This window comes from Coenobita brevimanus, chromosome 5 (genome assembly GCF_032717465.1).
Source record: "Coenobita brevimanus isolate Jiangsu-jjx chromosome 5, ASM3271746v2, whole genome shotgun sequence".
NCBI lineage: Eukaryota > Metazoa > Arthropoda > Malacostraca > Decapoda > Coenobitidae > Coenobita > Coenobita brevimanus.
In genome coordinates this window covers 12,445,745-12,588,244 of record NC_136958.1, presented here as the reverse complement: position 1 = coordinate 12,588,244, position 142,500 = coordinate 12,445,745, and the positions used below count along the sequence as shown (strand labels likewise).

At 42.9% G+C, this 142,500-nt stretch overlaps 1 protein-coding gene across 1 annotated transcript; it reads left to right on the top strand.

The window, feature by feature from the left end:
* The first annotated feature begins 52,796 nt into the window (after nt 1–52,796).
* LOC145397778 (synaptic vesicle glycoprotein 2B-like) lies at nt 52,797–135,132 on the top strand. The gene is made up of 15 exons (XM_080270804.1): nt 52,797–53,030; nt 53,475–53,726; nt 56,508–56,820; nt 60,309–60,362; nt 61,916–62,077; nt 71,147–71,306; nt 75,043–75,164; nt 77,573–77,678; nt 80,918–81,050; nt 118,180–118,355; nt 120,050–120,128; nt 122,390–122,573; nt 124,050–124,209; nt 133,807–133,934; nt 135,077–135,132. The coding sequence occupies exons 1-15, from the start codon at nt 52,797–52,799 to the stop codon at nt 135,130–135,132; spliced, it is 2,319 nt and encodes a 772-aa protein (XP_080126930.1).
* The last annotated feature ends 7,368 nt before the right edge of the window (nt 135,133–142,500 follow it).

Genomic DNA, 142,500 nt, shown 5'->3' with positions numbered 1-142,500 from the left:
TTTTTCTTCCATCACCCGGACCTCCTTTCCCACCCTACGGCAGGATGAGAACTTGAGAAGCAACATTTTCCAGGCAGCCCACATTTGCCTACTCCAATGGGCCATGCTTCCATTCACTCATCATTCAAATCCCAGGAATCCTGGCTCTATTCGATATGCCAAAAATATTCATCACGTTCTGTAGCGTCACATAAACGCATCCAATAGAGTCAGTCCGAACGCTGTCACGTTCAAAAGAGGTCCTAAATCCATGATCATGCACTTCTTCTCACAATGTTCATCCTGCCAGCTTGATCTCTTGTCACTCCCCTAGCCTCACCGACTTCAAACCTCTCTTTCTCACACACTCATCCACCATATCCCTTCACCCTCTCCTTGGCCTGCCTCGCCTCCTCCCTCCTTCAAATTCGCTTTCATTGCATATATTTGTGATTTATTTTTCCTATATCCAGCAGTTTTACATTTGGTGAGGTTTCGTGATGTGAAGAGGCTAATGAAGATCGTGTCTGACTTCTCTTGTTCGAGAAAAAAATAAAAAACTGAACTGAATATAAATGTCCGAAATAAAAGGTGACTGAGTCAAATAAAAACATTAGAGAGCAAGAAAATTTGAAACGCCTGAAAACAAGAATAAAAACAGAAAGTCTGTCGCTGAACTGAAGATAACTGAGGAGAAAACAAGCCACTGGGGGAAACGTGAACCACTGGACGGATCAGCACACACACGACATGAGCGCCACTGCTAGTAAGGAGGACACCAGAGTCACCGTTGCCTCTGTGTCTGGGGAGCTCGACGTACGCCTAAAGAGTCAAAGTAAGTCAATCATAATGCCTGTCTTGGCATTTAAGTATTAATGTTACCGGAAGGCATTTCACTGGGGGGGGGGGGTTGCCCTGATAATGTTCGAAATTGTCCTATCTCTAAACAAGTATTACGCAAGTCAGTAAGCATCAAATACCGAAAAAATAAACAAATAATATACTTTTTCATATTCCTTACCCAAAAGCATGAAAAAAACTGAGGGTGTTTTTATGACATATCGACTGTCTTCTGGTAGATCAGTAAAGTATGATTATATGAAATTCAGATCCTTAAACTTATGATATTCCAATCCTTAAACTATTCCCTGCCCCATCGGGGATTTAAACCTGTCTCCAGTAGTACTGCAGGGCACTGCTGCCCCATATATATATATATATATATATATATATATATATATATATATATATATATATATATATATATATATATATATATATATTGTTACGGAACAGAGAAAGATAATGTACACTTTAAGTGAGAATACTAAAAATCACTACTGTCCCGTAAAGTTCCAGGTTCAAAACAAAAGAGTTAGGTAAAATTACAAGTTAAAGTTTAATGCTCAAACTAACAACAAAACATTCAGGACTCATAAGGATAATGTAATGGCAAAAAACAGGTTAAATATATGGTTAACTGCAATAGCCTCTATTAACACGAAATTAGCATTAGTAAATTTATCTAAGTCAGCCCTGATAAAATGACAATACACTAGATAATGCTCAGTTAATGCAAGATAAATTATTACAGATACAAAATATTATTAATAATGGCTGACAGTAAAACTTTACATTAAGCACAAAAACCTTACTAGGCCTAAGAATTAACACCTTATGCTACACAGTACAAGAAAAAATGCAATATCACTTATACTCATATTACACAGCTGCTAGATGGTTGGAGACTTCCTGAGCACTCACAATAATAACAACTGTACAGGGGAGGACAGAGATGTGAACAAAATGAGGAGTAGATCTAAGTGGCAAAAATGCAGAGACTGAGCTCATTATATAGTGGCCGGCAGAGCTTGATACAACTTGTAAGAAGGACGCGCAAATGAAGCCATAGGGGACAAAGAGTTGACAATCCTGCTCTGGACAACAGAAAGAACGACTTACTCTACTATAAGGGAGGACGGGGGGAGTGAGGTAGAACACGCTCGTGATCAAACATGCAGCATACTGTACGTTAGAATTACACAAAGGATGATGAAATCATAGGCTATGTAACACCTCCCCACAAAGAAAAAGAAATTTACAAAGGAAATTTCTTATTACTCTAAAACAATCTGTCTAAAGTCTAGATAAACAATCTGCAATAACATTTTCTTTCCCCTTGACATGTTGTATGTCTAATGAATACTCCTGAAGAAGTAGACTCCATCTTGTCAATCTCTGATTTTTATCTTTAAACTTACTAAGGAATTTCAGTGGGTTATGATCGGTATAAATGACTATGGTGTCAAAACCAGAACACAAATAAAATGAAAAATGCTGTAAGCCCAAAATCAAGGCCAAAAGCTCTTTCTCAATAGTTGAGTAGTTCTTTTGAGGTGGAGTGAACTTCTTACTGTAATAAGATACAGGGTGTTCAATACCCTGATCATCCTCTTGCAGCAAAACAACCCCAGCTCCTGTATCACTTGCGTCAACAGCCATCTTAAAAGGCTTAGCAAAATTTGGAGTAGCGAGCACTGGCTGACTTAATAGGATAGCTTTAAGTTTGCTGAAAGAGGATTCACAGTTATCGGTCCAGACAAATTTAACTCCCTTTTTCTGTAGGTCTGTAAGTGGTGATACAAGAATTGAAAAGTTAAGAACAAATCTCCTGTAATAACCTACCATTCCCAAAAATCTTTGTAGCTCTTTCCTACTTTTAGGTCTGGGAAGATCACTTATAACCTGAACCTTAGCTCCTGGTGGTACAACATGTCCATCACCAATTACGTACCCAAGGTACTGATCTTTAGCTTGACCAAACTCACACTTTGATAAATTAGCTACAAGATTAGCCTGAACCAAATGCTCAAGAATTTTACTGACATGGCATAGGTGATCTTTCCAGCTGTCACTGAAGATTAATACATCATCAATATAAACAACACACCCTGCCAAACCCTCTGTTACAACATTCATGAGCTTCTGAAATGTGGCTGGTGCATTCTTCATACCATATGGCATTACAGAACATGCAAAAGTCTTTCCTAATGTTACAAAACATGAGATCTCCCTAGCACGTTCAGTCATAGGTACTTGCCAGTATCCCTTTAACAGATCAAACTTACTTATGTACCTAGCCTTTCCGATCTTGTCTATGCAATCTTCCACGCGAGGGAGAGGGTAAGTGTCTGTTTTGGTTATCTGATTAACACGTCTGTAGTCGATGCAAAGCCGCTGTGACCCACCTGGCTTAGGGACTAGAGTGACAGGAGAACTCCACTCGCTCTGACAGGGCTCAATCATCTTGTGGTCCAACAGGTAGCCAAGCTCCTTCTCGATGAGAGGAACTTTCACTGGGTTCACACGGTAAGGAGGCAGTTTAATTGGCTTTGCGTCTCCAACATCGACATCATGCATCAACACAGTGGTTCTTCCTGGAGTGGCACGGAACACTTGCGGGTACTCCTGCAGTAATGCCGAAAACTCCTGCCTTTCCTCGGGAGGTAGATGAGAAAGCCTAGTCTGGAGATCATTCATGATATCAGGATTCTTTTCCAAACTATCACTCAGGCTCATGCTGCATGGGAGAACTTCACTTGCAGACTCGGGTGGAACAGCTACAGTGCAGACTGGGTTATTTTCGTCCCACCTGTGATATAACTTTAGCATGTTGATGTGACAAAGTTGCTTGTTCTTTTTACGATCTGGTGTGGCAATGACATAGTTGATATCACTGAGTTTCTTCTCCACGAAATAAGGGCCACTAAACTTGGCTTGAAGAGGTTGCCCATGCACTGGTAGCAGAATCAAAACCTGATCTCCTGGCTGAAAGTGGCGTAACCTGGACTTCTTATCATACCAAGTCTTCATCTTCTCCTGAGCAGCTCCTAAATTCTCTCTCGCCAGCTGTAAAGCAGTGTGGACAGCCGTTCTTTGAACTTCATCACATACTCCAGCAGGTTGACGTCATCTTCCTCCGACAGCCAGCATTCCTTGAGTAGCTTAAGGGGTCCTCTTACTTCATGGCCAAACAGTAGTTCAAAAGGTGAGAAGCCCAGTGATTCATTTGGAGATTCTCTTCCGGCAAATACAACGAATGAAAGACCTTTATCCCAGTCTTTCTAATGTTCCAAACAGTATTTCTTGAGCATCGATTTGAGTGTTTGATGATATCTCTCCAACGCTCCTTGGGTCTGGGGATGGTAAGCTGAAGACGTGATCTGGGTGATGCCCAACTCTTGCACAGACTGCTTGAAAACATTTGACATGAAATTACTTCCCCGGTCTGACTTTACCTCCTTGGGTAGACCAAACTTTGTGAAGAACCCTAGCATTTCCTTAACCACGTTCTTTGCTGAGATATTTCTAAGTGGAATGGCTTCAGGATAACGAGTAGCCATATCAATCAGGGTCAACACATAAGAAAATCCTGAAGAAGTCTTAGGAAGAGGGCCCACAATATCCACCAACACAAGGGTGAATGGCGCCTCAAAAGGAGGAATGGGAACTAGAGGTGCAACCTTTTCGGTCTGATTACACTTCCCCACAACTTGACAGGTGTGACAAGACTTACAATACCAGAAAACATCCCTGAAGATACCTGGCCAGTAGAAGTATTTCAAAATGCGTGCCACAGTCTTCCTCACTCCAAGGTGTCCTGCCAAACTGGAATCATGAGCCACTCAAATGATATTCTGCCTACAAACACGAGGGATGACAACTTGATGTACAACCTCCCATTCACAGTCGGCTGGTGCTGCTGGGGGTCTCCACTTCCTCATAAGTACTCCTGACTTTATATAATAACAAGTAGAAGCACCAGCTGACTCTTCCTCACTGCAAGCAGAGTTAGCTAGACCTTTCAACTCAGGGTCAGCAACCTGCAACTCAACCAACTCTTGATAAGACAAATTATCAACACTACGGGGTACTGTCTCATCTGGTGAGTGGTCCAAATTAGCAAGAAAAGTGTCAGCTAGGATAACATCATCATCATCATTATCCTCTAAGTCACCAGTAACTTTAGACTTAGCCCTAGTGACAGCACATGCAGGGAACACATCAGGGACATCACAATCCTGGGCCGCAGCCACTGGCTCACTAGACAACTGAGGAGCTGGACACACTTGACTTCCACCAATATCATTTCCAAGTAAGAAAGTTACACCTGACATTGGGAGTGTCTCAACCAACCCAACCATAACGGAACCATTAACAAAACCAGACTCTAAATTCACTCTGCACAGAGGGACAGAGAAGTAATTATTCCCTACACCTTGTAGGATTACAGTTTCATCAGAGGAATTAACATTAGAGCCTAGAACACTGGTCAGCATAAGGGATTGGCAAGCACCTGTATCACGATACATTTTAACTGATTTCCTGTCATTACTGTCCAGAGGACTGACAAAACCATCAGACAGGAAATTAGCACATGAACTCTTGAGAGTGTCACCCACGTCACTGCTCAAAAGAGGAGCTCCATCATGAGAATTTAATTTACCCCTCAAAGCAGGTTCAGTTAACTCAGTTAAAGAATTCTGGGAACTCTCAAGGGTGGACACTAGACCAATTGACTGAATATTTAAAGACTCCTTTTTGTTCACATCACATTTGTCTTCTTAGTATAATAGGAAAAGTGTATGGTAGGATACTTATAGACAGAGATAGAAAAAGAACAGAGAAATTAGTTGGAGAAGAACAGGGAGGCTTTAGGAAGGGAAGAGGTTGTGTAGATCAGATATTCATTCTTAGATCTTTAGTGGAAAAGTTTCTAGAGAAGGGAAAGAAGTTGTATGCGGCCTTCATGGATTTGGAGAAAGCATATGACAGGGTGGATAGACAAGGATTGTGGAAAGTGTTAAGAATATATGGAGTAGATGGGAAGTTGTTGAATGCTGTGAAGAGTATGTACGATGGTGCGAAGGCTGCAGTGCGTGTGGATGGTGAACTAAGTGAATTTTTCTCTTTGAGAGTTGGTTTGAAACAGGGATGTGTCATGTCTCCATGGTTGTTCAATCTGTACATGGATGGGGTAATAAAAGAGGTACAAGGTAGGGTAGTGGATGTTGGAGTGGCCCTGGTGAGAGAGGATAGTGTTTGGAAACTCCCTGTACTGTTGTTTGCAGATGATACTGTGTTGTTGAGTGAAGACGAAGGGGAGCTGCAAGGTTTGGTGGATGAGTTTGAGAGAGTGTGTAAGAAACGGAACCTAAAGGTGAATGTAGGGAAGAGTAAAGTAATGGTCTTTGAGAGAGGTGAAGTTAGTGAATGTACAGTGAGGTTGGATGGTGAGGAATTGGAAAATGTCAGTACGTTTAAGTATTTGGGTAGTGTGATGAGTAAGGATGGAGGTTTCGAGGGTGAAGTGCTTGAAAGGGTACAGCAGGGAAGAAAGGTTGCTGGTTCCTTGAAAGCAGTGATAAGAAACAGGGAAGTGAGCATGGAAGTGAAAAAGTTACTACATGACAGTATTGTGATACCAACTCTAACGTACGGAAGTGAAGCTTGGACATTGTTGGAAGGACACAAGTCAAGAGTGAGAGCAGTGGAAATGAGTTATTTAAGAGGAGCCTGTGGAGTCACGTGGAGAGACAGGCTGACGAATGAGGATATAAAGGAGCGTTGTGGTGTGGATGTGGATGTGATAGGAAGCGTTATGAGGAACAGACTGAGGTGGTTTGGCCATGTGGAGAGGATGGAGGGTGAAAGACTGACGAAGAGAGTGTATGTGAGTGAGGTGGAGGGGGGAAGAGGGAGGGGGAGGCCGAGGATGAGATGGAGGGATGGGGTGGAGAGGTATATGAGAGAGGGGGGTGTGAGTTGGGAGCAGGGCAGTGAAATGGCGGGGGACAGGGCGACTTGGAGGCGATTTGTTTGTGGCCACCCCAAACGGGATTGAGGCGTCTGGCAATAGATAGATAGATAGACGCTGTCTCCTGAAACATTTCTCCGTAGTATGACCAAGCTTACTACAATCAGTACATTTACTTTTCTGAAATCTAGAGGTGAAGCTAGTATTTACTTCCTGAGAAACATCATCTTTATTCTCTTTCCTGTTACCTGTACTCTGAGTAGAGGCAACGTACTTACTCTCAGCTTTCCTTTTTTCTTTAGAATATCTCTTGTGAGTGAGAACATATTCATCAGCTAAAACTGCAGCATCAGACAAATTATCCATTCTTCTCTTATCAAGATATAGGCTTACATCATTATTAATACACCTTTTGAAGTCCTCCAGCAAAATCATCTGCTTAAACTTACCAAAATCAGAATCCACATTCTTAGAATTTAACCACTGCTCTAACAGATCTTCTTTGATTTTTGCATACTCAACATGGGATTGCTTATCTTGCTTATAAGTTGTCCTAAATTTTACTCTATAGGCTTCAGGAACAAGCTCATAGGTCTTAAGAATCAAGCTCTTAACTACATCATAATTATCAGATTGATCCTGAGGCAAAGATGCATAAGTTACTTGAGCTTTACCAGGGAGAACAGTTTGAAAGAGTACCGGCCAATACTTTTTGGGCCAATTAAAACCTGTAGCTACCCTTTCAAACAACTGAAAATTCTTTGTTAAATCAGATTCATTAAAAGGAGGGACAAGTTTAACATTTTTAGCCACATCAAAATCATCAGAGCTAGATGATCCAGTTCCACCTTGTTTCATGTAATACTCATGGTCTGCCTGAATCCTAGCAAGTTCAACTTGTGCCTGAAACTCAGCCTCCTGGATACAAGCCTGAGACTCCACCTCCTTAGCCTGAGACTCAGCCTCCTTAGCACGAGCCTGAAACTCGGCTTCCTTAACACGAGCCTCCTGCAGAGCTAGCTGTAACTTAGCTATTTCAATCTGCGTTTGCTCATTTGGAGGAGTTACATTATACAAGCTTTTATTAATCATGCCAACAATTTGATCTTTAGAATGATGAGAGTGAACTGCAATTCCCAATTGTTGAGCAACAAGCTTAAGTTCATTCTTTGTTCTGTTTTCTACATCACACACTGTTTGCACATTTGACAAAAAATCTTTGGCTTCATCAAGCGTAGTAATAGTAGACATCATGAATAAATCACAGTCACAAAATATCAAGCAATATCCTTATGATAATATCCTGAATATCCTGATAAGAGGTCGCCAAATTTATGTTACGGAACAGAGAAAGATAATGTACACTTTAAGTGAGAATACTAAAAATCACTACTGTCCCGTAAAGTTTCAGGTTCAAAACAAAAGAGTTAGGTAAAATTACAAGTTAAAGTTTAATGCTCAAACTAACAACAAAACATTCAGGACTCATAAGGATAATGTAATGGCAAAAAACAGGTTAAATATATGGTTAACTGCAATAGCCTCTATTAACACGAAATTAGCATTAGTAAATTTATTTAAGTCAGCCCTGATAAAATGACAATACACTAGATAATGCTCAGTTAATGCAAGATAAATTATTACAGATACAAAATATTATTAATAATGGCTGACAGTAAAACTTTACATTTAGCACAAAAACCTTACTAGGCCTAAGAATTAACACATGCTACACAGTACAAGAAAAAATGCAATATCACTTATACTCAAATTACACAGCTGCTAGATGGTTGGAGACTTCCTGAGCACTCACAATAATAACAACTGTACAGGGGAGGACAGAGATGTGAACAAAATGAGGAGTAGATCTAAGTGGCAAAAATGTAGAGACTGAGCTCATTATATAGTGGCCGGCAGAGGTTGATACAACTTGTAAGAAGGACGCGCAAATGAAGCCATAGGGGACAAAGAGTTGACAATCCTGCTCTGGACAACAGAAGGAACGACTTTACTATAAGGGAGGACGGGGGGAGTGAGGTAGAACACGCTCGTGATCAAACATGCAGCATACTGTACGTTAGAATTACACAAAGGATGATGAAATCATAGGCTATGTAACAATATATACATATATATATATATATATATATATATATATATATTCCTAGGCTCCATCCCTCAAGGAAAGGGAGGTAACGGAGACAGGATGACACACTCCCCATTTACTCATCCATTCAAACACATTCATTCGCATCTTAGCCCCAAAGGGGAGAACGGATAGATCCTCACCGCACCACACCACACAAGGGTCAACTGTGCAATGCAATCAGTGACATTCGCAGCAGGGCCCGACAGCAGAGCTGGTTTACCCCTGCCGCATCATAACAGACCCCTTCCCTTACCCTCACCTGACCTGACTAGCTGATCAGACAAAATGTGGGAGAATATCCCCTCGGGGCTGCGTCATCACTTATTCATTCACAATTTCTCCCCATTTATTTCTGTCACGCACAGTCACTCTTCCTTGCTCAACAGACATCACTCTCGTATGCAGCGCTCTCTTCACACTGTCCATCCATCCTATTCGTGGTCTTCCTCTCAGCCTTACACCTCTCACATCAGATCTAGTTATCTTTTTCACCAATCGTTCATTATCAATTCTCTCCATGTGCCCAAACAATTGCAACACCATCTACTCAACTCTACCAGGCATCTCCCGAACAACTCCAGTTCTCCTTCGCACTTCATCATTTCGCACTCGATCCATACACTTCACTCCACACATACTCCTCAGACACCTCATCTCCATTACATTCAAACTTCTCCTCTCTGCTACACCCATATTCCATGTTTCAACCCCATATAACGCAGTCGGTACCACAACACCCTCATACAGCCTTCTCTTTACATCCATTCTAAGCGAACGACATCTAAACACTTTTTTCATTACTCCCAGCACCTTTCCTATTTCATTTATTCTAAACTTCACTTCTGCATCTATTCTTCCATCGAAAGCAACATGTGACCCTAGATATTTAAAACACTCTACCTCCTCAAGCAACTCGCCATTCAAAACTATATTCATCCCCCTACCATCTACCAACCTCGTACACTTCATCACTTTACTCTTATTCTCATTTTCTTTCAATTTCCTGCTTTCATACACCCTTCCAAACTCCTCTACCAACTGTCTCAATCTCTCCTCTGAATCAGCCACCAGTGCAGTATCATCTGCAAACAGCAGCTGCTTCAGATTCCACTCTCCACCATCAACATTCACCGGACTCAGACCTCCACCTAAAACTCATGCATTCACCTCCCTTACAACATCATCCATGTAAATATTGAACAACCAAGGAAACATCACACATCCCTGTCGCAGCCCCACTCTCACGGGAAACCAATCACTCACAGCATTTCCCACTCTTACACACGCTCTACTATTTACATAAAAACTTTTCACCCCTTTTAGTAACCTACCATCAAGTCCATACAATTTTAAAACAGTCCACAAAGCCTCCCTATCAATTCTATCATACGCTTTCTCTAAATCCATGAATGCCCAAAACACATCCTTGCCTTTCGCTAAATACTTTTCACACACTTGTCTCACAGCAAATACATGATCCATGCATCCCCTCCCTCTCCTAAAGCCACGCTGCTCATCACCAACCACTCCCTCTGTACCCTCTCTAACTCTCATAATTAACACTCTACCATAAACCTTACCTACAACACTCAACAGCCTTATACCCCTGAAGCTAGTACATTCATACTTATCACCATTGCCTTTATACAACGGGACCACACAAGCACTTGCCCAGTCAATTGGCACCATACCTTTCACAAAGCACACATTCAACAATCTTACTAACCAGTCAACAATAGTCACTCCACCACCCTTCAGGCATTTCACAACACACCCATCCATACCTGCAGCTTTCCCTGTTTTCATCTCCTTTACTGCCTTCTCCACTTCCTCCTTCGTGATCAAAGAGTCATTCAAATCTTCCAACACATTTATTCCTTGCACCCTTCCATCCACCACAATCTCAGCCACCCTTTCCTCCTCTACATTTTACAATCTTTCAAAATACTCTGCCCATCTCTTCCTTACTGCATCCATCACAATTAACATCCTTCCATCCTGTGCTTTTACTCGTTCTTCCTTCCCAGACTCTCCCTTTCGCACTCTTCACCTCCTTCCAAAATATTTTCTTATTCTGTTGAAAATTCTCTGTCAGCCGCCTACCCCACATCTCATCTGCTGCCACTTCAGCGTCACGCACAGCCCTTCTCGCCCTATTCCTCTTTTCCTTATACCTTTCATATGACATCTCATCCTTCCTCTGCAGCCACACTTCATATGCACGTCTCTTCTCAGCCACAGCCATACTTACTTCCTCGCACCACCATTCACTTCCTTTTCTTACACCACCACCCACACGTCTCACACCACACACCTCTTCTGCATGCCCCACCACAGCACTCTTAAACAACTGCCATTCCTCCTCCACACTGCCATTTTCCTGATCTTTCACTGCGTTCCACTCATCTTTCAATTTCTCCTGATACTCTATCTTTTTCTTTCTTTTATCCAACTCACTTACTTTCAAAACCTACCTGCCACACCTAACCCTTCTAGCTCTCACCCATCTCTTACCTACTCTTAACATTCCCTCCACCAGGTAGTGGTCAGACATACCTCCACCCTCCTCTCTCAGAACTCTCACATTCAACAATCTTCCTATTACATTCCTGGACACAACCACATAGTCCATCAAAGCTGTATCAACAACTCTTCCACCCTCCTGTCTCACCCATGTATACTTAAAAATATCTTTCTTCTCAAACAGCGTATTTCCAATCACCATCTCTCGCTCAACACACATCGCTATCATTCGTTCCCCAATTTCATTTCTTCCAGGCACACCATGCATACCAACTACACCTTCAACTGCTACATTTTCCACTCTAGCATTCATATCTCCCATCATTACCACATTCACATTCGCTCCAAAACTCTGCAGACACTCATCAACATCAAATATATATATACACACACACACACACACACACACACACACACATATATATATATATATATATATATATATATATATATATATATATATATATATATATATATATATATATATATATATATATATATATACACACACACACACACACACATATATATATATATATATATATATATATATATATATATATATATATATATATATATATATATATATATATATATATATATATATATATATATATATATATATATATATATATATATATATATATATATATATATATATATATATACACACACACACACACACACATATATATATATATATATATATATATATATATATATATATATATATATATATATATATATATATATATATATATATGTGTGTGTGTGTGTGTGTGTGTGTGTGTGTGTGTGTGTGTGATCATCATCATGACCTCCTTTCCCACCCTAGGGCAGGGTGAGAAGCAGCAATGTCCAGACAGCCCACATTTGCCTACTCCAATGGGCCACGCTTCCATTCACTCATCATTCAAATCCCAGGAATCCTGCCTCCATCTGATACGCCAAAAACATTCATCATGTTCTGTACCTTCACATAAACGTATCCAATAGAGTCAGTCCGAACGCTCTCACGTTCAAAAGAGGTCCTAAATCCATGATCATGCGCTTCTTCTCACAATGTTCATCCTGCCAGCTCGATCTCTTGTCATTCCCCTAGCGTCACCGACTTCAAACCTCTCTTTTTCACACACTCTGGATATCCACCATATCCCTTCACCCTCTCCTTGGCCTGCCTCACCTCCTCCCTCCTTCAAATTCGCTTTCATTGCATATATTTGTGATTTATTCTCCCTATATCCAGCAGTTTTACATTTGGTGAGGTTTCGTGATGTGAAGAGGCTAATGAAGATCGTGTCTGACTTCTCTTGTTCGAGAAAAAAAATAAAAAACTGAACTTAATATAAATGTCTGAAATAAAAACGTTAGAAAGCAAGAAAATTTGAAACGCCTGAAAACAAAAATAAAAACAGAAAGTCTGTCACTGAACTGAAGATAATTAAGGAGAAATAAGCCACTGGGGGAAACGTGAACCACTGGACGGATCAGCACACACACGACATGAGCGCCACTGCTAGTAAGGAGGACACCAGAGTCACCGTTGCCTCTGTGTCTGGGGAGCTCGACGTACGCCTAAAGAGTCAAAGTAAGTCAATCATAATGCCTGTCTTGGTATTTAAGTATTAATGTTACCGGAAGGCATTTCACTGGGGGGGGGGGTTGCCCTGAATGTGTTTGAAATTGTCCTATCTCTAAAGTAGACTGTAGCACCAGTCGAGCAGGGCAGTACTCCCGAGGTGGATGGAAAGCTGATGACAGGGAGTGCTGGAGCTCCCGTTTCATCAGCCCTCAGGACTAGTTCCTGACCATCCCCCTTTGCTGAACTTTTTCAGTGTCTCAGTTACACAGAGAGTAGGCCAGCATGCTCTCCAGTACAAATTTCTCTAACTATCTTCACCAAACTACATGCACAGTACACACTACACTTCCTATTCAAAATTTACCAAAAATGGTGTCATTTTATCAAGCCTCGGAGTCCCCAGGGGGGGGGACCATAAATGCCCCCACCATCTGCCCCTCTCCCGGTGACGACTCAAGGTGCCTGGAACCACTGTCTGACTCTCTTCTTCTTCATTTCTGCAACATTCGCGGCCTTTCCTCTAACTTTCGCTCTGTTGAGCACCACCTCTCCTCCTCTAAACCTCACCTTTTTCTAACGGAGACTCAGCTGTCAGAGGCAACTGACAGCAAACCCTTTTCTGGATCCTCCTACTTTCTCTATACTCATTTCAAAGCCAAAGGTGGCTGTTGTGTATATATACACAACGACTTATCTTGCTCTCGTGTTCCTGAACTTGATTCTTCTGAATTCTCCACACTCTGGCTTCGGCTTTTCTGTCATTCTCTGACTAAATATATCTGTGCTGTTTACTTATCCTCTAATTCTACTATCAAAAATTCTTCGACTATCTTACTTCTACGATGGAACACATTCTATCCATTTCTCCTTTCTCTGAAATCTCCATTCTTGGAGATTTCAATGTTCACCACGACCTTTGGCTCTCCTCTCCTTTCACGGATCCACCTAGTGAACAAGCCTACATCTTTTCTATCCTTAATGACCTAGAGCAGCTTGTACAGCACCCTACCCGTATCCCTGACCGCCTTGGAGAGAGCTCCAACATACTTGAACTCTTCCTCACAACTAATCCTTCTGCTTACTCTGTTAATCTTTTCTCTCTGTTGGGCTCCTCTGATCACGACCTTATTACCTTAACCTGTCCTATCACTCTGGTACGGCCTGTGAACCCTCCAGGGAAACGTCGTCTGTGGCACTTTGGAGCTGCAGACTGGGAGCCCCTCAGGCAGCACTTCTTTGATTTTCCCTGGAATGATTATTGCTTCCATGGCCGTGAGCCATCTGAGTGTGCCTTGCGCATTACGGAGGTTATTCTCTCGGGCATGGAAGCATACATTCCTTTCTCATATCCTTTGACTAATGCAAGAAACCCTTGGTTTAATCACGCTTGTTCTAATGCTGTCCACAACAAGGAGAGGGCCTACAAAAGGTACCGGAGCCAACCCACCCCTGAATCACATCATCTTTACGTTTCTGCCCGGAATCGTGCTAAGTCTGTTCTTCGCTCTACTAAAAATAATTTCATCCATACTAAATGCTCTCAACTCTCCAACTCGAATTCTTCCCGCTCCTTCTGGCATCTTGCCAAAAATCTTTCTAACAACTTTACCTCATCATCCTTCCCTCCTCTTTTCTACTCTGATGGTTCTGTAGCTATTTCTTCTACTGATAAAGCAGATCTCTTCGCACAGACTTTCTCCTCCAATTCTACCTTAGACGATTCCGGTGCTGTTCCTCCATCACTTCCCCCCTCTGACTTCCTCATGGCCGACATTAAAATTTCTTCAGTTGATGTATTTTCTGCCATCACTGGCCTCAGTACTAACAAGGCATATGGGCCTGATGGGGTCCCTCCTGTTGTTCTCAAGAACTGTGCTTCTGTGCTTACACCCTGCCTAGGCAAACTCTTTCGCCTTTGTCTGTCAACTTGTACCTTTCCTTCTTGCTGGAAGTTTGCTCTCATTCAGCCAGTCCCAAAGAAGAGTGACCACTCCCAACCCTCCAACTATCGTCCAATTGCTTTAACGTCCTTTATTTCAAAAGTTTTCGAGTCAATTCTTAATAGAAAAATTTTAAAGCATCTTTCCTATCACAACCTTCTTTCCGATCGTCAGTATGGGTTCCGTCAGGGACGCTCCACTGGCGATCTTCTCACCTACCTTTCAGACTCCTGGTCATCCTCCTTTCGGGACTTTGGCGAAAGCTTTGCCATTGCACTTGACATCTCAAAGGCTTTCGATCGAGTCTGGCATAAATCTTTAATTTCCAAACTGCCCTCCTACGGTTTCTATCCTTCTATCTGTGCCTTCATCGCTAGCTTCCTTTCTGGTCGTTCTATAGCCGCTGTTGTAGACGGCCATCGTTCTTCTCCTAGATCTATCAACAGTGGTGTTCCTCAGGGCTCTGTCCTATCACCAACTCTCTTCCTTTTATTCATCAATGATCTTCTAAGCTGTACATCTAACCCTATCCACTCATACGCTGATGACTCCACCCTTCACCTTTCCATTCGTTTCCTTCAACGCCCATCTCAACAGTTACTTCAAGAAACAAGGGATGAGGCTATGGCACACCTAATGTCTGACTTGGCTCGTATCTCTGACTGGGGTAAAAATAATATGGTTGTCTTTAATGCATCTAAGACTCAGTTCTTACACCTATCAACCCGATAAAATCTTCCACAGGTATACCCATTAATGTTTAATAATATTCAGCTTAATCCTGCATCATCCTTGAACATGCTTAGGGTTTCATTTACTCGGGACTTATCTTGGAAGGATCATATTACATCTCTTGTAAAATCTGCTTCCAAGAGATTGGGTGTGCTAAGCTGACTCCGCTCTTTCTTTACCCCTGCACAATTGTTGACTCTGTACAGGGGTTTTATCCGCCCCTGTGTGGAGTACAACTCTCATGTGTGGGGAGGCTCCCCACATACAGCTCTTCTCAATAGGGTGGAGTCAAAGGCTTTTCGTCTCATTAACTCTCCTCCTCTTACTGACTCCCTTCAACCTCTGTCTCTTCGCTGCACTGTTGCATCTTTATCTCTTTTCTATCGCTACTTTAATGGTCACTGCTCCTCTGAACTGTCTGCTTGCATTCCTCCACCTCTACGACGGGCGCGTAGCACCCGTCTGGCAGCAAACTCTCATCCCTTTTCTGTCCAACTCTCTAATGCAAGAGTTAACCGTTACTCCCAGTCTTTCATTTATGCAACAGGTCAGCTCTGGAACTGTCTCCCTCTGTCTGTATTTCCTGCTGCCTATGATCTCCAGTCTTTCAAACGCAGTGTGTCCAGGCATCTCAAAATGATCGGATCTTGAATTTGGTTCCCTATTGTATTTTGTTTTTCTCTTGGAGGAAACTGTTACTGAGGGCTCATGGCCTTTGGTTCCTTCTTCCTCGCATAAAAAAAAAAAACTCATCCTTTTTCTGTCCAAGTCTCTAATGCAAGAGTTAACCGTTACTCCCAGTGTTTCATTTATGCAACAGGTCAGCTCTGGAACTGTCTCCCTCTGTCTGTATTTCCTGCTGCCTATGATCTCCAGTCTTTCAAACGCAGTGTGTCCAGGCATCTCAAAATGATCGGATCTTGAATTTGGCTCTATATTGTATTTTGTTTTTCTCTTGGAGGGAACTGTTACTGCGGGCTCATGGCCTTCAGTTCCCTCTTCCTCGCATAAAAAAAAACAACAACAAAAAAACAAGTACTACGTAAGTCAGTAAGCATCAAATACCGCAAAAATAAACAAATAATATACTTTTTCATATTCCTTACCCGAGAGCATAAGAAACCCTGAGGGTGTTTTTATGACATGTCGGCTGTCTTCTGGTAGATCAATAAAGCATGATTATATGAAATTCAGATCCTTTAACTTATGATATTCATATCCTTAACCCGCCCCGTCCCGACGACGTATGGGTACGTTGCAACGATTTGCATTTGCCAGTCCCGGCGACGTACCAGTACGTCGTGCAATTGCAATGTGCATAATTTCGACAATTTTCAAATTTCGCGCTTGATTTGCGGTACGTACCCTCGCCTGACTTTCCCCTACCTGCCACCAGGCGGGGACACTTGGCAACCCCACGCGACCCGCGCTAGCCCGCCACTCGTCCACTCACCTGGTAGCCACGGTCCTGCTCAGACATGGCTAAGAAAGGTCTCTCAGAGAGCGAAATTCAAGTCGCCCTGGACACCTTTACCGGCGACAGTGATTCCCCACTGGATGACGAGGAGATGGACAAGGATTATGTGCAGCCAGAGGAGGAAGAAACCACCAGCAGTGACGAGGAAGTTCCGTCACCCAGGAAGCGGCAGTACGTGACTTACCGTGCTGCTAGAGAGGGGCAGGAGGCAAAGAAGGCACGTGGTATATCATATCCCTATCCCCAGTGTGCCTTGGAAGCAGAATTCGAGGTCGAGGACGAGGACAAGGACGAGGACGGAGCCGTGGGACGTGCTGCCACGTGGTATGGACAGGAGGTGATTACACATCGTGGCCCAGAGCGCACACTACGTCGTCTAAGCAGGTATGGGCCTAGCATTCTGTTTGGGGAGGTAGGAAGTGAAGTGGAGGGAGTGGGGAGTGAAATGGAAAGTCCTGGGATTAGGGAAAGTGAGAGTGACGTGGGTGAGTCATTGCTCTCCCTACGCAGTGTGAGGCGGCAGAATGGATCGCGTGGGCCAGTGCAGGTGCGTTCATTATCACGTGGGGTTGTGAGGGAGGGGGAAGGTGGGGAGGAACCACTCCAAAGCACGTCTTATGCTCCCCAATATCCCTTAACACGTGGTCGAGCAAGGTTGCGTGAAAGAGCACGTGGTGTGGTAATGGAGGGGGAAGGTGGGGAGGAACCATTCCCTAAGCACGTCTTCTGCTCCCCAATATTCAACAATTTCATCCCCACAGCCCCCTAATGTTCCTCAAGGCCGTAAGGGTAAGGGAAAGGGAAAGGGTAAAGGCAGAGGGAAGAGGAGTGACAGTGGGGAAGCCCTCCGTACTCCTTCTCCCCAACCTCCCCAACCAGGATCCCTTCCCCACCCAGACGAAGGCAGTGATGGGGACGAGGGATTTGTGTCGTGGGATTGGGAGGATGGGAGTGATTTTTCTCCCCTCATTCACCCCTTCACTGAGCAAGGGCGATCTGGCTGCATTGCACCAGGTATTCATTGTAATTCAAGCAGGTTGGATTTTTTCCACCTGTTTTTCAGTGAGGCCTTCGTAGATCAGATCGTTTTTCAAACAAACCTGTTTGCAAGCGCCCAGCGCCTAGAAAGTGAAAGATTGGGAACAAGGAGTAGGCATTCTATGATTTATGATTACCCTGTCTCCATTCCAGAAATGTTCTTATTTTTTGCCCTTGTCCTTTTGATGGGTATAATAAGAAAAAATAGAATTCCTGCTTAATGGACTAGGGACCCTGTTATGTTTACCCCCATATTTGGTCAAGTGATGAGCCGTAATCGGTTTCAACAAATTCTAAGTCGCCTCCATTTTTATGATGCTAATGACCCTGTAAATGCAAACAACACTGACAAAATGAGGCGAATTAGGCTGGTCTTTGATCACCTCAGGCAAACCTTTCGATCCTCATTCTATCCCTATAGAGATCTCGTCATAGACGAGAGTCTCGTGTTGTGGAGAGGCAATATTTCATTCAGACAGTATATACCCAGCAAAAGGCACCGTTTTGGGTTCAAGATCTTTGTTATGTGTGACTGTAGGACTGGATACGTGCAAGACATAGTCTTGTACACCGGTGCACAGACAGACATAATAGAAGATCGAAGTATAGGACTTTCGGGAGCAGTGGTAAAGACGATGATACAAGACTACCTTCATCGTGGTCACGTTCTCTACCTCGACAACTGGTACACTAGCCCTCTTCTCGCTCGTTATCTTCACAGACATGAAACGGGAGTCTGTGGAACCGTAAAGGTGAACCGGCGTCACATGGTCAAGGTAGGGCGGAAACTTGCAAGGAGTGAGGTTGTCTTCTTCAAAGGAAACAACATCCTTGCAACAATGTGGAACCACAACAGAGAAGTAAGCCTCTTGTCCACGGTTCACCGCCCCTTGATGCACCGTACTGATTCTGTTGATTACCATAGCGAGAGCAGGCGTCGTGTTTGGAAACCTGAGTGTGTAATGGATTACAATATAAACATGCGCCTCGTGGACCAGTCTGACTCCATGATATCGACGGTAGAGTGTGCCAGGACCACGATGAAGTGGTATAAAAAACTGTTCTTTCACTTGCTAGATATCACTGCTCTGAATTGCCACCACCTTTACGCCATGACCACAGGAGTTCAGAAAACCTTTGAAGGGTTTGTGAGGGAGCTCACACGAGAAATCTTTGCTAAGTATGCTGTTGAAAGGCCCCAACAGCGCCCCCGCACTGCCCCTATTACCCAGACTCCCCAGAGAATATCCGGCCGCCATTTCCCCACTCCTATCCCTCCCCAGCCCAACAGACCTAGGCCCCAGCGCAGGTGTCACGTGTGCAGTAATTCCCAGGTGAGACTCACGACACAGAGGAAGGACACCCGCTATGAGTGCGTGCAGTGTGACGTGGGTCTGTGTATTCACCCATGTTTTAGTGAATATCACACGTTGCTGCAATTTTAGCATGGTGTGAATGCGAAAGGACGCTGAAATTATGAGGTAAATGCGACAGACAGACGCTCTGTGAAAATATCAGTCATGTGGATCGCCAAATATTAGTATAAAGTGCCTACGGGTAGAACATAAGTGAAAACATTAGGTGTAAGTATATAAATCTGCCCTAAGTTGAAACTTACATAGAGAGGGTTGTTTGATGCGATATTCTGTCGCTCAGTGCAATAAATACGGCCCCTTATTATATATTTCTTATTATGTGACATTCTTACGGGTATAATATAAGTTCAAATTATTGTATATGATGATCTATATTCTAAGTCAAATATTCATAGCGTGTCTATAAAGATAAGATTTCCTGACGCTTAGTCGAATGAATAAGACACGTATTAGTCAAAATAAAAGTCAGCAAGTGATAAAGTGAATAATTAGTATATAAGTGTGTGAGTGAATTAGTATATAAGTGTGTGGGTATTATGTATGACGAAACATTCTTTGCGAGGGTATTTTCAGGCGATATTCTCACGCTCACTTGAATAAATAATGGCAGTAAGTATGTACAGTGCATTCTAGGGGTGTAAACGTGTGTAATGTAAGTGGGAAAATATAATTGGAGTGAATAAATAAAGTAGATGATGAAACACGAGTGTTTGAGATCGTGGTTGCTACGTGAATAGGCGCTAGCATATCGCTAAATGCCCTCGTAATGAATGAAAATAATTGAAAACCTTCACAGTGGTGGAGGAAAGGTTCTATGTAAATGGGAAAATAATTGGAAAGTGATAAAACAATTTGGTATGTTGAAATACGAGTCATAGCGAGTGCGCTTACCAAGCTGATGTGCGCTAAACTTTTGCTGCATGTCATCATAATGAATGAAAACATCTGAAAACACTTACAAACAGTTGTAATTGGTCAATTGTCATTGAAACAGAAGTATACAAGTAGAAAAAATGATAGGTTGACTCATACCAGAAACTTAGCATATAGCATGTTACGACTCGGACCTAACTCGCTATGCTCGCGCGATGGTACAATGCTTATTTTTCCTATATATGTGTCTGAAATCCATTATATTGTTACTGTTATTGTTTATTAGTTCAAATTCAATAAATGTAGAGGTGTTGTGTGTTCTTTGTCCCATTATTCCTTACCATAGAAAACGTAAACGCATATCCAGCCCATTACAGAATACGATACCTGCGGGGGGAAACCGCACCTGTACAGACCACTTATAGACCGCAGAGACCACTTTCTTCATGATTTTCCATCGTTTCTCGACCTAATAGGAAGTTTTAGAAGAAATAAAATTTTTCCAAAAAGGCTCGGGACTGGGGGATGTCATAGGTGCGGAAAGGCTCGGGACGTGACGGGTTAAACTGTTCCCTGCCCCAGCGGGGATTTGAACCTGGGTCCAGTAGGACTGCAGGGCACTGCCTCCCCTTATATATATGTGTATATATATATATATATATATATATGTTTATGTATATATGTATATATATATATATATATATATATATATATATATATATGTATATACGATCCGTTGAGGTGGGCATCCAACAGCAGATCGGAGCTATCGGGAGCCCAGAGAATCAGGGGGACTGTTCGTTGGTTCAACGTGAAGACTGGGTATGGTTTCATCATGTGCCAGGACACTGGTGCTGATGTTTTCGTCCCTCGCCGTTCAATTGTTGCACCCAACAAACAGCACCGCCAGCGCTCTCTTGGCGAGGGTGAGATTGTGGTGTTCAGTCTTTCAGTCTCCTAAGGGTCCTGTGGCCACGGATTTACCTGGGCCGAGGGGTGTAGCTGTGTAGGGCTCTGCCCATGCATGGCGACGTCCCATTGCCCAGAGACGCCGGCCGCAGAATCCTGGGTGCTCTGAGAAGATGGACACCACCGTTGCGATGTGCATCGCAACAGCGAGGGTTTTCTGCGGTGATGACAGGGCGGCCCTGCGCTTTCTCCTCCCTCAGATTTTCAAGGAGAATGGGTTGCCACGCCTGGTCATCACTGAGAGCTTCGCCCACGATGTCTGTCCTGCCACTCGTCAGAGGCGTCGGCCCCGGCCTCAGCAGCCAGCCAAACCACGCACAACACCGCAAAAACGGCTGCAGTTGGATGCTCCTCTCAACAGAGGGACTGCCACTATTCCCAACGACCCAGCACCGAATTCGGACCTTGCACTGACTCCTGAAGATCACACATTGCCACTGGCAGCCGAGGAGGAATGAAGACCACCCCCGACCCTCGGGACACCCTAGATCCTGCTGCCCTGAACGACGGTGATCTCCAAGACACCACCATGGAGACAGGCACTTCCTCCCCTTCGCCAATAACCGAGACCGTTAAGAAGAAGAAGAAAGGAAAGAAGAAGAGGAAAGCGGAACAACTTGCTCCCTCTGTCGACTCGACCCTCGACCTGCCTGCCCCTTCCACCCCCACGAACGCCAGCTCTCAGGATCAAGTTAAAGGTCACATCCGAGATATGTTGCCACCTCTCCATCTCACCATCAAGCAACGTCTCGACTCCCTATCCTACGAGGAGCTCTTTGACCAACGAGTTAACTACTTGGAGAACAACTTCTCTGATGCACTCGACGCCCTACTAAGACTCTCGACGCCACTGAAATTGAAAGAAGAACACGAACGATGTCTGGAGGAAATAATCAACACTCACCCCGATGATACAGCCATTATGCACTACATAGTTAACAGAATTGAACATGAAAGACTACAGCATCTTCACTGATTGGGCTAATGTATGGCTTGGCCTGCGCTATAGGTGCAGGAAATCTATAAACGAACGAACGATATATATATATATATATATATATATATATATATATATATATATATATATATATATATATATACAGTTGCTACCCACCCTAGGGTAGCAATGTCCAGACAGTCCAAGTTTGCCTAAATCAATGGGCCACGCTTCCATTCACTCATCAGTCAAGCCCTTGGAATCCTTGCTCTATCCGACACGCCAAAAGCGTTCACCACATACTGTAGCTACACATAAACATATCCAATAAAGTTAATCCCCATGCTGTCATGTTAAAAGGGGGTGCAAAATCTCTAATCATGCACTTCTCACAACACTCATCCAGCCAGATCGATTTCTTGTCAGTCACCTACCCTCACCAACTTCCATACCTCTCTTCCTTACACAATCATCCACTATATCCCTCCACCTTCTCAGCCTACCTCGCCTCCTCTCCCCTTCTCTCCCCTTCAAATTCGTTCAGATATAACTTTTTCACCATTTTATTATTATCCATTCTCTCCACATAACTGTAATGCTAGGTGTTTTAGGGTCAGCTTCCCGTCCCTCTAATGCCTAGCGTGTAGCTGGGTTCTCTTTCTAGACCGGAGCTTAGACAAATAGGAGAGAGGCGGGACACAAAAACTCAAGGCAACAACCTTACATGTGTATTACTAAATTCTACAGCGAAACGGGTAGATGTCATGAATACAGATATCCTGGACAATTATAATTCTTAGGCCTAGATATGGGTTGTTAGTATCGTGCAGGATACTACTCACGTCAAGGTCGAGTAAGGTGAATAGCACTTAGGGCAGAGGAGTTATGCACTATTATTGCACGAAGTCCACGTTTTATATATTGGTGGAACTGGTGGTACCATCTCACTGTGGGTGATTATTGATTTTACACTGGGGCCTGTGTGTGATCTTAGTGTGGTGCGGCATTATTGTTTGGTAACCTATTCACTGTGATAGACCCATATTTCACTGTCTTGCCGTGTTCACTGTTTCACTGTTCCCTTATTTATTCCACCACTCTTTCATATTGTCAGTGATGCTTTTCTCACTGACTTCCTTTGTACTGTTAATTCACTGTTCTGCCTTTACTTCACTAAGTCACGGACACTGTGCTTTCACTGTCACTCCTTTTGGGTCTGGGCGTCGTGGTGGTCAGGTACAAGGGCAGCGGGGGTGACTCAGCCACACTATTGATGGGGCTGGGATCCGCCGGGGGCCTCTGTGTTCAGGGGCCACGGGATCACGTGTAGGGGAGTCCTTTCTCTTCGGGGGCTGCTGGTGGCGAAGGATCCCGTGCTTTCAGGGCTTGGGGCGGGAGTCTGGCCCTTGGGGCTGGGGCTGAATAGCTGCCTGAACTTCTCACTCAGGCGCCTGACGGAGGACGAAGATCTTCGGGGTCTGGGTGTTGGGAGGTCCCACCCGGGGGTCCTGGAGGCAGTCTGGAGGTCCCAAGAGCTGCGGTCCCTAGTGTTTGGAGACGCCAACAGGAGGGGGCTGCGGAGTCAGCCTATGTCGGGGTCTGTCAGGCGAGTCTTCTCAGGATCTGGCTGCAGGGGCCTCTCCAGTACTCCTCCAGGCTGGGGGCTCCCTCTGGGTTGTAGGTTGGTGAACAGGAGTCAGCACCTGACAGAGGAGCAGCTACCGGCCGTCTCCTGCCGTAGGGCACTGCTACTAGCCGTGGCCTTCTGGGGGCATGGCTACCGGCCGTCGCTGAGGCCCGGCTACTGGCTGTGACCTGGGGGAGGGAGCAGCTACAGGCCAACTCAAGGGCACCTTCAGAGCTGCTACAGGCCATCTACTGACAAAGGCGGGAGCTGCTACCTGCCGTCTTCTGGTTCCCTCCGGAGTGGCTGCAGGCTGCCTCCTGTAGGAGGGTCGAGCAGCTACAGGCCATCTCTTGAGGGGCACCTTCAGAGCAGCTACCGGCTGTCTCCTGACAAAGGTGGGAGCAGCTACAAGCCGTCTCCTGTTTGCCTCCGGTGCAGCTGCAGGCTGTCTGCTGTAGGAGGGTCGAGCGTCTACAGGCCATCTCGTTAGGGGCACCTTTAGAGCGGCTACTGGCCGTCTCCTGACAAAGGTGGGAGCGGCTAAAGGCCGTCTCCTGTTTGCCTCCAGAGCGGCTGCAGGCTATCTCCTGTAGGAGGACTGAGCAGCTACCGGCCATCTCAGGGGTGCTGACTGGAGCTGGAGTAACAGCTCCACCCCGTGGTTGTTGGTGGTCGTCTTGTCCGGATGGTAGTCTCGTATTCTTGCTATGGTGGCAGCGGGCAAGCTCTAGGTCATAGGGGCGCCCAACCTGGGCGGACTAATGTCCTTGTCGCACGGAATCCAGGCGCCCTGTATATGCTCCTCGGTGGGCTCCTTCTGGGGGTGTTAGGTTGCCCTCCGTGACATTATACTGCATTTTAATAACTTTATCATTTCAGTATAAATATATATATATATATTTTATGCATCCGACTCCAGGCAAAGGCTTCAGTGCCTATTCCCAAGTCCCAGTAGTCCTCTTTGGGGCCCAGTAGTCCTCCTACATCTCCACATGTCCCCACTTCGGCGCTAACACCCACCATCCACATTGAACACATGCTAGGGCTGTCTCATACAGGACTGGTGTACTGGTATTAGCGTGTCATCTGGTAGATCGGAAAAGTCTGCTTTTATGAAATTCAAATCCTTAAACTGTTCCCTGTCCCAGCCAGGATTCGAACCTGGGCCCATTTAGGAATGCAGGTCGCCTCTCTAATACATACATACATATATGTATATATATGGCAGGTCCCTTAATACACTCACCCGGCTCCCCCTGCCATACCTCATACCATTTAATCTGGCCAGGCATGTATGGCAACACTGTTTCCCCCGAGATTCTGATTGGCTGAGGGTGACTGTTAGATTTCGTTGTTGCGTAAACCGATACACTCTTTATTATTAGATGTGGTACTGAATTTTTCGACAATACAACCATCAAAAGCAATATGAAATCCTTTATATACTTAGCAACAGTGAAATTTTCGTAGGAAGATAGAGATATGAGTCAACAAAGTAATATAATACAGTTCAAGCCAAGGTCAGCATTCGAACAGTTTCTTTACGTCCCCGACACTACGTAACGTAACCGAAAATTAAGGAAAGCTGCTTAATAATATCCACAGGAAATATATTACAGTACTATGAATGAAAAAAGAATCTGAATAATACACTTACATATTCATTAGCAAATTTAAGGTTAATACCAAATCATTTTGCTTCATTACCGAAAAAGATTTTTCTTTGCCAACTTTGCCACAGTTTGGTTATGAATAATGCTCACTAGCATCTGGCGCTTAGCAGACTCAGACTCGTAACACGCCAAAGGATTGGGAGTAGCATTTGAGATGCCCCAGAAAAATAACCTAGCTACTGGTTCATTACTCCTAGTAAATTGTAGTGCACTAAAGCTACTCGCTAAACACACACACACACGCACACACACACACACAGCTCCGCGACGTAGTCTCTAGCGGTTATAGCCAGACGACGTCTTTTGTCACTGAATTCCTGCTAACATAAAGGAATTTTACTCAGTTTGAGGGAAACATATACTAGAGGGGGGGGGGAGTAATAAAAGGTGTATTTTCTCTTCCCCGCTTAAAACACTCAGAAACTTAGCAGTTCTTCTGATGTTACTAAGAATAAAGGAAGATAATGTCGTCGAATTTTAGGGAGAAACATCTGCAATACCCTGACGGCCTCCTGTTCTTCCTGCCACCAGGTGACTTTTGTTCAAGCTGGGAATCTAGTTGTTGAAGCGTTAATGAGGCTGATATCATCCCCTACCGCACGAAAGATCTGTCCTAAGGTTCCCCAACTCTCACTTCCAAAATTATAAATAAAAGAAGTAAATCGTCTGTTGGCGGCAAAAATACATGACGTCTCAGGATTCAACGTTCACTGTATTTTATATGGTGAACTTCGTTATCACACACACACACACACACACACACACACACACACACACACACACACACGAAATGAAGGGATCTTGACTTTGGCTCTCTTTTGTATAGTCTATCTATCTATTGTCAGACGCCTTAATCCCATACGGGGCGGCCACAAACAAATCGCCTCCACGTCTTCCTGTCCCCAGCCATTTAACTGCCCTGTTCCCACCTCACCCCCCCCCCTCTCATATACCTCTCCACTCCATCCCTCCATCTCACCCTTGGCCTCCCCCTTCCCCTCTCCCCCTCCAGCTCACTCACATACACTCTCCTCGTCAGTCTCTCACTCTCCATCCTCTCCACATGGCCAAACCACCTCAGCGTGTTTCTCCTAACGCTTCCCATCACATCCATATCCACACCACAACGCTCCTTCACATCCTCATTTGTCAATCTGTCTCTCCATGTGACTCCACATGCTCCTCTCAAATAACTCATTTCCGCTGCTCTCACTCTTGACTTGTGTCCCTCCAACAACGTCCAACCTTCACTTCCATACGTTAGAGATGGTATCACAATACTGTCATGTAGTAACTTCGTCACTTCCATGCTCACTTCCCTGTTTCTTATCACTGCTTTCAAGGAACCAGCAACCTTTCTTTCTTGTTGTACCCTTTCAAGCACTTCACCCTCCAAAGTTCCATCCTTACTCATCACACTACCCAAGTACTTAAACGTACTCACATTTTCAATTTCCTCATCATCCAACCTCACTACATTCACTGACCACTTCTCTCGAAGACCATAACTTTACTCTTCCCTATATTCACTTTTAGATTCCGTTTCTTACACACTCTCCCAAACTCATCCACCAAGCCTTGCAGCTCCTCTTCGTCTTCACATAGCAACACAGTATCATCTGCAAACAACAGTACAGGGAGTTTCCAAACACTACCCTCTCTCATTAGGGCCACTTCAACATCCACTGCCCTACCTTGTATCTCATTTATAACCCCATCCATATGCAGACTGAACAACAATGGAGACATGACACAACCCTGTTTCAACCCAACCTTCAGATAGAAAAATTCACTCAGTTCACTATCCACACGCACTGCAGCCTTAGCACCCTCATACATACTCTTCACAGCATTCATCAACGTCCCATCTACTCCATATAGTCTTAATACTTTCCACAATCCTTGTCTATCCACCCTGTCATGTGCTTTCTCCAAATCCTTGAAGGCCACATGCAGTTTCTTTCCCTTCTCTAGAAACTTTTCCACTAAAGATCTAAGAATGAATGTCTGATCTACACAACTTCTTCCCTTCCTAAAACCTCCCTGTTCTTCTCCAACTAATTTATCTGTTCTTTCCCTAACTCTGTCAATAAGTATCCTACCATATACTTTTCCTGCTACACTTAGAAGACAAACGCCCCTATGATTACCACACACTTCTTTTTCCCCTTTTCCTTTGTACAAGGGAGTAATTATACCTGACTTCCAATCCTCCGGGACTCTATCTTCCTCTCATGCCAATCTGCAAATCTTCCACATCCATTCTACTACTATCTCTCCCCCGTGATTCAGCATTTCACCACACACTCCATAAATTCCTGGGGCTTTCCCTATTTTGACTTTCTTCATTGCTTCAACAACTTCCATCCTACTGATTTCTTCCTGTCTTCTCACCTCCCTTCTTCTCCCAGCCATTCCCCAGCCACTTATACTCGCATTACTTTTATTCTCTATGTTCAATAATTCCTTAAAGTGTTCTCTCCATCTGCTCACTTTTTCTCCCTTCTCCACTAGCAATCTACCATTTTTATCTCTCACTCCCCTACTAACTTCATTGCCATCCTGTCTAATTCTCCTTTACCTCTTTCCAGAACATTTTCTTATAGTCCCTCCACTTTACACTCAAATTCCTTCCAAAATCCTCAACCTCTCACTTCTTACTCTCTCTTACTAATCTTTTCACCTCTCTCTTCCTTTCTACATATAACTCTCTCTTCCGTCTCTCAACTTCTTCCGCGCCCCTATTTCTCATCTATTTATTTTATGCTTTCGTCTTTTTTGCCACAACCTGTCTCATCTATTCATTCCACCATGCTGTTCCTTGCACCCCCTTTCGTTGTCTCTTCACCCCACACACCACCTCACATGCTGCACATATTTCTTCTGTGCATATCTTTCACACACCTTCCACGTCCCCCATGTGCTCCAATTCATATTTACCCAATCGTTCCTCCACTTCTCTTATATTCTGCCTGTTTCTCATCCTCTTGTAACCCATCCACTCTCCTTGCATCTACTCCTTCCTCCCGTCCTTCCTTTCTTCTACCACTCCATTATACTTGGACCTTGATTCTGACCACCACTTGGTGGTGGTCAGAAAGTCCACTCCCCTAACCTCGATATGCTCTTGTATCCATTACATACCTTCGCATCCTTTCATCCAAACACACATAATCAATCATTGCCTTCCTTTCGTTCAGTTCACCACCCACCCTTCTCATCACTCGCCATGTATACCTGTGGATCATGTTGTGCCTGAAGAGGGTATTGGCTATCACCAACCCCCTCCCGGCACAAATGTCCACTAAAGCACTGCCATTCTCATCTATCTCAGCGGCACACCCCACACACCAACTACTGCATCCACCTTCGTATTCCTTACTTTACCATTCATATCACCAATCAAAAACAGTCTCTCATTCCTTTCAAACTTTTCCATGCACACTTCCACATAAGTCTAGAACTCTTCTCTCACTCTGCCTGCACGATCTTGCGTTGGCACATACACGCACAGTCATCCACATTTGTAGTCCAATTTTCAATCTTACCCACACAATCCTTGAGCCAACTGATCCATACTCTCTTATATTCTCCTTCCATCTGTTACTCACAACAATACATACTCCTTCTTTTGCCCTCTTATTCTCACCTATTCCTGCACATATACCCCATCCATACTCCCATTCTCTCACACTCTCACCTCGCCATTTAGTTTCAGTTAATCCACATACATCCACTTTCGCACCCTCAAGCACCTGGACAGTCTCTCTCTCTTTCACCTCATCATTTGCACCCCTTACATTCCACGTCGCCATCGGTATCTTGTCCTTTGTTCGGTCCTTAATCGTCATCTTTTGGTCAGTCCTGGTCAGGCTTCTTGTTCGTATTTTTAGTTAGTTGTTTTCCGGGGAGGGGCACTAACCCTCCGCCAATCCACTTGCTGTCACGTAGGGAACACGTGTCGGTTGGTTATAAGGTTACCACCCAGCGTTGTAAATGCTTTCCTGGTTTACAGGAAATCATTTGGCTTGCCACTCGATGTAAAACTACCCTAAAACAGAGTACCACTACACTAAGTGAGTGGATGATGGACGCCCCCACCTACCACTTTCGCATTTTTTTTTTTTCTTGGAAGGAATTGTTTCCGGGCACCTAGGCTTTGGTTCCTTCTTCCTTACAGAAAGACACACACACACACACACACACACACACACACACACACACACACACACACACACACCAGCCTATGCTATTTCCTTGTATTTCTTTTGGCGTTCAGGAAGTTAGATAAAGATATTTGTGTTGTTTTGAATTTTTTAGTTCATGTCAGCGAGGATATGCTTCCTGAAAAGTTAAATAAATAAATAAACGAATAAACATACAAGTAAATAAAGTGTACAGTAGAATTAATATCATTTACGTGTTGTAATTCTATATAGTATTTTATGTCATGTGCTACAGAGAAACAGCTTCCATAGTGGCACCGATAAGACTGGGTGGCTCCTCTGTTCAGGTACAAATATTCCTCCTCAAGTAGGGTTGCCATACGTCCGTATTTTTCCGGACATATCCTCCATTTCGGTCTCGAAATCTTCATCCGGAAGGAAATTTTAAAATGACGAGTGAGAGCGAGAGGCTGAGAGAAAGGGGAGGTGAAAAAAAAAAAAAATTGGTTCCCCATTTGTAATACTTTAATTATATATTTTATATCGATTTAAATTTTAAAATTAAATTAAGTTTTCTCATTTGGAGACAATGTTCACATTTCCACTTTATGCCGAAGCCAAGACTAAGGTAATTTAAACTTGGAAAAGAATCATTTAAATATGAATTTGTGACAAATGGGCCAAAATTGGAAAATACTCGAGACACATTCTACTGTAATCATTTTCTACGGTCACGGTGAGTGAGTGTGTGTGTGTGTATATATATATATATATATATATATATATATATATATATATATATATATATATATATATAGATAGATAGATATATATATATATATATATATATATATATATATATATATATATATATATATATATATATATATATATATATTAATGTTATGGAAACATGGGAAGTTAATTATCACCGCTGCTTTAAGGTGACATACCGCGAAAGTGTGTGTCGGGCGGGGGCAAGATGTCTTCAGGAACGTCCTATTTTTTGAATGTTCAGATATGGCAGCCCTGTCCTCAACTCCCTTCCTTATCCTCTGACAGGACGATGGTGGACTGCACTAGCGGGGCAACTTCGGCCTGCATTCCACTGGGTTCACATTTCAGATGAATCTGGGGCTACAATTACTACTACATATCATGGTGATCAAGTGGTCAAACAGACCTAGACGGAGTGACGACCTGGCCATACATGTAGATTCGAAGCCCAAAAGCTGAATGTAGGTTTATCGATCAAGTACTTCCATCAAAAGAGGTAGGCTTGTTATCTACCCATAATTATGCTGTACTAATATAACCTAGCCGAGGGCCCCCACGTCTTAGAGAGAGTAATATGGGATTACATGCCTCCAGTTATTCAGACTCACCAGAAGACTACGTCCACACCAAATGCCTGCTGGTGCGATCGGGATTTTTACACCACTGTTTCCCATACAAGTGACCACACTGGACGCTGGCATGTGCGGACGATAGTGATACAGAGTTCCCGCCTGCGCCAGCAAACATTTGGTGTCTATGAGGCCTTAGATTGTGTTGTATAGGACAGTGTTGTCCAAACTGAAGTATTGTACGTATAGCCTACCCTGGCAGTACGCAGCATTATTCAAAGGGGCACGTGAGAAGATAATGATTATATATATATATATATATATATATATATATATTGTTACATAGCCTATGATTTCATCATCCTTTGTGTAATTTTAACGCACAGTATGCTGCATGTTTGATCACGAGCGTGTTCTGCCTCAGTCCCCCCCTTCTACCGTTATAGTAGAGTAAGTCGTTCTCTCTGTTGTCCAGAGCGGGATTGTCAACTCTATGTCCCCATGGCTTCATTTGCGCGTCCTTATTACAAGTTGTATCAAGCTCTCCTGGCTCCTATATAATGAGCTCAGTCTCTGCATCATGGCCACTTAGATCTGCTCCTCATTTTGTTCACATCTCTGTCCTCCCCTGTACAGATATTATTATTGTGAGTGCTCAAGAAATCTCCAACCATCTAGCAGCTGTGTGTAATTTGAGTGTAACTGTTGTTGCATTTTTTCTTGTGCTGTGTAGCATAGGTTTAATTTGTAGGCCTAGTGATGTTTTTGTAATTCGTGTGGGGTTCTTTATGTCAGTCATATTTGATAATAGTTTGTATCTGTAATTATTTATCTGGCATTCACTGAGTATTATCTGGTATCTCATTTTATCAGGGCTGACTTAGATAAATTTACTATTGCTAATTTCGTGTTAATAGAGGCTATTGCAGTTAACCATATATTTAACCTGTTTTTGCCATTACATTATCCTTATGAGTCCTGAATGTTTTGTTGTTAGTTTGAGCATTAAACTTTAACTTGTAATTTTACCTAACTCTTTTGTTTTGAACCTGGAACGTTACGGGACAGTAGTGACTCTTCGTATTCTCACTTAAAGTGTACATTATCTTTCTCTGTTCCGTAACATAAATTTGGCGACCTCATATCAGGATATTCAGGATATTATCATAAGGATATTGTTTGATATTTTGTGACTGTGATATATTCATGATGGCTACTATTTCTACACTTGATGAAGCCAAAGATTTTTTGTCAAATGTGCAAACAGTGTGTGATATAGAAAACAGAACAAAGAATGAACTTAAGCTCGTTGCTCAACAATTGGGAATTGCTGTTCGCTCTCATCATTCTAAAGATCAAATTGTTGACATGATTAATGAAAGCTTGTTTAATGTAACTCCTCGAAATGAGCAAACGCAGATTGAATTAGCTAAGTTACAGCTAGCCCTGCAGGAGGCTCGTGTGAAGGAAGCTGAATTTCAGGCAAAAGCTAAGGAGGCTGAGGCACAAGTTGAAATTGCTAGGATTCAGGCAGACCATGAGTATCGCATGAAACAAGGTGGAACTGGATCATCTTGCTCTGATGATTTTGATGTGGCTAAAAATGTTAAACTTGTCCCCCCTTTTAATGAATCTGATTTAACAATGTATTTTCAGTTGTTTGAGAGGGTAGCTACAGGTTTTAATTGGCCTAAGGAGTATTGGCCAGTACTCCTTCAAACTGTTCTCACCGGTAAAGCTCAAGTAACTTATGCATCTTTGCCTCAGGATCAGTCTGATAATTATGATGTAGTTAAGAGCTTGATTCTTAAGGCCTATGAGCTTGTTCCTGAAGCCTATAGAGTAAAATTTAGGACAACTTACAAGCAAGATAAGCAATCCCATGTTGAGTATGCAAAAATCAAAGAAGATTTGTTAGAGCAGTGGTTAAATTCTAAGAATGTGGATTCTGATTTTGGTAAATTTAAGCAGATGATTTTGCTGGAGGATTTCAAAAGGTGTATTAGTAAAGATGTAAGCCTATATCTTGATGAGAAAAGAATAGATAATTTGTCTGATGCTGCAGTTTTAGCTGATGAATATGTTCTCACTCACAAGAGATATTCTAGAGAAAAAGGGAAAGCTGAGAGTAAGTACGTTGCCTCTACTCAGAGTACAGGTAACAGGAAAGAGAATAAAGATGATGTTTCTCAGGAAGTAAATACCAGCTTCACCTCTAGATTTCAGAAAAGTAAATGTACTTATTGTAGTAAGTTTGGTCATATTACGGAGAGATGTTTCAGGAGACAGCGTGATGTGAACAAAAAGGAGTCTTTAAATATTCAGTCAATTGGTCTAGTGTCCACTCTTGAGAGTTCCCAGAATTCTTTAACTGAGTTAACTGAACCTGCTTTGAGGGGTAACTTAAATTCTCATGATGGAGCTCCTCTTTTGAGCAGTAACGTGGGTGACACTCTCAAGAGTTCATGTGCTAATTTCCTGTCTGATGGTTTTGTCAGTCCTCTGGACAGTAATGACAGGAAATCAGTTAAAATATATCGTGATACAGGTGCTTGCCAATCCCTTATGCTGACCAGTGTTCTAGGCTCTAATGTTAAGTCCTCTGATGAAACTGTAATCTTACAAGGTGTAGGGAATAATTACTTCTCTGTCCCTCTGTGCAGAGTGAATTTAGAGTCTGGTTTTGTTAATGGTTCCGTTATGGTTGGGTTGGTTGAGACACTCCCAATGTCAGGTGTAACTTTCTTACTTGGAAATGATATTGGTGGAAGTCAAGTGTGTCCAGCTCCTCAGTTGTCTAGTGAGCCAGTGGCTGCGTCCCAGGATTGTGATGTCCCTGATGTGTTCCCTGCATGTGCTGTCACTAGGGCTAAGTCTAAAGTTACTGGTGATTTAGAGGATAATGATGATGATGATGTTATCCTAGCTGACACTTTTCTTGCTAATTTGGACCACTCACCAGATGAGGCAGTACCCCGTAGTGTTGATAATTTGTCTCGTCAAGAGTTGGTTGAGTTGCAGGTTGCTGACCCTGAGTTGAAAGGTCTAGCTAACTCTGCTTACAGTGAAGAAGAGTCAGCCGGTGCTTCTACTTGTTATTATGTAAAGTCAGGAGTACTTATGAGGAAGTGGAGACCCCCAACAGCATCAGCCGACTGTGAATGGGAGGTTGTACATCAAGTTGTCATCCCTCGTGTTTGTAGGCAGGATATCATTAGAGTGGCTCATGATTCCAGTTTGGCAGGACATCTTGGAGCGAGGAAGACTGTGGCACGCATTTTGAAACACTTCTACTGGCCAGGTATCTTCAGGGATGTTTCCTGGTATTGTAAGTCTTGTCACACCTGTCAAGTTGTGGGGAAGTGTAATCAGACCGAAAAGGTTGCACCTCTAGTTCCCATTCCTCCTTTTGAGGCGCCTTTCACCCTTGTGTTGGTGGATATTGTGGGCCCTCTTCCTAAGACTTCTTCAGGATTTTCTTATGTGTTGACCATGATTGATATGGCTACTCGTTATCCTGAAGCCATTCCACTTAGAAACATCTCAGCAAAGAACGTGGTTAAGGAAATGCTAGGGTTCTTCACAAAGTTTGGTCTGCCCAAGGAGGTACAGTCAGACCGAGGAAGTATTTCATGTCAAATGTTTTCAAGCAGTCTCTGAAAGAGTTGGGCATCTCCCAGATCACGTCTTCAGCTTACCATCCCCAGACCCAAGGAGCGTTGGAGAGATATCATCAAACACTCAAATCGATGCTCAAGAAATACTGTTCGGAACATCAGAAAGACTGGGATAAAGGTCTTCCATTCGTTGTGTTTGCTGCAAGAGAATCTCCAAATGAATCACTGGGCTTCTCACCTTTTGAACTACTGTTTGGCCATGAAGTAAGAGGACCCCTTAAGTTACTCAAGGAATGCTGGCTGTCGGAGGAAGATGACGTCAACCTGCTGGAGTATGTGATGAAGTTCAAAGAACGGCTGTCCACTGCTTTACAGCTGGCGAGAGAGAATTTAGGAGCTGCTCAGGAGAAGATGAAGACTTGGTATGATAAGAAGTCCAGGTTACGCCACTTTCAGCCAGGAGATCAGGTTTTGATTCTGCTACCAGTTCATGGGCAACCTCTTCAAGCCAAGTTTAGTGGCCCTTATTTCGTGGAGAAGAAACTCAGTGATGTCAGCTATGTCATCGCCACACCAGATTGTAGAAAGAGGAAGCAACTATGTCACATCAACATGCTAAAGTTATATCACAGGCGGGACGAAAATAATCCAGTCTGCACTGTAGCTGTTCCACCCGAGTCTGCAAGTGAAGCTCTCCCATGCAGTATGAGCCTGAGTGATAGTTTGGGGAAGAATCCTGATATCATGAATGATCTCCAGACTAAGCTTTCTCATCTACCACCCAAGGAAAGGCAGGAGTTTTCGGCATTACTGCAGGAGTACCCGCAAGTGTTCCGTGCCACTCCAGGAAGAACCACTGTGTTGATGCATGATGTCGATGTTGGAGATGCAAAGCCAATTAAATTGCCTCCTTACCGTGTGAACCCAGTGAAAGTTCCTCTCATCCAGAAGGAGCTTGGCTACCTGTTGGACCACAAGATGATTGAGCCCTGTCAGAGCGAGTGGAGTTCTCCTGTCACTCTGGTCCCTAAGCCAGGTGGGTCACAGCGGCTTTGCATCGACTACAGACGTGTTAATCAGATAACCAAAACAGACACTTACCCTCTCCCTCGCGTGGAAGATTGCATAGACAAGATCGGAAAGGCTAGGTACATAAGTAAGTTTGATTTGTTAAAGGGATACTGGCAAGTACCTATGACTGAACGTTCTAGGGAGATCTCATGTTTTGTAACACTAGGAAAGGCTTTTGCATGTTCTGTAATGCCGTATGGTATGAAGAATGCACCAGCCACATTTCAGAAGCTCATGAATGTTGTAACAGAGGGTTTGGCAGGGTGTGTTGTTTATATTGATGATGTATTAATCTTCAGTGACAACTGGAAAGATCACCTATGCCATGTCAGTAAATTTCTTGACCGTTTAGTTCATGCTAATCTTGTAGCTAATTTATCAAAGTGTGAGTTTGGTCAAGCTAAAGTTCAGTACCTTGGGTATGTAATTGGTGATGGACATGTTGCACCACCAGGAGCTAAGGTTCAGGTTATAAGTGATCTTCCCAGACCTAAAAGTAGGAAAGAGCTACAAAGATTTTTGGGAATGGTAGGTTATTACAGGAGATTTGTTCTTAACTTTTCTATTCTTGTATCACCACTTACAGACCTACTGAAAAAGGGAGTTAAATTTGTCTGGACCGATAACTGTGAATCCTCTTTCAACAAACTTAAAGCTATTCTATTAAGTCAGCCAGTGCTCGCTACTCCAAATTTTGCTAAGCCTTTTAAGATGGCTGTTGATGCAAGTGATACAGGAGCTGGGGCTGTTTTGCTGCAAGAGGATGATCAGGGTATTGAACATCCTGTATCTTATTACAGTAAGAAGTTCACTCCACCTCAAAAGAACTACTCAACTATTGAGAAAGAGCTTTTGGCCTTGATTTTGGGTTTACAGCATTTTTCATTTTATTTGTGTTCTGGTTTTGACCCCATAGTCATTTATACCGATCATAACCCACTGAAATTCCTTAGTAAGTTTAAAGATAAAAATCAGAGATTGACAAGATGGAGTCTACTTCTTCAGGAGTATTCATTAGACATACAACATGTCAAGGGGAAAGAAAATGTTATTGCAGATTGCTTATCTAGACTTTAGACAGATTGTTTTAGAGTAATAAGAAATTTCCTTTGTAAATTTCTTTTCTTTGTGGGGAGGTGTTACATAGCCTATGATTTCATCATCCTTTGTGTAATTTTAACGCACAGTATGCTGCATGTTTGATCACGAGCGTGTTCTGCCTCAGTCCCCCCCTTCTACCGTTATAGTAGAGTAAGTCGTTCTCTCTGTTGTCCAGAGCGGGATTGTCAACTCTATGTCCCCATGGCTTCATTTGCGCGTCCTTATTACAAGTTGTATCAAGCTCTCCTGGCTCCTATATAATGAGCTCAGTCTCTGCATCATGGCCACTTAGATCTGCTCCTCATTTTGTTCACATCTCTGTCCTCCCCTGTACAGATATTATTATTGTGAGTGCTCAAGAAATCTCCAACCATCTAGCAGCTGTGTGTAATTTGAGTGTAACTGTTGTTGCATTTTTTCTTGTGCTGTGTAGCATAGGTTTAATTTGTAGGCCTAGTGATGTTTTTGTAATTCGTGTGGGGTTCTTTATGTCAGTCATATTTGATAATAGTTTGTATCTGTAATTATTTATCTGGCATTCACTGAGTATTATCTGGTATCTCATTTTATCAGGGCTGACTTAGATAAATTTACTCTTCCTAATTTCGTGTTAATAGAGGCTATTGCAGTTAACCATATATTTAACCTGTTTTTGCCATTACATTATCCTTATGAGTCCTGAATGTTTTGTTGTTAGTTTGAGCATTAAACTTTAACTTGTAATTTTACCTAACTCTTTTGTTTTGAACCTGGAACTTTACGGGACAGTGGTGATTTTTAGCATTCTCACTTAAAGTGTACGTTATCTTTCTCCGTTCCATAACAATATATATATATATATATATATATATATATATATATATATATATATATATATATATATATATATATATATATATATATATATATACTGTATATATATATATATATATATATATATATATATATATATATATATATATATATATATATATATATATATATATATATATATATATATATATATATATATATTTTTTTTTTTTTTTTTCAAACTATCACATATGGGTCATATGGCATCTTGGAACAGCAACTTTGCAAAGCATGTATGTGTGTTCATGGTTGATTGTTTAAGAATATAGAGTAACTGAATAACCACAACACTTACACATTTTCCGACTTAAGTAAATGGCAAGAGGACAGAGTAACAATTAATATGAACGAGAAAGAAATTGAGGATGGGAGTAGGGCGGTGGGTGAGGAAACGGCACAGGATGAGCACAGGATCAGTGCTGAACTCCTCGTTCGAGCCACTCTTCCTCAGTTTCTTCTTAGGAGTGAAACTGTGAACATCTCTTTTTTCAAATTCACATGGAAGCTTTCACAGTTGTTTCTTTAACTGCATGAAATATGGAAAGATGGTTCAAACGCGATACCTGCTGCAGCCGCAGCAGCAATGCCAGTGAAGGAAATCAAGCAGCTGTGAAGAAAATGAAAACAGACCTTCCTAAATATCGACAATGCAAGGAAGAGTATGTGCTTTTTGGATTTACTTCTACGAATTCTGATCCTCCGGCAGCGTTGTGCTTCTTCCGTGGGGAAAGGTTGGTCAACAGTAGTATGAAACCAGCTCATCTCCAGCGTCACCTCAACACAAAACATCAGTGTCATGTTGGCGGCAGAGTTTTATAAAAGAAACCTTTATGATTTTAAATGTTCCCAGAGAACAATTAAGAAAGCCTCCACAACATCAAGCAAAGCTCTGGAAGCAGCTTTAGCTGTATCTTTACTAGTAGCTAAAGCTAAAAAGCCATTTAATGTAGCTGAAGAACTGATATTGCCAGCTGCAGTTGTGATGGCGGAAAAAATGCTAGATAAAAACCCAGGTAACCAAACAAAGGCTGTTCTTTGTCACAACAAACAGTTTCTCGAAGGCTAGATGAAATGAGTACAGATATTATATTATTAATTTTGTTGTGAGTAAGCTGAAAACAAACCAGTTTTTTTTTTTTTTTTTTTTTTTTCACTTCAACTTGACGAATCGACTGATGTCAGTAGACAAGCTCAACTTGTCTCATTTGTGAGATACATTGATGGAGATGAAATAAACGAATATGTACTTTTTTGCAAAAAATTAGAACATGCAACTGGGGAAGCCATTTTCAATACCGTTAATGAGTTCTTCTCTTAACAAAGGCTTAGTTGGAAATCTTCCATTAGCATGAGTACAGACGATGCTGCATCCAGGACCGGTAAATTGAAGGGACTCGTTGAATGGATTAAGAGGAAAAATCCTGATGTGGAGTGGAAACATTGCATCATTCACAGAGAATCATTAGCATCCAAAAAAAAAAAATGAATTCAGAGTTGCGTCAAAGTAATTAACTTGACAATGTCAAGGACACTTAATGCTCACCTGTTTCACAGACTGTGGGAAAGCATAGGGTCTGAGCACACAGACCTATTACTGCACACAAAGGTGCGCTGATGGTCGAGAGGGAAGGTACTCGCCAGGTTGTTCGAGGTGCGAGATGAGGTAGGCTCCTTTTCATCAGAACATGGGTCTCCTTTTGCCACCTTTCTTGAAAACACTACTTTGCTTGCACAAATGGTACTGTATATCTTGCAGACATCTTTAGAAAACTTAATGAGTTAAATTTGTCTCTGCAGGGCAATGATACAAACATTCTCAACTTATATGATAAAGTTGATGGTTTTCAAATGAAAATAGAGTTGTGAAAGAAGATATGCTCAGGGGGAGGTTTTACGTGTTTTCCTCTGTCAGTAACAATGATGAGAGAGGGACTGAAACCAGTTATTGTGGAACATTTGAGCATCCTTCTCTGTGCTTTTAACCCGCGCCGTCCCGAGGACGTACTTCCACGTCCTCACGTTTTGTCACAGCTAATCCCGAGGACGTCCTTCAACGTCCTGCAATTGCAAGGTTCATAATTTCCACAATTTTCAATTTTCGCGAGTCATTTTTGGTACGTATACATGGGACACCTGCCTCAACAAGATGCCAGGCAGAGACAATGCCTTACCCAGCATGACCTCCTCCCCCCCCCCCTGCATGCCCTTTTCTCAGTAATTCACCTGTTATCAGTGACCTGGCCAGTATAGCCATGTCATGCCACGGTACGAAATTCAGGGCCAGAGTGATTCCCCAATCAATGACAATGTGGAGGACAAACTTTACATAGCATTAGAGGAAGAAACAGTTAGAAATGATGATCAGGTAATGTGGCAAAAAAAGGTCAGGTATTAGTGAGTGAAACAATGCTTATAATGCCTATATTACTGCTTGAAAACCAATATACTTTTGTACTACATATAAATTCGTAACAGTAAATAAATAAATACCGTTTATGAGTGGTGTGAAATAGTTATCCTCCCATAGAACTCGTTTTCTTTGGTGCCAGCCTGATAGAAAACCCAGTAAAGTAAGAAGGCTCTCCTACCTGTAATGAGTATTTTAAACCTCAGGTGAGCGATTTCTCTATGAATTTTCGATGTTTCTCACCAAAAGCGAAAGTTTTAGCAAAAAAAAAAAAAAAGGTCGAAAATTGCCCGGGATTGGGGGGTACCAGTGGTCGAAAAGTGGCCAGGACGGAGCGGGTTAAATCTTACTCTCCTGACATATATGAGAGATATGTAGAGCAGGATTAGGTTAGAAATCCATTCCTCCTAGCTGATAATAATATGAAGAAGCTTCCCATTTGCCTTCAGGAAGCACTGCTAGAATTGTATTCAGACCGTGGCCTCAAACTGGTATTTGAAAGCTCAACTCTCACACGGTTTTGGAGCTGTGAAAAGGAGCACCCTGACCTAGGAAAGAAGACTTTGCCTTTCGGGTTTATTTACCATTGTGAAGCATCTTTCTCAGCAATGAGCGTTATCAAATCAGAATCAGAGACACAATATAAATGTTAACCTGGAACAAAGCCTGATCACTGCAGTAATCTCTCTACCTCCCAGAATGGCAAAAATCATCATTGAACATCAGCTCCACAATTCACATTGAGCTGTAAGCAATTTTCAAGCATTTTATGTTATTTCGTTAGTTTTTTTCCCTTTAGTATACTTAATAATAATTTGTTGTCCAGCACTCATATTATGCGAGCTTTTAATATAATTCGCACTGTCCTTCCAAATATTGATATTAATCAGTCATTGAGGTAATTAATGGTAGAAAAAGGTAGGGTAACAAGGGGTACAATAGGAGAAAAAAGTTTGGACAACACTGGTATAGGATAAACTATTATATAGTAAACCACGCAGTTTCGTCTCGTCCTAGCTGACGCATTTCTTTCGATAATCGGGAAATAGGAGGATGTATTCGTAGTGCCGTATATTGCTGCTGCTGAGAGAGAGAGAGAGAGAGATTTAGTAATGAATCACAGTTGACGGTACATATTTCGATAAGTGCGGTATGTTACGTCATTGAAACCACATTCGAATGTGTGGTTATCAGGTACAGGTCGAGGTCGCAACGTTTAGATAATTATATTCTAGAGATCTTTACCAATTGTGACATTCTGTCATTTTTATAAGTACTTAAGCCTTGTAAATTTCTCCTAATGACGCATACCATTTGCTGTAATAAGAGTTACATCACTGATAGGGCGATTTTTGTACCTTCATGGAACCCAGTCCTCCCTTCACCATCATTATAGCACTGTCGGTGAAGAGGGAAGTCTTCTAATGGTCGCACCAATATGACTGAAAGGTTCTGCTCTCTGGCTGTACAAACGTCCCACAACTCCACCCCCCCCCCCATCCTCTGAAAGAAGGATGGTGAACTGCAAGAGACGGGTGATATCTCAAAGTCCTTTAGATTCACGTTTCACATGAGCCTGGGGTTGCAGCTACTACTACTACTGCTACTACTACTACTACTACTACTACTACTACTACTACTACTACACAGCATTTATATGGGCTGCTTTCCATAAAATTTCTTTAGAACTTTCAAAGTTTGGAGGGATGTAATCGATTGCTTGTGTGTATCCTAGAAGGTGTTAATCCTCGCCTCTATAAAAAGAATGGATGAATAAAGAAACAAATTATGTAAGAATAACAAACAGATGGGATACGAATAACAGATGAATGGGATGCAAATAACGAACTGACTACGAATAACAGGCAGTACTCCCACGGTGGATGGGTAGATGATGACAGGGAGAGCTGGAGTTCCCGTTTCATCAGCCCTCGGGACTAGTTCCTGACCATCCCTCTTTGCTGAACTTTTTCACTGTTTCGGTAACACAGAGAGTAGGCCAGCATGCTCTCCAGTACAAGTTTCTCTAACTGTCAACACCAGAGTACATGCACAGTACACACTACACTTCCTTTTCAAAACTTTAAAAAAACGGCACAGAATAACCAGGCCTCCAAGTCCCTGGGGAGGGGGGGACCATAAATGCCCCCATCCGCCCCTCTCCTGGTGATGACTCAGCGAGATGCCTGGAACAACTGTCTCACTTCTTCATTTCTGCAACATTAGCGGCCTTTCCTCTTTCTCTTTGTCGAACACCACCTCTCCTCCTCTAAACCTCACCTTCTCTTCCTGACAGAGACTCAGCTATCTGAGACAACTGACAGCAAACCCTTTTCTGTTTCCTCCTACTTTCTCTATACTCATTCCAAAGCCAAAGGTGGTTGTTGCGTATATGTACGCAACGGCTTGTCTTGCTCTCATGTTCCTGAACATGATTCTTCAGAATTCTCTACTCTCTGGCTTTGGCTTTCCTGTCATCCTCTGACTAAATATATCTGCGCTGTTTACTTATCTCCTAATTCTACTGACTATGAAAAATTCTTTGACTATCTTACTTCTACAATGGAACACATTCTATCCATTTCTCCTTTCTCGGAAATCTCCATTCTAGGAGATATCAATGTTCACCACAACCTTTGGCTCTCCTCTCCTTTTGCTGATCCACCTGGTGAACAAACCTACATCTTTTCTATCCTTAACGACCTAGAGCAGCTTGTACAGCACCCTACCCATATCCCTGACCACCTTGGAGAGAGCTCCAACATACTTGACCTCTTCCTTACAACTAATTCCTCTGCTTACACTGTTAATCTTTCCTCTCCGTTGGGATCTTCCGATCACAACCTTATTACCTTGACCTGTCCTATCATTCTGGTATGGTCTGTGGACCCCTCAAAGAAACGTCAATTGTGGCACTTTGGAGCTGTGGATCGGGAGGCCCTCAGGCAGTACTTCTTTGATTTTCCATGGAATGATTATTGCTTCCATGGTCGGGAGCCATCTGAGTGTTTTGCGCATTACGGAGGTTATTTTTTCAGGCATGGAAGCATACATTCTCTTCCCATATCCTTTGACTAATGCAAGAAAGCCTTGGTTTAATCACGCTTGTTCTAATGCTGTCCGCAACAAGGAGAGGGCCTATAAAAGGTACAAGAGCCAACCCACCCCTGAATTACATCTTGTTTATGTTTCTGCCCAGAATTGCACTAAGTCTGCTCTTCTCTTTGCCAAAAATAATTTCATCCATACTAAATGCTCTCAACTCTGCAACTTGAATTCTTCCCGCTCCTTCTGGCACCTTGCCAAAAACCTTTCTAACAACTTTACCTCATCATCCTTCCCTCCTCTTTTCTACTCTGGTAGCTCTGTAGCTATTACTTCTACTGATAAAGCAAATCTCTTTACTCAGACTTTTTCCTCCAATTCTACCTTAGACGATTCCGGTGCTGTTCCTCCATCACTTCCCCCCTCTGACTTCCTCATGGCTGACATTAAAATTTCTTCAGCTGATGTATTTTCTGCCATCACTGCCCTTAACACTAACAAGGCATATGGGCCTAACGGAGTCTCTCCTGTTGTCCTCAAAAACTGTGCCTCTGTGCTAACACCCTGCCTAGGTAAACTCTTTTGCCTTTGTCTTTCAACTTGTACCTTTCCTTCTTGCTGGAAGTTTGCTCTCACTCAGCCAGTCCCAAAGAAAGGTGATCATTCCCAACCCTTTAACTATCGTCCAATTGCTTTAACCCGTCATGTCCCGAGGTTTTCCGCACCTCCGACATCCCCCAATACCGAGGTATTTTCGAAAAAAAAATTTTGGCTAAAACCTCCGCTTTTGGTGAGAAACATCGAAAATTCATAGAGAAATCGCTCACCTGAGGTTTAAAATACTCGATACAGGTTGGAGTACCTCCTTACCTGACTGGGTTTTCTAACAGGCTGGCATCAAAGAAAACGAGTTCTATGAGAGGGTAACTATTTCACACAACTCATAAACGATATTTATTTATTTACTTGGTACGAATTTATATGTAGTATGAGAGTATATTGGTTCTCAAGCAGTAATATAGGCATTTTAAGCATTGTTTTACCCACTAACTAATCACCATACCTGACCTTCTTTTGCCACATTACCTGATCATTATTTCTGACTGTTTCTTCTTCTAATGCTATGTAAACTTTGTCCTCCACATTGTCATCGATTGAGGAATCACTCTGGCCCTGAATATCTTTACTGGCCAGGTCACTGGTAACAGGTGAATTGCCAAGACAATGGCGTGAGGGGGGGAGGGGGGAGGTTATGCGGTGTAAGGCATTGTCCCTGCTTGGCATCTTGTAGAGAAATAGAGGAAGGTGTCCCGTGTGTACATATGAAAAATGACGCGCGAAAATTGAAAATTGTGCAAATTAGGGACTTTGCAATTGCAAGACGTACCAGTACGTCGCCGGGACTGGCAAATGCAAAATGTTGAAATGTACCCATACGTCGACGGGACGGGGCGGGTTCATCCTATGTCTCAAAAGTTTTCAAGTCAGTTCTTAACAGAAAAATTTTAAAGCATCTTTCCTATCACAACCTTCTTTCTGATCATCAGTATGAATTCCTTCAGGGACATTCCCCTGGCGATCTTCTCACCTACCTTTCAGACTCCTGGTCATCTTTCTTTTGGGACTTTGACGAAAGCTTTGCCATTGCACTTGACATCTCAAAGGCATTCGATCGAGTCTGGCATAAATATTTAATTTCCAAACTGCCCTCTTATGGTTTCCAACCTTCTATCTGTACGTATTACACAGGAACGTAATTTACTAAGTCTTGTCGGACCCCTCTTCTTATTTCCTCTCTCCACGACCCTTTCGGTTTTCTGGCTAGCCCCTTTCTGATCTCTAATTCCTACATTCTCGTTTAGCAGGGCTCATGTCACGTGGGCTACACTGTCACAAAAGCTTCCAGAACCCTGTATGTCTGTGTGTATGTAGTGCTTCCGGTGCTCACTGGCATACTGTTGATTAAGTATTTCCTGAAATCATTTCCTTTGGGTCGATTCTCGCTGACACACTTCCTATTCTCACATCCTGGCTGGTGCTTCTATCTATCTATCTGTCTATGTGTTGTATTATTATGATATGGAGTCCTGACATCAGTTCAGAGGAGCAGTGACTACTGAAGTAGCGACAGAAGAGCTAATGCGACAATGCAATGTCGAGACAGAAGTTGATGGGAGCCAGTAAGAATAGGGGTGTTAATCAAACAAAAGGTCTGTGACTCCACCTTTTTGAGAAGAGCAGTAAAGTATGTGGGGAACCTCCCCACACGAGAGCTGTACGCCAAACAGGGACGAAGAAAACCCGTGCATCAAGTCAACAACTGTGCAGGAGTAAAGAAGACACAGAGTCGGCTTAGCATACATAACCTCTTGGAAGCAGATTTTACAAGAGAGGTAATATGATCTTTCTAAGACAAATCCCAAGAGAATGAAACCCCACTTATGTTCAAAGATGATGCAGGATTGATTTGTATACTGTTAAAAATTAAAGGAGACTCCTATGGAAGATATGGATGAGCTGAAAATGTAATATCTGAGTTTTTGATGCATTATAAACAAGATTACTTGAAACCCAATTAGAGGTATGAGCCAAGTGAGACATTAAGTGTGCCACAACCTCATCCCACTTTGCTGAATTAACTGCTGAGATGGGCATTGCAAGAAGCAAATGGAAAGGTGAAGGATGGACTCAACAGGGTATGAGTGAATAGGATTAGAAGTACAGCTTAGAATGTCATTGATGAATGGAAGGAACAAAGTTGGTGATAGGATAAAGCCCTAAGGAACACCACCATTGATTGCCCTAGGAGAAGAACGGAAGTCGTCTACAGCTGTAGCTGTAAAACGACCAGAAAGGAAGCTATAGATGAAGACACAGACAGAAGGACAGAAACCATAAGAGAGCAGTTTGGAAATTAAAGATTTATGCCTGACTCGACCGAAGCTTTTGTGATGTCAAGTGCAATGGCAAAGCTTTCGCCAATGTCCCGAAAGGAGGATAACCAGGAGTCTGTAAGAAGGGTGATAAAATCACCAGTGGAGCGTCCCTGGAAGAACCCATACTGACGATCGGAAAGGTTATGACAGGAAATGTCTTTTTTGTTCAGAATAAATTTAAAAACTTTAGAAATACAGGATGTTAAAACAATTGGGCTATAGAGGGCTAGGCATGGTCACCCTTCTTTGGGACAGGCTGAATGACAGCAAACTTCCAGCACAGAGGTAATGTACAAGTTGACATACAAAGGCGAAAGAGTTAATCTAGGCAAGGTGTAAGTAGAGAAGCACAGTTCCTGAGGACAGCAGGAGGGACCCCATCAGGCCCATATGCTTTGTTAGTACTCAGGCCAGTGATGGCAGAAAACACATAAGTTGAAGACTTTCTAACGTTACCCCTTAGGAAGTTGGAGGGGGGGAGTGATGGAGGAACAGCACTGGAATCGTCTAAGGTAGAAATTGTGGAGAAAGTCTGAAGAAAGTGTTTTGCTTTATAAGCAGAAGAAACAGCTGCAGAGTTATGAAAGCAGTAAGGAGGATGAAAGGATGATAAAATAAAGCTGTTAGAAAGGTTTTTGGCAAGGTTCCAGATCGAGGGGGAAGAATTCGAGTTGGAGAGCTAAGAGCATTTAGCACGAATGAAATTGTTTTTAGTAGAGCTAACTAGATCTGATGTGAGAGGTGTAAGGCTGAGAGGAAGACCAAGAATAGGATGGATGGACAGTGTGAAGAGAGCGCTGGATGCGAGAGGGATGTCTGTTGAGCAAGGAAGAGTGGCTGTGCGTGACAGAAATAAATGGAGAGAAATTGTGAATGAATAAGTGATGACGCAGGCCTGAGGGGATATTCTCCCGCATTGGGTCTGATCAGCTAGTCAGGTCAGGTGCGGGTAAAGGGATGGGTCTGTTATGATGTGGCAGGGGTAAACCAGTTCTGCTGTCGGGCCCTGCTGCGGATGTCACTGATTGCATTGCGCAGTTGACCCTTGTGCGGTGTGGTGCGGTGAAGATCTGTCCGTTCTCCACTTTGGGGCTAAGATGCGAATGAATGTGTTTGAATGGATGAGTAAATGGGGAGTGTGTCGTCCTGTCTCGGCTACCTCCCTTTCCTTGGGGGAGCAGCCTAGGTATATAGATAGATAGATAGATGGGCAAATTTTGCATGATTCCAGGCAGAAACATAAGAGAGATAAGATTCAGGGATGAGTTGGCTTCGGTACCTTTTGAAGGCCTGCTCCTTGTTGTGGACATCATTAGAACAATATTAATTAAACCTTTTTTTTTTTTTTTTTTGCATTAGTCACAGGATAAGAGAGAGGGATGTATGCTTCGATGCTGTAATGGTTGAGGCACACTCAGATGGCTCCCAGCCATGGTAGCAATAATCATTCCAGGGAAAATAAAAGAGGTACTGCCTGAGGACCTTCCAATCAGCAGCTCCGAAGTGCCACAGCCACTGCATCTTGGGAGGGTCCACAGGTCTTACTAGGGTGACAGTACAGGTTAATGTGTTAAAGTTGTGATCAGAGGAGTCAAACGGAGAGAGCAGATTAGCAGCGTAAGCAGTAGGATTAGTTCTAAGGAAAAGGATCAAGTATGGTGGAACTCTCTCCAAAATGGTCAAGGATATGGGTACAGTGCTTTACAAGCTGCTCTACAGTAGGTCATTAAGGATAGAAAAGATGTAGACTTATTCACCAGGTGGGTCAGTGAAAGGAGAGGAGAGCAAAGATTATTGTGAACATTGAAATCACATAGAATGGAGATTTCAGAGAAAGGAGAAATTGATAGGATGTGTTCCATCTTTGAAGTAAGATAGTCAAAGAATTTTTCATAGTTAGTAGAACTGGGGAACAGCACAGATATATTTAGTCAGAGAATGATAACAAAACTGAAGCCAGAGAGTACAGAAGATTCAAGTTCAGGAACACAAGAGCAAGATTTGATGTTGCATACATATGCACAACAGCAACTTTTGGCTTTGAAGTGAGTGTAGAGAAAGTAGGAGGATACAGAGAAAGGTTTGAATATCAGTCGCCTCAGACAGCTGTCTCTGTTAGGAAGAGAGGTGAGGTTTAGAGGATGTGAGGTGCTTTTCAACAGAGACAAAAATAAAGAAAAGGCCACAAACGTTGTAGACACGAAGAAGTGAGTCCAGACAGTGGTTCCAGGCATTTCTCCTGGCCATCACCAGGAGAAGGCCGGATGGTGGGGACACTTATGGTCCCCCTCTCTGCTTGGGGACTCCAAGGCAGGGTGTTTAGATGCCATTTTTTCATTTTTTTTTTTAAGGGGGGGGGAGAGGAAGTGTGGTGTATAATGTGCATGTAGTTTGGTGCTGACAGTTGGAGGAAACTGTATAGGAGTGTATACTGACCTATGTTCTGTGTTATTAAAACGTTGAAAAAGTTCAGGAAAGGGGGATGGTCAGAAGCTAGTCCCGAGGGCTAATGAAATGGGAGCTCCAGGTCCCTCTATCAACATCTTTCCATCCTCCTTGGTAGAATTGCTCTGCTCAGCTGGTGCTACAGTATACTCCCATTAGAGGTGGGAAAGGGGGGAGATTACTTACTGGGAGATGTATAATGGTAGCAAAAAAAAAGAACAGATAAGAAGAGGGAGGAGGAGGGTAGTGAACTGGTGGTGATGCAGTGGTGGTGATGTGGAGCCAGTCCCAACTCTCTCTCTCTCTCTCTCTCTATATATATATATATATATATATATATATATATATATATATATATATATATATATATATATATATGACTATAGTCCATTTGTTTTCACTTGACAAATATCCCTGACCCTTTTCACGTCATTTAGTCGCCAAATATAGTCAAATTAGAAGGTAAATCTACCCATCTATCTATCTATTGCCAGACGCCTTAATCCCGTAAGGGGTGGCCACAAACAAATATCCTCCATGTCGCCCTGTACCCCGCCATTTCATTGCCCTGCTCCCAGCTCACACCCGTCTCTCTCATATACCTCTCCACTCCATCCCTCCATATCAGCCTTGGCTATTAAATGAGACCCACTCCTATTTTATAATTAATTCCATTCAAGTTATGGAATGGCTCAGTTCCGTCAGATGAAAACAAACTGACTACAGATGGTACGCTATTGATCTGAAGGCTTTAACCTTGCCTTGTGACACTGATAATTGACCGATTGTTCTCAAAATCGAATGACTTCACCCTTCCTTGATCCTCAGCCATTCTGCAATGTTTGGTCCTCATTGGATCAAAACTGCTTGAATTGGTGTTGCCCCGTGGTCTCGACTTTTGAACCGTTGTTCTCAAAATCGAATTCATTCAGCCTTGCCTGATTGTCAACTCTTCCACCAGTTTTGGTCCAGATTGAATGAAAATGTTTAATTTATAGGGTTGAACATTTTCCCTTGCTCCATGATATTTCTGGTGCTGGACATCGTTTCCATGGTGAGTTGTAGTCTCACACTATTTTTACATATTACGCACAAATGTGTTTATACATACTGTAATTAAAAAGTGTGTAATATAGTGTGAAGATAATCAACCAAACACCACCTTACTGTAATGTGTGGCATGGGAAAGGCTGAGCGTCCAGCCTTGCAAAGCCAGCATTTTCTATTATAAACAATGAGCGTAAGGGAAGGCGATAGAAGAATATGAATTGCATGTACGTTCAAGTCTTTGGGAAACATATACCCTGTTGGTATACTTTATTGTAATTAATACTACTTTATTGAGGTGTATAATGTGCATGGTAGAGTTGTAATTACTTCTACTCATATATAAATCCCAAAGTATCTGAGGAACGGCACCTCTATATTATGCTGACCCAGGGCCACTCCCAGCAGGGAAGCCAGCTATCAATAGCAGAACACTCTTATCACTCAAATGGGAGAGAAGTACTACTCTGAAGTCTCTGTGTGTCGCAGTTGTATCTTTCTGTGGCAAATAAAGAGAGATAAAACACAATCTGCTCAAGTTTCTGTTCACCTGCACACGCTACCTACCATTCCTTCAACAGGATCTACACCAATATTCCCACCATCTCCTGTGCGTGAGAGAGACATTGGTGAAGAGTGTCAGTTGGAAGTGACTTCGGCCAGGTGGAACATTACATCATTGATAACCTGCTTGGAACAGTGCAGTCACGCCTAAGCTGATACATAATATTGGTGATCAGCTGTGGGGTTCCAACCAGCTGATACCTATTGGTGTTCAGTGCTAGGATACGAAAAGGTGCCAAAGGGATTTAGTGTAGAAACCCTTGGCTACCGCTCATTGACCCTACAGGTGAAAACAGAAACTCTACTTTCACTTTTGCAACAGGACTAATTGCGGAGTGATATAAAGTGGGAGCAGAAAATATCGTAGTGACTTGTTCTCGTTTATCTCTGCCTGTACAAGATATTTCTACCTTCAAGCGCGAACTGGCAATTATCTCACCTTCGTTGCGGTGAGGGGTGGTATCGTCTAGACACATCTGGCAACGGGCCACGGAGGCTGGAGTGAGGCAGGGCGGGTGCATGGGCTGTGTGGCACGGTGCGGCGCCCCGCAGTCACCTGAGGACCAGCGTGGGGAGAGGATCGTCATGTGGTTGGAGAGAAGAAACATGGTGGAGTGTGTGGAGTTGCAGTATCTACCTGGATTTCAGCATTCATCTGACACGTGGGTAGTGTACATGCATAATACCACATACATACACTCTTTAAGCAACACACACTAGTTATGTGATGTGTGTAAAAATAAAGGTTTCTTAGTTTCCCCTGAGTAGATATAATTTCTGTATATCTTTCAGCGTTCCGTTCTCTATTACTAAATTCCATAAATATCCTAAATGTTTCAGTTTAACTTCCTGTGACTGGGAAGGGAATAAATTCTGACAAGGTTAGATGGATAAAGTGAAGAAAGGGGGACGAAAATTAAGGGGAGATTCAGATAAACCAACCATGAAAGAAGGAGAGTCTAGTGAATTAGACTCAGAATTTTGTGAGTGGATTGAGACATTGGATAAGAGTATTCAAACCCTACATTATATGAATGAGGGACATTTTGGGGATGAAAGTAGTCAGGACACTTCTGGGAAACTGGATAGGGACTTGAACATTTTGCATTTGCGTTCTTGTCGTATTTATTCGACGGTTCCTGAACGTCAAATTAACTCCGAAATGGCCACTAGTCTCGCTGGAGGCACATCTAGTGCAGAAGAGACTGGGGACATTCAGGAATAAGCTACAACAGCACCCTTGGCCTCTCAACCGGATACTCAAAGTCCATTAATCTCTGATAGTAAAGTAACTGCTCACATACCCACTTATGCCTCAGTCATGTTCGGTACACCATTGCTTTGGACAGCAAGGACAAGACCATTTATTTGCTAATGTTCTTTGTGCTAATCCATGGGGCATAATACTAACAGTATTGGCATGCAAACCCAGGATCCTTGTGTTAATCCATGGGGCATGAATACTAACAGTATTAGCATGCAAACCCAGGATCCTTATGCTAATCCATGGGGCATGAATACTAACAGTATTGGCATGCAAACTCAGGTGAATCTTCCTCTTACAAGGCATGAACCTAATGTGGGAACCACTTATCTTAACCAGGCCAAGGCTAAAAAGCTAAAGGTACAAAGATGGTGTGTTATCCATGGGCAGTGTCTTCATTCTTCGGACTATTGCCCAATTGTTCTTGCCAGTCAGGAAAAACTGGGTAACCAAGCTAGTTCAGGGGAAGCTCAGGGCCGCATGCAGAAGTAACACGAAGGATATTGCAATCCACCGATGCGTGTGTGGCAGCTATTAAAAAGGTGGATTTTCTGTCGATTCTTTGGATCATAGGGAAAGGCCAGGTGTCTTCCTTAGTGGACACCAGGGCATGTGTAATCATTATTTCTAGTAAAGCGCTGGAGAGGCTCAAACATTTGATGCCTCAAACCAGTTGGACATTGTCAGCATCTGATGTCATTTTGACAGGTGTGACTGGGAGTAAAATGAAGATCGTAAGCCAGGTACTGTTGACACTGAGCGCAGATAAACGATCTCCTGTATTACGTGCTACATTTTATGTGGTTGAGGATTTCCCTTTGCCAGTTGATGGGTTATTGGACCTTGAATCCATGGAGGAGTATAACGTGATTATACACCCTCAGAGACATTCCATTTCCTTTAATGGAAAGGAGTTTGTAGGCCTTATTCCCTCAGCAACACAAGCTGGAACTGGCGTCCAACAAGGAGCCATTCAACCAGTTATGACCCAGAAAAATGAAGCATCAAGGGAGTGGTGGGAATTTACCACTTACCTAGTTGAACTGTCTGCAAAATTCCTGTCCGAGTACCTGATGCGTCGGAGGGAACTGATGTGGAATGTTTACAAGAGACCATAAAAAAGGCATTGTTGCTGGAGTCCATCCGGAGTAGTGTCAGGCCAGACCAGAAGACGCCCCTCTTCATTGCAAATATGAGTGGTGGCACAGTTAAGCTCAATAATGGTTGTTAAGTAGGCGACTTGATGTGCTATGGTGTCCATGTAAAGGAAGTCAACGACATACCAGTGATCTCTCCCGTAGTCACATCACAAACAACAACTCGGTCGGAACCTACACATCTTGGGAGAGGAAAGCTGCCAGACCAATACATGGAGGTAACAGATAATGTTGCCCATATAATACGGCTGCTAGCATTTCTTAAAGAATTCTCCGACGTAGTGGCACTTACAGGAGACCTACTGGGTAGAACGGACAAGGTGAAGCATCATACTGGGTTGTGCCCTAGTACAAATCCGATGTATGTGCCTGCATACCGTCTATCACATAGCCAACGGAAAGCAGTGGAAGAGGAAGTTGAGAAGATGCTTCATGATGAAGTCATTCAGCCTTCTTCCTCACCTTGGAATGCACCACTCTTTCTGGTGCCTAAAAAGGATGGTGGTGTGAGACCTGTTGTGGATTTTTGGCAAGTGAACAAGGTAACCATAGCAGATCGTTATCCAATTCTGCATCTCAGAGACTTACTGGAGTCCTTGGGTAAGGGAAATACTGTGTTCACCTGCCTGGATCAAGCATCAGGGTATTGACAGGTGGAGCTGACCGAAGAGTCACGTCCCAACACTGCCTTTAGCACTCACTGTGGGCACTTTGAATTTCTCCAGATGCCTTTTAGACTGAGTAATGCTCCTTTGACATTTCAGAGGATGATAAATCAGATGTTTGGTGAAATGAATGGGCAGGACGTCCTGGCATATCTAGATGACTTAATAATTGTGAGCAAGGACATGGACACTCATTTTAGTAAGTTAAATCGAGTGATGGAAACCTTAAGATCTGCGGGTCTGAAAATCAAGTTATCGAAGTGCAAATTTCTAAAGTCAAATATTAGATTTCTAGGGCACTTTGTTGATGGCGATGGCAATAAGGCTCTTCTGGATAAGGTTACAGCCATGGTAAATTTCCCTTCACCCCAAGTCCAAGGATGACGTTTGCTCATTTCTAGGACTCACTGGTTTCTACAGGAGCTTTGTCCACAATTATGCTACTAACATATCACCATTGACGACGCTACTTAAGAAGGATGCTGCATGGCAATGGGGACCATTGGAAGAGAAAAGCTTGAACGACCTCAAGAAAGCCATGACAGAGGCAGCTGTGTTAGTGTTTCCTCATTATACTTAACCTTTTTACCTATGCACGGATGCCTCAGGTTCGAGACTGGGAGCAGTGTTACAGCAAAAGGATGAGGAAGGCAAAACGCACACCACTGCGAATGCCAGTAGGGCACTAAGACCTCCAGAAAAGAATTATTCGGCGACACATTTGGAGACATTAGCAGCCATGTGGGCGTTAGGACATTTCCGGGATATCATCTTCGGCTACCAGATAATTGTTTTAACTGACCATGCACCCATATGCGACTTAACCTGCCACGTGCCAGTGCCATTTTAAAACGGTCTGACATAATGCCACGGCCAGTGCCAGTGCCATTTTAAAACAGTCTAAAATAAAAAACTTCACTGTGACTGCATTCTTCAAGATTCGAGGGTAAAAATTGCCAGGCATGTAAGGTAACTGTTCCTCTACCATCTCCCAGGCTATCAGGGCCATACACTCACTCGCTTCCCCCCTCACACTGGCACTGCCTCACTCTGCCTGTGTGCCTCACCCAGTACTGTACATAGTGAAGGCATTTTGTAAAAATTTTCATGTAAGTGTAAGTTGTAAATATTTTCTTGTAAGTGTAAGGACTATATAGTGAAGTCAAGTTGTAAATATCTTCTTGTAAGTGCCAGGACTGTACGTAATGAAGTCAGGTTGTACCTATCTTCAAGTAAGTGTAAGATAATGCATTCACAGTGAGAAAGACACGCAAATTGTGATAGATGCTGAAGTAATGAGTGATCAGAAAAGTGTACTGAACATTGCTATAACTTTCTAGCATAAATACCTGAGTATACCTTACATAGAAAACGGCTTTCTCTCACGTATGTGGTGAGTGTGAGAGAGCGGCTATATCTGTACACTAGTATGCAGGACTCAATAAAACTCATTTTTGAGCCTCGGTGAGCATTTTAATGTCGAAATTCGTTGTTTCCACATCAAAATCTATCATTTTAGCCACACAAAAAAGGTTGTAAAATGGCCGGCTCTGGGGTGACCCAGAGGGCTAAAAATAGCTGGCACGAGGCAGGTTAAGGGGAAGAACTTGCACGGTAAGGTCGTGCATTGGTTCAGCAAGGTAATGGAGTTTGACCCAGAGGTCAGATATTTACCAGGCCAACAAAATGTCATTGCTGATGCGCTGAGCAGAAACATTACTGCTGCCATATCTGAGGATATCCCTCTTTCTGGGTTCCCCAGACATGGTAAAAGCGGAACAACGTAAGGATACGATGTGGTCTTAAGTCACCTATGCCTCGGAGTCTGGCGACGAGTCATGTATACCTGAACTTCCAGTACCGATGACTCACTTCCATCTTCAGTGCGGTCTTTTGTATAAGAAACCCCCAGGGAAGGAGACCGTGTGTCAGTTGGTTGTTCCTGTACACTACAGCAAGCCATGTTACAGTTGGTTCATGAGATACCTCAAGCGGGTCATCCCGGAAGCGACAGATGCATACGTGAGGCAAGAAATAAATAATATTGGCTGACCATGAGGAAGGACATAGAAGCCCACGTTAGTCAATGTGTCAAGTGCGTGGAAATGCGAGGAATGACGGGACCTCCGACTCCCATTTTGGAGTGTCCTCTACTAGAAAAACCGTGGGATACCGTCTTCATTGATCTCTTAGCGTTGCCAAAGAGTCATCTGGGCTCAAGCTATGTGTTGGTCGCAGTGCACCATTTTTTGTGATTCACTATTTTAGCACCTTTACAGACAAAAACTGCAGAGGAGGTGGTGCATGCTTTTGTAACCTCAGTGATTTATCCATACTCTACACCCAAGGTATTGCTCAGCGATAATGGCAGTGAATTTCGTACCCAAGGGTTAGAGGAAATCTGTCATACATATGGGGTAAGGCAAGTTTTATTACGCCTTACAGTCCCAAGAGCAATGGCCTTGTAGAGAGGACAAACAGGAAAATACTGGAAGTCTTGAGACTAGCAATCAATTCATTGGAGGATAACTGGCAAGACTGGTTACCACACCTAGCGGTGGCCATCAACTTCTCAGATAATTCGTCAACTGGAAAGTCTCCTCATTACATCCTCTGTGGGGAAGAGAAAGTGTTACCCTACGATTTGCTAGCTGGACCTCCTACGCCAGTGTATAATCAAAAGGATTATAACAAAGTCCAGCCTGCATAGTTCCAATGCATACATGGTGAAGTATGGAAAAGATTAAAAGCCTCAAGAGCAGAGATGATGGTGAAACAATACAAAAGTAGTCAAGAAAAGACAGAGATAGGCCAGAAGGTTATGATCCATAACCCTGAGAGAACTTCCAAGCTCAGACCTAAGTTCCGCAGACCATACACCATTGTGGAACGAGTGCATGGACATACTTATAGAATAAGGGATGATGCTAATTGAACTCAGGAGATAGTACATGCTGACAGGATCAAACCAATAAGTCAAGAGCTAGGCCTAACTAACCAATCGTCTGATGTGTTGTCCCCTCAGTCTTCGTAGCAGTCTATGTCGTCGTCCGTACCTGTCCCTAACCAAGAGTATCACAGCAAGCTACGATCCCACAGCAAGAGCGATTAAGGGAGTATCTTCTCTTGCAGATAATGTGGCAGCTGTGGCTTGTACTCCTCTCACGTTGCTTGGGGTGGACTTATGGAACGACGTCGGACACAGGCACGACTGCGTTGATGCCAGGAGCGCTGAAGAGCCCACTTGGAGAAGTTGCGGTGGTAGAGGATGCAGTGTGCGTCTACTCTCCAATGGAAGGATATCTCCTAGCTCCAGATACTGTTAAAGAGGTTTCCAAGGGATTGCTTCACCTCAAACAGCAAGTGTTGCAAATAGGGAAGACATTTAACCGGTACCCACAGTTGACTACCTCGGACAGTGAAGCTTTAGTACAAACCTTGCATGGTATAACCAAGCTTCGGACCGGACATTTAGACAGGGTCACAGACAGGCTCACTAAATTGCATGTCGTTTTACCTAATGCAAATTCTGATCTTTCCAAGCATGTCCATGCACGTACTAAGAGAGGACTTGCAGATCTTCTAGGTATCCTGTCTCAAAAGCTCTTTGGTACAGCACTAGACAAGGACGTAGTTCAATTGGGCAGACAGATGCATGATTTGGCATTGGCGACTAAGGCAAACAACAGGCTAATCGTACACACTTATGAACAGTTAGATGAGTTCACTAACAAAGCTAATGAGATAATTAAGACTACCAACCATCTTGTAGGAGTTGTGAACAATATCCAAACCAACCTACCAACCCTGACTAACTTAGTGTTAATCGCTGAGTACTTACATGCTCTCGATGAGTCAACCACTGCTTTGGAGTCGCATGCAGCCAATGTGGTGGACGGCTTAATCAATGCAAGTTTGAATAGGGTTAATGCTTTATTGCTTCCTACTCACATTCTAATCGGTGCTCTTGACGTTGCTATGGTGAATCATAGATTCACGCCACTTTTTGGTATGAGTCAATTGGAATATTATTACCCATTATTAGAGGCCCAGTTGACCCATGATGGCATCCTGATATTGGTACCTATGAGGAAAGTTGTAACATACCATGCATGGCAGTTCATTCCTTTCCCTATTGCTACTACTAACAATACACTTGTCATTCTGAATGAGGGACCAGAGGTGCTAGTTGTCTCTGATGACAACGGATATATAGCAGAAACGACTGTGGTTGAATTTGAGAAGTGTAAGGCCTCATTTCTTGATCTTCATGTATATTCTGCTTTCCGTTTTGTCTTCATCCCGTCAAAGATAGAGGAGTGTAAGTGTAAGATGGCCTTGTTGGACACTGGGTCACAAAAGTATCTGTGCACAGGAGGTCCAATACCTACCAGGAACATTCGATCAACTACTGATTTTTACCAACCTCTCATTGTGTAGTAAAAATGTCTGTTTAAATAAAAATAACAGTTGTTATATGTTTGCAAGAGGATATTGCTAGTAGGCGATATATAACACCTCCCGACATCAGGGCTACCAAAGTGTGGTCGGTCGGACACTAATATTTCAGTGACTTTCGTTCTGTGTTCCAAAATGTTTCATGCATATTGTGCACTGATACGTTTGTGACCCAGTGTACATGCGAAGCAGTACTTCTTTCCTGAGACAGAGGACGTAACATTGACGTGTGCCTCACAAAACCAGTTCCTTACGGTAAAGGGTTACTATGTTGTACCCGATTTTTATGAGCTGCACAATAGAGATAGCAATTCTACCTCACAAGCAACATCTAGCCTTGTCGGTGAACTTCTCGTCCCAGTTACGACCCTTTCTACCTTCATTCAATGTTTCCCAGTTGGATGTGAATAGGCTGTCTCATGTGTTAAAGAGTGTACAGTTCTTCTCCTACCTGAACAAGACTGATTTGGAACCATATGTACTGTCCTATCTCCCTTCATACCTTCCTCCCTATTTTGGTCCTGACGTTGGTCTTTACTTCTTGTGGTCTTGTTCTGTGTCTGTGTTTGGGGCTACTATCTAAAGAGCCGAGTAAGAAACCCACTAAAATCAAGGGTCCGTACTCGCGGATCACAAGTGGACTTGCCTCAATAGTTAGCTACCCTACACATTGGTTAGGCTACACAGTAGTTAGGACAACAATGTCGACGGGGACGTCGAAAAGGTGTGGCCGAGCAATGTTCTGGTGCCGGACATCGTTTCCATGATGAGTTGCAGTCTCACACTATTTTTACAAATTACATACAAAGGTGTCTATACATAATTAAAAAGTGTGTAATATAGTGTGAAGATAATCAACCAAACACCATCTTACTGTAATGTGTGGCATGGGAAAGGATGAGCATCCAGACTTGCAAAGCCAGCATTTTCTATTATAAACAACGAGGGTAACGGAAGGCGATAGAAGAATGAGTTGTATATACATTTAAGTCTTCAGGAAACACATATACCCTGTTGGTATACTTTATTGTAATTAATACTACTTTATTGAGGTGTATAATGTGCATGGTAGAGTTGTAATTACTTCTACTCACGTATAAATCCCAAAGTATCTGAGGAACGGCACCTCTATATTATGCTGACCCAGGGCCACTCCCAGCAGGGAAGCCGGCCAGCTATAGCAGAACACTCTTATCACTCAAAGGGGAGAGACGTACTACTCTGAATTCTCTCTGTGTCGCAGCTGTATCTTTCTGTGGCGAGTAAAGAGAGAGAAAACACAATCTGCTCAAATTTCTGTTCACCTGCACACGCTACCTACCATTCCTTCAACAGGATCTACACCGATATTTCTATTATCTTCTGTGTGTAAGAGAGACATTGGTGGAGAGTGCCAGTTTGAAGTGACTTCGACCAGGCGGAACATTATATCATTGATAATCTGCTTGGAACAGTGCAGTCACTCCTAAGCTGATACATAATATTGGTGATCAGCTGTGGGGTTCCAACCAGATGATACATGATCCAGATCTCTTATTGTTGTCAAAGTGCCTCATCCGTACCCATTTTCCTCGACTTTTACCAGATATTGTGTAAATTGTGTCAAAAATTTAAGTTAACCTTACTGTGTGGTCTTGATCTTTGACCTATTCACAAAAGCAATAGGTCAACCTTTGGGAAAATCCTAAGTCGTTCCACAAAGTTTGGGCCATATCGGATCAAAGCATTTTGCCTTTTTGTTCACACACACACACACACACACACACACACACACACACACACACACACACACACACACACACACACACACACACACACACCGAGAAAAGCAGTAATCCAGATTTTGAAAACTACGTCACCGGACTGAAAGAGTTTAGCGTCATTTTATGGCATCACATTAACCTTTCCGTGTGATGACGTCCTTTTAGTTTGTTCCTGCAACATCCACACGATTTTAGTCAGTCCGAGAGATTTTTTTTTTTTTTTTTTTTTTTTGTGTCCGACTCTGGGCATAGGCTTCACAGCCTGCTGTCAAGGCCCAGCAGTCCTCCTACATACCATACACCTCTACATGTCACCACTTCGGCGCTAACACCCACCGTCCATATTGAATACATGCTAGGGCTGTCTCATACAGGACTGGTGTATTGGTCTTAGCGGGGGTATTTTTACGACATGTCGGCGGGTCTTCTGGTAGATCAGTAAAGCCTGATTTAATGAAATTCAAATCCTTAAACTGTTCCCTGCCCCAGCCGGGATTTGAACCTGGGTCCGTTAGGACTGCAGGCCACCTCTCTACCGATTGAGCCACCGCCTCGTGTCTGAGTCAACAATGAAATTTTTCCCCTTACCTCATCCTTATGTTAGGTATTTATTTATTTTTTGATCACTAGAAGATTTCAGCTTAAGAAAGTCTCTCCTCCTGATGCGATTAGACACTAAATAAAGACATCTAATTATTTTTTTTTCCTTCAGAAAGCGATGACGAAGGCAAGAGTGTGGAGTATGACGACGCCCTTTGTGCCACGGGTGAGTACTGTACTAGCAGGGCTCTAATGGTGAAACAGCATTGAACTAGCAGCGCTCTAATGGTGAAACAGTACTGTACTAGCAATGCTCTAATGGTGAAACAGCACTGTACTAACAGTGCTCTAATGGTGAAACAGTACTGTACTAGCAGTGCTCTAATGGTGAAACAGTACTGTACTAGCAATGCTCTAATGGTGAAACAGCACTGTACTAGCAGCGCTCTGATGGTGAAACACTACTGTACTAGCAATGCTCTAATGGTGAAACAGTACTGTACTAACAGTGCTCTAATGGTGAAACAGTACTGTACTAGCAGTGCTCTAATGGTGAAACTACTGTACTAGCATGGTTGTAATGGCGAATGAGCTCCGTACTACTATAGCATGGTTCTAATCGTAAGTGCTATAGTAGCAGGGCTCTTGTAGTGAGTACCAAACTAGCAGGCTTTTAATGGTAATTGAGCACCACATTGGCATGGCTCTAATGGTGGGTGAATAATCAAATTTTTCCGTTGTGAAACGTACCTTCTATGAAAATGTTCAGACATGTCTCCACAGCTAGATGAGTCTGGCTCAAATCTGCATTGCCCAGAGTCAGTAGGTAAAAGTTCGAGAGGGTTTAAAGAAACGTCTTTGTAGTCTCGGCTGGGACAAGTGCATTAATGTTGGTGAGGGTCCTGTTTTTGCTGTTGCCTTGCTTGTGGTCAGTACATCATTGTCGTGAACGTCCATGCCTGCTTCTGTGTTGCCTTGCCTGAGATCAATGCATCAAAGTCGGTGGACGTCTAGTCCATGTCTGTATTGTCTTGACCGGATGGTGACAGGAGTGGTGAGAAACAAAGATCCTTCCTCATTACTATCAAACGATCTCACTTCCTGTTAGACAACTTTTCCATCACACAGTGACTGCCTTCCTAATTATTCTTGGTATTGCTGTTGTTGCGGCCTCATGCTGACCTGGACCTGAATTTGTGAACTGCAGGCTCAAGCTACTCTTCTACTGCAGTCCACCACTCTCCTGTCAGAGGAGGGTGAGAGAGAGTAGAGAGACATTCGTTTAACCAGGCAACAGAGCTGCCTGGTTATGTCGGTACTCCCACATAAAGGCGTCCCTATCCAGCACCCTTTAGCTATTATGTAACCCTGAGATATTCAAATGCCAGCCTGTTTGTAAGCATCCAGTGAAGCGTCTACCAAGGAGAGTGTTGATAAACAGAAAAGCCCTCTTCATTGCCCTTGTTGGAGAGAATCGCCACGATACGTTGATGATAACGGTCGCAGCATGATTATCGTGTAAACTTAATACGGAGATATCACTGTTATCTCGGTGAGATGATAATAACTGTACTTGTATTATCGTCACATGATGATAATAGTCGTCTCGTATTTTTTTCACCACACATCAGTAATAATCACTCCAGTTTGATAATCAATGATGACAAATATGCAGTTTGAGTGGTGTCCCAGCCCAGAAAAATATACTCTAGTTACTAACCAAAGTGTACAGGAACTCTCAGTCTCTAGAACTCTCATACTCTAGCTCTTTCTTTACAGGTTACGGCCTATATCACTATATTCTGGTCACCATTGGGAGTTTAGCATTCGCGAGTGATTCCACTGAGCTGTTGTGTTTGTCCATCCTGATGCCGGCAGCAGAATGTGACCTGCATATGACCTCCGCAGAAAAGGGATGGCTCTCTTCAGCGGTCACCTCTGGTAAGAATATTATTTATTCAGAAAATTATAAGTTGTTGAATGCCGTGAAGTGTATGTATGAGGGTGCTAAGGCTGCAGTGTGTGTGGACAGCGAAGTGAGTGAATTCTTCTATTTGAAGGTTGGATTGAAATGGGGATGTGTCATGTCTCTATGGTTGTTCAATCTGTATATGGATCGGCTATAAAAGAGATACAAGGTAGGGCAGTGGATGCTGGAGAGGCCCTAATGAGTGAGGGCAGTGTGTGGAAACTCACTGTGATGTTGTTTGCAGATGATACTGTGTTGTTAAGTGAAGAGGAAGAGGAGCTGCAAGGCATGATGAATGAGTTTGGAAGAGTTTGGAAGAAATGGAACTTAAAGTGAATGTAGGGAAGAGTAAAGTTATGGTATTAGAGAGAAATGAAGTCACTGAATGTACAATTGCGGACAGACGACTTGAGGCCACTCACTTCACCATCTACCCATGCTAGGGTGCACATCTCACATGGCAACAGTGATGTAGCCGAGTCCTGGATCTACATTCAGGGGTTCATTTTGCTGTCGCTTCGAAACAAACTTCTCTATATTTCAAACCCCGACTGGTTTTCGCTAAATTATGTATCATAATAAGCTATAAATATTAAGTGCATCTATGCGTTATGACATGTTATGTAAAACAAAGCCAGAGGGTTTTAAGGTGTAATGCTCAAAAGTAAATTGCTACGGAAGAAACGCTGCTACGTCTCCCAGGACAAAGGGAATACGGCTATATTTTGGAAGTGACTATTGGCTGGCATCAAGTCGCTATGGAGTATCTGTACAGTGTCAAAGGAAAATCTGTTCACTGCTTGTCACAGTTGTTAGAAAAGGACTCCTCACGCCTAAGTCAGTCCCTTTCCCCTATCTATAGCAGTGCAACCCCATGAAAGTGACCCCAGCCCTCAGACGTTCCAGCATCACCTCCAGCCACCCTCCTTGTAACAGCAGATAAAGGCGATAACCTTATATTTGTCACTTTAGATAAGTACAAGCAATATGCGCAAATTAGATTTATCAGGAATGACTAATGAACTCAGTAATAGCTCAGTGTGGCATGACGATAACAAGCCACTCCATAAGCCAGTTCTTGACGCCCATTACACACATAATTAACCGTAAAAAGTGATTTAAATGAAGCATGACAACAAATATTTCATATTATTTCAAATTATAATGCGTATGGTTTTTAAGAATTACTATATTCAAACAAGAGTAAGACAGCCTGAGTCAGACACGTAGAGAACTATGTTTCGAAACGGCAGCACGCTGGACCCCTGAGTGTAGATCCACGACAATACTCACCGTAGCCAGGTGAGATGTGCTCCTCAGCACGACGGGGTGATGGAGCGGGTGGCTTCGAGTCATCTGTCCGCAATTGTACTGTACAATGAGGTTGGATGAGGAGGAAATGCAAAATGTGCGTGCGTTTAAGTACTTGGGTAGTGTGATGAGTAAGGATGGAAGTTTAGAGGGTGAAGTGCTTGAATGGGTACAACAAGGAAGAAAGGTTGCTGGTTCATTGACAGCAGTGATAAGAAAAAGGGAAGTGAGCATTAAAGTGAAAAAGTTACATCATGACAGTATTGTGATACCAACTCTAACGTATGGAAGTGAAGCTTGGACCTTGTTGAAGGGACGTAAGTCAAGAGCGGAAGCAGTAGAAATGAATTACTTGAGAGGAGAATGTGGAGTCACATGGAGAGACAAACTGACAAATGAGGAAGTGAAGAAGCGTTTTGGTGTGGATGTGGAAGTGATAGAAAGCGTTAGGAGAAACACACTGAGGTGGTTTGGCCATGTGAAGAGGATGGAGAGCGAAAGACTGACGAGGAGAGTATATGTGAGTGACAGGGAGGGGGAGGCCAAGGATGAGATGAAGGGATGGAGTGGAGAGGTATATGAGAGAGGGAGGTGTGAGCTGGGAGCAAGGCAGTGAAATGACCGGGGACAGAGCGACATGGAGGCGATTTGTTTGTGGCCATCCTATAAGGGATTAAGGCGCCTGGCAATATATAGAAAGATAGATAGAAAATTATGATACTACTGTACATCGTGTTCTCTCTAACTTGGCCTAAAATTGCCATATCCCCGTTTTCAACACCGACTTATAAAAAGAGATTAAAACTGGAATGTGATGCTAATCATGAAGAGGTGTCATGAAATGGATGTAGACTGCAAAATAGCGAAATTTTGGGCCAAGTCAGCGTAGAACAGTACCGGTAGTAGTTCAGTACTTACAGATTGCTTTCCTGGTTACGGGTTCGAATTCAGTCTTGTGTAATGGGATGTATAAAAACCTGGATTACCTGGAAGGAAAGTGGTGTACAGCCATTAGCGAAAGTTCGACGACTTCCCTGTTGGCTATGGCAGTGGAAGGTGTTATAATTATGAACTATTTTTAAGAGAAACAATAAGAATCTCGCAACAAAAAACTGTGAGAAGGAAGGAAACTTTCTGCTGTTTTGGAAGGAATGAGAAATGTGGAAGGCAGGACACAATGATGGCCAGGAGTGTCGGCGAACTTTTACTCATATCTAATCCTCTCTTGGTTCAGTGGTAACGTCACGCCTTTCGACCGTGCAAGACCCGATTTGGTATCCCGGTCTGGAATATGATTAATTTGCTATGTGACCTACGAGTATACTAATTGACTTCAGAGATTGCGTAACACATCTTCCTGAGCGATTTATTCACGAAAATCCAAGCCAATATGCTCTTCCATGTTACTGGAGCAACCTATGCCACCATTAAAGCATGCAGAAGTGTTATGGAGTAATAAGCAAAACAAACAGCTAAGGAACAGGCACCGCGAAGTCTCCTGTGCCGCTAACACTATGGACCTGAGTGTCTTCCAGCCATTACACTGGTTGACTTCAGTGTGGGATGTGAGGTGAAGCTTGGTTGACTGTATGTCTCAGATGTTGGTGTTTTGAGTGTTTAAATGTTTAAGTTTTAGTGTAAGACAGCGATTTGGTTTTTATGTTTCTAGGTGTTATAGTACTTAGATTATCATTAGGTGTTGATTGTATTTTAGTCTTTAAAAAAAACGGTAATGCAAAGAACGTAAAGATTTAAAATACAAATACACAAAAAAAAAAAGGGGGGGGGGAACGCTACGCTGTTGGAACCCTCCACTTGATCCAGCACATACCAGTCCCCCCCGCCTCCATGCACACCTAGCCAAGATTATAATTGCCCTCACCCGCCCCCCATCTTTCTTTTAAAGTGGCCGTAAGAAGAACGCCTTGAGGACACAACCTGGGCCCTTCAGATTCCTTAAGCTGGTTGCTTTGAAATCTGGATTTTTTTTTTGTACTTTTTTCATTATTAAAAGACAAAAAAAAATGCTTAAGACACAGCATTCTACATTATCAAAAGGCACTAGTTCACTACGAGACACATAACTATGTGATTTTTTTTTACTCTATTATGCATACTTTCTGAGCTGTGGCCCAGAAACGAAACATCTACACCCGGCCAGCCGCCCTGCCGCCCAGCTCTTGGACACACATCTATTGATCCCAGTGATAACAACACCCTCCTCTGACTTTGTCAGGCGGAGGGTAAAAAAAAAAAAAAAAAAATTTCTGGGTGAGCTGGCAACGTTCTTGTCTTCACAGCCTGGGTATGGACTGTACAGTAGGTGTCGGTTCACAGCATCCTCTATGGTGGCGGCCAGTGCTGTGCTGTAATATGTGTGTGTGTTCGAAACTGACCAAATTAATTACTAAGGTAGTGTAGTAGTAGTAGCAGTAGTAGTAGTAGTAGCAGTAGCAGTAGTAGTAGTAGTAGTAGTTAGTACTAACAATAATAGTAGCAGCAGTAGCAGTAGTAGTAGTAGCAGTACTGGTAGTAGTAGAAGTAGCAGTAGTTGTTGTTGTTGTTGTTGTTATTGTTGTTGTTGTTGTTGTTGTTGGTGGTGGTGGTGGTGGTGGTGGTGTAACCTTATTTCCATTTGGATGAGAATCTAGTGGACTGCTGGCTGCTTTGGGGATGGTGGATCTGTCCAACACCAAACCTTTTCCCACACCGCTAAGCAAATGTAACTGGGTGTACAAAAGCCCACACTGACTGATAGGTAAATGGGGTGGCGTACCTCTCTTGTCTCACTGATATCATATGCGCCTTTACACAGTGCGGGTGGTGCTTAGGGTTTCCTGTTTTGTACGTTATTTAGCATTCCGGGATTCCGGGAAAAATCTGGGTATATCCCGGGATTCCGGGATTTCCCGGATCAGGTAATATTTGTACCAAGTGATGTCATTTGCTAATGCTACAAACTTCTCTAATGTAGTATCTGTAGATCATTTGATAAGTAATTAATTTCGTAAATAATATGACACTTGGAGAACAGTTCTTTTTATTATATTGGAAACTGGTGCAAGTATAAGTACAAATCTTAATCAATCTCATTGTAATATCCATGAAAGAAACAAACATAATAATTGTGTAAAGGCATTCAAAGTTATCTTTTATAAGCAAAATAATTATATATCATTCTATTTCGAAGCCATACTCCACAAAAACCTAAAGAAAACTTGAATGGTAGTGAAAAATAATGCAATCAGTTAACACACTGAAGAGATCCCAGCATCCTATACACAATAAACATTGGATTATCATTCATTAGTAATCATTACACAATACACACATTAAAAGTTGTTCATAAAACACACTGTAAGAAACACTAGCTTCTTTAGCCACAATAGAACATAATTGCAGTATTGCATGGCATTCAAACCGAGCTATTACACAAAATAATAATTTCATATAAAATACCATTTGGAAGCCATACTTTACGAAAACCTACAGTAAATAGAACATTTGAATGGCCTGTGGAAAAAAAAAAGATAAATTTATTTATGTACACAAGCCAAACACACAATCATGCACATACTAACAATTGTTCTTGAAATAATTCTTCAGAAAGCACAAACAGTCAATACTGCGGTCAGTGAGCCTTGTTCTGAGTTTTGTGATAAATAGACCAGCAGCTGAAAATGCCCTTTCATCTTCAACTGAAGTTGGTGGTACTGGGATGAGGGCCTAGTACAGTTTCTCTAGATAATGTGTTCTCTCTCCTGTTGCCTCAAACACATCAAACTCTTTCTGAACATGCTTGCATTCATTCACTATTCTATTCTTACTCTGAACCTGTTCTATAGCTGCCTGGAGTTTATCTGTGAGTGTCATTTCCTCATCTACAGATGCTTCCAATTTACAACTAAAATCCCGGGATTTGAACCTAAGTCCCGGGGAAAAAAAAAAAAAAAATACCATTTACGGCCGGGATCCCTGGAAGGAAACCCTAGTGGTGCTGGAGAGGGACGCCTTCCCGTGATGGTATCGGTATACCCAGTCTATTTTGCTACCCGATTATACTCTACAAACGTCCTTCATCTCCCTCCCTGTACCCCTGAAAGGTGGATGGTGAGCTGAAGGAGGAGGGTACTTCAGGCTGCAGTTCACAGGGTTCATATTCACATGTGCCTGTAGCTGCAGCTGCTACTACTACTACTATTATTATTACTACTACTACTACTACAAAAAATAGTAATAATAATAATAATAATAATAATAATTGTTATGCTAGGTGTTTAAGGGGCGGCTTCCCGTCCCTAGAACGCCTAAAGAGCAGCTGGGTTCCCTTTCTAGACCGGAGCTTAGACAAACAAGAGAGGGCGAGGGCATAAAAACACAGGGCAACAAGCTTACATGCATATTGACAAATTCAACTGATGTGGAATGAGTAGACAATCCGATACAATTTCGTAGACAACAATCAATACATATGCTGGCATTAACGAGTCTAGTATCGTGCAGGATACAGTATACAGAGGAGTCTAAGCCTGGGTTCTGAAGGGGCAAAGGCACTATTACACTGTTCTTAGGGGTAAGGCACTGTCGTGAGGCGTTCACTGCTCTGGCACTGAGCTTACAAGCTGAATACTGGGGTGGGAGTTACTGACTTGCACAAGGGAGGGGAATAGTTACAAGTGTCGTTACAAGGGTACAAGACTAATATCACTGTAGGTAATATTCACTGTCTGTGTTTCTGGGTGCTAGAGTCTTTTTTGGCCCTACTGCCACTGGAACACACTAAAGCGCCTGTTCCTTTCTTATTCACTTGCCTTGGTCTTTTCTGGCCTCACAGTATTTACTGTAAATTCACTTTTCACTTATCTTTTCTGGACTCACTGTATCTACTATAAACTCACTTTTACACTCTTAGTGCCAGTGCCACTGTTCACCATAAGTTCACTGTCTTTTTAGGCACACTTGGTTTCACTGGGGGAAGGGAAAGTCCAGGGATCACAACTCTCGGTCCGGGGTGGGTGGAGGCCCTGTGGGAGTCCCTTCGTCCTGCGGCCACGGGACCACTCTCAGGGGCGTCGTATCTCTGCTGGGGCTCGGGCTGTGGGTGGCTAAAGGCCCCTCACTCTCGGGGCTGGGTACTGGGGTCTGGCCCTTGGGACTGGGGCTGAACAGGCGTTAGAGGCACTCACTCAAGCGCCTGGTGGAGGACGGGCGTCGCCTTCGTCAGGGTGGGGAGTTGGCCCGCCCCAGGGTCCGGGGGACGTCCTCGGAGGGCTGCCAGCTGTGGTCTTCTTCTGGGGATACCACCGTCAGGGCTGGGCTGCAGCGTCGCTCTCTGCCGGAGTCCGTTAGGCAGGCGTCCTCTTCCTCCGGGTGGAGGGAGAACAACACCAGGGACAGTACTGAGCCGCTCCACCAACCCTCCGAGTGGTGGTTCCCCTCCTGGAAGTTGCCTCAATCTGGGTGAACAGGCAGGTAACCTGTGCTCCTGCCAGAAGGCAGGACTGAGCACAGCTCACCGTGTCATTGTGGAGTCACAGGGGGCAAGAGACTTTAGTGACTCTCCCTGGCGCGGCTATCGGCCGTCACTAGGTTCCCTTGGGGAACAGACAGAGGGTGGCTATAGGCCGTCGCCCGGTTCCCTTGGGCAATAGACGGAAGGTGGCTATAGGCTGTCCCTTAGCTGTCGGTGCTGCTATCAGCCGTCGCTGGGGTCCTGACTCCCTAATGGGCACTCAGGCGAGGTGAGGCTATGGGCCTTCACCTGCCGGCCGGTGCGGCTATTGGCCGCCACCGAGGTCCCGCAAGGAGGGCGCCGTGTAAGAGAGCAGCGGCTATAGGCCATCTCCTCCCTACAGGCGTGGCTATCGGCTGTCACCGGTGGCATGCCCTCTGAGGCAACTGCAGAACGGGAGGGGATGTACCTGTCTCTCCCCAGCATGGCTATTGGCCATTGCTGGTTTCTATAAGGGATGTGAGCAGCATTGGGCAGAGCGGCAATAGGCCGTCTCCTAACTGATGGTCCAGCTATAGGCCATGACCTTTTTTGTGAGTGGCTATAGGCCGTCTCTGGTGCCTGGCTATAGGCTGTGGCCCTTTCTCTTGGTTAGCGACTATAGGCCGTCTCTGGTGCCCGGCTATAGGCCATGGCTCTTTCTTTTGGCGAGCGGCTATAGGCCGTCCCTGGTGCCTGGCTATAGGCTGTGGCCCTTTCTTTTGGTGAGCGGCTATCGGCCATCTCAGGTGCCCAGCTATAGGTCATGGCTGGGGTGCTGCTCTGAATTGTTAGGTTGGTTCCACCCCGTTCCTGTCAGTGGTCAGCCCTCCCGGAAGGTAGTGCACTTTGACTAAGATTGTGGTGGGTGGCGAGTTCCGGGGAATAGGGGCATGCGGCCCACGGGTACTTATGGCCCTGTTGCCCAGGCTCAATCCGCGCGCCGTCCAGCCTTCCATGTCCTCCTCCTGGGGCTGTGGTGGCTAGCTTGTGTTGTTACTGCCGGCATTTTAATAATAATAATAATAATAATAATAATACTCACGATAAAACAATAACAACAACAACAACAACAGCAATAATAATAATAATAATAAATAATAATAATAATAATAATAATAATAATAATAATAAATAATAATAATAAAATAATAATAATAATAATAATAATAATAATAATAATAATAATAATAACAACGATAACAATAACAACAACAACAACAGCAATAACAATAACAAAAATAATAATAATAATAATAATATAATAAATTGTGCTAGGTGGGGGGGCTCACCATCCACTCACTCGATATTGTGCTGCTCTTGAGTACCTGTCGTTTCCTCTCTTCCTTCTTTCCTCCTCTGTTTTTATTTTTCCGTTCCTCTTTCCTCTTCCTTCTGTATTCGGGTGATTCTACACTGAGTGACAAGCCAAATGGTTTCCTGTGCACCAGGAAACCATTTACTGCTCTGAGTGGAAACCATATAACCAAATTATGGCGCCTGGTGGTTTAGTGGGTAGTCATGGCACTCCAGTTGGATTGAGCCTGTGCAAGTTTATATCCAAGGGGTAGTTGAGGTTTATTGCTCACGTAATGCCACTCAGGGATGAGTAAGGCTGGTCACTCATCATAAATGTCAGGACCAACTTGCCCAGCCCCGGGCTCCTACGCTCCTCATGCGGCACACTGGATTACATAATGAATGAATGAATAATAATACACAGTGTATGACTGAGATGGAACTCGGTCAGGACGGTGATGACTGGTAAATGCACTGTATTTTGTGATGTTTGTCTAATTCAGTAAACAGATATATAAACAAGAAGTTCATCATGCAGTGTATCAGTCACAAGTGCATCACATTCGGTGGGCTTACATACATTCTAACTGTTCCTTTCATTATGCTCTTGTAGTCACTCAATGGATGAATTTTAAATCGTTATCTTGTGTTTTGTTGGCGTAAGCGCGAGTGTGTGTGTGTGTGTGTGTGTGTGTGTGTGTGTGTGTGTGTGTGTGTGTGTGTGTGTGTGTGTGTGTGTGTGAAAAATGCGGTAAGTTTCCTTTACAGTTAATACTCCTGTATTACTACCACGATAGGAATATGTGTGGGGTAGGAACTGACAGTAGTTACGTGACACTCATCTTGTGTGTGTGTGTGTGTGTGTGTGTGTGTGTGTGTGTGTGTGTGTGTGTGTGTGTGTGTGTGTGTGTGTGGTAAAGGCAATTCTTGTTTCTTGCAGGTAAAATGTTGGGTGGGTTCGCAGGTTGCCTTGGTGACATCTACGGCCGGCGTCCTGTGCTGATAGTTTTGCTGCTCATCAATGCACTGGCTGCCCTGGCATCATCTTTCATCCAGTCATATGAGTTATTTCTTGTCTTTCGCTTCATAAGTGGAGTAGGGTGAGTGGATTTCTAGTTTAGTTTCTGTTGTGGTAGGTTAGGGTGTCCACCATCCACCCATTCTGTGTGGTGTTTCTTTCAGGTAACTAGTGTGAGTGACAAGAAAATGATTTCTGCAGTCATGGAAATCAGTTATTAAGTAGATGATAACATAATAACCAATCACTTGGGTAACTGGAAAAGCTTATTGCCCCATAATATGTGTGTGTTGAAAGACAAACAGGAGGGTGGTGGTGTGCGATGGAAATCCCCCACATTCTACTGTATATAGCCCAAAGAAAGGTCCGTAAAGTCAGATCTGAGTCCTGTTCCTGACCATGACCCAGAAAAACCCGGCAGGCTCGTATGGCTGTGTGGTATATGAGAAGAGTGTAAGGAGACTCTGTGAGTGGAATTGGTGAATATATTCAGGGAAGAAAAATCTGAGTGAAAATGGTATGAAAGGAATGATGTGAATGAACGGGAAGGTGTGAAATGTTGAACACCACACATGAGGACGCTTATGTGAAATAAGGAAGATCTTATGCTGACAGACGATGACAAGTGACAGACATCCTCAAACTTTATACTGTCAGCTGGCAGTGGCAGGAATACAAAATAAAATAAAATAAAATAAAATAAAAGGCACTTGGACAAGGTTTATTGGATATTAGTCCTTGTCCCTAGCTATTTCACTCCCTCCCTCACTCACTCATTCAGCTACTGTATTTTACAGATGATTAGGATCCAGACCTTATGGCAGGAGTTTAAGGTGCGTCCAGTTTTATGCCTTGGAACACGAATTTTCGCACATTGGTAGAGCCCCCCAACAGCGGGGCAGTCCCCAGTGGTCTAGCACAAGTCATTATGCACAGCTAAAGTTTTAACCAAGGATCATGAAATTTTGCATTTCGATAAATGTTGACGTTGATCAATTTTTGGAAGGGGTGGAACCTTCGAGGGTCGCCCCTCACGGGGGAAGTGGTGGCCCCCTGGGGTCACGGCAGAGCCATTATACACGGCCCTAGTTTTAACCTAGGAACACAAAATTTTGCATATTGGTAGGCGATTACCTCGGCCACATTTGAGGCAAAGTGGGTGCTTCGACGACCACCCTCCACGAGTAGAGGCTGGGGTGCTCTCCAGGGAAGACAATGTCATAGTTTTTTACCTAAAAACATGAAATTTTGCACAATGGTAGATCTTCGCTGGGGCCACATTTTAAGCAGAATGAGGCCACCAAAGGCGGTGGGGGTCACCCCCTGGGTTCCTGGTCAATCCTTTATGCACGGTCTTTATTATTTCGCCAAGACGGAGTCCGATGAGTATTGTTTTGGTTGAATTTCTTTGTATGTTTGTTTGTTTCTTTGTTTGCAAGCATCATTACGGAAAAACGGCTGAATGAAATTACATGAAACTTTCAGGATACGTGGACACAGGTCACAAAAGAAAGTGATTAAATTTTGGAGGTAATCGAGTGAACCTGAAAGGTTAAAATCAAGGTCGCAGATTTTCAGAGGGCTCTAACTTGAAGAAATATTTACTATTACGAACATACAGGAACTCGCAATATCGGCTTTCATTTGGCACCAAGACCTTTGACCTTGAATGTCCTTGAAAGGTCAAACAAGGTCACGGATATTCAGGGGGCTGTAACTCGAAACTCGTTGAAGATAGATATTTACTCTTACCAACATACGGGAAATCCCATATGAGTTTTTAATTGGTACTTTGACCTTTTACCATAAGTGACCGAGACTCAAGGTCACGGATATTTAGGGGGCTATAACTCGAAACTCGTTGAAGACAGAGATTTTTACTAATACCAACATATAGGAAGTCTCATACAGGCATTCATTTGGCAACATGACCTTTGACCTTGGATGACCTTGAAAAGTCAAACACAAGATCACGGATTTTTAGAGGGCGTCTTCTTAGTATAATAGGAAAAGTGTATGGTAGGATACTTATTGACAGAGTTAGAGAAAGAACAGAGAAATTAATTGGAGAAGAACAGGGAGGCTTTAGGAAGGGAAGAGGTTGTGTAGATCAGATATTCATTCTTAGATCTTTAGTGGAAAAGTTTCTAGAGAAGGGAAAGAAGTTGTATGCGGCTTTCATGGATTTGGAGAAAGCATATGACAGGGTGGATAGACAAGGTTTGTGGAAAGTGTTAAGAATATATGGAGTAGATGGGAAGTTGTTGAATGCTGTGAAGAGTATGTACGATGGTGCGAAGGCTGCAGTGCGTGTGGATGGTGAACTAAGTGAATTTTTCTCTTTGAAAGTTGGGTTGAAACAGGGATGTGTCATGTCTCCATGGTTGTTCAATCTGTACATGGATGGGGTAATAAAAGAGGTACAAGGTAGGGTAGTGGATGTTGGAGTGGCCCTGGTGAGAGAGGATAGTGTTTGGAAACTCCCTGTACTGTTGTTTGCAGATGATACTGTGTTGTTGAGTGAAGACGAAGGGGAGCTGCAAGGCTTGGTGGATGAGTTTGGGTGAGTTTGTAAGAAACGGAATCTAAAGGTGAATATAGGGAAGAGTAAAGTGATGGTCTTTGAGAGAGGTGAAGTCAGTGAATGTACAGCGAGGTTGGATGGTGAGGAATTGGAAAATGTGAGTACATTTAAGTACTTGGGTAGTGTGATGAGTAAGGATGGAGGTTTGGAGGGTGAAGTGCTTGAAAGGGTACAGCAGGGAAGAAAGGTTGCTGGTTCTTTGAAAGCAGTGATAAGAAACAGGGAAGTGAGCATAGAAGTGAAAAAGTTACTACATGGCAGTATTGTGATACCAACTCTAACGTATGGAAGTGAAGCTTGGACGTTGTTGGAAGGACACAAGTCAAGAGTGAGAGCAGTGGAAATGAGTTACTTAAGAGAAGCCTATGGAGTCACATGGAGAGACAGGCTGAAGAATGAGGATATAAAGGAGCGTTGTGGTGTGGATGTGGATGTGATGGGAAGCGTTATGAGGAACACACTGAGGTGGTTTGGCCATGTGGAGAGGATGGAGGGTGAAAGACTGACGAAGAGAGTGTATGTGAGTGAGGTGGAGGGGGGACGAGGGAGGGGGAGGCCGAGGATGAGATGGAAGGATTGGGTGGAGAGGTATATGAGAGAGGGGGGTGTGAGTTGGGAGCAGGGCAGTGAAATGGCGGGGGACAGGGCGACTTGGAGGCGATTTGTTTGTGGCCACCCCAAACGGGATTGAGGCGTCTTGCAATAGATAGATAGATAGATAGTAACTTGAAAACATTTGCATCATTACCTGAGACTTTAATTGTGCACTGTCACTAAATGGCTGAAATGAGTCCGTATTTAACAGCAATAAAATAACTGCTGTCAGGTGAGGTTTGTTGTGCCTGGCACCACTTGTTTTTGTCTTGGGAACATGAAATTTTGCATACTGGGAGACGTTCACCCTGGGCACGCTTTAGGCAGGATTAGACCCCTGATAGCCACCTCGCCCCCAATGGGGAATTGCCCCTGAAGGAAACAACACCATACATTTCCGCAGGTACAAAAAATATGCACTGTGGCAGACTTTCATGCGGCCCAGAAGTTCTTGAAGATGGGACCCCCGGGTTTTGCTCCTTTGCCACCCCAGTATATAAATATTTCCCTCCCTTTCCAGTAGCACGGAGAAGGGTACAGTTATTAGAGGTGTCCTTTGTCTTGTTTTTTATTCTCTTCACTTCACTAGGTCTCTCATAAACTGATTTTCTATGTTCATCCCTTTCTTGCTAATGTGTAGTGTTGGCGGCAGCATCCCTCTGGTGTGGGCTTATTTCAGCGAGTTCCAGCCATCGTACCGGCGAGGTGGGGTGCTCAGTGTCATGGCTGCTTTTTGGACTATTGGCAACATTCTTGTGGCAGGTAAGTACAGGGAATTTTTAGACACGTATGCGTTTCAGTGGAGAATGAGTGTGTGGCCATTTCACTGAGCAACCTGCTGATTAGTTCCCCTTCTATCGTGTTTTTCTCTTTCCTTGCGTTCTTCACCCTACCTTGCCCGATCCTTAGAAAGGAAAAAGAAGTTAGAATGATGATGATAATGACGATGTTGAATGAAACAACAATGAAAGGCAAATCATATTCGTCTACTGGCTCTCGGCATCTGCGTGGGGAAAGATTAGATCATGGAATCCCAATAGGAGGAATATGGTGAGTGTCTGATGACTTCGGGTAGGTAAGTCAGCGAAAGTAATTACTCATCTACAGGTTCATCCATTTATACCTGGCGTCCTGAACAGAGGACGGAACCGGGTATTTTAAAAAGTTAATAAAGGGGGGTACTCCAGGGTACGTACTTACGAGCTTTGTGACAATAAACTGATCGACGGAGGGCGGTACACCTAATGCCATTCTAGCAAAATCCCTCATAGAGGAACCCTGGGCATTAATGGGCTAATATAACACAGATCAACACAGTACAGTAAGGAAATGTTGGGTGGGGGAGAGACACAGGTTAGAGCCTGAGTACTTTTATTTTCTCTAATTTTTCGTGCTACACAGAACCCATATTCAGAGAGACTGAACAATACATGATAAGTCTGAGACATTTATACCCCTGGAAGTTCCCTCCCCCTTCTCGTGTCGCAGCCTGATTGGCTACCCCCTGGAAAATTCCGTCGTCTTGGCTCACCCCTGACTACGACATTAGTACTGTCCATGCTGTATGCCTACACAGGCTGCAAAAATTCCTCCCTGTGGTTAGATACATTTCATGCACAAATGTGAGCTGTGTCCAACATTTTTCTCACTTGTTTATTCAGATCTTTCTCAATGACTGCAGCTTCTTCTCACTTGGGCAAATGATTGTGCTGACCATCTGCAACACTAGGGAATGATATATTCTGTGACACCATAGCCTATACAGTATTTGCTTTGTGTTCTGCTGTCCTTGTATCCATTCCTCGTCCTGTTTCCCCTAAGTACGTTTTTACAGCATCCACTGCACGGTGTGCTGTATTCTGCACTGTTCTCATTTTCTACTTCCTTCCATTTTTATTTAAATCCAATTTCTCATGTTTTAGGTCCTGAGGATGCTGCGATCCTAAGGCTTGTTTTCTGGAAGTACTTGTTGATAACCGAAGCTTTGACTGAGTTGGGGACAGATACGTATCTTGTACTGTCATCGTTTGATTGAACAGTGGCATTATCTCTTTTCTTTTTAATAATATCAACTGCTTTCCTTTTTAGTATTAACAACATACATACCGGATAGCATAGCTTCTTAAAGTATTTAATATCTTCCTCTATAAACTCATAACTGCAAATTCTATACGCCCTTGGGAAAAATCCCATTACAACTCCAGACTTGGCTCTTTCATTGTGTGCAGAGAGACTGTGGATAAAGTCATCTTTGTTAGTTGGTTTACGGTACAAAGAGTATTTAGCTCCCTCGTCTGTTCTCTATTCATAGTACGTAAGAATGGGAGCTTTTCCTCTTTCTCTTGATCTACTGTGAACTTTGTCATCATTCACGTTATTTAACATTCTCAGTTCATTTAAAATATTAGTGTCCTTTGGCAGCCTTACTAAAATATCGTCCACATATTTGTATAATAAACAGACATTCGTGTAGATCACTAAAATACCCAGTAAAAAATAATAAAACATGAAATTGCACTACATGGAACGAGTTAAATGCATCAATTATATGGCATAAAGAGATGGACATGACCAAGGAGGGACATGAGACGAGCAATGGAAAAGAAAGGGTTAATGAAATAAAAGAAAGCTACAGATTGTTGTTGATCTACCCCCGTCTGTCTGGTTGAGCAGACCCAACAATCGCAGGAAAACAAACCATCCTGCAGGACCGTCCCGTGCAGTGAATCAACGTTACATTGAAACTGACAGCGTCTTACGACAGCGAGGTGCGGAGAAAACTGTGTGGGTTTGGTTCCTGGATGGTTGCATTTGCCTCTCTTCAACCAAATTAGCAGGGGCACCATAATAGACTCCTCATCACATAGTTATATGGTTACCACTCATCGTTGTGAGTAGTTTCCTGAGGTACTGAAAAATACAGGTAAAACATCTAATATTACTTACACTGAACTTTACAAGCGTAACAGCTGAAATCAAACAAAAAGAAATAAGTACTTATACAGTTTTGAACAGTCAGCATAACACAGTAAATACACATTATAATTATGCAAGATAAACTCTGCTTATTTCTTGAACATGTATATAACATGTGTTTCATATATATACAATAATAGTGAAAAGGGCACTGATGGGAAGTGAAATATTGTTGTCTTTTTTTTTTTTTCTAGTGTTTGCTTTGGTGACCATTCCATATGATATTGGATTTGAGAGTCCCTCTTTCTCCTACAACTCTTGGCGGATATTCACCACCATCTGTGCTCTCCCATCCCTCTGGTACGTATTTATTATCTTAAGGTGAGACCGTTATTTACACACTATTCTTGGTACCACCAAACTAATTAGAAAGCACACTGATAATGATGGGGTTAATGAAGGCTATAAACAACCTCTTCAATTAGGAAGGTCTCGTATAAACCAAATAAAATAATGTGGAAATGCCTATAGAAAAGATATCAAAAGATGACACCGTTCTGAAGGGGTTTGGAAAAAATAATCCAGACACCAAGAAACAGCAACTTCCCTCATACAAACTATGCCTGTGAAGCATATAGTATGGAATGTATAACGAGAGCCAATATCAAATGCTGGACGAGATCCTGTCAGAGTATTTTAGCAAATTCAATATGAGGAATAATGAAAGTCAATAAATGTAGCATGTATTCTTTTACTTAGAATTAATGAGGGAGCATTTTGTGCATAAAATGAAGAAAATATTTTTAATTGTTTAGTGTAAAGATCAGAATACATATGTAAGTGCGGTATATGTGTAGAGATGGACAAACACTGATAACCCTTATGCTTTAGCTTGGTAGTCAGTGGTTGTGATGGTTTTATCCCACAGCTGTGTGTGTGTGTGTGTGTGTGTGTGTGTGTGTGTGTGTGTGTGTGTGTGTGTGTGTGTGTGTGTGTGTGCAGCAAATACAAGAATGTGAAATGTTTGCCACTGTAGTACAGCCGAGAATTACAAAGGTCTGAATTGCAGTATGTAAATTAGGGAAGCCTTACTTCAATCTCGACCCTTCATTCTACAGCCCAGAAGCTACTTCACCATAAAGTTGCAACGTAGTATTGGAAGTTAATGAATTATGTATGAATGAATGTGTGGCCCTCTTCATCGAGAACCCTAGAGAGTTCTCCTACTATTAGGTTTTCCTTCGCCTGTTTTCCGGATTCTTCCAACCTATCCCCCGACACTACTACTGCTACCACCACCACCACCACCACTACCACCACCACTTACATTTTTGCAGGCACTAAGGTTAGGATAATAATGATGATTCAACTTAAGGATTTTCATAAATCACAGCTTTGATTTACTATGGAATATTTTCGTTCATCTGGATGAACTTCAAGGATAGGAGAGCATAATACAACCGAATTTATTTTTGTCGCCGAACGTTACTTAAAGAGGTGGTGTAGAGGAACTGAAGCATCGGCACCCTTTTATTATTTTAGAACTTTTCAGTATGAATAAAAAGAACAATGATGATTTAATAATAATAATAATAATAATCATAATAATAATAACCGGAAAGCGTTCTGACAGTGCATACCTCCTCCAATGCTATTGCCATTAAAAAGGATCCGGATCCGGATTCGGATCCGTGAAGATACTGTGAGGAATACATAAGATCCGGAATCGCCCCCAAATTTAATTGTTTCTTGACCCATGACCCACCCTTCCACAGAATTTTATAGAAATTCATTGAGAACTTTTGAAGATATTGTGCAGGATACATAGACGGATCCGCCCCAACATTTAGTCAGTTCTTTCTTGACCCATGGCCCACCCTTCTACAAAATTTCATTTAAATTCATTGAGAAAATTTGGAGATATCGCGTGAACAAACAAACAGACAGACATAAGTAAATACATAATCTCCACTTTCGCTGGCTAGGATAACAATAACAATAATAATGAAAATTATAATGATAATAATATTGCCAGTAATAATTACAATAACTAGTCACCTATTCTTAGTGTAACCACAGTAACGAAGCTTCGCCATACGGTTCAATAAGGTATGTGTAATATACCATAAACAAGATCTGAAGACCCTAAGGCTGCGTTTCTTAACCTTTTCCGATCTCAGCACCCCCTTTGGTAAGGTCTCACAGTCCAGCACCCCCTTGCATCTGGTTACTGGGTCTACAGTTGCCACTAAAGTGAAGTAAAAGACTGTTTGGCAATTTTTTTTAATACATTCTCCTAATATACAACTTCAAGGATGCCACTACTAAACAAAACCTCTAAGAAAAACTAGTAATGCAGCATTTTCCAGCACCCCCTACAGTTGATTTCAGCACCCCCGGGGAGTGCTAGCACCCCAGGTTAAGAAACGCTGCCCTAAGGTAACATCTTGTGTAACATCACCAAGTGATCTGAACACAAAGGTGTCGAAGAACGCATGTGTAAATGTTACGTTTGTCTCAATAACTGGCTAACTGTAAGCTTAACTGTAACCATATTCTTATCAGATTTTAAGAGAGACCACAGCTATATATCTGGAAAGTTACAGCTTTTAAGCTTCCGTGGTTTTCTCTCAAATGTGCTGCAAAGAAAAAAAATGAGCAGATTTAAATTCAGTACTTTCTACGAGGTTTAATGGCAAAATATTAAGCCCGAAATATTCAGGAAACATTTTCATCATAGGATTTTCAACCAAATAGCTGTACCTCAATTAGTTTCTGATATATCTCAGTTTCAAATTTGCAGTTCTTAGAATAAGAAAGAGTATATCACCTTCAAAACTAGGTCAAGGTCATTTATATTGGCACAAGAACTTTGGTCACCTTTGGGATCGTTCGTGTATATTATCAAGATCGAAAAAAAAATTGCAAAGAAAAATAATGATAATCATCAATAATAATAATGATAATACTGACAAAACAAGACGCCTTACCATTTATACGGCGAAGCTTAATAAAACTGATATCTAACAGGAACTATAACCGAGGCATCACTCAGTAAACGGACATAAGTACCAAGGTGGTGAATGTGAGATACCTTGGTTTATGCTATATTCTCCCTCTCTCGGGATGCATTTTCATGGTTCATTGAGGTTGAAAGACTGTGAAAAGTAGTTGCAATAACAGTTTCCACAGTACAGTAAATACCCACTCAATAACCGGTGCATCATTTCCCTAAAATTCAGAGTGATATGCTTAAGTGCTATGTGCTGTACACCCAGAATGACAAAAATGTAAGGAATGAAACGTTTGTAGTGAAAGATAAAACGACGGGAAAAGTTTAGGGATGTAAGTGGTGAGAAGGCATGTCAGTGTTAATGAGAAATGAATTAGCCAGAGGAAGTATGATGAGGTTTAACAAGAAATATATCTACAAGACACAGCTAACAATCACAATGTAATGAGGAAATTGTAAGAGGAGTGCTATGAAATGGTGATGATTTTGAGAGACTTGGGGAATATCTATTAGGTTTTAATGACCGTTAATAGACAATGGCAATAGAACATTTGAGAGGAAAATTAATATCGTGCATTCTTTACAGCACTGCAATTGTGCTGATTTGGCTGCCTGAATCCCCACTGTTCTTAATAGTAAAAGGTAAACAAGAGGAAGCACTGGCCATACTCAAGAAGATGTACACACGGAACACCAAGAAGTCTCCGCTTACATACCCTGTATGTTTTTATCATTATTCAGTATAACTTGGGTTTCAGAGTTAACCCATTCATTCCTAATTGTACAAAAAATTATCTAATGGTAAAAACAGGATGTATAAGACACTATATTTTTTAAATGCTTCTCCCCTTCACTACGATGACACTTTTCCTGTATCCTTACTATGAACAGATTTTACTGAGCTAGCGAAGGCTATATTTAACTTCTCACCGTTCAGAAATCGACTCCCAACATACATAAAAGTCCACCGGAGATAGTAAAAATACATTTCATATAATGATCTATAACGGGATAATCGACAATATTCATAACTCCTTCTCTACTGTAAGTCGCTCTAAGCATAAATAATATGGCCCAGTGAAATAAGCTTCAAATGCTAGTTGAACAACATGGTGATCTGAGACTAAGTAATTTTTACTTCATAATATTATTCTTTACAAAACTAAACATTTTTTGTTCTAATATAGCCAGCTTTTGTCATGGTCTTTCTTTTTTTTTATCTCGTCAAAAACCATAATTCTCTGAAGTATTGTGCTCTCTAATGTACAGAACAAATTTGTCCACAGTACTATTTAATGTGTATTTAAGTCTGTCGCAGGGAAACTGGTGTTATAATTGACTAACATAACTGATTTGTTAATTTTTAGAACACAATGGCATACTTTACCATTACTGTGATTTTCCTTATATTACACACACACACACACACACACACACACACACACACACACACACATATATATATATATATATATATATATATATGGAGCCTCTGTGGTACAGTGGTAGAGTGTGTCTCTAGCACTCTGGTGGATGCGGGTTCACCTCCTGCCAGAGTTGTAAAAACTTTGGGAAGCGTTCATAGAGTCACTGACTGCTTTAGCGGACATAAGGGGTGCTGTGGTTGAACCAGTGTTGCACACTAGTTTGCTAGCACCCAGTTGGCTTAAGGCGGGCCGATTACACTTGGTTCACAGACTACACACACATCCAAAGCCACTACAACATTACAGTGACACTCAGAAGCACTTCTCACCGTACATACAGTCTCTAGCAGACAGCCTAAGCCACTGGGTAGAGATACATTGGCTGTATAGTCCCTGCTTTGGTAGGGATATGCCGGTCCTACAGTGGACTTCAGTGGCTGATGATGATGATATATATATCGTTTCATTTTTAAGGGCTCCAACATGCTTGCATGCGTCGGCCTTGGTCACCTAATAGGGCTTTCCACACTGCACGATCCATTGCAGCCTCCCTGTTCAGTCCCTTAACCCTGAGGTCACACTTAATGACCTCGTCCCATGTCTTTCTCGCTCAGCCCCTCATAACCCCACCCCCAATATTAACACTTCTCACCTTCCTCACCCAATTATCATCCCCCATCCTCTCCACATGTCCAAACTATCTCAATCTACCTCTCCTCATCACAACACCAATACACTCCAGTCCCATCCTACCTCTCAACTCTTCCACTGTAAACCCAGCCTCCCCGGACCTTGCACGCAGGGACACACTACACATCCACCTAATCATTGTCATTTCTGTACGTCTGAGCCAGCGAATATCCTCCTTCATTACTGCCCAGGTCTCACTACCATACAGCATTACGATCCTAACACATGCTGCATACAAAGACTCCTTAGCACGTAGCGAGAGCCCTCTCAATGTCAGAAGAAGCAAGAGCTCCCTGAACTTCTTCCAACCACTTCTCACCCTAGCCACAGAGCTAGCTCCAGCCCCACCTCCAGCACACAACATGTCTCCCAAATAATAAAACTCTTCCACACACTCAAGAGATTCACCAGCAAGTTCAATCCTTTCACGCCTGACAATCTCCACCTGCTCTTCCCGACACGCCGAACACATAAAATCAGCATTATCTCGCAGTCTACCTCTGTTACCACTACATCTCTTGTGCACTCATTTATCACAAACACAGCACATAATAGAATTACTTCCCACGCCCTAGTGGCAAACTGCACATGGCCACTCTCCTTCATCTTTGACAGTACCGCCACCAACTCTAGATATCATCACTTTTGTTTCATCTGGATTTACCCTTAAGCCCTTGTGCCCCATACCATGTCTCCACTTCCTAAACCTTTCCTCCGTCTCCCTTTCGTTCTCAGCAATCAACACCAAATCATCAGCAAACATCTCCCTCGGGAGTCCATTTCTAAAGTCAAATGAGAGGGCTTCAGGTACCGTGATAAACAACATGGGACTCAAAACTGACCCCTGATGCACACTAACATGCACGGAAAAATCATCACTCAAATCACCATTCACTCTTACCTGGGTGTGAGCACCCACACACATAGCCATAACCATCCTAACCAGCCACTCCTCCAAGACAAGCTTTCTCATTTCCCACTTCACCACCTCGCTAGGGACTCTGTCAAAGGCCTTTTCCAAATCAACAAAAACAAAATACAGATCCCTTCTCCTACCAATATATTTTTCCTGAAGCTGTCGAACAATGAATATGTCATCAGTGGTCCCCCTGCCTGACATAAACCCAAACTGCATCTCATCAATATTCACTCTTTCTCTAATCATACCTTCTAAAACTCTCTCCATTACCTTCATTATCTGATCTAAAAGCTTTATACCTCTATAATTTCCTCTTTCCAGGGCATCACCCTTCCCATTATACACATTTACAATTAGGCTACACTCTTCAGCCAATCATCTGGGACAATACACTCATAAATAATCATATTTATCAGGTCAGTGACTAACCTCACCCCTATATCTCCTGAGGCCCTCAACATTTCGGCAGTCAACCCAGACACACCTGCTACCTTCCCCACCTTCATCCTGCCTATTGCCTCACTCACAGTAGCAGCATCAATCAAAGGCCAAGGGCCAAACACTGGATCTGCTGGCTCCAAACCTTCCCTGTCCCAGTCAAGCTCCTCATTCAACAACCAGCTATAATGCTCTCTCCATGCATCTTTAATATCCTCACTGTTTTCACCACTACCCTTCCTTCACCATTCTTCACACACTGCTCACCTATAATATCCCGATTATCCCTCTTCATCTGGTTTGCCACCTTAAATATCATATTTTTCCTTTCCCCATGATTTAGGATACAACGTAAAAGTCTCTGTGACTTAGACCTCGCCCTGTATACCTCTCTTCTAGCCCTATGCTTGGCAGCCAAGCATTCCTTCTTGCTATCACCCTTCATCCATTCCCGGAAAAGCCTTCTCTTCTCCTTAACTGCAGCTTCTACACCCTCATCCCACCACCAAGTTACTTTATGTCTTGGTGGTCCTCTTGTACAACCGCATGTTACATCAGTAACTTTCAAGAGATTGTTCTTGAGGGCTCTGTACTGTTCATTAACGCCTCTGTCTACAGCTCCCTGTTCAGCCATCACTCTCCTCATCTCACTATAGAAGGCAACCCTTACTACTTGATTTTTCAGCTTCCATATTTTCCTCCTAGGTACATAAGTCATCTTTTTCATCACTCGTTCTTTAAGCACCATATCACAAATCAATAGTTTGTGCTGCTACACACACTCCTCACTTCCTCTAACTTTAACATACCTCAATAACCTCCTATCAGCCCTCCTAACCAGAAAATAATCTATCTGATTGCTATTTCCCCCAGACTCATACGTAATTAACCTGCTGTCTCTTTTCCTAAAATATGTGTTGCACACAATCATGTCCATTGTCTTCCCAAACTCGAGTAACCTTTCCCCTTCCGTATTCCTTATACGATATACACATCCCCCATGTACTCCTTAATAACCTTGTGCTGCTTCACCTACGTGACCATTTAAGTCCCCTTCCAAAACCACTATCTCATCAACCTGCATACCACCTACTACACGTATTAAATTATCCCAAAATCTATCTTTCTCTGCTTCATCCAATCCTGCCTGTGGAGCATATGCCGATATAACTGCAGCTATCTTTCTACCAAATAGAATTTCACTACCAATATCCTATTGCTTACTCTTATAACACACATAACATATTCCACCCATTTCTCTGCAACCATCACACCAACACTCCCATATCCGTCTGTCCCCCCCTGCCAAAACAACTTATAGCAACAGTCCTTCCCAACAATCTTTCGGGCAGATCCACCCCTGTACTGGACTTCCTGCAAACACGCCACATCCACCCACCTCCTACTGAATACCTCAACGACTTCCCCCGCTCTTCCCCTCAAACTTCCCACATTCCTTGAACCCACCCTCATCCCCCTGGGTGATTTACTGTCCTCAGGCTTGCTTTGAGACTTATTCTTGTGTTCTGTCATAGTCAGGATTAATAAAGGGGGATAGACATACCAAAGGCCCCACTCACTGCACAGTCCCAGGTCCAGGCAATGGATCTGGGACTCCTAGCCCATCAGCTTACCAGTGGCTGTGATAGTGGCCTTGGGGCATCCTGGCAGGACAGCTGCAGGGACACCCAAATGTGCCTTGGCACTGCAACTATCCCGCCATTATACACCCACTGATAGGGTAGCCTCCTGGGGCGCTACTCCCAGGTTCGGGCCCTTCTATATTGGGCGGAAGTGGCAGCCTGGGAACTGCAATGCCCTGTACCCTTTAGCACAGGCCCGAGCCCCATCCTGCCCTGGACCCATGATCTATGCCGGCGGAACCCCCGTCACGCCTCCCCCCAGAAGTCCGCCACTAGGTAGCGGGGGCAAAGTTTTCTGGCCGCATGCCCTTGCTGGAGCCAACCCCTGTAACGTAGTGGGATAGGTTGTGTGAAATATAAAGTGCATGTGGTGTAGTGCATAAGATAGTTAGAGGAAATGTTTGGGAGAGTATGCTGGTCTACACTCCATATTACTGTCACACTGAAAATGTCAGCAAAGGGGGATGGTTAGATAGCTAGTGAAACAGGAGCTCCAGCTCTCTCTATCACCAGCATTCCCATTACAGTATGTATATATATATATATATATATATATATATATATATATATATATATATATATACATAATCATCGTAAGCCATTACAAGTCCACTGCTAAACAAAGGCTACTCCCAACCTTCTCCATGAATTCCATGACTGAGCCATCTCGGCCACGGTTTGCCTGCAAACTTCTCAATCTCATCTCCCCACCTCCTGCCTGGGTTTTTTCTGCTACACTTACGATCTCTTGGAGTCTAGTCAAAAAGCCCCTTCCCATTTTCTTGCCACATGACCTGCCCACATCCAGTTCTGTTCTTTTATAACTTTTGGAATGTCTTTTGCCTTAGTCTGCTATCTCACTGAAGTTGATCTTTTCCTGTCTCTTAACTCCTAACAGCCGCCTGACGTGCATAGCCGTCAGGATTCAGGGTGCAGAGCCCCGCCGGCTGATGGGATATATCGCAAGCACCTTCCCACCACCCTTTGAACTCGCAGCCATTTTATATGACAACCATAGGGTAGGCAGGTACCCAAGGTACCCCACTGACGCACGGCTGTCTGTACACGGCACTGGTAGAGTGTAGAGTGATGTCTTTCTTATCCTCCTCATCCAAGTCCATCTCTTCTCATTCTTAATTTTTTCTAAGTCTAAGTCTAAGTCTAGCAGCAAACTTTCATCCCTTTTATGTCCAACTCTCTAATGCAAGAGTTAATCGTTACTCCCAGTCCTTCATTTATGCAACAGGTCAACTCTGGAACTGTCTCCCTCTGTCTGTATTTCCTACTTCCTATGATCTCCAGTTTTTCAAACGAAGTGTGTCCAGGCATCTGGAAATGATTGAATCTTGAATTTGTCTCTCTCTTATATTTTGTTTTTCTCTTGGAAGAAATAGATTTGCAGGCTCGTTGCCTTTGGTTCCTTCTTCCTCACATAAAAAAAAAAGGTAATTTAACCATTGCATGTGGTAACCATAGGGGTATTTGCCTTCTTAGTGTGACTGGTAAAATATATGGTAGAATACTCATTGATAGGGTTAGGCATATGACAGAGGAGCTAGTTGGAGAAGAACAAGGGGGATTTAGGAAGGGAAAAGGGTGTGTAGATCAGATATTTGTTTTAAGATGTTTAGTGGAGAAGTATCTAGAGAAGGGAAGGAAAGTGTATGCTGCTTTCATGGACTTGGAGAAAGCTTATGACAGAATAGATAGGCAAGGTATGTGGAAGGTATTAAGAATATATGGAGTGGAGGGGAAATTGTTGAGTGCTGTGAAGAGTATGTACGAGGGAGCTAGGGCTACGGTGCGAGTGGATGGTGAGCTGAGTGAGTTCTTTGATCTCAATGTGGGAGTGAAACAGGGGTGTGTGATGTCTCCATGGCTGTTTAATATATATATGGATGGGGTTGTAAAGGAGGTGCAAGGTAGGGCAGTGGATGTGGGGGTGGCCCTAATGAATGAGGGTGAGATTTGGAAGCTTCCGGTGTTGCTGTTTGCTGATGATACAGTATTGTTGAGTGAAGATGAATGGGAGTTGCAAGGTTTGGTGAAAGAATTTGGGACAGTGTGTAGGAGGAGGAAGCTGAAAGTTAATGTCAACAAAAGTAAAGTTATGGTGTTTGAGAGGAATGAAGTCACAGAGTGTGCAGTGAGGTTGGATGGTGAGGATATGGAGAATGTGAGTGCATTCAAGTACTTGGGTAGTGTGATGAGTAAGGATGGAACTTTGGGGGATGAAGTACGTGAAAGGGTACAGCAGGGAAGAAAGGTTGTTGGTACACTGAAAGCAGTGATGAGAAATAGGGAGGTGAGTATGGAAGTTAAGAAGTCACTGCATGATGGTATTGTGATCCCTACCCTGACGTATGGAAGCGAGGCGTGGACCTTGCAAGAGGGGAACAAGTCAAGAGTGAGAGCAGTGGCAATGAGTTACTTGAGAGGAGCATGTGGAGTGACGTGGAGGGACAGGTTGACGAATGAAGAAGTGAAGGAACGTTGTGGGGTAGATGTGGATGTGGTTGAAAAGATTAGGAGAAATACACTGAGGTGGTTTGGACATGTGGAGAGAATGGAGAATGAAAGACTGACTAAGAGGGTGTATGTAGGTGAGGTGGAGGGAGGGAGAGGGAGGGGTAGACCGAGGATGAGGTGGAGGGATGGAGTTGAGAGGTATATGAGGGAGGGGGGGGTGAATTGGGGGGAGGGGAGTCAAATGGTGGGTGACAGAGTGACTTGGAGGCGTTTTGTCTGCGGCCACCCTTTGCGGGATTAGGGCGTCGGGCTATAGATAGATAGATAGATAGATATCCCTCAATTTATATCTTTTCGAGCGGTTTTACAATGTTCTCTTTTACTCCTTGTTCCCAAAATTAATTTATACTTGCTAAGTGCACCACTGAGCCGAGAGTCTTTTCTTAATCAACAAACCATAAGCACAGCAGTTTATTATATTCGGTAGTTTTCTCACTTAGCTGATTCATTGTGTGTAGATGATTCATAGTTGAATACCTGCTTCAGAATCCTGCTTGCTCACGAGGTTGATTTTCTTCCAAATTTGTAGTCATTCTGTTTGTAAGGACTTTAGTAAAGAATTTGTAAATAACTGGTAATAAGCTAATGGGTCGATAGTTACTAAAATCTTTTGGATTGCCTTTCTAGTAAAGCAAAATAACTACGGTATTCCATTACATCACGTTTGGAAACTTTTTTTCTTCTTTATACACAGAGTAAATTGGTGGGCGAGGCTGTTTTGTACTTCCCCAGCATCCAACTGTAAATCGGCTACTATTCCATCGTCTCCTGGGGCCTTCCCCTTTTTCATACTTGCATAAGAAATGTTTACTTCGTCTGGTGTTACCTCTGGTATTTCACTCGTGTCAACTGAAAAGTTAGCCATTGGTACTATTGTCTTTGATGCATACAGGTTTTTGTAACATTCTTTATCTCCCTTCACCGTCTTATCTCTGCATTTAATGACTTCACCATTTTTGTCATTCAATGATATAAATTGTTGCTTTCTTAGTACCATTTTACTTCGAACATATTTCAGACTTTTTGCTTTTTTGATGGATTATTTGATTTGATCCATGTTTCTCTTTCTTTTTTTCTTCTCTCTGTCTCCTGTTGATAAACATTTTTCATTCCGCTCTTTCAATTTCATCTCTCTTTGTTTTTACTTTCATCTCCTTTTTTCTTTTCATGAACTCGAAGGTCATTTTTGAATACTTGTTGGCTTTGGTTGTATTAGCTTTCCTTACTACCTACGCTGATTCCTTTAGCACTGTTGTTAGTCTATCATTCAACTTACCACTGCCACACCCAGCTTAAGTTACAGCCTGAAATCTGTTCATTATTTTTAACTGAAAGGCTGCTTTGTTATCGCTCGTTTTATCATCGCCCGCCTTTAGCAAGGCGGAACCATAATGTTTTTGCCTACGTGTGTGTGTGTGTGTGTGTGTGTGTGTGTGTGTGTGTGTGTGTGTGTTACCATTGTCTGTGTATCTGTGACCGTTACATCTCATGAAAGGCTTGAGCTATCTACATGAAACCTTCGAGGCATCAAGAAATGGCCAATATCTTGGACAAGTTCGACAATGGGCACTCTGGATCATGGTCAAGGTCACCAAAATGGCTGCCAAATGTCACCTACCTTTTATCGTCCTCCTTTAGCACCATTATATCTCATGAATGGTTAGAGCTGTCAGCATGAAACCTTCAGGGTATCAAGATATGACCAAAATCTTGGACGATATCGAAAAATGAGCACTAGGGGTCAAGGTCGTCACCAAAATGGCTGCCAGAAGTCAAGTAGTTTTATCGCCCGCCTTTAGCACCATTATATCTCATGAACGGCTTGAGCTATCAACATAAAATCTTCTGGATATCAGGATATGGCCCAAATCTTGGACGAGTTCGAAAATGGGCACTCGGGGTCAAGGTCAAGATTATCAAAATGGCTACCACAGGTCAATTAGTTTTAATATGGAATGGCTTTTTGTGAAACGTTGTGACTGAATTCCGTAGGGTTTTGCGAATTTTCTTCATATTTGGTTTGTAAGTAGCCTTTAACTTCGCCAACAGCATATTCTGGTGGGCGATTAGCATTCGGCTCCCGAATGCTTTTCTTTCATTTGGCATATCTTTTTGTTTTTAATAATTGATTAAATATTATATAAAAAAAAAATAAGTGGCAGCGCAACTGCCTGGGTCATATGCCACCAGTATTATTAATCGGCCTTTTTCATTTACTTCTAAAACTGAATCTAGCTGTGGAACTCACAATTCTATGGTCACTCCCTATAATTATTGATAACTGCAACACTTATGATCGTGCTATTCTTATCTGCCATCATGAAATTTATTTCATTCTTTGTGTCTCCATTTGGACTTCTCCAAGTCTGTTTTTGTGAAACAGTGTGTCCATTATTCTAATGTTATACATTTTAGCAAAATTTACGACCATATAACCTCTGTCATTCCTTTCTCCCACTCCAATATATCGCATGCATGCTTCTTCTCCATTTTTGAATTTGCCAACTTTTTCACTGGTTCTCCATAAATATAGAATTTTTTTTTTTTTTCTTCTTCCATAATCTGGGAGATGTCGTCATAGAATGTTTCTATTTCTTCATCTGAGCTTCGAGTAGTCGGTGCATATATTATATTACTTTTTTTTCTTCTTCCATAATCTGGGAGATGTCGTCATAGAATGTTTCTATTTCTTCATCTGAGCTTCGAGTAGTCGGTGCATATATTATATTACTTTCAGGGTGTATCTTTTGCCTAGTCTGTTACAATCCATGCTACTCTGTCAGATACACTGATGAATTTAACGATGTTCTCCACAAGATTCTGTTAATTAGATATCCTAAGTTTGGAATCTTCTGCAAGGCTTCTAACATTGTATGTGAAGATTCTCATGGGTTTCAGTTTACCGTAATGTCTGGGTGGCGTATTTATTTCTTCCAGTACACGTAGTCATTCAGTCATATTGGTAGCCTCTAAGTGAGTTCAGTGAGAAATGACTTGGCAATATTGCGCCCTCGCTCGGGATTAAATGAGACAAGTCAGCTAATCAAACCATAAAATAATCGGAAATGCCGTGTTTTCACATTAAACCAACTTACACATATACGTAACCATTTTAGGTCTAACCTAACATTAACTTAACATGGTACCTTATTTTGCTTGGGGGAATGATGAAGGAGCAAAGTTCCCGAGTCTTTTCTCGAGGCACTCGATCCGACATTGCCAAAACGACTGGATGACCAGGATGACCAGGTACCAGAGTACCAGGTAGAAAAAATTTGTCCCAATCTCTGTATTGTCAGGACAGTGCCTACTCACTTTCACTGGCACACTGCCTTCTAGCACAGCAGGTAATGCAGTTGGACCTTTAGGAGACAATAATCCAACAGGAACATCTATTGGGATGCCACATAGTTTCTGGTGAGTTGTAATTTTTGTGCCACCTTATTCAGTATACAGTAAAAGTCCTCTCATTAGGCATCTTCGGAACCAAGCAGGTGCCGAAAGAGCAGAAACTGCCGGATGATTGGGAGAACCTACCAAAAAGTTTCTAACAATCATGGTCAGTCACCCCAGTGCAGTGACAGTTTCTTGTAAGTATTTATGGTCAATCCTAAGTACTAAATATTTAATAAGCAACTTATATTTAATGTATTTAGTGACACAATGCACATGAACTTACTTTTACCTAGGTGTATTTGCATATGTACACAAAAAATCAAACAGCAAAGTTTCCAAACTTTTGAAAGGTCCTGCTCACAAAGCCAGACACTCGCCGGTCATGATGGCTGACAGCACATGCAGTGCTGGCAAGCAGAAGTCTTCAAAAGCACTAAGCTCAACTTTAAAATGTGCTAAGCTACATGTGAACTGTTAAAATTTTAGCAGTAAATTGGACTTCAAAAAGTGCTAGATATAGAAGAAAATCTAATATTTATTGGCACTAAATTGTTATCAAAAGAGCTAAATTATTATGAATGGTGCCAGATCTAGTGCCAACAGCGCCAAATTTTCAATTATGGGCACACGGGTACCGGTGACAAGCTGGCTACCTCATCACAAGCGCCGATCGGCTCAGCATATCTGCCGGAAGTGCAGAAAACTTTCAAAAAGGGACTATTCAAAATGACCAGAAATATCGTAAGATCAGACGCCAAATGAGCAGACTTTTTCTGTATTCAGTGGAGTTCTATACTGTATATCTATAGGAACTCCCATGGTCCACGCCATGTAAGACGGTACCTTGTATATCTGCAAGGCCTTTCCCTGTCTGCCACCTTGAAATGCACGCACCAGGTCGTAGCGGGACCCTGTCCTTGGATGGATAGATGGATGTCTATATACATGTACATATTACAGTATATATATATATATATATATATATATATATATATATATATATATATATATATATATATTTACGCTGTCCGCCTGTCCGTTCCCACGGGTGCAGCCGTTACAGCTGGGCTAGGGGATTATGCAGTATCCGTGTCATTTGCGGAGTTTAAATTAGCGAGTGTTACAAGTTCTTTTGTTTCGTTCCTGCCATTGAGGGCAATTTTATTTCATACCATGCTGAGTATGCATTTGATTATTTTGATTGTCTTATGTGAGCTACCAGTATATTTAATGATGTTTTGCTTGCATTAGAAGTACCAATTCATTGTAGAGAGAGAGAGGGGCACGAATTTAAGTTCCTTATTAATTAATCTGATTCATGCATTCACGCTTGGCTGCACACGAGCCAGCATTCGTCCAGTGTCTTCCCAACCAGCTTCAGTATCGTGTGTGTGTGTGCACACTCTCTCTCTCCCCAGTCATTTTTGTGCCGAGCTGGCGTTTTCATTTAAGTTCATTTTTATTCTTTTGTTTGCTGACTGAGGGAAGTAGCTATTTTATTTGATTTTTGTGACCGTGTTGTCTTTGGAGGGGCAGGCTGGCTCACCGTGGTCCTCTCGCTGCCTTTATTAACGTTCCCCAACACACGTACATACACACACACCCCTAACCCCTACACAGTTCAATCCCATCTCCTTGCACAAGGCTAGTGAGAACTATCGTGAGCTATCAACTGCATTCCCCCTTGGACACGGGTTAAGTAGAAATTCGTCACCACCGGAAATAAGTGGGAGGTGTTCCTGTAGACTGTCTTGGGCGGTATTATTTCCAGTAGTGACGATAGTAGGCTAGATCCATAGGTAGGCTGTTCCGTTTTACTATCAAAGTACAGAGTGTTGCGTACGTAAATGATAATTCTTCCGTTGCGCAGTTTTTCTCTAGTTTACGGAGTGTGAGTGCCGGGGTCTGCGTTATTTGCACAACGCAGTGGAGGCTGATCATCTAAAACTACCTTATTGTCTTTTTGTAATAGCCCCGGGCTGGCGCTACCGTAACAGTGGCGACCTCGCATCAGGATATCCTAACAGTGCCTTCTTCTTGCTAGGATATCGTTACCTTGGCCTTCTCTGTGCTTTGAGGTGAAGTTGATGTGTGTGAAGTTTCTCAGTCAGCATTAGTTATTTCATTATTCAGTACTGCCATTGAATTGTCGCCATGGAGTCACGCGTGTCTACACCAGAAGGCGTACGTGCTGAGTCACCTGTGGATAAGGAAAATATGGAACAACGAGAGGCACATAGCAAAGGTACTCCCCGTGTGAGCCCTGAGTTTAACTATGGTGCTGAGCTGCCTCGTTAGAAGAGTGGGAATGCGTGCATGGGCGCCGCCCCACTTCCCACTCAGGACACTAGAGGTGGTGCTGAGAGTGTCTGTGTGGAGACTGAACCCAGCCCACCGACTGAATTAGAAGAATTTCAGGACGCTGGGGTCGACTGCGGGGATGTAGGACCACCGTCAAACGCGCCTGAGGAACAGAGTGTCACTGTTGAGGGTAGAGATGATGATGCCAGTGTGGAGTCTGACATTCCTCCCCCTGTCGAGTGTACTAGAGGTGGCGCTGAGATTGATCGCCCTTCGCAATCCAGTGTCTTGACCAGTCCCTTATCTCAGTCCTCAGTAGAGCTGGCGGGTGTTGGGCCAGCAGAATTGAGGGTGAAGCAACAGGAGGATGGAACATTGAAGCCCTTGTTTGCACGAGTAGGGGAAGAAAGAAGTATGGAGTGTGGTAAGGAGGAGTTCCTGATTAAAGACAGTGTTTTACATCGCCGATGGACGCCCACTGGCGCCATGGTGGATGGAGGAGTGGGTGAGTTAGTGCAGGTGGTGGTGCCTGTGCAGTATAGGGTGCCATTAATACAGTTACATGAGGGACCTTTAGCAGGTCACCTGGGAAATAGAAAGACAGTGCAGTGCTTAAGACATAACTTTTGGTGGCCAAGTATGCCGGGACAAGTTGCTGCGTACATCAAGAGCTGTCATACGTGTCAGATAGTGGGCAAGCCTAATCAAGTTCTTCCTGTGGCCCCTTTGACTCCCATTCCTGCAGTTGAACCTCCGTTTACCCGGGTAATCATTGATATCGTGGGCCCTTTACCTCCTACTTCTGCTGGAAACAAGTATTTGTTAACCATAATGGATGTTACAACGCGATACCCAGAGGCTATACCAATCAGAAGCATGCAGGCGAAGTCAGTAGTCAAACAACTTATCCTGTTCTTTACTCATTTTGGCCTGCCCAAGGAGTTGCAGTCAGACCGTGGAGTGAATTTTACATCTAATTTGTTTAAGCAGACAATGACAGAGTTGGGCATCAAGCACATTTTGTCCAGTGCCTACCATCCGCAGTCACAAGGTGCCCTGGAGAGGCATCATCAGACCTTAAAGACAATGCTGCGCGCCTTCTGCTATGATAGTGGAAAGGATTGGGACCTAGCGGTACCCTTTGTTATGTTTGCAGTGAGAGAGGTACCAACTGAGTCATTAGGGTTTTCACCCAATGAGTTAGTGTTTGGGCACAGAGTTCGTGGTCCTTTGGATGTGGTGCGAGAGGCCTGGAGTAACAACAAATCTGGCAACCAGGAATCCATGCTTGACTATGTCTGCCGCACTCGGGAGAGACTGCACTGCGCTTTAGAGCTTGCCCTTGACCATCTAATCGGGGCTCAAGCGAAAATGAAGGCTCATTACGATAAGAAGGTCAGAAGTCGTGAGTTTAAGCAAGGAGATGAAGTTTTGGCACTGCTGCCCATGCAAGGAAAACCTCTGGCGGCTAGATTCAGTGGTCCTTATATTGTGAAGAAGAGAGTTGGGGAACTTGACTATCTAATTGTTACCCCAGATAGGCGGAAGAGTACTCAGTTGTGCCACATTAATATGTTGAAGCCATACTACCGGCCAGTTGATTCTGATTGTGGGATGACTGCTGATGTCTCTCACCTGGGATGTGAAGGACAGGGAAGGGAGGACGTGGCATCAAAGGAACGTGCTGTGGAGGGAGCTGTTGGTGCCGGTGATGTGAGTGGTGGACCAGGGTTACAGCCACAGTCCCTGGAAGGTGACTTTGGAGTGGACGTTGAGGGAACCAGGGATAGCGCTCCTGTAGTTTTGGTGGTTGGAAGTGAGTTGGAGGAGCAGGAGGAAGTGCTTAGTCGTGGTGAGATGTTACCAGCTGACCTATGGGAGGGCAATGGTTATGCAGCTCTGGTGGAGAAATTGCGACACCTTGATCCAGTAAAGCGAGAAGAGCTGTGCAACAGATTATGGAAACATCCGAAAGTTTTTGGAGATTCACCGGGATTGACAACTTGGGCTACTCATGACATTGACGTTGGGGATAGTAAGCCTGTAAAATTAGCTCCCTACCGCATCAACCCTATCGGACAGAAAGCTCTCGATAATGAGATCAAGTATATGTTGGACCATGGATTGATCAAGAGGAGTTTCAGTGAGTGGAGTTCACCAGTTACCTTGCAGCCGAAGCCAGATGGGAAGGTTAGGTTGTGTGTGGACTTCCGGAAGGTTAACTCACTGTCTAAGACCAATGCTTATCCCTTGCCTCGGGTCGATGACTCCGTGGACAATGTGGGAAATGCCACTTATATCACCAAACTTGACTTAGTAAAAGGATACTGGCAGGTCCCGCTGACGGAACGGGCTAAACAAGTGGCTAGCTTTGTTGTCAGTGGTGCAGTATATCAGTGCCAGGTGATGCCTTATGGATTGAAGAATGCTCCAGCCACTTTCCAGAGGCTTATGGATAAAGTGGTGGATGGCATACCTAATTGTGTCGTTTACATCGATGATGTCATTGTGTATGACACCGAGTGGGAGGAGCACCTTGATCATGTGGAAATGCTCATTAAGCGGTTGGAGGAAGCTGGCTTAGTAGTCAACTTGGACAAGTGCGAGTTCGTACGTGCTAAGGTCCAGTACCTTGGATTTGTTGTAGGACATGAGCAAGTGGCTCCACCTCGGGCTAAGGTGGATGCCATTTCCAACTTTGCAGCACCCCAGTGTCGCCGTGCCCTCCAGCGATTTTTGGGCATGATCGGCTATTACAGAAGATTTATTGGGAATTACTCCACAGTGCTTGCCCCTCTTACTGACTTATTGCGCAAGGATAAGAAGTGGCAGTGGACAGCCGAGTGTGAGCAAGCTTTTACTACTGTTAAGACTCTGCTGTGCCACCACCCTATATTGCGTGCACCAGATTTTGACAAATCTTTTGTGCTGGCAGTTGATGCTAGCCGAGTAGGGGTAGGAGCAGTGTTGATGCAGCCGGATGAGGGCCAGGTTGAACATCCCATATCATACTTCTCAAAGAAGTTTAATAGAGTCCAGAAGAACTCTTCCGTCATAGAGCAGGAGATATTAGCGATTATCCTGGCCCTGCAACACTTTGCTGTCTACCTGCCCCCTTTTTGGCCCTGTGATCAAGATTTATTCAGACCATCATCCCCTGCAGTTTTTGAACAAGTTTAAATTTAAGAACCAGCGTTTGACCCGCTGGAGTTTGCTTTTGCAAGAGTACAATTTAGAAGTTAGGCATATTAAAGGGATTGATAACGTAATTGCTGATTGTTTATCCGGGGAGGGGTCAGGGTCTTGACTCGAAAATTTTGATCCAGGGCTCAAAATTTTCCCTTGGGGAAGGGCGTGTTACGCTTTCTGCCTGTCCGTTCCCACGGGTGCAGCTGTTACAGCTGGGCTAGGGGATTATGCAGTATCCGTGTCATTCGCGGAGTTTAAATTAGCGAGTGTTACAAGTTCTTTTGTTTCGTTCCTGCCACTGAGGGCAATTTTATTTCATACCATGCTGAGTATGCATTTGATTATTTTGATTGTCTTATGTGAGCTACCAGTATATTTAATGATGTTTTGCTTGCATTAGGAGTACCAATTCATTGTAGAGAGAGAGAGGGGCACGAATTTAAGTTCCTTATTAATTAATCTGATTCATGCGTTCACGCTTGGCTGCACACGAGCCAGCATTCGTCCAGTGTCTTCCCAACCAGCTTCAGTATCGTGTGTGTGTGTGCACACTCTCTCTCTCCCCAGTCATTTTTGTGCCGAGCTGGCGTTTTCATTGAAGTTCATTTTTATTCTTTTTGTTTGCTGACTCAGGGAAGTAGCTATTTTATTTGATTTTTGTGACCGCGTTGTCTTTGGAGAGGCAGGCTGGCTCACCGTGGTCCTCTCGCTGCCTTTATTAACGTTCCCCAACACACGTACATACACACACATCCCTAACCCCTACACAGTTCAATCCCATCTCCTTGCACAAGGCTAGTGAGAACTATCGTGAGCTATCAACTGCGTTCCCCCTTGGACACGGGTTAAGTAGAAATTCGTCACCACCGGAAATAAGTGGGAGGTGTTCCTGTAGACTGTCTCGGGCGGTATTATTTCCGGTAGTGACGATAGTAGGCTAGATCCATAGGTAGGCTGTTCCGTTTTACTATCAAAGTACAGAGTGTTGCGTACGTAAATGATAATTCTTCCGTTGCGCAGTTTTTCTCTAGTTTACGGAGTGTGAGTGCCGGGGTCTGCGTTATTTGCACAACGCAGTGGAGGCTGATCATCTAAAACTACCTTGTTGTCTTTTTGTAATAGCCCCGGGCTGGAGCTACCGTAACAATATATATATATATATATATATATATATATATATATATATATATATATATATATATATATATATATATATATATATATATATATATATATATAATATATATATATACATATATATATATATATATATATATATTATGCAAGAAAGAAGGAACCAAAGGCCAGGAGCCCACAAACCATTCTTTCCAAGAAAAAACAAAAACAATACAAGAGAGCCAAATTCAAGATAAATTCATTTCGAGATCCCTGGACACACTACGTTTGAAAGACTGGAGATCATAGGAAGTAGGAAATACAGACAGAGGGACACAGTTCCAGAGTTGACCTGTTGCATAAATGAAGGACTGGGAGTAACGGTTATCTCTTGCATTAGAGAGTTGGACAGAAAAGGGATGAGAGTTTGTTGCTAGACGGGTGCTACGTACCCATCGTAGAGGTGGAGGGATGCAAGCAGACAGTTCAGAGGAGCAGTGACCATGGAAGTAACAACAGAAAAGAGATAAAGAAGCAACAGTGCGGCGAGGAGACAGAGGTTGAAGGGAGCCAGTAAGAGGTGAACAGTTGATAAGACGAAAAGCTTCTGACTCCACCCTATTGATAAGAGCTGTGTGTGGGGATCATCCCCACACATGAGAGTTGTACTCTAAACAGGGGCAAATAAAACCTGTGTATAAAGTCAACAACTGTACCAAGGTAAAGAAGGTACGGAGTCAGCTTAGCACACCTAATCTCTTGGAAGCAGATTTTACAAGCTATGCAATATGATTATTCCAAGATAAGTCCCGAGTGAATGAAACCCCAAGCATGTTCAAGGATGATGTAGGATTAAGCTGAATATTATTAAACATTAGTGGATACATCTGTGGAAGATTGTGTCAGGTTGATAGGCGTAAAAACTGAGTTTTTTATACATTAATAAAGACAAGATTCTTTTTACCCCAGTCAGAAATGAGCCAAGTCAGATATTAGATGTGCCATAGCCACATCCCTTGTTTGCTGAAGCAACTGCTCAGATGGACGTTTCGGGAACCTAATGGAAAGTTGAAGAGAAGAATCATCAGCGTACAAGTGGAAAGGGTTAGATGGACAGCTTAGAAGGTCATTGATGAATAAAAGGAAGAGAGTTGGTGACAGGACAAATCCCTGAGGAACACCACTGTTGATAGATCTAGAAGAACAATGGCCGTCTACAACAGCCGCTATAGAACGACCAGAAAGGAAGCTAGAGATGAAGGCACAGATAGAAGGATAGAAATCGTAAGAGGGCAGTTTGGAAATTAAAGATTTATGCCAGATTCGATCGAAAGCATTTGAGATGTCAATTGCAATGGCAAAGCTTTCTCCAAAGTCCCGAAAGCAGGATGACCAGGAATCTGAAAGGTAGGTGAGAAGATCGCCAGTGGAGCGCCCCTGACGGAACCCATACTGACGATCAGAAAGAAGGTTGTGATAGGAAAGATGCTTTGATATTTTTCTGTTAAGAATTGACTCGAAAACTTTTGAGACAGGATATTAAAGCAATTGGACGATAGTTAGAGGGTTGGGAATGGTCACCCTTCTTGGGGACTGGCTGAATGAGAGCAAGAAGAAAAGGTACAAGTTGACAGACAAAGGCTAAAGGGTCTACCTAGGCAGGGTGTAAACACAGAAGCACAGTTCTTGAAGACAACAGGAGGGACTCCATCAGGCCCACATGCCTTGTTAGTATTGAGGCCTGTGATGGCAGAAAATACATCAGCTGAAGACATTTTAATGTCAGCCATGAGGAAGTCAGAGGGGGGGAAGTGATGGAGGAACAGCACTGGAATCGTCTAAAGTGGAAATGGAGGAGAAAGTCTCAGCGAAGAGATCTGCTTTGTCAGTAGAAGAAATAGCTACAGAGCTACCAGAGTAGATAAGAGGAGGGAAGGATGATGAGATAAACTTGTTAGAAAGGTTTTTGGTAAGGTGCCAGAAGGAACGGGAAGAATTCGAGTTGGAGAGTTGAGAGTATTTAGTACGGATGAAATTATTTTTATCAGAGCGAAGAACAGCCTTAGCACAATTCCGGGCAGAAACAAAAACTAGATGTGATTCAGGGGTGGGTTGGCTTCGGTACCTTTTATAGGCCCTCTCCTTGCTGCGGACAACATTAGAACAAGTGTGATAAAACCAAGGCTTTCTTGCATTAGTCATAGGATATGAGAAGGGAATGCATGCTTCCATGCCTGAGAGAATAACCTCTGTAATGCGCAAGGCACAGTCAGATGGCTCCCGACCATGGATGTAATAATCATTCCATGGAAAATAACAGAAGTACTGCCTGAGGCCTCCCAATCTGCAACTCCAAAGTGCCACAGACGAGATTTCTTCGGGGGTTTCGCAGGCCATACCGGAGCAATAGGACAGGTTAAGATAATAAGGTTGTGATCGGAGGAGCCCAACGGAGAGGAAAGATTAACAGTGTAAGTGGAAGGATTAGTTGTAAGCAAGAGGTCAAGTATGTTGGAGCTCTCTCCAAGGTGGTCAGGGATATGGGTAGGGTGCTGTACAAACTGCTCTAGGTCATTAAGAATAGAAAAGATGTAGGCTTGTTCATCAGGTGGATCAGTGAAAGGAGAGGAGAGCCAAAGGTGGTTGTGAACACTGAACCTTTGGCTTTGAAATGAGTATAGAGAAAGTAGGAGGAAACAGAAAAGGGTTTCCTGTCAGTTGCCTCAGACAGCTGAGTCTCTGTCAAGAAGAGAAGGTGAGGTTTAGAGGAGGAGAGGTGGTGTTTGACAGAGAGAAAGCTTGAGGAAAGGCCGCAAATGTTGAAGAAATGAAGAAGTGAGTCAGGCAGTGGTTCCAGGCATCTCTCTGAATCGTCACCGGGAGAGGGGCGGATGGTGGGGATATTTATGGTCCCTCCCCCCGAGGACCCCGAGGCATGATTGATTTATGCCATTTTCCTTTTTAAAGTTTTGAAAAGGTAGTGTAGTGTGTGCTGTGCATGTAGTTTGGTGTTGACAGAGAAACTTGTTCTGGAGAGCATGCTGGCCTACTCTCTGTGCTACTGAAGCACTGAAAAAGTTCAGCAAAGGGAGATGGTCAGGAACTACTCCTGGGGGCTGATGAAACGGGAGCTCCAGCTCTCCCTGTTATCAGCTTTCCACCCACCTAATATTTACATATATATATATATATATATCAGAGTGGGTCAAAAATTTAAAATTCGACAAAAAATGGCTATTTTGATGATGACATATAGTATGTTTTCACATGAACTAATTGTATTCTTTAAAATGAGTCAGTGGTACTCCAGCAACTTTCAATTTAGTTTTTACGGCACTGATGCTCCAAACATTCAGTGATTACCGGTGATTGGCAGCTCTGTAAATGGTAACCTATTGTTTTGCATTTCTGTTACCAACTACACAAACTTGTACTAGTTTACAGTTCTGAATTTTGTATGAGTTTCCATAATTTACTGGAATCATGGTGTCATGAATCAAATTCGCGACATTTTCCTTTTGTGAGAAACCACAAACTATTAGTGGAAAACTCACTGTGTATCGTTCAGTTAACCGTTTCTCTCTTCATTTCAGTGGTATACTTTTCAAAACATTCATCACTGTTTCAAAAGTGACCGATCTAATGCACCTCATTAAGTGCTTTACTGAGCGATATTATTGTTTCTCCATTGTTCGCCCCTGTTTGCCTCAACCGTTGGCCACGCCTTCTTCCGCTGGCCTGTACAATATCCTACCACATGCATCGTATTTGCATAGTCTTTTGTCTGTCGCGACGGAGTGAGGTTCTGTGCTCCAGTAGTGAGAGTGAGAGAGGTCATCTAGCACCCAGACTCCACTAGACTACAGTTCTCCAGGCTCCCACCCTTCCTTGGTGATACGCTACATTGACCAGTATTTTCTTTTCGTTTCCCTAGACTTAAGAGTTTAGTTAAGGTGCTTTTCCTAGGTTTCAGAATTTAGCTTTTGAGTGAGTGAGTGCGATCTCATTATTTTGAATTCATTTTGAAATGTAACGTTAAATTTATTTCTTTGTTAAATTTATTTCTTTGTAATCAATAAATTTAACAGTTCTTTTTCTTTGAGCTTAATGTAATGTAAACTTGTGTTTCATTTCTCCATAATTAAGCTTATTTCCCTTATAGCTCCTAGCTTGCATAAACGCTTTGCTATTCGTAACTGGTACTTAGGCCAGTTTTGTTGTATTAAGCTTAAAATCCGTTGTGCCTTCTAGGAGTTACGCATCAGCAAGGTCCTGATATTATTAATAGTATTAGTTATTTATTGTCAGGGGTGAAGTCACTTTCTCCAGAGGCTAACAGTACTAATAAACAGCGATTGTGAGTAATTAGTCTCTGCTGTGTACTGTTGAGAAAGTTTATAAATTTTCGTTCTGAGAGAGTCGGCGAAGCGGGCCGGTATAAAGTAATCATTGCTTGATTTAGCAAGACAGTTCATTGTCCCTGCTCTTCAGTATTATTGAATATTATCATTTAATAATTGCTTTTAAATTAAAAACTCCGTGACAATTGGCGACCCCATTCCAGGATATTAACTCCTAGCTCTAAAGCTATTCACGAGATAATACTCATTCGTTCATATTTAGGTATTTTTCATTAAAGTCTATAGGCACTACCTTCCTGGTGATTATTGATTCATTTTTATTAATTCACATAATAGTTAGACAGTCAGTTGTTTGTTTAATTTTCTTTCTTTACCAGTTTAATTAGATAAAACTGGTCACCACTAACCTGTGCCTATATTCTTTATTTTTGATTATTCGCATCTCAGAAAAAAAAAAAAAATCGCAGTCAGTACTGAGTCGCTAGTTATTTAGACTGAGCTAGCATCATGGCAGCCAGTGTTTATGTACAGGAAGCCAAAGATATGTGCCTCACAGACCCAGAATAATTTCAGAGCTACGTTCTCTCACGGTTTAATTACGAGCAAGAACGTGAGAAAGATGCTCGTGAGGAGCATAGAATCCAACGCGAACACGAGCGAGAACAGCGCGAACACGAACAAAAACAACGTGAACTCGAGCTAGTACAAGAGCGAGAACAACGCGAATACGAGTGTGAACAACGAGACAGAGAACGAGAGCATGAACGTGCCGAGCGAGAAGCATGCGAAAAACACGAATATGAAATGCTGAAGCTCAAGCGAGATTCCTTGGCTTCAGACACATCTGGTGCAGTTGGTCCAAGCTCCACGAGCGTTCTCCCTTCACATGTCCTGGCGACCCCACGCATCAAGCTTCCTTCATACAAGGAAGGCGAGCGAATCGAGCCGTACATAGCTCGTTTTGAGGACATGGCAGACATGTATCAACTGGATGAGGCAGCTAAGCTGCCCCAATTTCTTAGTTTATTTGAGGGCCCTGCCCTCGATATTCTCCACAGAATTCGTGGAGACAATCTCACGTATGAGATGATGAAAGCTGCACTCATTAAGGCGTATGGTCTCACAGTGGACGACGCCAAAGTTCAGTTCATGCGAGCTGGTCTCAAAGACAAGGAGACAGCTGTTCAGTTCCTCGACCGTATCACTGCTTACTTAAATGAGTGGATGGAGAAAGATGAAACTCCTTCCACGCGTGAGGGGATAATTGACCTTATGCTGCGTACACAGCTAGAGAGGTCGTGGCCTGCTGAGCTCATAGCACAGCTTAAGATCTGCCAGGTGAAAGATGCCAGCCAAATGGTAGAAAAGGCTGACGCATATTTCACTGCATACGGGTATCAAACTCGTAAGCAAAACACCTGGAACAGCAGAAAAGATACTGCCAAGTCTGGGAAACTGTCTCAGACTGAATCCCAGCACCAAGGCCGTTCTCAGAGTAATGGCCAAGGTCCAAGCAAACCGCAGAAGTACCTGGGGCAAAATACACAGCAGCCTGCTTGGAAGCGGTACAACAAGCGCCTCAACCAGCAGCAGTTCCCCAAGCAGCAGCAGCAATACAAGGACAAGCCACATAACCCTCAGTCAGATCAATTAGTGTATCGGAGGCAGGAGGCAAATGCAGCCTTCATTCCACAACAAGCACACGGTGGTGTCATCTCTACCAGTACGGGTACTTCCCAACAGTTCATGAGTCCCCCTCCGACCATGAACTCTCCTCTACAGGTGGTCAATGCTCCACCTCCTCAGATGGTGAGTATGACTCCTCAGACACCTAGTTCTCAGGGCGCCACGTTTGCTGCATCGGTTGTTCCGCAGTCTCATGAATGACTGGCTGTTACCTCCTCAGACCCTTCCACCAGCAACACTGCCTTTTTTGTTCAGCCAGGGTTTGTGGGAGGTGTTTCTGTAAATGTTCTGAAGGATAATGGTTCCTCAGGTTGCTCTGTTAAGCAGAGTTTAGTTCGGCCTGATGAGTATACAGGTCGACAGATCCAAGTTAGACTTATTGATGGATCAGTGAGATTGTTCCCTGAGGCACGTATCCAGGTGGTGTTTCCATTTTTCACTGGCCTGACAGCTGCAGTTGTCATGCCAGAACCTTTATTTGACCTCATTTTAGGCAACATACCTACTCAGACTTCGGCTGCTGCAGTAACACGAGCCATGGCCAAGGCTCCACATCGCTTCACTCCATTGACCGTCGCAACGCCGCAAGATCTGATTCGTAGTCAAGATGTTGTCCAATAGCAACAGACTGACTCAACACTTGCCTCAGTGTAAGAAGCTGGAGGGTAAAGTGATTAAGTATACACAGGGAGGACAAGCCAGGTTCATTCGTAAGCGAGGACGGCTGTACCATGAGTCACAGACACCCCAGGGTGAGGTTCGACTGCAGTTTGTCGTTCCTGCAAAGTATCGCCGAGCAGTGTTTGAATTAGGTCATTGTTCAGCGATGGGAGGTCACATGGGTCAAAAGAAGACCTCTGACCGCATCCATGCTGACTTTTTCTGGGATGGGACGGGAAATAATGAGGCTTGTACGTTCCTGCGATGTATGTCAGCATACCACTGACTGGGGACATGTCTGTCCTGCGCCACTGAAACCAATGCCCATAATCTCTGAACCGTTCGAGAGAGTAGCAATTGACATAGTTGGGCCAATCTTCCCTAGGGCTAGTGATGGATCAAAGTATATCCTCACTATTGTTGATTTCAGCACACGGTGGCCTGAAGCCGTGGCCCTTAAGAATATTGAGGCCGTCACTGTTGCTGAGGCATTAATTGAAGTGTTCTGTCGTGTAGGTATCCCTAAGGAGGTCTTAAGCGACCGGGGTTCGCAGTTCACTTCAGCAATGATGAACAAAGCGTTCAGGTTGCTGTCCATCCGAGGCTTACGGACTACACCGTATCATCCCATGTGTAATGGGTTGTGTGAGAGGTTCAATGGGACTCTCAAGAAGACGTTGAGGCGCATGACCGCCGAACAGCCAAAGGAATGGCCGCGGTTCATTGCTCCTCTTCTGTTTGCTTATCGAGAAGCCCCACAGCATTCATTGAAATTCTCACCCTTTGAACTGGTGTATGGAAAGTCGGTCCAGGGCCCACTTCAAGTCCTTCGTGAGTTATGGGACGATGAAGAACCTGACCCTGAAGTCAAGACCACCTACACCTATGTCCTTGATTTGGCTGACCGCCTCCAGTCGACGTGCAAGTTAGCTAAGGAAGAACTGATCAAGGCATGTGAAGTTCAAAATGCTTATTACGATAAGAAGGCAAAGCTTCGGAAGTTTAGTCCAGGCGATAAATGCTTGGTATTACTCCCCACTGCCCAGAACAAGTTGTTGGCACAGTGGAGGGGTCCATATGACATAGTTGAGCGCATCTCAGACCTCAACTATGTAATTCAGATGGGGAATCTTCGTAAGAGGCTCCATGTTAACATGTTGAAGGCTTATCATGAGTCAAACCCCGAGGGGGCTGGCCTACGAGTGGCTGATGACAGTGACCAGCCACTGGAAGGAACTGGGGCAGTTGCGGTGATCCCAGCTGATGACCATGATGATGAGCCCTTAACCGTTCAGTCTCACCAGGAGGAGACTGTCGGAGATGTCCTACTTAACCCTGACTTAGCAGTAGGAGACCAAAATGCCTTAAGGTCACTGCTCTGTCAGTATGCTGATGTCTTCTCAGACCAGCCTAGACTTGCAAAGGTTGCGTGTCATAAAATTGAGTTGACCAGCAATGCTCCCATAAAGGTTAAGCCATATCCGATTCCCATGCGACTACAGGACGCAGTAGACAAGGAAATTGCCAACATGGAGACTGCAGGCATTATCGAAAAGTCCTCATCTCCTTACTGTAGTCCGATGGTAGTAGTTCGCAAGAAAGATGGTGGAGTCAGGATTTGTGACGATTATAGGAGACTAAATGCAATCACCAAAGTGGATGCTGAGCCAATGGGTGACCATATTGCCATCTTCTCTAAGCTGGCAGGGTCACGATATTTCACGAAGCTCGATCTAGCGAAGGGATTCTACCAGATTCCCCTGCATCCTGAGAGTCGTCAGTTCACTGCCTTTGCTACTCCTAGGGGGTTGTACCAGTATAAAGTCCTACCATTTGGACTTACCAATTCCCCAGCAGTATTTAATCGTGCCATGAGACAAGTGCTCCATGGTATCGTAGGAATAGAAATGTTTGTTGACGATGTTCTCATTCATTCTGCCACGTTGGAGGAGCACCTCAGACTCTTGGAAGTCGTTTTCAGTAGACTCCAGAGTTTCAACATGACTGTGAAGCCTACCAAGTGTAAAATTGCTGCACAGTGAGGTGGGGTTCCTCGGACATATCGTTGGCAACAATCACTACAGGTGTCAGGGTGATAAGATTAGAAAGGCTAAGGACCCCCCAAGACCAGTGACCAAGAAACAGGTTAGGGCATTCCTCGGCCTAGTGGGGTATTATAGAAGTTTTGTCCCCAACTTTGCCCTCATTGCTCAGCCGTTGTACGAGACGCTACGGAAACATGCTCCAAACACCATCGGATGGGAAGAAGTGCAAGAGAGATCTTTTGCCACCCTCAAGAATATGCTATGCAAGGAGCCTATCTTGCAGTTGCCTGATTCCAATAAACCTTTCATATTGCGCACTGATGCTTCACAAGATGGAGTAGGTGCCGTATTGATATAGGAATCGGAAGGTGGAATCTTTCCAGTGGCATACCACAGCCGTAGGTTAAAACCCGCCGAGGGGAATTACAGTACTGTTGAGAAGGAACTCTTGGCTGTGGTTGATGGTGTTAAAAAATATTATTACTATTTGTTTGGGGCACCATTCACTCTGGAAACTGATCATATGCCACTCACTAGTCTTAGCACGACCAAGACGGCTAACGCAAGATTGACACGCTGGACACTGTATTTACAGCAGTTTAACCTTGTTGTGAGATACATCAAGGGAAGTGATAATGTAGATGCAGACCTGATGTCTCGCCTGCTAACTGCTGACTAACACGGGCAACTGTTGCATGCTGGGTTCTGTAAGATAGGCATCCTCAGAGATTTGAGTAATCCAAGGACCAGCCTGGTTCCCAGTTAAAAGTGTAGACCTGATGTCTCACTTGTTGGCCCCATAGGACACAGTATATCGAGTTCCTGTACATACATGTATACCATAAGGCTAAAGGGGGGAAGTTTGAGGACCCGTGTGCAGTCCGAGGCTGTGTCTGTGGACACACGAGCCCGAGTTTGCACAAGGATTCTCAGCTCCCCAATATTAATATAAGTACTGTAGGTTAAGGGGGAAGTTCAAGAAAGAACCCTGCAGAGGCGACTCGAGGCTGTGTCTGCGGACACACTAGCCCGAGTTTGCACAAGAATTCTCAGCCCCCTGATATTAATACAAGTACTGTAGGTTAAGGGGGAAGTTCGAGAGAGAACCCTGCAGAGGCGAGTCGAGTCTGTCTGCTGACACACGAGCCCGAGTTTGCGTAAGGATTCTCAGCTGCCCCGATATTGTATATACATGTGTACTCTAGGCTAAAGGGGGGAAGTTTGAGGACCCGTGTGCAGTCCGAGGTTGTGTCTGCGGACACACGAGCCCGAGTTTGCACAAGGATTCTCAGCTCCCCGATATTAATATAAGTACTGTAGGTTAAGGGGGAAGTTCGAGAGAGAACCCTGCAGAGAGGACTCGAGGCTGTGTCTGCAGCCACACGAGCCCGAGTTTGCACAAGGATTCTCAGCTCCCCAATATTAATATAGGCACTAGCTTAAGGCAGAGGTTGAGGACCCGTGTGCAGTTCGAGGCTGTGTCTGCGGACACATGAGCCCGAGTTTGCATAAAGATTCTCAACTTGCTGACACTAATCGTAAGTGTAGAGTTAAGTTTAACCAGTAAACTACACGAGTCCTCGAGACCAACGGCATCCAGGGACTACGTTTCCTGGTTAATAATCTACCTAATAAATTAATGGCGACCTCGAATGTACGAAGCTTAGGCTGTCACTCGTATTTTTCAGCTAGAGCGTACCTTTCGTAGCATGTACTGATTGCTAGGCAGAGAGAGTAATTGTAATGTAATAAGAATTTTCGTCTCATTGACACTTTTCATGCTCCACCTTAATTGATTTTGCAGGTACAGCAATGGGTGTAGCAGTTTTGCTGTGTGGGCCAGCTGATCGTCTGCCGCACGCTGCCGCCTCTTCTCCTCTGCCTTCATTGTTGCCATATTATTAATATTTACTGTGTCATTTTACATGTAGGTACAGTTACACTACAACTGTCACACCTACACCGTGAATCACATACACCACGCTACACAACAATTACTTATCAGTGTAAATGTAGCGAACTTTCGCTCAGTTTGACCTGAGTACAGGATTTTCACCGTCGTCACGGAGTTTTTTCCCTCAAGCTTGCCTCTATTAACGTAAATACGAGGTTTTTACGCTCATTGGCGATAGTGATTTTCTCCTGTAGCAGGATAGCACACACACCACAATGTGAATCTTGTGTGACTGAGTTAGGATGTGTACATATATATATATATATATATATATATATATATATATATATATCCACAAATTTTTTCCCATAAGGAAAAGATTTCATTTTGCAGGGACGTAATGTCATGAATCAAATTCGCGATATTTTCCTTTTGTGAGAAACAACAAACTATTAGTGGAAAAACTCACTGTGTATCGTTCAGTTAACCGTTTCTCTCTTCATTTCGGTGGTATACTTTTCAAAACATTCGTCACTGTTTCAAAAGTGACTGATCTAATGCACGTCATTATGTGCTCTACTGAGTGATATTATTGTTTCTTTATTGTTCGCCCCTGCTTGCCTCAACCGTTGGCCATGCCTTCTTCCGCTGGTCTGTACAATATCCTACCACACGCATCGTATTTGCATAGACTTTTGTCTGTCGCGAAGGAGTGAGGTTCTGTGCTCCAGTAGTGAGAGTGAGAGAGGTCATCTAGCACCCAGACTCCACTAGACTACAGTTCTCCAGCCTCCCACCCTTCCTTGGTGATACACTACATTGACCAGTATTTTCTTTTCGTTTCCCTAGACTTAAGAGTTTAGTTAAGGTGCTTTTCCTAGGTTTAAGAATTTAGCTTTTGAGTGAGTGAGTGCGATCTCATTATTTTGAATTCATTTTGAAATGTAACGTTAAATTTATTTCTTTGTAATCAATAAATTTAACAGTTCTTTTTCTTTGAGCTTAATGTAATGTAAACTCGTGTTTCACATCTCCATAATTAAGCTTATTTCCCTTATAGCTCCTAGCTTTCATAAACGCTTTGCTATTCATAACTGGTACTTAGGCCAGTCTTGTTGTATTAAGCTTAAAATCCGTTGTGCCTTCTAGGAGTTACACATCAGCAAGAACCTGATATTATTAATAGTATTAGTTATTTATTGTCAGGGGTGAAGTCACTTTCTCCAGAGGCTAACAGTATTAATAAACAGCGATTGTGAGTAATTAGTCTCTGCTGTGTACTGTTGAGAAAGTTTATAAATTCTCGTTCTGAGAGAGTCGGCGAAGCGGGCCGGTATAAAGTAATCATTGCTTGATTTATCAAGACAATTCATTGTCCCTGCTCTTCAGTATTATTGAACATTATCATTTAATAATTGCTTTTAAATTAAAAACCCCGTGACACACGGCCAGTTGCAGCACACGAGAAAGCACGAAAGACTGTTTTCGGCTCATCAAACAGTCTTCCGGTAAATCAGTTGCCCACTAGCTGTGATTTCATAAGGGCATATTTGGAACATAAATCCACAAATCCGTCATTGAGCACCCAAGCCTATGTGGAAACTGTTGCACCTGAAGTGGCAGGAACTTACGAGAAAGCTTCCATCTCATCTACTGATTACACCCGTGTTGTTATTCGTGTGAAATGCCTGATAGCAAAGCCACAGGAGCTTAGAAAATATCCAGTGAGCAAAAGGACTTCCAACACCTACATAGAGAAACTCGCCAGCTTTGACACCTTATTTAACATTAGTCATTGCTAATATTTCAAAAACTTCAGTGCACGTGAGAGGTCTGAGTGTCATTGCACTAGAGCAGACAAGATATTGCCTGAGGAGTGGCCTTTCTGGGTTGACCAAAATAGTTGCAGAAAAATGTATATTGGTGGAACAGACCGGAAGAAGACAGCACAAAATAAGTGTGCAGCAAAAGGAGTAATGAAAAAGAAGCTCTGTGAAGAGTCTATTAGAGATACTAGGCAAAATAATGAAGATATAATGACACCATGTACTGACGAAAGCGATTCCTGTGACGAAAGATATGATCAGTATGTTGATGATGATACTGCAGAAGTAGTTGGAAGCAAACAGAACAGAGTCAGAAAAGATTAGTCCATCCTGAGTTGAGTCGTGTAGCAATAGCGACATCTGCACCATTGTGAATGAAGAACTGAAAGATATGAATATTCTTTGCAAAGAAAATAAAGTTGATCCCAGTAAATTCCGCCGTCAGAGAATATACTGGAGAGATGTCACATTGCAACAGCATAAAAATGACTTGAAGGAGATCGTTTGTATCGGTTTCGATGAAAAAATCGACCAGACGCTCAAGAAAACCCCAGATGGTCAGAGAATCGGGAAGGAAGATCACTGTTCAGTAGTTGCTTTTCCTGACGTCGTTTACATCGACCACGTTTCTCCCGAAAGTGGAAGAGCAGCAGATACTGTATTGCCAAGGAAGTCATGTCTGTCACTCGAGAAACAGATTCAACAGATTCATTGCAACTATCGTCTGTGATGGGGTGGCGGTAGCTCAGTCGGTAGATACGTGGCCTACAGTCCTACGGGACCCAGGTTCAAATCCCCAGTGGGGCAGGGTACAGTTTAAGGATTTGGATTAAATAAAAACAGACTTTACTGATCTACCAGAAGACCCGTCGACATGTCGTACAAATACCCCTGCTAATGCCAATACGCCAGTCCTGTATGGGACAGCCCTAGCATGTATTCAATATGGACGGTGCGTGTGAGCGCCGAAGTGGTGACATGTAGAGGTGTATGGCATGCAGGAGGATTACTGGGCCTTGAGAGCAAGCTGTGAAGTCTATGCCCAGAGTCGGACACATAAAAAAAGAAAATGTCAATACTGGAAAGAGAAATGGAGTGATCCGTGAGCTCAAAACACAGCTTGGCTATTACAGTGGATGTTTGTTCGTTGCATCTTGTTGAAATCACTTTCCGTAGGTATTTTGAGGCAGTTGATGGTTCGACAACAAGTCCACGTGGCTGCAGAGGAGAAGTAGGTCATTCGCTTGAATTTGACCCAAAAGATCTTCCAGTTGTTGGTTATGAACGTGTTGCTGAAAAAACTTTCATTTTACCAGAAGGAGTTGTAAGTGATCTCGGCAAAGATCAGGGCTAACTGAAACGTGCATGTCTGGCAGTGCAATTGCCAAGTGGAGATACTAATGAAGGTGTGGGACCATCTACTGTACACAACCAGGACCGCTAAATAATGCCAGGTGGCTTACGAAAGCTAATTGTGTATTGCGACTTTAACCCTAAAACGTCTCGTTTCATTCATTGTGAACTACTATGCTCCTGTGTGGTTCGGAGTGAAAGCCTGACACGAGCTCCTGACACGAGCAACAGCTCGTGTCAGGATAGAGCCAAAAAATTCTTCTTCATGGTGGAGCTCCTTCAAAAGCTGCTGTTGGAGGATCAGGCGATCATTTGCTGTGCTTGCCAATAACAGCTACTTCTGTCACCCAGAGAACATCCTGTTGTCGGCTGTTGCTGATGAAGATGTTGGTATACATTCGATGGCGATCAAGTTGATGAAACAAGCACAGATGAATGAGAATGATGACCAAGCCTCAGTTAGAATATTTGAATAATCGGCACTGAAGATAAACTTCGATGCCAAGAAGTACACTGAGCTGGTAAAGCTTTCTTCTGCCACACTTCCTCCATTGCTGAAGAATAGACTGGACCAAATGGTTGAAAGCCAACCCATCTTACTGGACGTGTACCCTTGCCATTCCTAAGGAGTGGAACGCTGTGTCAAGGACGTCACATCCACCACAAGTAAAGTATTTGTGCATGAATCACGTCATGGCATGCTCGTCCAATGTAAGCGATCTCGCAGCTTATTCCTGAAGCGTGAAAGTAAACAAGACTTTTGATGTGTTCAACTGTTCATGTCATTTCTGCTGTTCTTTTTCTTTTTCATGAAATAATGCCTTTCACATGATTAAATACAATTATTTCAAATGTTAATTTTATTTTCAAAATTGAAATTTAACACAGGAATTGCATTTTAGTTCATCCGAAAAAATAGCACGTGTTTCTAAGTTTTTTGAGAAATAACTCTACTTTTAGATCCAAGTTGCTGGAATGGGCATGTATATATTGAAACATTTTTTTTGTAGTGTTACTGTCATTGTAAAGGAGCACCATTCTGATAATGTTTCAACCTGGCAACCCTAAGTTGGTTCCTTTTCGACCCACCCCAATATATATATCCGTAGATGTGATACCTCTGCTTAGCAATGGGGGTACAAATACCACCATACTCCTCTGGACGATGGCTGCATCCCGGTTTAATGATGGGCCCTCTGACATCGCGTTCTCAGCTGATAGGTGGAAAATTTGAACCACGCGCATTCCCTCATCCAGCTGAGCCTGCCCACCTCCTGGGATGCGCAGAAACGCTTGCACAGCCCCCACATCCATCGCTGACCCTGCACTCACCCATATCGTTCTTCTCGCGCTGGCCATCTAAGAGCGAGGAACTCTCTTATCCTCGCCCACCACGCATTGCGTAGCATCATCAATGTTACACAAGCCAGTATTGTAGTGCATCATAACTGACTATGAGCAGTGCCATGAGTAGAGCAGTGATAGTAATCGTGTGTGGGTGTAATTTTGTGTGATTTTTGGCATAAATAAGTGTGATCATGTCTGGTAAGGATGTTGCACGTGGTGGGGATAGTGATGATGCTAGTGGAGACCCTAGTCGAGGTGGTAAGCAGCCTGCTAGTGCTGGTGCTGGTGATGCTCCTGTGAAGTGTGTTCATAAAACTGTGTCTTTGGAAGTGAAACCAGATATTCTTAAGTGCCACGACTAAGGCGAGGGTGAGTGTGCTGTCGCCTCGGCTCTCCACCTGACCCAGTCAACTGTCTCCACCATCATCAAGGAGGTGGAGGCCATTTACCACAGGGGGGGTTGCAACTTTATCTGCCTTCCGTATCACCTGCCAGAGAGAGCCTGTGATGGAGGAACTGGAGCAGATGCTCCGCACATGAGTGAAGGACCAGAACAGGAGGAAGGCACCCATGAGTCAGGAGATTATTTGCTGCAAGGCTCTCTCACTATGGGACGAAATTAATGTGAGGCAGGATCTTGCTGCTAGCGAGAGATTTAATGCTAGCCATGGGTGGTTTGACCACTTCAAGAAGCGCACTAATCTCACCACGTGAAGATGTATGGTGCAGCGGTGAGTGCGGATATGGTGGCCTCTTTTGGAAGAGAATGCTCTCAGAGACATTCCTTGCAACCGAGGAAAAGTCTATGTCAGGGTTCAATGCCTCGAAGGACCAGCTTACACTGCTGCTGGGAGGCATCACCGAGGATGGCCTCAAGTTGAAGTTGCTCCTTGTCTACAACTCTGAGAACCCCAGGTCTCTGATGGGGTATGTGAAGGAAAATCATAGGGTGATTTGGAAGTCTAACAAGAAGGCATGGCTGACTTCCAACATCTGTTCATCACATTTCCACTCCTACCTCTTTCGTATCCTCAAGAGGAATGCCTCACGGGAGAATTTGGCAAACTGATTTCTCACAGTGGTAGACAATGCACCTAGCTACCCTCCTGCGATGAAGGAGTGGGTAAGCAACAATGAAGTGGTGTTCCTGTCCCCCAACACCACGCTGTTGTTGCAACCCATGGACCGAGGGGTGATCACTACTTTTAAGGCGTATTACCTCTACTGCACTATGCAGCAGTTGGTGAGGGTCTGTGACAGCAACGATAAGACGACAGTGCAAACGTTCTGGAAAGGCTACAATATACGCCACACCATAGACAGCATCACTGCAGCATGGCGGGAAGTTAGCCAGTCCATCATGAACGGTGTGTGGCAGAAGCTGTGGCCAGAGTACACGCACTCCTTCACTGGCTTCCCCAAGGGTGTCCAAGCTCCACCGGTGCAACATGTGCAGCAGGAAATTGTTGAACTGTCCGACGAGCCAGGCTTCAGGGAGGTCGACGAGGAGGATGTGGAGGAGGTCCTGGAAAGCCACAGGGAGGAGCTGAGAAATGAGGAGCTCCTCAATACGGAGATTCGGCGGGTGCATCAGGAGGCACAGGAGGAGGAGGAGGTCGTCCCTGAAGTGAGTTCTCATCATGATAATTCAGAGGGAGGTGGTGACCAGGCTGGATGAGATCATTGCGCTTATGCGCACACATGACCCTCTCCCAGGATGAAACAGAGACACAGCTACTCAGCTGGAGGAGGGGACGAAAGTGTATAGGACGATGCTGGAGGAAAAGAAGAGGGCTGCCAGGCAGACTACAATGACTGCCTTTTTCAAACAGACCCCCACCATGCCAGCGACCCACAGATGATTTCCCCAGCCCTCGACGAGCAGAGCATCTCCCCAGCCTTCAACCAGCAGAGCATCTCCCCAGCCTTTAACCAGCAGAGAAACACCCAGAGCCTCCTCCTGCCGAGGACTTGCTCGCCCCCTATTGCTGGACCTAATTTCCAGCTGATCCCTGTCTTCTGTGTCACCTGTGTCTCCATTGCAGCACTCTGCCACTCCATCGCTGCCTTCTTTGCCCCAGCCTCCATCTCCCTCACCACTTTGGCAGCTGCCTCTGTCTCCCTCGCCACAGCTTGATTCACCACATCTTACTCCATCGTTACCTCATCAGCCATTGCAGTTGTGTCCCTCATCACCTCCTCTGTCATCACATCGCACTCCATCACCACCCCCAGAGCCATCGCATCGCTCTCCATTGTCACCACCTGAGCCATCGCATTGCACCCCATGGCCATCACCTGAGTCATCGTATCGCACCCCATCACCACCCCTAAAGCCAGTGCATCAGTCTCCCGCTACAATCACCCCACCTCACCAGCTTCCCCTATCTCTCTGACCTTCCCCCACAGATGGGGTTTGAGGGCTTTGAGAAGGATGAGTGACTGCTAGGGAGCACCACATGTCCCCTAGCCTCGAGGGGGGGGATAGCAAGGATGATGATCAGGACCAGATATGGACTTACAAGAAGTGATGAGAGGAGTTTGATATTTTCTAACCTATTTTGTATGATTTTCAGATTGTATTTGTTGGTTTTAGTGAGTTATTTACAGGTGTTAGGGTTAGGTTGCCTTCCTTTACAGCCGTCAGGCCATTTAGATCGGCTTTTGGGGCTCATTTGGGTGGGTTTTGGACTTGGTTGGGGGAAACACAAGACTGAAAAACACATCCCATTACTTTACATGTTAAAACTACCCTGTTATTCAATATCCCGCCTAACGATTCTTTAAAATAACAGAACAGAGGAAGGCAAAACAAATGAATAAAAAAAAATCCATACACCAGATTACTGGCATCCTCCATTCATAAAATATCTGTAACAGTTGGACTTGAACAGCTGCAGGTTGAAGTTTGGGGGGAAACAACTACTTCCAGAGAGATACAGTTCAGGGAATAAGAGAATTCTGATAGGCATTCTGCAACATGGCTGTGTGACATTCTAGTCATGAGTGCTACCAGAAGCCCATGTAGCACAAGGGAAGGTATGGAGAAGTGACACAATGGACGCAACACTGTATGAGCATTTGCCGTAAAAATATCTGTAATATAATGCAAGGGAGGCAACATTCCTTCTTACTTGTAGGGAAGGTAGTTTATTTATTATAGCAGGGCTATGAATAATTCCAGCAGCTTTGTTCTGAATTTTGTCTAGTTGTTTTAATGCAACCTCTCCACATCCATTTCACAAGGGTGAGCAATATTCAAGTGAGAGTGCATATGACTCTTATAAATTATAGCTCGTCAGTGAAGATGTTATGAACTCTGTACAATAACCCAAATTTCTTTAAGGCGGTTTTAGCAAGTGATCTGACATGAGAGGTCCATCTGAATGCATTGTTAAGTGAGACACCGAGAATTTTAGTATTTTTGGAGATAGGAATTTTAGTAAGATTGAAGGTAATATGCGAATCTGGCAATATCTGTCTATTAGAAAATTGTATATATTTGGTTTTACTAGGATGAAATGAGACAAGGTTCTTTTGTCCCCATTCACTGATAGTAGTTAAGTCATGCTTTATGGAGATGGCTGTTCCGAGTTAAGATTTAGAGATATTAGACTTTGTGAAAGAGTGTTTAAGTGTGAATGAACTGTGAAGTGTTGAGTCATCTGCATAAGAATGGATGAGATTGTGGGTGACAGATAAGAGATCATTAATGTGAACCAGAAACAGGGTTGGAGCCAGAACTGATCCCTGTGGCAGGCCAGCGTTAACTGAGTGTAAATTGGAATATACATTATCTACTTTTACTCTTATTTTTCAGTTGCTGAGATATGAGGAAAGCAGAGGAGCAAAAGATGTTAGTCCATAGCAAGGGAATTTGGACAGCAGGGAACAGTGCCACACTCTATTCAAAACTTTAGAAATATCAAGGGCTGCTGTATGAGTTTCTCCATGTTGGTCAATTGATTGATGGATGGTATAAGTCAGGAGATTGAGTATGGCAGTGGTGGATCTTTCGTGGTGAAAACCATATTGTCTATCACTAATCAAGTTGTTGGATTCAAGACGTTTAATTATCTGCTTATTAATTAAAATTTCAAATACTTTACTAAGAAAAGATGTGACAGCTATTGGTCTGTAATCAGAGTGGTCAGAGAAACGTCCTTTCTTTGGAACTGGGTGGATGTTGGTTTCTTTCCATGACTTAGGGAATAGGTTTTTGTGTAACCCATTGCATCGTTAAACCTGGGTATACGTGTGTGCATAGATAGATAGAGAGATAGACTGATAGATACTTCTCTCTCTCTCTCTCTCTCTCTCTCTCTCTCTCTCTCTCTCTCTCTCTCTATCCATCCATCCATCCATCCATCATCCAGTCTTACGTTGCCCCATGAGAAGCGTAGGAGCCCGGGGCTAAGCAAGTTGTTTCTGACATTTAAGATGGGAGTGACCAGCCTCACTCATCCCTCAGTGGCATTACGTGAGCAATAAACCCCAACCAACCCTTGGATATAAACCCTCACCGGTTCAATCCGATTGAAGCACAGTAACTACCTGCTAAACCACCAAGCGCCAAAATTTGGCCATATGGTTACTACCCAGCATAGAAAACGGTTTCCTGGTGTACAGGAAACCATTTGGCTTTTCATTCAGTTAGAGTCACCCAAAGGCAGAAGGAAGAGGAAAGAATGAAGGAAAGGCAAGCGGGAGCGGAAAGTCACACGTAGGCAGAACGACGAGGAAGGAATGAAGGAAAGACAGAAGAGGATGGAAGGAAGGAAGGAAGGATGGAGGAGAAGAAAGAGCAGACACCCGGGAGCAGCACTACATCGAGTGAGTGGACGGTCAGCGCCCCCATCTACCACCAATAAATATATATATATATATATATATATATATATATATATATATATATATATATATATATATATATATATATATATATATATATATATATAAGACTTCATTTTCAATACATCCTTAAATCCATTATCATTTTGTGATTTTCTTCCCCATTATTCCTTCCAGGTAAAATCAATCAACACTGCAGGTTTGAAAACAGAAGTAGACACCGAAAAGAATTGTTGGGGCAAGTTTTCATCACTGTTCCTGTCAACGTGGCGGCATGCCAGTGATCTCTTCAGCCGAGCACTAATTCGTATCACTCTCATCTATTTTGCTACCTGGTTTACTATTGAATTCGGGTAAGCTGGAGATGAAAGTACTAACATTACATGCATTTTTGTTAATACTGTTAATTAATTTTCTCATACTGAATTGTGTGTGTGTGTGTGTGTGTGTGTGTGTGTGTGTGTGTTATTTTTTGATGAATTTATGCAGATATCCTGTTTGGACCCTGCTCTTATCAGTGCGTGACTACTTTCATATACAGTACTATGATCATCTGGGAAAGAGTAATGAGGGATTGAAAGCTACCTTTGTTATCATTCTTTAAAAAGCTAATTAACATATAGCACATGCCATATTTGGGTATACAGTATTGATGTCTAAGGAGTCTCCTGAATGTTAGTGCTATGAAGTATGGAAGAAGGGATAATGAGAGGGTAAGATGTGTATCAGAATATTTAGTGATTGATTCTCAGTGTGATTCCCAGATTGGTCGGAATGTGCGAATCTATTTCCAGAAATAGTAATCAACATCATCATCATCATACCTGCTCATTAACATAAGGTGGGGACGATCCAGAAGGTGCCACATCCGCTCAGTGATTACTGTGTTTACCTTTTGATCTGCATGTGTGTTGATCTTGGGTTCAAATCGCAAGCTTTGGCAGCCATTTTAAGTGGATACTGGTAGTAGTCCTTTACAATATGCTTGCATACATTCCCACTATTTTGCCTTATATTAATGGCATATGCAGGCTCTGACACGCACACACACACACACACACACACACACACACACACACACACACACACACACAAAACTGTTGCAACATTCTTTTCTTACATGCACGGCTTTCCTGACACAGACACATTCCTGATTCGTACTGGTTCGTACGAGGAAATGATTCTGGTTGCCACTTTCCCTGCGAGTAAAAAAAAAAAAAAAAAAAAAAAAATTCAGTGGACCTCAATGCACATATAAGCCACAGATGCTGCAGATACAGGAAAAAATGGCGTCATCATCGTCGTCGTCGTCGTCGTCGTCATCATCATCATCATCATCATCATCATCATCATCATCATCATCATCATCATCATCATCATCATTCCAGCCCTTGTTCCAACCTTAGAGAAACATGAACGATAATTAGGAAATATATCAGCAGAGCCCATTGGAAGAGACCAAATCTATTCACTTATCACTCTTGCGTTTATATTTCTCAACTCCATCACAAAGACACAGACCTAACCCACCAACATCATTTACTTCGCTGCATCAAATTGGTTTTGTTAAGTTTGTGGAGCAGACTTCGCAGTATGGAGAGAGAGAGAGAGAGAGAGAGAGAGAGAGAGAGAGAGCAGCCAATTCCAATTCCATACTTCTCGTATCCTTTTAATGCGCTGGCTCCCAGGGTTAGGCTTTGTATTCAGTAAAGTGTCTGGGCGCAAAATATTTGTTGTTCGTATGATGACTTCCTCACCTGCATTCATCTCAGGTTCATGTAATGGGAGACACAGGAGTGAGAGTACGGTAATCAGGGTCAAAAGTTAGCTTAGTGCTCAACTGTATGTACTTCACACGTAAGACATGTCCATCACTTTCCTTCCTGGCATAATATGATACCAGAATGAATTCTGTATGTCCAGAAGAAACATACCAAAGTTCTTTCAGTTCTGCCATGTTAAACAGCAGATAGCAGTAAGAAGTAGAAGTGGTATACTGGGCCACCTTATGTATGTGATTGTACAGCATTTGGTATTTGTATTGCAGTTACTATGGCCTGTGGATGTGGTTCCCTGAGCTGTTCAACCGGCTGGAATTGTACTATAATGACCATCCTGATGCCAGGGTAAGACTTGCACCGAGGTTTCTTGCACCCTCTCTCTGCATTGGCCTTCCTGTCCAGATTTCTATTTCTGGTTCTCATTCCAAATTTTTTGTATGCAAGGAAGAAGGAACTAAAGGCCAGGAGCCTGCAAGATTGTTCCTTAAAAAATAAATAAATAAATAAAAATAACAGAGAGCCAAATGCATTATCCGTTCATTTCGAAATGTCTGGACACACTGCATTCGAAAGACTAGCGATCATAGGCAATAGGAAATACAGACAGAGAGAGACAGTTCCAGAGCTGATCTGTTGGATACATGAAGGACTGGGAGTAACGGTTAACTAGAATTATTACTTAATTAGAATTATTACGTAATATTACTTAATGAATGTAGTTTTGAATGGTGAGTTGCTTGAGAGGTTAGAGTGTTTTAAATATTTAAGGCCACATGTTGCTGAGGATGGATGAATAGATGTAAAGGTGAAGTTTAGAATGAATGAAGTAGGAAAGGTGCTGGAAGGAATGAAAAAAATGTTTAGATGTCGTTCACTTAGAAATGAATTAAAGAGAAAGCTGTATGAGGGAGTAGTGATACCGACTGCGTTATATGGAGACTGAAACATGGAGTATGTGAGTAGCACAGGGAAAGAATCTGAATGTAAGGGAGATAAGGTGTCTGAGGAATATGTGTGCAGTGACGCGTATGGATCGAGTGAGAAATGATGAAGTACGGAGAACTGGAGTTATGCGGGAATTGGCTGATCGAGTTGGGCAGAGAGTGTTGCGATGGTTTGGGTAAATGGAGAGAATGGATTAAGAGCGACTAGTGAAAAAGATAACTGGATCTGATGTGAGAGTTGTAAGGCTGAGAGGAAGACCACGAATAGAATGGACGAACAGTGTGAAGAGAGTGCTAGATGTGACAGGGATGTCTGTAGGGTAACGAAGAGTGGCTGCACGTAATAGGGATGGATGGAGAGAAATTGTGAATGCATAAATGGTGACGCAACCCCGACGGGATCTTCTCCCGCTTCTGGTCTAATCAGCTGATCAGTTTAGGTGTGGGAAAGGGGATGGGTCCATTATGATGTGGCAGGGGTAAACTAGTTCTGCTCTCGGGCCCTGCTGCGGATGTCACTGGATTGCACTGCGCAATTGACCATCGTGCGGTATGGTGCGGTGAGGAGCGGTCTTTTCTCCCCTTAGAGGTTAAGATATGAGTAAATGTGTGAGTGTGGATAAGTAATGCGGTGAGTGTGTCATTCTGTCTCGGCTACCTCCCTTCGGGGGGGAAAGCCTAGGTATATACAGTAGATTGACAGATTACTTAATATGTCTGCAGCTTTCCACATTCCTTTCATACAATCATCCTTTAAGTTTTTTTTTTTTTTTTAGGTTCATTGTTTAGCTTCTTGCCACCTATAATCAAGGCAAAAGAACAGCAATTACACCCGCGTGGATAAGCTCGGAGGGTGCTATGTTTTGCTAGATGTGTGTGTGTGTGTGTGTGTGTGTGTGTGTGTGTGTGTGTGTGTGTGTGTGTGTGTGTGTGTGAAAGTAAAAAAGTCTTAAGCCGGTTTTAACCAACTTTGGTGAAGGTGTAGGGGGATAACGAAGTGTTTGAACTCTTGTTTTTTGGAATAATAGGTCAAAAGTCAAGATCATAGCCCTAAGTCAAAATGTGACCCAGCAAGGTTAACTCCGATTTCGATCAAACTTGGTGGGATAGTTGAGAATAAAGCAAAAACGAAGGAGTAAGACTTTGTGGAAATTTTGTCAGATGTCAAGGGCACAGGGTAAGGTCTTAATTTGACTCACGTGTCTGTGTGTGAACTAAATAACTAAAACAGTTTTGATCTGACTTGGACCAAATTTGGCTTACCATGTTAAGGTCACATGGCAAGGTTAACTTAGTCATTTTTCATCTGAGTTACAGCAAGCTTTGTGAAAGTGTTCAAGGCAAGACATGGAGAAAGGGATTCTATTTTGAGAATCACAGAATGGCCAAGGTCACAGACAGGGCAAGATCTAAAGGCAGGGGCACAGGACAAGGTCAACAGTAGAAATACTGATCTTATTTCCACAAAACATGATGAAAAGGTTAAGGTTCAGGTAAGGATTATGTAATTTGATTTTCAGAGCAACCAGTTGAAAGGCAAGGTCCCAGGGAAGAGTCAAACCTTCTGTTCTTAGACCAGTTGGTGAGCATGGATGTTGTACTCTGTGAGTGCTCCTTCTTGTTATGTATAGATTACGCATGTGTGCTTTTACTTTTGTATAGGTAAGCGTGTGTGAGCTCCAAGGCTACACTAGTAATGTGACGGAAACATCCCACTGTGACACCGGAGAACCTCCTATCGACACAGCGGCTCTATATAACACTCTCATCACTGCTGCTGCTCCACTTCCAACCTGCATCTTTACTATCCTCTTTATAGATAAATTTGGGAGGAAGTTCTTCTTGGGTTTGTTACATTTTATAATTCAGCTTTTGATTTTTTTAAAAGGAATTCAGATTTCCAAAATCTTGAATGTTGAGTGAACACATGTACTGTATGGAAATTCACTGGTGAAAGATATTATAGAGTACATTTCTTTCACCTTTTTAACGCATTCTAAATCATCACGATTGTCATCAGCCTGAACTAGCCGATTTCCGTACAAGAGATATGGGTCTTTTTAATTTTTAACTTGGTCCACTCAGTTATCATCATCATCATCATCATCATCATCATCATCATCATAATTTAGATTCTTATTGCTTCCCAAATACAGAATAAAATGGGATCCAGAAAGTCAAGAGTGAGAGCAGTAAATATGCAACTGTTAAGGAATGCAGATGAGTTGCTTAGGGTAGTTAGATTAAATATGCAGAGATTTGTAACAGATGTGGAACAAGGAAATATCTTGATGAAAGGGTTGAAGATAGTGTGCTTGGTGTGGTCACACTGAGAAAAAGAATATACCGTATACAGGAAAGTGATACGGTGCATATGAGTGAGTTGGAAGGTGGGAAGAAGCATGGAAGACCAAGAAAAGTGCGAATGGATAATGTACAGTGAACTAGTGAATAAGCAGAGTATAGAAATTAAAGAACAAAAAGAAACGACAGAAGCTAGTAATGTATGTACGGAGGGCTGCACTGTGTTTTCAACTTGGTAGTCGACGGCATGACTCTAGTAGTAGTAGTTATTGCAGCCGCAGGCTTAACTTGAACCCAGTTGACTGCAAGGTAAAGATGCCTCCTTCCTGCAGTACCCCATCGTCCCTCGGGGATGGCGAAAAGAATGAGGGACGTTTGTATAACGTCACTCAGCCATATTGCAGAACTTCTACCTATCAGAATTCTTTCATTCCCCGAACTGCATCTCTCTGGAACTCGCTTCCCCAGGGCTGTTTCCCTGCAAACGTCAATCTACAGCAATTCATATCCAACTGTTACAGATATTTAATGAATGGAGGACGCCAGTAATCTGGTGTATGGATTTTTTTGTTTACTCATTTGTTTTTCCTTCCTCTGTTCTGTTGTTAAAAAAAAAAAAAAAAAACAGGACCGCTATAATGCCTCGTTACATCGATGCTGCAGCATGAAGGCGTCCCTCACCAGTAGGCTACTATTACAAACGTTTTATAAAGCATGATTTTTTCTGCATCGTTTGGCGTCTTGGGTAGAGCCTAAAATATCAGAGGCTTGAATGATAAATGGATGGATGTACTGGACCATTTATACTGGCCCTCTTTTGGTAGTTTTCCTGATTCTGTACATTCGTGTTGCCGTTTCTGGATCCCTTCCACTCCGTGTAAGTGGGGATTGGATGATGATGATGGACTCTTTCAATTAATGAAGAGGAATAAACTTCAACGTTTAAAGGAAAAAATAGAATTAAAAAGGAGGAAAGTCGTAGAGAATATTTAAATCTAATGGAGGATGTTGGTTGCAGTGTTAGGTATGGTGTTGTCTGGACTGGCGGCATTTTCCATCTTTTTCGTAAAAACTTCAGTGGACAACCTGATCGTCAGCTGTGTGTTTGGGGCCGTCAATTCCATGGCCTTCAATGCTCTAAATTGTCTTGGAGCTGAACTGTACCCTTCATATATCAGGTATGGGCTTTGTAAGTGATTTGTGTATTATGTACTGAGATATTCGATTCTATCATTGTCCTCCGTGCTTGGAAGAATAGGAGCAAGTCAGTAAACGATGTGATGGTTGTATGTCTGTCCTCCTTTGTATAAGAGTCATGTGCGCTCTCAGCTTGAATATTGCTCACCCTTGTGGAATGGTTGTGGAGAGGTTGCATTACGACAACTAGACAAAATTTAGAATAAAGCTGTTAGAATCATTAACAACCCTGCCATTACATATAAACTACCTCCCCTGCAAGTAAGAAGGAATGTTGCCTCCCTTGCATTATTTTACAGATATTTTTTTGGCAAATGCTCAGACGAAGTTGCGTCTATGGTGCCACCTCTCCATGCTTTCCCTCGTGCTACACGGGCATCTGGTAGCGCTCATGACTGGAATGTCACTCAACCATATTGCAGAACTTCTGCCTATCAGAATTCTTTCATTCCCCGAACTGCATCTCTCTGGAACTCGCTTCTCCAGAGTTGTTTTCCTCCAAATTTCAACCCACAACTGTTCAAGTCTAACTGTTACAGATATTTTATGAATAGAGGACACCAGTAATCTGGTGTATGGATTTTTTTTTTTTCCCCATTTGTTTTTCCTTCCTCCGTTCTGTTATTTAAAAAAAAAAAAAGTGCGTCTGTTTCTTTTGCCTTATAGTACGTAGACTCATTGTGTCTTACGTACTGCGTGTGCACCACCGCCACCTGTCATATGCATGTTTACTTACATTCATTGGAGGAGGTGTGGGCGCCCATCATCCACTCACTTGATGTAGTGCTGCCATGTCCGTCATTTTCTTTTCTGCGCTCGCCCTCTTCTCTTCCTACTTCTCCCATCCTTCCTCTCACTATTTATTACTCTTCTTTCCACTTCGGGTGGCTTTACACCGAATAACAAGCCCATTGTGGACCTGTATTTCAGGAAACCATTTAAAACGCAGGGTGATATCCACGTAGCTGAATAATGGGGTAACGTGGAGCTTTCCTTCCTGTAGTGCCTCTGTTACCTTGGTAGAGACGATGGTGCGGCATCCATTAGAGAACCAAACCTCCACATTAATCCCCCACACTCGTTGTGACGATGCGCTGTTACCCGCATGGGAACATTGGTTCACAGCACGGGACGGCCCTGCAGAGGTGGTCGTTTGCCTACGGTTGATGGGTCTGGCCGGCGAGACAGACAGGTTGCACAGCAACAACAGCAAATTATATTCATTTGTGCTTGTGTATAAACATATTCTTATATGCGGGAGCATCTCTAGGTGTGGCATTGTGCAGTACGCCTGTCTCTCGGACGCGAAGTGCTTCATTTCCATTTACTTTAGCGATTGCGAAGCCATACCACATCATACCTTGAGACAGCAATCACCTTCCATACCACATCATCCCACAACACAGCAATCACCGCCCATACCACATCATACCACAACACAGCAATCACTCCCATACCATACCACAACACAGCAATCACCTCCCAAACCATACCACAACACAGCAATCACCGCTCATACCACATCATACCGCAACACAGCAATCACTCCCATACCATATCATCCCACAACACAGCAATCACCTCCCATACCACATCAGTATCTCAGTAACACAGAGAGTAGGCCAGCATGCTCTCCAATATAAGTTTCTCTATCAACACAAAACAACATTCACAGTACACACTACACATCCTTTTCCAAAATTCAAAAAGAAATTATGGCGTTGAAATACTTAGCCTTGGAATCCTCAGGGGGGGGAACAAAAATGCCCCCACCTTCTGCTCCTCTCCCGGTGACGACTCGAGCTACCTGGAACCATTGTCTGATTCATTTCCTCTTCATTTCTGCAACATTCGTGGCCTTTCCTCTAACTTTCGCTCTGTTGAGCACAACCTCTCCTCCTCTAAACCTCACCTTCTTTTCCTAACTGAGACTCAGCTGTCTGAGGCAACTGACAGAAAACCCTTTTCTGTATTCTCCTACTTTCTCTATAATCATTTCAAAGTCAAAGGTGGCTGTTGTGCACATATACGCAACGCCTTATCTTGCTCTCGTGTTCCTGAACTTGAATATTCTGAATTCTCTACACTCTGGCTTCGGCTTTCCTGTCATTCTCTGACTAAATATATCTGTGCTGTTTACTTATCCTCTAATTCTACTGACTATCAAAAATTCTTCGACTATCTTATTTCCACGATGGAACACATTCCATCCATTTCTCCATTCTCTGAAATCTTCATTCTAGGAGATTTCAATGTTCATCATCACCTTTGGCTCTCCTCTCCTTTCACTGATCCACCTGGTGAAAAAGCCTACACCTTTTCTATCCTTAATGACCTAGAGCAGCTTATACAGCACACTACGACCGCCTTCAAGAGGGCTTCAACATCCTTGACCTCTTCCTTAAACTAATCCTTCTGCTTTCACTGTTAATCTTTTCTCTCCATTGGTCTCCTCCGATCACAACCATATCACCTTCACCTGTCCTAGCACTCTGGTACGGCCTGTGGACCCTCCAAAGAAACGTCATCTGTGGCACTTTGGAGCTATGGATTGGGAGGCCCTCAGGCAGTACTTCTTTGATTTTCCTTGGAATGATTATTGCTTCCATGGTTGGGAGCCATCTGACTGTGCCTTGCGCATTACGGAGGTTATTCTCTCGGGCATGGAAGCATACATTCCTTTCTCATATCCTTTGACTAATGCAAGAAAGCCTTGGTTTAACCACGCTTGTCCTAATGTTGTCCGCAACAAGGAGAGGGCCTAAAAAAGGTACCGGAGCCAACCCACCCCTGAATCACATTTGTTTTAAGTTTCTGCCCGGAATCGTGCTAAGTCTGTTCTTCGCTCTGCTAAAAATAATTTCGTCCGTACTAAATGCTCTCAACTCTCCAACTCGAATTCTTCCCATTCCTTCTGGCACCTTGCCAAAAACCTTTCTAATAACTTTACCTCATCGTCCTTCCCTCCTCTTTTCTACTCTGATGGTTCTGTAGCTATTTTTTCTACTGATAAAGCAGAGCTCTTTCCTCAGACTTTCTCCTCCAATTCCACATTAGACGATTTCGGTGTTGTTCCTTCATCACTTCCTCCCTCTGACTTCCTCGTGACTGACATCAAAATATCTTCAGCTGATGTATTTTCTGTCATCACAGGCCTCAATACTAACAAAGCATATGGGTCTGATGGAGTCCCTCCTGTTGTTCTCAAGAACTGTGCTTCTATGCTTACACCCTGCCTAGGCAAACTCTTTCGTCTTTGTCTATCAACCTGTACCTTTCCTTCTTGCTAGAAGTTTGCTCTTATTCAGCCAGTCCCAAAGAAGGGTGACTATTCCCAAGCCTCTAACTATCGTCCTATTGCTTTAATATCCTGTATCTCAAAAGTTTTCGAGTCAATTCTTAATAGAAATTTTAAAGCATCTTTCCTCTCACAACCTTCTTTCTGATTGTCAGTATGGGTTCCGACAGGGAATTCCACTGGCGATCTTCTCACTTTCCTTTCAGACCAGACTCCTGGTCCTTCTTTGGCGAAAGCTTTGCTATTGCAATTGACATCTCAAAGGCTATCGATCGAGTCTGGCATAAATCTTTAATTTCCAAGCTGCCCTCTTACGGTTTCTATCCTTCTTTCTGTGCCTTCATCTCTAGCTTCCTTTCTGGTCGTTCTATAGCCGCTGTTGTAGACAGCCATCTTTCTTCTAGATCTATCAACAGTGGTGTTCCTCTGGCTCTGTCCTATCACTAACTCTCTTCCTTTTATTCATCAATGACTTATTAAGCTGTACATCAAACCCTATCCACTCATATGCTGATGACTCCAACCGTCACCTTTCTATTCGGTTCCCGCAACGCACATCTCAGCAGTTACTTCAACAAACAAGGGATGAGGCTGTGGCACACCTAATGTCTGACTTGGCTCGTATCTCTGACTGGGGTAAAAATAATATGGTTGTTTTTAATGCATCTAAGACTCAGTTCTAACACCTATCTACCCGACAAAATCTTCCACAGGTATACCCACTAATGTTTAATAATATTCAGCTTAATCCTGCATCATCCTTGAACATGCTTGGGGTTTCATTTACTCAGGACTTATCTTGGAAAGGTCATATTACGTCTCTTGTAAAATCTGCTTCCAAGAGATCAGGCGTGCTATGCTGACTCCGTTCCTTCTTTACCCCTGCACAATTGTTGACTCTATACAGGGGTTTTATCCGCCCCTGTGTGGAGTACAACTCTCACTGGTGGGGAGGCTCCCCACATACAGCTCTTCTCAATAGGGTGGAGTCAAAAGTTTTCATCTCATTAACTCTCCTCCTCTTACTGACTCCCTTCAACCTCTGTCTCTTCGCCGCACTGTTGCATCTTTATCTCTTTTCTATCGCTACTTCAGTGGTCACTGCTCCTCTGAACTGTCTGCTTGCATTCCTCCACCTCCATGACAGGCCCGTGGCACCCGTCTAGCAGCAAACTCTCATCCATTTTCTGTTCAACTCTCTAACGCAAGAGTTAACCATTACTCCCAGTCCTTCATTTATGCAACAGGTCAACTCTGGAACTGTCTCCCTCTGTCTGTATTTCATGCTTCCTATTATCTGTAGTCTTTCAGACACAGTGTGTCCAGGCATCTCGAAATGGTCGGATCTTGAATTTGGCTCTCGCTTGTATTTTGTTTTGTTTTTTTTCTGGAAGGAACAGTTATTGCGGGCTCCTGGCCTTTGGTTCCTTCTTCCTCGCATAATGAAAAAAAAAAATCATACCACTACACAGCAATCACCTCCCACATCATACCACAACACAGCAATCACTCCCATACCAAATCATACCACAACACGGCAATCACATCCCATACCACATCATACCATGTGTGGAGTAGACTGTAGCACCAGTCGAGCAGGGCAGTACTCTCGAGGTGGATGGAAGCTGATGACAGGGAGTGCTGGAGCTCCCGTTTCATCAGCCCTCAGGACTAGTTCCTGACCATCCCCCTTTGCTGAACTTTTTCAGTGTCTTAGTTACACAGAGAGTAGGCCAGCATGCTCTGCAGTACAAATTTCTCTAACTGTCTACACCAAACTACATGCACAGTACACATTAAACTTTCTATTCAAAATTCATTTAAAATGGCGTCTCTTTACCAAGCCTCGGAGTCCCCAGGGAGGGGGGGACCATAAATGCCTCCACCATCCGCCCCTCTCCCGGTGACGACTCGAAATGCCTGGAACCACTGTCTGACTCTCTTCTTCTTCATTTCTGCAACATTCGCGGCCTTTCCTCTAACTTTCGCTCTGTTGAGCACCACCTCTCCTCCTCTAAACCTCACCTTCTTTTTCTAACGGAGACTCAGCTGTCTGAGGCAACTGACAGCAAACCCTTTTCTGTATTCTCCTACTTTCTCTATACTCATTTCAAAGCCAAAGGTGGCTGTTGTGCACATATACACAACGCCTTATCTTGCTCTCGTGTTCCTGAACTTGATTATTCTGAATTCTCTACACTCTGGCTTCGGCTTTTCTGTCATTCTCTGACTAAATATATCTGTGCTGTTTACTTATCCCCTAATTCTACTGACTATCAAACATTTTTCGACTATCTTACTTCTACAATGGAACACATTCTATCCATTTCTCCTTTCTCTGAAATCTCCATTCTAGGAGATTTCAATGTTCACCACCACCTTTGGCTCTCCTCTCCTTTCACTGATCCACCTGGTGAACAAGCCTACATCTTTTCTATCCTTAATGACCTAGAGCAGCTTGTACAGCACCCTACTCGTATCCCTGACCGCCTTGGAGAGAGCCCCAACATACTTGACCTCTTCCTCACAACTAATGCTTCTGCTTACTCTGTTAATCTCTTCTCTCCATTGGGCTCCTCCGATCACAACCTTATTACCTTAACCTGTCCTATCACTCCGGTACGGCCTGTGGACCCTCCAGGGAAACGTCGTCTGTGGCATTTTGGAGCCGCGGACTGGGAGGCCCTCAGGCAGTACTTCTTTGATTTTCCCTGGAATGATTATTGCTTCCATGGCCGGGAGCCATCTGAGTGTGCCTTGCGCATTATGGAGGTTATTCTCTCGGGCATGGAAGCATACATTCCTTTCTCATATCCTTTGACTTACACAAGAAAGCCTTGGTTTAATCACGCTTGTTCTAATGCTGTCCGCAACAAGGAGAGGGCCTACAAAAGGTACCGGAGCCATCCCACCCCTGAATCACATCATCTTTACGTTTCTGTCCGGAATCGTGCTAAGTCTGTTCGCTCTACTAAAAATAATTACATCCATACTAAATGCTCTCAACTCTCCAACTCGAATTCTTCCCGCTCCTTCTGGCACCTTGCCAAAAATTTTTCTAACATCTTTACCTCATCATCCTTCCCTCCTCTTTTCTACTCTGATGGTTCTGTAGCTATTTCTTCTACTGATAAAGCAGATCTCTTCGCACAGACTTTCTCCTCCAATTCCACCTCAGACTATTCCGGTGCTGTTCCTCCATCTCTTCCCCCCTCTGACTTCCTCATGGCTGATATTAAAATTTCTTCAGTTGATGTATTTTCTGCCATCACTGGCCTCAGTACTAACAAGGCATATGGGCCTGATGGGGTCCCTCCTGTTGTTCTCAAGAACTGTGCTTCCGTGCTTACACCCTGCCTAGGCAAAATCTTTCGCCTTTGTCTGTCAACTTGTACCTTTCCTTCTTGCTAGAAGTTTGCTCTCATTCAGCCAGTCCCAAAGAAGGGTGACCACTCCCAACCCTCCAACTATCGTCCAATTGCTTTAACGTCCTGTACTTCAAAAGTTTTCTAGTCAATTCTCAGTAAAAAAATTTTAAGGCATCTTTCCTATCACAACCTTCTTTCCGATCGTCAGTACGGGTTCCGTCAGGGACGCTCCACTGGCGATCTTCTCACCTACCTTTCAGACTCCTGGCCATCCTCCTTTCGGGACTTTGGCGAAAGCTTTGCCATTGCACTTGACATCTCAAAGGCTTTCGATCGAGTCTGGCATAAATCTTTAATTTCCAAACTGCCCTCCTACGGTTTCTATCCTTCTATCTGTGCCTTCATCGCTAGCTTCCTTTCTGGTCGTTCTATAGCCGCTGTTGTAGACGGCCATCGTTCTTCTCCTAGATCTATGAACAGTGGTGTTCCTCAGGGCTCTGTCCTATCACCAACTCTCTTCCTTTTATTCATCAATGATTTTCTAAGCTGTACATCTAACCCTATCCACTCATACACTTATGACTCCACTCTTCACCTTTCCATTAGGTTCCCGCAACGCCCATGTCAACAGTTACTTCAACAAACAAGGGATGAGGCTATGGCACACCTAATGTCTGACTTGACTCGTATCTCTGACTGGGATAAAAATAATATGGTTGTTTTTAATGCATCTAAGACTCAGTTCTAACACCTATCTACCCGACAAAATCTTCCACAGGTATACCCACTAATGTTTAATAATATTCAGCTTAATCCTGCATCATCCTTGAACATGCTTGGGGTTTCATTTACTCGGGACTTATCTTGGAAAGATCATATTACATCTCTTGTAAAATCTGCTTCCAAGAGATTGGGTGTGCTAAGCTGACTCTGCTCTTTCTTTACCCCTGCACAATTGTTGACTCTATACAGGGGTTTTATCCGCCCCTGTGTGGAGTACAACTCTCATGTGTGGGGAGGCTCCCCACATACAGCTCTTCTCAATAGGGTGGAGTCAAAGGCTTTTCGTCTCATTAACTCTCCTCCTCTTACTGACTCCCTTCAACCTCTGTCTAGTTGCCGCACTGTTGCATCTTTATCTCTTTTCTATCGCTACTTTAATGGTCACTGCTCCTCTGAACTGTCTGCTTGCATTCCTCCACCTCTACGACGGGCGCCTAGCACCCGTCTGGCAGCAAACTCTCATCCCTTTTCTGTCCAACTCTCTAATGCAAGAGTTAACCGTTACTCCCAGTCTTTCATTTATGCAACAGGTCAAGTTTGGAACTGTCTCCCTCTGTCTGTATTTCCTGCTGCCTATGATCTCCAGTCTTTCAAACGCAGTGTGTCCAGGCATTTCAAAATGATCGGATCTTGAATTTGGCTCTCTTTTGTATTTTGTTTTTCTCTTGGAGGGAACTGTTACTGCGGGCTCATGGCCTTTGGTTCCTTCTTCCTCGCATAAAAAAAAAAAAAATACCACAACACAGCAATCACCGCCCATACCACATCATACCAACGGCATTAAATGAAGGACCATGAAGGTCCCGTACCTACGACTTCTGCACTTGTTTAGGAAATGGGCAGCTGAAACTCAACCTTCCTTATGTCTTGAGTCTTGACACAGGGACGTGACTTTCGCATCGTCCAACGCAGGTCACAAGAAACCTTTTACCTCATCTTTTTAGAAGTATGAGGGTTTTGAATTCCATTCATATCAAATATTAGTGGAATACACCCTGTGAAAGTAGGCCTTACAGAGTGTCTGGTCAAGATTTTTCCTTGGAAACCATGGGAAGAGAGAAAGGTATGGGTGTGACAAACAGAACGCCGTGGTCAGATTGGTGTGCCAGTATGATAGGCGGCGTACGAGTATAATCTTGAGAGATGTAATGTGCAAGGCATTGTATGTTGGCTGATAAAGTTTTAAGTTTAGGATTATTCTTCCTGATGTGAGGGGAGAGGAAGAAAAAAGAGGAAAAAAAAGCTTTAGCGTGCAGGGATGAGTGAACAAAACGATCTGAGGAAATGGTGATTGGTGGGGAAAGGGAGGAATATACTTTGCGAGACTGCAAGTCAAAGATTTTTCTGGAAATTCAGTCGAGAGTACAGGAAAGCAGAAAGGGTCAGATGGTCAGGTAAGGAGAGAGTTAGGATGCTGGTGGGTGGAGGAGCATAGAGTGGCCCGTGTTATGCGCCTTTCATACAACATTACAGTTTCACTGAATTGCTTAAACGTTCTAGCCTGCGATAACATAGCCTCAGATATTCTGGTTTCGGAAGGAGTCGTATAAGACAGGTTACTGTAATCACGTTATCCGCGTAACATGGTGGTAATAAAAACTACATGCTCTTGTAAAATGCAGGCAAAAGATGTAATGTAAACGCTTCCGATAATAATGGTTCTAATTTGATTTGTATATTGATTGATGTGATTCAGCAATATCTTGTTATCATTCTGTTAGTTATCGAAGATAGGAATGCCCTACATATGAATGTACTCAGCAATTCCAGTGCTCGCTGAGGTCGCATTTACACCAGTTGCTCGCTGGTGTGGGTGGTTGCGGACGTGAGTTTTGCATCTCTGTAGCATATAAAAGCAACCCCACTTGACGTGGGCGGGTATGGACGAAAACTTTTATGGGCTTCAGCAACGCAAAACTCCCACCCTCACCAACAACCATTTGGTGTGGACGTAACCTGACTCATGACCTCATCTTTCGCATATCATTTGACCACGAACCCTAGTTTTATTTATTTTATATGTGTGTTAGACCTGATCTGATGTGCATTAATAATGTCATGTTTTGTACACGTACAGTAATAATGTATAAAAGCATGTATACAGATCCCAGTTTCCTCTAACTTTCAAGGGCAACATCACTAGCGGTATCTGCCCTGATTGGTAGTGCAGCGTCCATACTGGCCGGTGTTGCTTTTGGTTACCTGTTGGATACCAATTGTGCCATACCTATGCTTCTGGTGGCATCGCTTCTCACAGGTCAGTATCAGTACTGTGCATTGTAAGACTTACTCCTCATAGATCCTTATCAGTATTTTACTTTGCTTTATAAGACTTACTCCTCACAGTATTAGTACTTTAGTTTGTTTTATAGAACTAACTCCTGATAGGTAAGTATCAAATCTTTACTTTACCTTATGTCTGATTCGTCATAGGTCAGGATCAGACCTTGGCTTTGCTTTATAGCACTGCCTTTACCATCTGTTTCTATTAAAAATGTCGTATTAGAGCATTTCCATAAACTTGTAACTGAAAATAGACCTATTCCATTAATCCAGGTTACTTTTAATCTGCCTTTCCTTTGCAAATACCACTGAAAATTTGCTTTTTAAATGGCTGACAGAAGTCAGGACCGTGAAGGTAGCACGAGTATAACCAGTGGACCCACAAAACAAAGTAAATTACAGGCCACGGGTTTCATGGACCGGTGCAAATCCCAGTATGTAAACTATCACATTCTTAAAACCACTCAACCTGAAAGGACCTTACAACTCCAAGCCGATTATTTGTGTTCTGTTATTGTTAACTACAGACGAGTTCATAATTTTCTATTAAAAAAAAAATATATTAAAAAAAAAATAAAGAACTGGGAGAGTTATATACAGCCTTCATTACTAGAGGTTTGTCCAGAACTGAATGAAATCATCTGGTAACAGCAGTATCTGGCCTGACCCTGGTGAAAAGAGACATTAAATACTTTGTGATGGATGGACTGATGTAATAGCTAGATGGCGATGCCTTAATTCCTTAAGGAATGGTCACAAACGAATTGCCACCACGTCACTCAGTCTTCTACCACTTGGCTGCCCTCTCTCTAGCTCATACCCCCTGTTATCATATAACTTTTCACCCTATCCCTCCATCTCAACTTCGGTCTCTCCGTCCCCCTTCCCCCTCCAGCTCACTCACGTACAATTTCCTAGCCAGTCTCTTACTATCCATCCTCTCCACATGGCCAACCCACCTCAAGAGTATTTCTCCTAATGCGTTCGAGTACATCCACATCAACACAACAGCCCTCCTTCATTTTCTTATTCGTCTGTCTGTCTCTCTACGTAACTCATGCCCCGCATACGGCATTTTAAATATTATGTAATATTTAGCAGAATCATTGTCAACAGGTGGTGGTTTGTTAGGCCTGTTACTGCCCAACACAAGTAGAACAGCACTGACCTGAAGAACCGATCACGACTGTAGGTACTGTATATGTTGAACTAACTGCTCATAGTTTAAGGGCGGGTGGCAAGGAAGTTTTCAGGTACACACCTAATGTATATTTTTTTATGGATACCATGCTGATCTTTTATTTTATTTAAGAAGGGTAACACATGTTTTTCATGGATATCATGTTGGGCTTCTATATTATTTTCATTAAAATAACTTACGTTATTCTTCAGCCATATGTTTTTTCCCTACTCTTACCTTGTTGCAAATGAAGGTTAGTGATTTAACTTTGGCTTGTTCACAAGTACTGTCCATGATGATGTGTGGTTTCCAGTGGAGGGATTCACAAATATATTTGCCATCGATTTGCATCGCAATTCTGACTTTTTCAGGAAGGACAAGGGAAGGAGAGTGTAGAATCTTCCATATCCCTAATTCTTCTTGCAAAAGCAAATATTAAGTTGGGCATAAGTTAGGACAGAGAATCTATCATAAATATGTTCGAGAATGTCACTGGAGGAAAATACGAAAGCGAATTATTATTTAAGAACTCTTTAACACTCCCAGGATCACGCATGCAACTGCAGCGTCTCATTTTTATGATACCAGACTTTCGTCTCAGGTTTAGAACTGCAGAGTGGCGTTCTTTAAATTTTCACCAGAAAGGTTCTAGTCAACATAAGAATTGTTGACATATATATATATATATATATATATATATATATATATATATATATATATATATGTGTGTGTGTGTGTGTGTGTGTGTGTGTGTGTGTGTGTGTGTGTGTGTGTGTTTGTAACAAAAAGCAAACCGTTGGCTTATTCTGTACAAATTACTGGAACTTTCGGGTAGCACCTCCATATATATATATATATATATATATATATATATATATATATATATATATATATATATATATATATATATATATTATCCAAAAGTTCCAGTAATTTGAACAGAGGGAGCCAACAATTTGCAGTTTTGCCTTTTGCTGCTAGGAGGAGTCAGCAGCACCCCTTGTGCGTCAGTGTGGCCCCGGCCATGTCTGTGAGTAGACGTGTTTTTGAGCTAAGCTTACTACTGTAACATGGTGTGTAGGTGGTTTGGCGGTTTTGCAATGGCGGACGTCATGGAACAAACAACCTTGCAGAAACTTCGTAGGTTCTTGTAGTGTGTTTTGTAGATCAGTTATGCGTAAGTTATACTCTTGGACGAGAGGCAGTTATACGTAAGTAGGTTTGTAAGTAGATAGACTTAGTTCCCTTTGTCATGCAATGACAGGAGAGGTAAAGATTAGTATGGGACTATTTATAATTTTATTTGTCTTGAAAAGATTAACTAAAGTCTCTCACACACAAGTACAGAGTCCCGCTGTTACCTCCCAGATTGTCTCGTTAGACCCCTTCTCTCTCTCCCTCTCTTTACAACCTCTCGGTTCTATAGCTAGCCCCCTTCTGCCTCTCTAATCCTTCCTTCCTTGTCTAGGAGGGCTTGTGTCACGTGTACTGGACACATGTTTGAATGTTCGAGAAGCCCGTGTGTCTGTGTGTATGTACCATTTCCGGTGACACAGTGCACATCTGGCATTCCTTACAGAAATGCAAACACATTTCCTTTCCCACTGAATTGACAAACACATTTCCTTTCCCACCTAGCTTGAGTACCTTTAAGACTACACATTTGTGTTCCTATCAATTATGAATTTGTATTATTATAATAAATTATGGAGTCCTGACATCGCTCGGTCATGCCAGCTGGCGATCCTCAGACAACATTTATCAGTGACACACTCTAATCTATTAATACATAATACTAATTATAATATTGTATAGACATAATATTCATCATAATATTGTACTGACCTAACATTATTCTAGAAAAACTGTATAATACATTTTAAGCAAATTGTATACATAATTAAACAAATGCTCTATAGTTAAACTGATTAGAGAATATTGTATAACATATTGTAAAATGTGTATGTATAACAGACATATGCATAAAATTGTGCAATGGTAATACTGCTAGGTTATTACATGGAGTTATCCCTTTAGTAATGTCTAATATTTCGCCTAACGTGTATGATGATTCTAGTAATAAAGAATTGTTGTAACATTGTATGAACTGTTATATAATTGTGTTGTGCATAGTTATATTGTAATTGTTACATATCGTTTATAGTTACATAATTGTAGCAACTGTAACATAATTGTAGTAACATTGTAGGAATACAGAATTGTAGTAACATTGTATGAATTGTTACATAATTGTATTGTTACATAATAATCGTATTATACATAATCGTACTGTAATTGTTACATATCATTTGTAGTTACATAATTGTAGTAACTGCAGCAATATTGTAGTAGCAGCAGTCCTGACATCGCTAATCCGGTCATGCTGCGGTCGATGATAGTGATGATGTGCCTTGCCACTAGCTTGTTTCACTTATACAAGGAGTTTATGCTGTACTGTGGCATTTGTTTTAACAGTTACACCTATTTTCGTTTGTCTGTTATGCGATCTTACTGTATTTTTTGATTTTCTATAGTTTGCTTTTCTCTGTTTGTGTACGGTTTTTCGGTGTTGTCCGAGATTGCATAATTGCTGGCTAATCCTTGGGACCATTTTTTAAGGCTTAGTTTATATAGCACAGATAATATTGAAAATAATATTTTATAGCCCCATATTTTGTTATTTTATATGAAAAAATATATATACACTATATACAACATTAACTATATGCACTCACTTGTTCATTTTACCTACCGTGAGGAATATATGTGTCAGCACTGTGTGGAAATTTTTGTCTTCACGATTGTGTGGAAGATGTTGTTCATTCTTGCTAGCGTTATTTGTGTTGGCCATTTTTGTTGTTTTCCTGGTTTTCCTTGTATAGTTTGACTGTTTCCACTAAGTAGCTTAAATTAATAAATGCTTATTACAGTTCTTTTAATCGCTCACTGAGTAACTGTGATTGTATATTTTAATTATCGTTTTTTAGATGTAATAATGTGTAGTTGTACGTATGAAACAATTATGTATGTATAAATGGTAATCGTTGGGAATAAATGAATGCTAACAAGTATTTAGTGATTGAATTATGCAGATAACTGAAGTAGGTATGTGTACCTAAGTTGTAACTATACAGCACGTTTTATATGTTTGTGGAGAAGGTTTTGTCTACCACTATGTCTATCACTGTGTATTATATAAATGAAGTAACTATGTAACTTACTAATTTTTACCATGGTGGGAATGGTGTTAGTGATGATGCAGGTGGTGAGTTGATTGATGTGTTGTGGGATGTCCCCAGCTTCTCAGCAAAAGGCTAGGAACATCGACTTCTCACACTCTGGTAGCTGTGGTGAGTAAATGAGTAGCAATGAGTAACTTTGTGGAGTAGACTGTAGCACCAGTCGAACAGGGCAGTACTCCCGAGGTTGATGGCAAGCTGGTGAGAGGGAGAGCTGTAGCTCCCGTTTCACCAGCTCTCCGGACTTGATCCTGACCACCTCCCTTTGCTGAACATTTTCAGTGCATTCATTTACACAGAGAGTAGGCCAGCATGCTCTCATAATACCTCTACTTTCAACTGTTTACACCACACTACATGTGCATATCACACCTTCTATTCACGTCTTTAGTAATGGCTGCTGCAATCTTACTATCAAATGAGGTGGTACCTCGGATTGCCACCACCGGCAGGGTAGGGCTGGCAGCACAGGGTCCTCCCGGTCACCATCAAGCGACTGTGCCAGCAGCGACTGTTGCTATTTCCGTGAATGCTCGTCAGTGAAGAAGTGACAGTGCGGCCTTATTCTTTACCAACATCCGTGGCCTTACCACAAATTTAAACTCAGTTCATTTTTTCCTTCAGTCCATATCCCCTTTGGCCCTTTTCCTCACAAAACCACAAATCTCTCACCCTCTACCGATATATCTCCATTTTGTTTTCCCGGTTACCATCTCCTTACAAACTTCCGTAACAAGGGCGGCACCTGTTCTTATATCAATCCCAATATGCAGTTGACACTATTTTAAACTTCACTTCATCCAGTTTTGATTACTCATTATATAAACTAAATTGTCAAAACATTACCAAATATATTTGTGTAGTTTATCGTTCCCCCAATGCTTCTTCGGAACCCAGTGTATTTGATTCCATATCCACTCAGTTGAGTAACCTTAACCTCGCCCTTGGCACCGAAATTACCATTTTGGGTGATTTTAACATACATAATGTTGAATGGTTATTGCATTCTGCCCGGACTGACGACGCTGGTCTAGAGTGCGAGCTGTTTGCGGAATCATTTAATCTCACCCAGTTGGTAAAGCAACCAACCAGAATACCTGATAATCCTGACCATAATGCCCATCTCTTGGAGTTATTCTTGACAAATAATCCAGATCAATACAGGATAGAGGTACTGTCACCACTTGGATCCTCTGACCACAATCTCATCAAAGCCTCATTAGTTAACCCTCCCACACCTCCCAGTTCTGAACCTGTCAGGGTGACCCAATGGCACTTTGATAGGGCAGACTGGGATGGATTTAGAAATTATCTTGCTGATATTCCATGGCAGTCTTTCTTCTCTAGTGATCCCAATTCTACCCAGTCCCACATTTGCGACTTAATACTAGCTGGTATGGATTTATTCATACAAAGTCAACAGTTCACTAAAAGACTGAACTCTCCAAAATGGTTTGATGACAACTGTACCAGAGCAACAGCCCAAAAGTCATTAGCATATAACTCTTACTTAAAAATCAAAAACATCTGAATCACTCTCCCAATTTCAAACTGCTAGAAATCATGCAAAACTGCATTAAATCTATCTAAATCAAACTTTCTTCAAAAGCAAGCATCAAAACTACTTAACATCCCTAATGACAATAGAATATTCTGGTCAACTCTTAATTCTTTCAATAATAACTTTAACAAGTCATCTTCCATTCCCCCACTAAAATCTTCAGATGACAACATTACAAATGACCTGCGTGTGAAAGCAGATATCTTTGCCAGTACCTTTGCCAGAAACTCTACCATAGACAATACCAGCCAGAATGTCCCAGTACTGGAACTTGATTCTCCGGAAATTGACCCACTTAAAATAGACAAGATATGTAAAATCCATCCTAGATAATTTACCTACCAACAAAGCTCCAGGCCCAGATGGAATTCCTCCAATTGTTTTGAAAAAGTGTACCCCTGAACTTGCCTCTGTCCTAGCTAAATTATTCAGACTATGCATACGTACTTTTTTATTCCCAAATTCATGGAAAGAAGCCAATATCCACCCAATTCAGAAGAAAGGAAGTTCGTCTGATCCGATTACAGACCAATAGCTGTCACATCTTCTCTTGGTAAGGTATTTGAAACTTTAATTAATAAGCATATTGTTAAACATCTTGAATTCAGCAACTTGATTAGTGATAGACAATATGATTTTCGCCACGAAAGATCCACCATTGACATACTCAATCTCTTAACTCATACCATCCATCAATCAACTGACCTACATGGAGAAACTCATGCAGTAGCTCTTGATATCTCTAAAGCTTTCGACAGAGTATGGCACCGTTCCCTGCTCTTCAAACTCCCTTGCTATGGACTAACGTCTTTTGTTCCTTTGATTTCTTCATATCTTAGTGACAGGAAAATAAAAGTAGATGATGTATATTCCAATTTCCACTCAATGAACGCCGGCGTGCCGCAGGGATCAGATCTGGCGCCAACCCTATTTCTGGTTCATATTAATAATCTCTTATCTGTCACCCACAATCCCATTCACTCATATGCAGATGACTCAACGCTACATAGTTCATTCACACTCAGACACCCATTTACAAAGTCTAATATCTCTACCTCTCAACTCAGTACAGCCATCTCCATAAATCAAGATCTATCTACAATCTGTGAATGGGGACAAAACAACCTTGTCTCTTTTAATGCTAATAAAACTAAATATATACAGTTTACTAATAGAGAGATACTGCCAGATTCGTACATTACCTTCAGTGCTACTAATATTCCCATCTCCAAAAGTATTGAAATTCTTGGCGTCTCACTTAACAGTGCCCTCAGCTGGACCTCTCATGTCAGATCACTTGCTAAAACCGCCTCAAAGAAACTTGGAATATTGTAGAGAGTCCGTAACTTCTTCGCCGATGAGCAGTTAGCTATGATTTATAACAGTCATGTGCGCTCTCAGCTTGAATGTTGCTCACCCTTGTGGAATGGTTGTGGAGAGGCTGCATTAAGACAACTAGACAAAATTCAGAACAAAGCTATTAGAATCATTAACAACCCTGCCATTACGTATAAACTACCTCCCCTGCAAGTAAGAATGAATGTTGCCTCCCTTGCATTATTTTACAGATATTTTTTTGGAAAATGCTCAGACGAAGTTGCATCCATGGTGCCACCTCTCCATGCCTTCCCTCGTGCTACACGGGCATCTGGTAGCGCTCATGACTGGAATGTCACTCAGCCATATTCCAGACCTTCTGCCTACCAGAATTCTTTCATTCCCCGAACTGCATCTCTCTCGAAATCGCTTCCCCAGAGCTGTTTCCCTCCAAATTTCAACCCACACCTGTTCAAGTCTAACTGTTACAGATATTTTATGAACAGAGGACACCAGTAATTTGGTGTATGGATTTTTTTTTTTACTCACTTGTTTTTCCTTCCTCCGTTCTGTTATTTATAAAAAAAAAAAAAAAAACGAGTGAAGAAGGATGAGTAAGATGAGTTGTGAATGTGGGCTTTGGTATTTGCTGCCATCGTCTTGACCTCTTCACTCCTTCGTCAGCGTGGTGATGTTGGTGGAGGTAGGGGGCAGTTGGAGAGAGGGATGGGGGTTTGTTGCTGTGTTATTGCTCTTTGTTTGTTTTGTTTTTCTTTCTTGATGTATTCTCGGTCCATTCTTACTGTGATTTACTCGTTGTGGGATGAACACTGCCGCTACTTGTAGGTGCGTGTAGAAGATTATAGAGGTGTCTCGTAGACTTGATACTTGTAGTTAATCGTAGAGCTTGTGTTTCCTCACTCGTAACTCGTTCTTCTTACTGTATACTCGATTGCGGTTACTTGATCAAAGAATTGTAGTTTTTTGATAATGTAGAATCAACTGTAGAACTGAAGCTGCTATTGGTTACAGTCTCACCTACTTCTGTAGAAATTCACTGTAGACTTGAAGATGAGGTTCGTACTTCTGCTGCCACCATATGTGGTAGAAACTTTGTAGCTTCTTGTAATGTGTTTTGTAGCTCAGTTATGCTTAAGTTATACTCTTGGATGAGAGGTAGTTATACGTGAGTAGGTGTGTAAGTAGATAGTCTTAGTTCCCTTTGTCATGCAATGACAGGAGA

Coding starts and splice junctions, on each gene's coding strand:
- LOC145397778 (XM_080270804.1), top strand. CDS start 52,797: ATGTGCTATGGTGTCCATGTAAAGGAAGTCAACGACATACCAGTGATC. Junction 56,821..60,308: donor TTTAGTACAAACCTTGCATG/GTATAACCAAGC, acceptor TTTTTCCTTCAG/AAAGCGATGACGAAGGCAAG. Junction 77,679..80,917: donor TGTGCTCTCCCATCCCTCTG/GTACGTATTTAT, acceptor CATTCTTTACAG/CACTGCAATTGTGCTGATTT.